Source organism: Dreissena polymorpha, chromosome 7, assembly GCF_020536995.1.
Source record: "Dreissena polymorpha isolate Duluth1 chromosome 7, UMN_Dpol_1.0, whole genome shotgun sequence".
Taxonomy (NCBI): Eukaryota; Metazoa; Mollusca; class Bivalvia; order Myida; family Dreissenidae; genus Dreissena; species Dreissena polymorpha.
In genome coordinates this window covers 106244250-106388428 of record NC_068361.1, presented here as the reverse complement: position 1 = coordinate 106388428, position 144179 = coordinate 106244250, and the positions used below count along the sequence as shown (strand labels likewise).

Sequence of the window (144179 nt, the reverse complement as noted above, 5' to 3'; positions counted from 1 at the left end):
AAAGATTGTAACTGACTTAGCTTATACGTATAAATATGGTCGAAAAAATACGTCATACAATTTCTTATTTTGTTTGTGGTGTAATGAAATGAATGCTTAAAGAATAATTGTTTCAATTCCAGACTGGAAAGATGTTTTAAATATTCATGAAAACTTATCCAATGTTGACAACCAAGAATCAGGAACACTTGACGAATGTCGTTGTTAATCACAAGTAACAATTATACAAATTTTCTAATTAGAAGAACATTAAATATTAGTTAGTTAACCCATTCATGCTTAGCGTCTAGAAAAGAAGGCATTGGCAAACAGCGTAGACCCAGATGAGACGCCGCATGATGCGGCGTCTCATCAGGGTCTGCGGTGTTTGCTTTTAGAATTTTTGTAAAAAATATTCTAAATACAGAAATAAATATACTAGACATCCCTAATTTTGGAAATAAATTAATGCAATTAAGAAGGATGGGAGAGTCAGGCATAAATGGGTTAAATTAGTTAGTTCGATGAAGTACGAGAAAGCATAACAACATCGATGAGTGGAACAAAAATATGAATATAAGGCATGATTCATTGTTAAATCCACCATCGTCTTCGATACCATGTTGTTGTTTGCCTCCTTTTGGGTGCGTACTGATAGTTCATGAAACACAACTAAACGTATTCCACATGTTTAAACATTCATTTTCACTAACACATCTTTTGGTACGTTCTATGGCTATATTGTGGTCTGAAAATTTACTATATCAAACATCTCTGATGAGTGATACCAAGTAAAACGATCTTTATGTCATGCCTTGTATAATACTATTTAGTTAACAAGTAAATAAAAACATGTTCAACCCTATTGCTAAACTGTGCGCTAAAATACCCTATTCCAATACGAAGTCAAATAACAATGTAAATCTTAGCAAATATCAATATTGAACAAAATCGCTGAAACCAGAATTTTAATTAAAAACAATTACCGATGTTTTAGACGGCAAAAGGACTTAAATTAATCTTAGAAGTCCGTGTCTCGTTCCCATGGCAACCGCCGTTACCCCTAGGACAAACAAGCCTGTGATTATGAAAGGAAGCAATTTTCTCTGGAACTAATAATGCATTTGTTTGGATGTTCTCAGACGTAAACAATATGACTAAAAGGCTTGTTTTAACCGTTCGTGCAATTCTAATGGCAGTCTATCGCCTTGAATACTTTTGGGTCATGAATGTGTTTACATATAACAATGGCCAGAAATTCGTTTGACCTAAATCATGATTTTTTAATGACAAATGTCATTTCCGAATATATGAGACGCGTTCTGAGAAAACTGGGCTTAATGCATGTGCGTAAAGTCCGCACAGGCTAATCTTTCCGCTTTTATGTTTTTTTTTGTTTAAAGGAAGTCTCTTCTAAACGAAAATCTAGTTAAGGCGGAGAGTGTCGACCATGATTAGCGTGTGCGGACTGCACAGTCTAATCTGGGACGACCCTTATCGCACATGCATTAAACCCAGTTTTCTTAGAACGCGACTTATATGTTCAAATGATACAAAAATGACACTGACAGCAAACCATGGCTCTACAAAGAGACTTTCTCGAGAGAATACATAAGTTTTACAATGTAATTTTATAAAAGCGGTTTCCGATTTTATTACTTAAAATGCAATAAGTCCAAATGTGCATTTTATAGTTTATTATTAACCAAAGTAATCGAAGATTATAATATAACAAAGAAGAACTTTAAATGAAAAACCAGAACGTTTGCATGTTGGAAAACCTTGCTAGACGCGGCTTAAAGTTAATACAAATACATTTTCCTGATCGTTTGTTATGATTAAAATAATGCCTGTTGTAACATTGCGTAGCCCAACGTTCCGACAGGCCGTAACCAACTTTGTATGATTGTTGCATTTCGAGTTTCGTATACTTAAATAGAATCAGTGCAACCAAATCATAATTATAACAAGCATATAACCTACGAGTCGATGCAAACTTCGTTTAATGACGGTATTCAGGAAAATGGTTTCAACTGAGATACTCGTGGATTTTGACGAAGTTGAAATATCCCTCAGGAAAACGAACGAAACATACATGCTGGATCTTCGGACTCAGGTCTCTATCCATGAAGACTCCTAGCATTAAACGTATTTTCAAAATATAATTTGTGGGTTCTAATATTAGGACAAATGTATACTAAATCATAATTTAAATCTGAAAATTCCGTAAGCAAAATAGGCTTATTAAGATAACACACTGAATGTTCAAAACTACATGAAGACTTACACTTTCGTTGTGCAATAATGATTACCGCTGACTAATCTGTATGTCTAACGGTACAAGATCCCTCTGTCACATACTCAGACATAGTTAAATTTATTCGTGCGCAAAACGATCGACACAATATACAAATATATTAACAATAGAATTTATAAAACGTACCATGGTTATGAATTTGTCCAACAGTACTTGCATGCAGTAGTTGCTTTGCATGGCACGTTAGATAATGGCATATGTAAGCATTATGGCGCTCTGAAACAAACGGAGGCTAAAAGTATGAAAATATGAACATTTATATTAACCACCTAGGTTTTATTCTTCCATTGAACTGTTTGTTTTGTATTCATCAGTGAACTTACTGAAAAGTTAACAAGTTCCAAGCAAATAGTAAACAGTTGGTTCTGATAATATCCATCATTTAACACACATTAGTAACCAAACCTTATCACTATGAAAATGGGACACAATGACACAATTGTGTTCCTCTATTTCGTTCTATATATCGTGCCCAATATGTAGAAATGATGTGTCAAAATAGTTATTAGTTGGGAAACCATTGGTCACTTTTAGTGATTGTAGATCGTCGCAGATATTCCAATTGTATAGCGACAAATACAGATGTTTTACTGTTACTTTGCTTATTTTATTCTTATCTGCCTTATACACCGCACAAACAAAATTATTACTTAAGTTTAATGGACATAAATTACATCATAACATTCACTCCTTAAGTAATAAAACTAAGGACACATGCGTGAATACAATTCAGTCATTAACTCTTCCAGTGCTGGAACCAAATGTTGAAGGCCTTTGCAAACAGTTTGGATCCAGATGAGACGCTACAGAACGTGGCGTCTCATCAGGATCCAAACTGTTTGCTATTCTGATAGTATTCTTTGAAAAAAATCGAAGAAAATGCTAATTTAAGAAATTCACCGGACGACATTTTTGCAGACAACAAATTTCCCAGCATGCAAAGAGTTAAGTGTGCTCATATCATCATAACGTAAAGACCTCATGTGATAGATCATTGCATAGTAAAGACCTCATGTGATAGATCATTGCATAGTAAAGACCTCATGTGATAGATCATTGCATAGTAAAGAACTTATGTGATAGATCATTGCATAGTAAAGACCTCATGTGATAGATCATTGCATAGAAAAGACCTCATGTGATAGATCATTGCATAGTAAAGACCTCATGTGATAGATCATTGCATAGTAAAGACCTCATGTGATAGATCATTGCATAGTAAAGACCTCATGTGATAGATCATTGCATAGTAAAGACCTCATGTGATAGATCATTGCATAGTAAAGACCTCATGTGAGAGACCATTGCATAGTAAAGACCTCATGTGATAGATCATTGCATAGTAAAGACCTCATGTGATAGATCATTGCATAGTAAAGACCTCATGTGATAGATCATTGCATAGTAAAGACCTCATGTGAGAGATCATTGCATAAGAAAGACATCATGTGATAGATCATTGCATACTAAAGACCTCATGTTATAAATCATTGTATAGTAAAGACCTCATGTGATTGATCATTGCATAGTAAAGACCTCATGTGATAGATCATTGCATAGTGAAGACCTCATGTGATAGATCATTGCATAGTAAAGACCTCATGTGAGAGATCATTGCATAGTAAAGACCTTATGTGATAGATCATTGCATAGTAAAGACCTCATGTGATAGTTCATTGCATAGTAAAGACCTCATGTGTTAGATCATTGCATAGTAAAGACCTCATGTGATAGATCATTGCATATTAAAGAGTTAAAGACCATATGTGATAGATCATTGCATAGTTAAGACCTCGTGTGATTGATCATTGCATAGTAAAGACGTCATGGGATAGATCATTGCATAGTAAAGACCTCATGTGATAGATCATTGCATAGTAAAGACCTCATGTGATTGATCATTGCATAGTAAAGACCACGTGTGATAGATCATTGCATAGTAAAGACCTCATGTGATTGATCATTGCATTGAAAGACCTCATGTGATAGATCATTGCATAGTAAATACCTCATGTGATTAATCATTGCATAGTTAAGACCTCATGTGATAGATCATTGCATAGTAAAGACCTCATGTGATAGATCATTGCATAGTAAAGACCTCATGTGAAAGATCATTGCATAGTAAAGACCTCATGTGATAGATCATTGCATAGTAAAAACTTCATGTGATAGATCATTGCATAGTAAAGACCTCATGTGATAGATCATTGCATAGTAAAGACCTCATGTGATAGATCATTGCATAGTAACGACCTCATGCAATGATAGATCATTTCATAGTAAAGACCTCATGTGATAGATCATTGCATAGTAAAGACCTCATGTGGTCTTTGCATAGTTATATTTGCAAAACCTACATAAGCAACACCTGATAGTCAAGATAAGACCATTTATTTCATCATTAAAGGCTAATAAAATGTACAGACATGTCACATTATACATGCATGAGTTGTAAATAGTTTTATGTTTACACTTTTTGCATTACAATATATGAATGTATAAAATGCAATTGTCTACAATGCCAGATAATTAGTAGTTTTCATCAGATTATTAAAATCGATTTCTTCTCTGTTTAACTTTACCAAGAACAAAGGTGAATGTCACGTACTTTGTGAAATTTAGAAAAATGAAAAAAATACATGAACTTCGTTTTCAATGACACAAGTTTTTTCTTGATTTAGACAATGTGTACAATATCTAAGACCCTATTGCAAGATGTCGTCCAGTTTCAATAAGAAACTTGTGGTTGGAATATCTTAATTTGGCAATGGCTTTCCTATAATATAATGGTATTTTAAGCGAAAGATATTTTTTTCTGTTTCAAAAAATGATTTGTTTCACATCTAGACGAGTCGAAGAAACTCCCTGACCATTTTTGCGTGTTACAATACACCAACATTACCAACATAAATAAACCCAAACATAACTAGATCTATAATTGAATAACACATTTTAAACAGAAGTGGCTCAACTTGTCTTTTCGACATCATCCTGGCGTTTCAATATCTGATAAAAAAATGGGATGTCAAATCTATGACAGGTGAATAAGTTTACACCAGTATTTAACACACGTGTAATGATATTCAACACATAATTCTAATCTATCAACCTCCCATAGAGCCATGAAATCGTTGGTTGAACTATTCAAACCAATACATCTTTGCAAAAAATTAGCCTGGACTTGTTCGTTCAAAATTTTCAGAAAATGTGAGACCCCTAATTTCAGCCTACTATGTAAGGATCGGCTGTTCCATTGAATTAAAAAGTAAAAAATATTATTGAATGTCAAATTTATCATAATATCTTTGGTAACTTTCTATATCATTTATAGATTTTTAGCTTGCATTTCCAAGTTAGCTTTAGCCTGGTACCAACTTAATATAGGAATAAATAGTAAACCAATGTACCTGTACACCGAAGGAACACTAACACGATTTCCAGTTATAGAACCAACTTTCAAATTACCGAAATTGAGGACCATTTCTACATACAAGTATTTCGGGTTTTTTTCATTTACAGTCAGGCCATTTATTTGACAAAAATCAAAAATAATATCTAATGGACACCATAGTTCACTAGCGTTTTCAGAGCAACTCGCAACATCATCGGCAAATAATGTACATTGTATATTTGGTATATCAGAAAAAAATGAAAATTCATTGATACCACCGGTTATGACACGCACGCAACTCCGTAAATTTGAGTACATAGTGATTTTATAGGTTTCCTTTTAATCAATTTTTGCATTGTGTCAAATAGTTGATAGTGCAATATCCCATCATAGGCCTTTTGAAAATCGGACAGTAAAAATTCCTCGCGATTTAGTTATACATGCGTATATCATGTTTGTAATACGAATACCTTTTCAATTGTAGAATAACCTTCTCGAAAACCTGATTGCGACTCATCTAATTTGCTAAATTCTTCGGACCAAGTACGCAGTCGTGAATTAACAATATTTCCAAATATTTTATACATTTCATTTCTCAAAAAAATATCTCATTAAATTGTTCGGTTCCAATTTAGAATCGCATTTGTGAAAGGGAACAATAACGCTCTCGCCACACATGTCCGGAAATACTTTTGTATTAAGAATATGATTAAAAAGCGAGCAAATTACTGGAAATTTAAAATTAGCGGTGTATTTATACCACTCTGCACATATACCATAACATCTGCGCCGTTCCCACTTTTAAGTTATTAATACATATAATTATTACTTTGTGCGTAATAGGACTCTTTAGAACTAAATCATCAGGTAATGCACCTTCTTTAGAAGTTATAATCAAGATCAAATTTTCTCGAAAAATAATTAATTAAAATAATTTAACCAATCACTGTGTACTTGACGAGCCGGGTTTATATCTACACAAATTGGCTCGAAAATATCATCCTTGTACGTATTATTCATATTTAGCAAAGCCTCAACAAATCTATTCCTATGCATATAATTTCATTTGAATTTATAACGTTAAATATGATCATCAATGATGTTATTATTAATGCAAATAGAAGAAGGTGCATCAACATTCGTGTTGCTATTTTTTCTATGAAAATTCTTAGTAGCGCAAATAGTGAAAAATCATTTAGTAAACAGATATAATATTAAATTTTGTAACAAATTGAAATAAATAAGTTGAAATAATGTGATTATCAACTTAACTAGCTCCACTTTGTGTTTTGCATGTAAACGCACCATCTGGGTCACCAGTAACACGCCCATTGAGAATATGATAACATTAACTCGAATGATATTTCCAAGAACTTCATATACAATTTCTACTATACAGCCAATCGGTTCGCACATGCCATTGCTAGACGACATCAGGTGCTTATTCAACATTTGATTTGCAGACAAGACTCTTTAACAGTGGTCAACACTTTGGGAATACAAATTAAGTAGGCTATATTTGTACTTGTATGTATATTGGATCTCTTGAAACATACTTCACAGACAGTTGACATTCCTCCAAGATGACTCTATACAATAATCACAGAACAGAACAAATATAATTTCACCATAAATACATTTTTGTATTTGGCAAAATGACTTTGATTTTAATCTATGTAAAGATTGGCGAGAGGTCATTTAGATTTCCGATATCTTGTCTATTTGAAGCATGTAAGTTAAATATCTAATATCGTCTACACTTTTATATATAACTATAACTACGCATTAACTTTTTCAATGTACATTTTTGTCTAACAGTGTTTTGTGTTGATTTTGTGGTTGTTGTTTTTTGTAAAACGCAAACACGATATTGGATTGTTTACAGCAAATCTTGACCAAACTTACAAATACCGAACGCAAACGAATCGTTTTTAAAACTGAAAATACACTTTTTCATGAATGGTCACCACAAATTTTACTACCTTTATATAAATCTATATTAATTCATCTTATCGGCGACTGAATATAAAAGCTGCCACAAAGATAACCCAGCATCTGAAATATGGTAAAACGGTGACTTCCTGGACATATAACTTTCATGTTTGATCGCCATAAAATTGTTATAAACCGCTAACATTGTTTTTTTAATAAATAAGAATAGTGCTGCTTTCCACAGGTGATAACCACCATACAGAACCGATTTCGCGGTCTCTTGACAACATTATTAACACATGGTTATAAAAACATTTTTTATTTTAAGTTGTTTACAATCATTTTAGTATGACCCACCACGGACAATCGACGATGTGCAAGCATTATGGTCCGCAACATATCGCGAAGTGCTCCCTGCTTTAAGACATATTCCGTTTTCGATTATTTCGATTGTTTAAACACCATAATATATTAGTCTATCGCAATCACATGTCTCGATGAATGCAGTTATAACTAATGACTTCAATGGCCAATGAGCAACAGTTCATGTACAAAATCCGAGGTGATGCGCGACAAAGTGCATTCAAACTCGAAAAAAATAACCAACTAACATGCTCCGCTTGGTCCCTTTCGCAATGGGTCCACGACAAAGCCTTTGGCCTTCGAAAAACGAAGAGGAGCTCAAAAGCAAACACGTTTCTATGAAAGGGTTTAGCATACAAACTGTAATGAAAGATGTTACATGGTCCAAATGAGTGGCATCCACAGATATCAATCAAACTGAAATTACGTAACATTATATATCGATTAAGTTATTTTATTTCAGAATACACGTGGTAATATAAAACAACAATCTTTAGTATTGAGTACGCAGATCAAAAGCACTTCACCGGCCCTAAACCTAAACGAACTTGTTCAGACATTGAGCATTTTTTACAGAATGTCAGGAAATGCCTTAAATGAGTGGATTGTAACGACTGAATTGTAGAGCGAAATAATTATAAGAAGAATATAATTTTTAAAAAGAAGAAACAAAAACGAAATCCGTTTGTTCCCGGCGTGGCTCCAACCAGTTTCTGTTGCTTTAAATCACTAATAGCCAATCAGTTCGACCACCCATAATATCAAATACCGTTAGACATTTTATAATTGATTGAATCGACCCACGTGTTGTTACAAAATTTAATAAAAACCACAAATTCATTTGAAACATCATTCAAAATGTTCCACTTTCGCGTGTTTAACGCTTAATAATTGTATCAATTTCAAAAATGCTTATTGATAAACGAAGCATTATGCACAGTATAATTATGTGTCTTAAGTGTTCGTTTGCTTTTTGATTTTGTGACAAAGAGTTGCAAAATTATCTTTTTAACATGTAAAAGTCCGTTTAAGCAGCATTTAGAACGAAGAAAGATTTGGGAATGTTTGAACATTTGTAAACTAAAAACACAATTAAATGCACTTTAAATATAGCTTATGTATTTAGCAACAACTAATTAAAAGAGAATTGCAATGTAGAAATTGAAACTATTTATAATACCAATCGAGGTCAGCGTTTCGGAAATAAATGTTTTCATAAGTAATTTGTGGTGTTTTGCTAAATGTTTTTTCCTAATGTTTGAGATTTTTAACGTATACCCATCATGTTTTTGAAAGGATCGCCGACATAGAACTGTAACATTGGCACACCATGACAGACCGATAACTATTTCTTAAAAAAAATACAAAACAGCCACGCACAGTTTTGTCTCGAAACTAAACGAAAACGGGATCGTCACAGGAAAAAAAACAACACCAATCAGTTTTTGTCAAAGTAATTGGAGCAGTATCCGATTTTGAGCTGTTAAATGTTAGAACATGTTTCTGAGTGAATGCCATTCATGTATGTGTTGATTCCGTTTACAATGTATACAAAAACAAGAAAACGTGTGTGTGGTGCTACTTGCCGGGAAATAAAAACCCTATGCGACAGAAGTAACAATTTGTAAGAATATGAACTTAGGTAAGTTTTTTTACTCAAATGTTAAACTAGTTGGACACAAATATTTATCCTTTTTTGTATTAACATATATCTATATATCTTTTTTCTTCATATGGTCGAATATACCAGTCATAGAATCGATTTGTGTTCCTTTGGGAATAGAAATTATACGCGAAAAACGATTTAAGAAATTCAATGACTACGTCAAAGACTATCTATATATAAATACTAGCTATCGTTCCAACCCTATAAACTTCTGATGCGTGTACATTATGTTGTAAAACACATTATTGAATAAATATGTTTAAACGTCAAAGAGATGCTAAAATATGTAAAAGAGAGCCAATACAATCTTGTGGGTGACACGAAAGACAAGTAACAGTGGTAAAAACGTCTACACGTTAGTGGACATTGAATTTAAACACTTGTGGTTGACAATAAATTAATAGCAATCAAAGCAAATGCATGAAGACAAGACTATCATTCGTAATCATCTGAGCATGATCCATAGTTATATCCTCTATCGAAGCTCCTTCTTTGTTGCAAGTGCGGTGTTTAAGGTGGCGTCCCTTTGCGTATTCAATGTCAATGAATGCCACATGTATCCGCAATTTTATGACATAAACATATGTGAAGATATTATACATGTCAGTAAATGGACATTATGCAACCTTTCAAGCATAATAATTGTTGAGTGTTAATTACACACGTCGAAAACAATTCGTAAATATAGCATTGTTGTATAACAAACAACAGATTATTTTAATATAGGCTTCTGCAAAGTATATATACATTTATTGGTTGTTTTATGAGATTTGTATATATGACATCACGTGAATATGAGAATCTTAAAATGTATTTTGAGTCGATAGCCAAACGATACAAATACACGGTATTGGTAAAGGTATATTTACTTTTGTTTCTTTTAATCCATTAAATTGGCACCCAATATATATTCAAAATACGTCTTGTAATTGTGAAATCATTCGAATTAATTAAAACATTGGTTGAATACAAACTAACATAGTAATAAATTAGTGCTAATAATCTTCTACCAAGGGCGTTATTACGTATGTCAAGAGATCAGTATAAACAAAGTTATAAGAAATAAAACATAAGTTCGTAGTGTTCGTGTTACATTCCTGACAAATGATAATTATGACGCAAATGTAAATTCTAATAACATTACAAATCTCTACGCTGTTAACTTTTGACTTTTAATTATTAGTAAATTCCGATGTTATAGACGGGCAAAATTAATGAAACAAAACCTCTGATAAGTTGGTGTCGCGTTCTCATGGCAACCGTCGTCTCGCCTAGGGCAATCAAGCCCGTCATTATTAACAATACAAAAATTTCTATGGAACTAAGCTTGCTTTTGTTAGCAAGTTATAAGATGCTAAAACGAAGAATTGGAGCTTTGTATTACTGCTCGTGTATTTCTAATGAATGTCACTGGATTGAAGACCTTTTGGTCGGGAATGTGTACATTTCAAAATTGCCAGAAATCCTAAATTTAGCCCTAAATCATGCCCCCTCGTTTAGGCATGTCAATAAAGATGTCGAGTATGTTTAACATGCTACTTGAGTATGACAGCAAAACATAGCTTACAAAGAACCGTATGAACATTTGAACTTCCTTGAGAGGATATTCAAGTTGTATAATGACATTTTTGACAACTGTGTTTTAAGATTTAGTGACAATTCCATAAAGCCAACTGTGCAATTTCTACTGTATTTTAATTAAAGCTATACGTGATTGTAGAATATCAACGTGTGCACAATTGAAAAAAGGCAAATTAAATTTTAGTTATAACTCGTTGCACAATACATTATAAATAGCTGTTGTCGCTTTAGTTTAGTCAATAGTTCGTTGAGGAGTGTTTTCATGTAAGACACATCGTTTAATTAAGTCATGAATGCTAAGGCCGAAAAATCAGATCTGTTCACTTCATTTGCAGAAAAATTGCTAAGAGTTGTATTATTAGTAATCAACCGTCCAAAACCTTCTTCAAACATTAACACATGGTTATGTGTGTGTACTTTTGTCTGATGTCCAACTTATCAAGCACATAAAGAGAATCGGCGACAAAAACCGACCAGAAAAGGCAACTTTTTTCAGTGATGTTTAAAACATAATGAGTTTTAATCAACATTACTATTTATAATATTGCTTAAAATAAAGCTGCAATTTTTGCGTTTAACAATAACATATTTAAGCTGTCTAATCAACAACGGGATTGTGGCTGTGCATAAATCAGTCATAATACGGACTTAGATATTAGCTTAGGAAATACAAATTATATTTATCATAATAGCTGGTCATACGATGAAAATATTTGCTAAGGACGGCATTCTCAAACATAAAAACACATCGTAGATTTGTAATATTTTATTTAGAAAATAAGTGCCAGTTTTTCACCGACCCATACACTATCCATGAAATGGTCACCAAAACAAATACACAAGTAACGGTTGTACACAAGAATAAATCTCTAACGAATCAACAGGCTTGAAGCAACTGCCGCCTATAATAGCAATGGCCAAACACACTAGGCACTAAATGTATGCAAATGTTAGTCAATGACGACAACAAATTATTCAATCGAGTTTCACTCCAAATTAATTAAAAGGCCTGTCAAACATGACATAAATTGTTCAATCCAATTAGACGCTTGTTTGGTGGACCTACTGTCTACAGTGACGTAATTCAGGATTTAAGAGGTTAAGATATGCATAAGTAAAGCGAATGAAGGTGTCTATCTATTGAGTGAATCAAGCCGAAGACCTTTTCGGCCGTTGCTATTATAAGACAACAAAGAAGATTTAGTTCTGATCATCCATAAATGAGAAATATGTCACAATGCAATACAACATAATCAAGCTCTATTGTGTACGTAACCGATACAGTATCAGTGATTGTATTCCGAAATCCTCTTAAGTTAATTTGTTTATATTTTCACTATAATGCAATTTTTTTCAATGTCAGATCATTATTCGTTTTCCATCAGATTATTAAAATCGATTTCTTCTCTGTTTTCACTATACCATAAAAAAGTTAAATGTTACGTTCTTCTCTTCGTGAAATTTTGAAAAAAGAAAATATACATGAAATTCGTTTTCAATGACACAGGTATTTTCTTCATTAAGAAATTGTGTATGATATCTAAGATCATTCTATACCAAGATGTCGTCCAGTTTCAATACGTAACTTTTGGTTGCAACATCTTAGTTTTGCAATTGTTTTCCTATAGTAGAATGATATTTTAAGCGACAGATATTTTTCTGGTTCAAGAAATGATTTATATATTCTATATGTTTTACATGTAGACGAGTCGAATAAACTCCCTGACCATTTGTGCTTGTTAAAATACACCAACATAACCAACATAAATAAACCCAGACATAACCACATATATAATTAAATAACAGATTTTTAACAAAAGTGGCCCAATTTGTCTTTCCGATTTCATCCTTGCGTTTCAACATCTTATAACAGTTTTTGGATGTCAAATTTATGGCATGTGGATCAGTTGACACCAGTATTTAACACAATTGAAATGATATCAAACACATAATTCTAATATATCTACCTCCATAAAAGCCATGCTATCGTTGGCTGACCTATTCAGACCAATAAAGTAGAGCCTGGACTTGTTCTATATTTTCAGAAATGGTATGACCCCAAATTTAAGCCAAGTATGTGAGGATCGGCTTTACCATTGAATTAAAGTTTAAAGTACTATTAAATGTCAATGTCACATAAAAGCTTTAGTAACTTTTTTTAATAGTATTAATTGATTTTTAGCTTGCATTTCCAACTTAGCTTTATCTTTGGACTAACTTAATTTAGGAGTAAATATTATCTTTTTGTATGAACATATATCTATATATCTTTTTTATTTATATGGTCGAATATACTAGTCATATAATCATTTTTGTTCATTGAAAAATAAACATATTACACGAAAAGCGATTCAATCAATGCAATGACTTGACCGAAGAAATTCTTGTAATATGAAAAGACAGCCGATACAATCTTGTCAACCAAACAGCTAGTGTCAATTTCTGTTGATGGGGGACACGAAAGACAAATAACAGTGGTAAAATACGTCTAATTTTGTAGACATTGAATTGAAAACAACTGTGGATGACATTAAATTAACGGCAATTAAAGCAAATGCATGAAGACAAGACTATCATTCGTAATCATCTGAGCATGATCCATAGTTATATCCTCCATCGAAGCTCCTTTTTTGTTGCAAGTGCGGTGTTAAAGGTGGCGTCCCTATGCGTATTCAATGTAAATGAATGCCACATGTATCCACAATTTTATGACATAAAGATATCTTAAGATATTATACATGTCAGTAAATGGACTTTGAGGACATTATGCAACCTTTTAATCATACTATTGAAGTTTGTGAGTGCTAATTATACACGTCGAAATCAATTCGTAAATATAGCATTGTTTTATTACAAACGATAGATTATGTTAATAGAGGCTTCTGCAAAGTATGTATACATGCATTTATTAGTTGTTTTATGAGATGTGTATATATGACATGACGTGAATATAAGAATCTTAAAATGTATTTTGGATCGATGGCAAAACGATACAGAAACACGGTATCGGTACAGGTATGTTTACTTTCGTTTCTAATGATCAATCAAATTGAAATATAATTAATACATTCACAATATGTCTGGAAATTTGGTAACCGTACGAATTCAATTTAAACATGGGTTAATGCACACTAACATAGTAATGAATTAATATAAAAAAATCTTATTATTTCTTATGTCAAGGGATCAGTATAAACAAAGGTATAAGAAATAAATCATAAGTTCGAAGTTTCCGTGTAACATTCCTGGCAAATAGCATATTAAAGTACCATGAAGCAAATATTAATTCTCATAACATTACGAATCTCTATGCTATTAACTTTTGGAAAAGAAGCTTTTCGGCCAGACTTTTAATTATTATTAAATACCGATGTTATAGAAGGGCTAAATAAATGAAACAAAACCGCTGAGAAGTTGGTGTCCCGTTTTCATGGCAACAGTCGTCTCGCCCAGGGCAATCAAACATGTCATTATTAACAAAACAAAAATTTCTATGGAACTAAGCTTGCTTTTGTTGGCAGGTTAACATATGCAAAAACTAGGAATTGGAGCTTTGTATTACTGCTCGAGTATTTCTAATGACCGTCAATGGATTGAAGACTTTGGGGTCAGAAATGTGTACATTTCAAAATTGCCAGAAATCGTTTAGCTCTAAATCATGCCCCGTTATTTAGACATGTCAATAAATGTGTCAAGTTTGTTAACAATGCTTCTGAAGAATGACAGCAAAATATAGCTTACACAGAACTTTGTGATTTTTTTAACTTCTTCATGGGGATATTCAAGTTGTATAATGACATTTTTGACAACTGCGTTTTCAGCTTGTACAAGTGACATTCCATGAAGCCAACTGTGCATTTTCTCCTGTATGTTAATTAAAGCTATACATGATCGTAGAATATCAACGGGTACACCGCATGAAACAAATGCAATAATTTTGGACCACTCAGTAAAGGCACATTAATTTTTAACTATAACTCGTTGCAAAATACATTATAAATAGAGGTATGCCGCTTTAGTCAATACATCGTGGAGGAGTGTTTTGATGTAAGGCATATTGTTAAATTTAGTCCTGAATCATAAGGCCCAAATCAGTTCACTTCACTTCATTTGCTTAGAGTCGTATGATTGGGTTACAATAATTGATTTCATCTGTAAATCATCATCTGTCCAAAACCTTCTTCAACATCAGCATATGGTACTGTGTGTCGTTTTGTTTGATGTCCAACTCATTAGGCGCATAACGACAAAACTGCAACAAAAGCTACCCAAATAGAGTAACTTTGATTTAGTGTCGATTAAAACATAATGAGTTCAAATCAACATTGAACACTATAATATTGGTTAAAAATAAAGCTGCAAGTTTTCGTTTAATAATAACATATTCAAGCTGTCCCATCAACGTCGTGATAGCGGTTGTGCATTAATCAACTAAAATACGGACTTAGATATCAGAGAAGGAAATACAAAGTGTTTACATTATAAGCGCTGGTAAAAGGTTGAACATGTGATAATAACGACATTCTAAAACAAAACAAAATACATCGTAGATTTTTAATATTTTATTTAGAAAATAAGTGCCAGTTTTTCACCGACCCATACATGCATTCACTATCCATGAAATAGTCACCAAAACAAGTACACAAGTAACGGTGGTAGACCAGAATAAACCTCTAACGAATCAACAGTCTTAAATCAACTGCCGCCTATAAAAGCAATGACCAAAGACACTAAGCGCTAAATTCATGCAAATGTTAGTCAATGAAGAAAACAAATTATTCAATCGAATTTCACTCCAAATTAATTTAAATGCTTGTCAAACATGAAATCAAATTGTTCAATCAAATTAAACGCTAGTTTGGTGGACCTACTGTCTACAATGACGTAATTCATGATTTAAGAGGTTAAGATATGCATACGTAAAGCGAATGAAGGTATCTATTTATTGCGTGACTCAAGCAGCAAAACTATTTGGCCGTTGCTATTATAAGACAACACAGAAGATGTAGTTCTGATCATCCATAAATATGAAATATGTCACAATGCATTTAAATATAATGTAGCTTTATTGTTTATGTAACCGATGAAGTATCAGGGGATGTATTCCAAAAACATCTTAAGTTAATTTGTTTATATTTTCACTCAGGTGACTTCACTTATGCTAACAACTCAACTTAGGTTATAAAATAATTTATCACATACTTTACCCTGTTTCCCATGTAATACAATCATTACATTTTTTTGTATTACACATGTGTAATACAACTATTTAAAGCATTTTCATTGGCTTAGTTTTCGTTTATTGACCAATCGCATTTTGTTATTTTGCTGAAATGACGTTGCAACGTCAAATGACGTCACAAAATGTAAACAACATTCGGGATTTATCATTATGTTTGCGTAAATATTTATTTAATTTTCTCATTTAAAAGCATGTGATAAAAAAGATCTGACACTCGTTGTCATATCATACCATATTTTATTAAACTCGTCCAGGAAAGTCGTTAGTAAGCTCGCCAAAGGCTCGCTAACTTACAACATTCCTGAACGAGTTTAATAAAATATGGTATGATATGACAACTCGTGCCAGATCCTATATATATTATCAATTCATTTGTGACACCCTTGGCAGAAACAAAAACAATATTTAATAACAAAAAGGATACTGAAAACACCCGAAACTTTTAAAGTAAGAAGCATAGGGCTATATGCAACCAATAAACAGGTCCATAAATAGTGGAATATAAAAATATAAAATATCACTTAAACTGATTCTGAAATACGACCCCTACTTCTATTGAAACCGTATTGTATTTATCATGAAATTGAGGAACATGTACAACAAATGTATGATAATCTAAATAAATAAAGTTATTTTAAACTGGACAATGTGCATATAAAGATAAAATTGTGAGAATAAATAGAACTACGCTGTTTAATTTAACAACCGATAACATGTTAAATTATAAAACAAAATGCTACACATATTTTGTCTCCACCATTCAATTTGTATTGATAATGTGTGCAGAGAGTACATAAAGACAAAGGAAACGTTAGACATTTATGAAACAAGATGATCAGCGTTTCACACAAACTCGTCAATCTCGTTTAAATTTCGTACAAATCTAAACAAAGACAAACAAAAAATCCCCATGCATTACTACGATGGCGAGCGGACGCTGAATGTCCTTCACGCACGACTGCGAATGCATTGCAGCATCTTAAATGAACATTTGTACTCGAAACACATCTCGGAAAGACTATATTGTCAATGTGGGGAGATCGAAGACACTTATCACTTTTTCTACACTTGCCCAATTTATAATGAAAAAAAGAGCAATCCTATTTGACAATATTTCTAGTTTTCAACCCATAACCTTATATCTACTTCTCTTTGTTGTCAAAGACGGATCATACGAAGACAATTCACGTATCTTCAAACATTTTCAGTCTTTCATCCGAGATAGTCATAGATTTTAACATAGCCCCATTTCAAGAACAGACCTGATCCTGCTAACAATGCCCCGCCCCGCAACTGTTTCTTTTATTATTGTAACTTTCTCAAGTCGCGATAACTCTGTCACTTTTAACTCATTCTTTATTACTCATTAATAATGCTGATGTATACAAACGTAATATCATTCTTTCACTATCTACATCATCTTACGTTTTTGTATTAATTCACCTATCCCCTTTTCAGTTCGATACTGTATATTTATTTATACTTACATTATTCGCTATTCATTGTTTCGACATTCTGTACATTGTAGCTATATGCTTAATTGTTTACGCCTTATCAGCAGCACCACCAAAGGACAGAAGAGAGACTTAGCATAAGCTTCGAGCTTTTTTCTCAATTCTGTCAACTTACACTTCGCAGTACTTTTGTTAAGCATATTTCGTTGAAAGTTGTTAGTATGTTTGTATTGTATTATATTGCTTGCATGCTGTATTAAAAGCCAAATAAATATTGTTTAAACCAATCTCGTTTTAATATTTAATGCGAATTTTATAGTGGAAAATCAAACGCCTTTGATCGCATCACGATAGCAATGGATCCCTAACTCCCGAAAATTGTGACTCATACCTTTATTATTTTTGGCATATATAGTGACTTATAATGAAACCATTTGGCCGCATTGATGCCGTTTTGAAACGAGTAAATATTTTAAGTAGATAAACAAACCGTTATTACCTCTTGGTTAATCTTAAAGAGTCTTGTTAGGTTGGTTGGAATACAAAGTAGTAATCCAGCTGCACTAAAATGAGATGATATTGCCTTCACGTGGGTTCCATTCTTTATGAGAAGAGACCATTCGTAGAACCATTCGACTCAGCAAAATTAAACATTAATAAACGTGTGGTTATTAAAAAGGTCAATTTTAATGTTAACATAGCTCCAAATCTCACCATTCGATAAGTGTTATATCATCGTTTACATGGGTGGGTCACTTTTGCCTAATCATAATATTTTACATGAACATTTAAACGAGGGCTCGAGTTTAACGACATTCCACGGTTATTTGCAAGTTCAGGGAGAGACATTGACAGATATAAAAGTAATCGTCTTGATCACGTGATCTCAAATATGGGTCGCGTTCTGACAAATCTGGGCATAATGCATGTGCGTAAAGTGTCGTCCCAGATAAGCCTGTGCAGTATGCACAGGCTAATCAGGGACGACACTTTCCGCCTAAACTTGATTTTCGGTAAGTAGGGACTTAATTGAAACTAAAAATACCTTAAAAGAGAAAAGTGTCGTCCCGGATTAGCCTGTGCGGACTGCACACGCGAATCTGGGACGACATCTTACGCACATGCATTAAGCCCAGTTTTCTCAGAACGCAGCTCAAATATGAGTAACACTCCTCTTAAATACACACCTTAAACCGAATTTGACAGCAATGTCGTCTTTTAGTGGTCACATTATAACTACGCTAGTTGTATTGTTCTTTATTATCCTTTAAATAAGTAATTATTTGGAGACAATTCGTACAATAAACAGAAAACCGTTTAAAGTTTTTAGATTTAAAGAAAAACATTTGATTCCCTTCTATCATGGCCATATTATTTGGAGACAATTCGTACAATAAACAGAAAACCGTTTAAAGTTTTTAGATTTAAAGAAAAACATTTGATTCCCTTCTATCATGGCCATATGTTATAAGGTTTTTCTAAGTATTCAGTCAGTTGGAACAACGAAAATATGTTGAATGTAATTTGAAACGGCTTCATCAAGATAAAAGGCCCCATGCGAATGGTAGAACTATAGTTAGTTGTGTCAATAATGGTATTATTGGAAGTGTTGCTTGTGGTCATATTAATCGTATTTGTAGTAAATTCACTTATATTTCTAATCATTAGCATAAAAAGCTGCCTAGTTAACTGAAGATTCTATCACACTGGACATGTGTTGCTACTCATATTAATCATATTTCATAATAAAATATTTACAATCATTGAGGGCATTCGCAAATGTGTTTTTGTAATACTGTCATACTTCTGTATCATACATGGCCACAATTACTTGTTTTTCATTTGAGGTCGTAACACAATGTGACAACGAGTTGTGTCATACATTGCTTTGGCGTGAATAAGATTAGACTTGTCAAAATTGTTAACAACTTGAGATGACACAAAACTAAAGCGTTTTCACAAGATCGGCAACGATCTCTGGACAATAATTTGATCTAGTGTTGGAAGAAACAATCTGGTAAAAAGATGACTTAAATTTTCTGTATTTTAAACAAGAAATATTAGAAAACGATGCATGTTGTCCTTCGTCGTTTCATGCAATCTGGATGCTATCATATTTGCCATACATAACTGTACTTATTAGTTTTATGAGATTAAACCCATATTGAAGAACACCAGTCACTGAATATGAAGAACGTTTTCAACTTAATCATATTAAGCTTGACGTGTAAGTTTGATATTTTTTACACATTGTTTAGTGTAAAAAAATCCGTCAAAGTATGATGAGAAATGATTACAAATTCCATTATACCATTTCCCGTTTGGCAAGCCGGTTAATAATGTTGTAATCGCGATAAGATTATAAAAATATCCAGATGGTAACGTTCAAATGAATAAAATAGGAGACGAAGAAAGTAATATGCTAAGCAGATTTTGTCATGACACCATGCATTAACATCAACTGCTACAAAACACGTATCATGACGCCATGTATTAACATCAAATGTTATACAAAACGTACATTTGTTAGGAAGAATATTGCTTTTGATTAATCAGTTTCTATACGTATCCAGTAGCATACACATATGTAATTTGTAATGAACATGGTACCTATGGAGCAGGGGTTGGTAAGTTCAAACAATAAACCTATACTCATACAATTAATTGCCGAATCGTTCACCTAAAACATTATGGAAATTGTCTCACAGATTTTTATACCAACACATACATATATGTGTGTTTATTTAACACGAAGAGAAAACACACATTTAAACTTCATAGACAACAATATCATTATTGGACAATTATTTGGTAACGTGTTATTATTCTATTCGTGGAAAGGTTACCATGTTATGTGACTTCCTGAACCCTTTCAAAAGCCCTGTCAGTCGACTTATACATGCTCAATGTTATCTGAAAACAACCTTACAGCTGTCTGTAATTGCTTCCATGATTCAACACACGCTGATAACTAATCCTGTCCACTGGTCAAATGTGATAAATGCACCAAAGTTAAAAGTGCGCATAAAAGCAATCATTGCAATCATTAATGAACTATCAATCTCTCTTGAAGTATCATCTGTTTACAAAGACGGCAATACATTTAAGTTTTGCTTTCGCGGCACGGAGATTGAAGCCGTTCACAGTTACACGTATGTTTAAATTTAATAATAATAGTACTATAAATCATAATAATTACTTCTGATGTTGACATTTACATATTTTCAGAACATCGGACCTTAATCAAATATCAAAAATAATGGCCATTATCTTTACTTACAATCGCTCTTGGATTCGACGTTTAAACAATTTTTAAATAATTTAAAAGGAAACGTAGACATGATCATATGTGTGATATTCAATAATGAAAAGCGATTAAAAATTGATTATTTGAAAGCATGTCTGTTACGGAGTTTAAACTATTCCTTAAAACACCGGAATTGCATTTGTATACATGACCGAAATTACTCAAACCATTACATGATTTAATTGACTTAATGTATACGCTTCATTATTTGTGTAACTAGTTTGCAAGGGCTGTGCAACGAAAACTCTAATAGGCTGGATTTAAACGACCGTTTGCTTAAATGGCACCTGCGACAATTCAAGCCCAAATGCACTGCCTATAAACTGCTGATGGATTATTTTCACCAGGCTGTGTATTCCGGTCCTCCGTTAAAACCCTACTGATTGACAGGTTTGCAAGTGATGGTGTGGAATTGAGTTATCGACCCCTAACCCCTATTGTCATTCTTTTTTTGTGATTCGAAGCTGTTTTGTTTCTACAAATAACATCGCTTTCCGTTTATTGTTTACCATTCAAAATAAAAACCCAAGACATTTATCGATAAAAGATGAATTTCCATTATTCTTCCACGGACTTAAATCCTATACAAAATATCAATATAAAAGTGATACGAAACTATCGTTGGTAAAAAGCAAGTTTCCCTTTGGAAAGCGAGCTGCTACCTTTGCATATACGATGAATGGCCTAGTGCGCTGTTTTTCATCCCTTGACAGTATTGTATTATTTACATTCAACTTCGAAATCCGACAGCATTTGTTTGCTATCGTAAACGTAATGTTATGACACGCTACATAGGGACATTAATGCTTATAAAAAGATATAAAGTGCACAAACAATCAAGATTTTGAAAAATTATGAATGCTGATACACACACGTTATCAAACGGGTTTAATGGAATTGTCTTGTTACTCGTGTCGCATCGCAACGTTTTATTTCTATTTTTTAATAACACCAAATACATTAAATGTTAACTAAAACACATAAATACAAATTGCAGTCACCTATTTTATTAATAAAAAGCATTAAGACATTATAAATGTCGAGCCTACGTATAAAATCATTTATTACTAGATGACCTCAGATGCTCGTGCCTACATTTGATTTGAGGAATATACATTATATTTTACATGTAACAGCTATGAGCCTTATGGTGTTTCAATATACTTATTGAATTTGTTGCAGCTTATTTTCTTTTGGTGTTTCAATATGTCCATTTTGAATATTACAGCTATTTACCTCATGGCGTTTTAATGTACTTGTTTACATATTCCCGCGTTTGGCCTTCTGGTGTTCCAATGTACATATTTTACCTGTCATATCTATTTCTCTCTGGTGTTTAGGTAGCCCAATGGTATATGTTATACGTTTTAGTCTTCTACAGCGCATGAAATACCTTGCTTTAACTCTTGCTAATGATTTTCAGAATAACAACATTTTTAACATGGCAATATGCAAGAGCACTTTTAAATAATACTCTTATTTTGATAGAGACGTCTTATGACATAATCTATAGTGTTCTACATTCTGGGCATTAAACCAAATTAGCATTCGTTTAACTTCCGTCGTCTTTGAAAACAACTAGAATTAAACTAATTTAAATCAACGCATATGAATACATCGTATACTTGACCCTGCGGTTTTCGTGGCGATATATACAAGCCGAATAGTATGACAAGTATCAACATTAAAAATAATTTCTTCAACAAATAATTGGTATTTCTCTTCTGTAACTTCCGCATTAAATTGTAAAACATCGAAACTTCAATGGAAATAAGAAAAACGAGATAAAAATAAAAATGGTGTTATTCAAAGTATAAATAACGTGTTTTTGGTTTGTTTATGATAGGCATTATTTAAGGTGCCCAGCAAGGCAACTACTGTTTGCAACTGCTATACTTATTTCTTGATAAAATATATATAAAAACATGCTCACATGTCACATGACATATAATAATTATTTCGAGGACAGGTCAGTGACTTGCGTATATCTGGTGTTTAAAACATAACATGCAAGGCGTAATAATTGGAAATGACTTTTTTATTGTGGTATCCTGTCTTTGAAAGTGTAACAGCAATGTAATATAAAACATTATAAACTCATAAAAATATCTTGCAAATGTTGATTTCAGCGTATAAATGATGTGTTTTATATTTAAATCGTTAAATATACATGATGAGCACAAATAGGTAGTGTCATTATGTATTTCAGAAAACTTAAATAAAATAACATCGCATACGCTACATCATTTCAGTTCTTGTCAATATGACAACATTATAATTTACACAGGATTGTACAAGCTTTGTTGATGTTGTGTTATTTTGTTTCACTGTCTGTTTCTGGTAGAAACCACAAATTCGATATTCGGCGTACACAATAATTTATGTAAAACGTGAAAACAACAAACACAATACTACTTTTCTACAAGAGCGATATTAATCAATGTGCTACAGATAGGGTTTCGCATGGAAGGATGTAGATTTGGCTTAGATTTGTCGACTTCATCATTATGCTACGAGGACACAAACTGATAAACCATTTTAACTTACTTAATGTATACGTATAAATATGGTCGAAAAAAACAACGTCATAAAATCGTTTATTTTGTTCGTGGTGGAATGAAATGAAAGCTTAAAGCATAATTGTTTACATTCCAGACTGGAAAGATGCTTTAAATATTCATGAAAACTGATCCAACGTTGACAACCAAGCATCAGGACCACTTGACGAATGTCGTTGTTTATCACAAGTAACAATTATACACATTTTCTAAATAGAAGAACATTAAATATTAGTTAGTTAAATCGATTTAGTACGAGAAAGCATAATAAAATCGATGAGTTGAACACACATATGAATATAAGGCATGATTCATTGTTGAATTTACCATCGTCTTCGATACCGTGTCGTCGTTTGCTTCCTTTTGGGCGCGCACTGATAGTTCATGAAACACAACTTAACGTATTCCACATGTTTTAACATTCATTTTCACTCATACATCTTTTGATACGTTATATGGCTATATTGTGGAAACAATGTAATTTTTATAACTGCGGTTTCCGATTGTATTACTTAAAATGCAAGTCCAAACGTGCATTTTATAGTTTATTATCAACCAAAGTAATCGAAGATTATAGTATAGCAAAGAAGAACTTGAAATGAAATTCCAGAATATTTGCATGCTGGAAAACCTTGTTCACCTCGGCTATTATTTAATACAAATATAATTTCCTGATCGTATGTTTTGATTAAAAGAATGCTTGTTGTAGCATTATGTAGCCTAACGTTCTGATGCAGGCCGTAACCAACCTTGTGTGAATCAGTGCAACCAAATCATAATAATAGCAAGCATATAACCTACGAGTCAATACAAACAACATTAAATGACGGTATTCAGGAAAATGGTTTCCATTGAGATACTCGAGGATTTTGACGAAGTTGAAATTTCCCTCAGGAAAACGAAAGAAACATACTTGCTGAAACTTCGGACTTATATTTTTATCCATGAAGACTCCTAGCATTAAACGTATTTTCAAAATGTAGTGTGTGGGTTATAAAATTAGGACACATGTATACTAAATCATAAATTAAATGTGAAAATATCGTTAGCGAAATAGCCTCATTAATAAATGTTCAAACTACATGAAGACGCACACTTTCGTTGTGCAATACTGATTTCCGTTTACTAATATGTATGTCTAACGGTACAAGATCCCTCTGTCACATACTCAGACAAAGTTAAATACATTCGTGCGTAAAATGATCGAAACACTGCGGTCATGAATTCGTCCTACAGTAGTTGCCTTAGATGGCACCGTAAACAATAGCATATGTAAGCATTATGGCGCTCTTAAACAAACACAGACTAAAAGTATTTAAATAGTAACATGTATATAGACCACCTAGGTTTTTATCTTTCATTGAAATGTTTATTTTGTATTCATCAGCAGTGAGCTAACCGACAAGTTAACAAGTTCCAATCAAGATAGTTAGCACTTGGTTCTTATAATATCCATCATTTAAAACACATTGGTAATCAAACCTTATCACTAAAAAAAATGGGACACAATCTATCTCGTTCTATCTATCGTGCCCAATATGTAAAAATGATGAGTCCCAATAATTATTAGTTTGAAAATCATGTGTAACTTTTAGTGATTTGAGGTCGTCGCAGATATTCCAATTGAATAGCGATAAATGCAGATGTATTACTTGTGTTTGTTCATGTTATAGGTATCTTTCGTTTTAACCGAACAAACTAAATTATTACTTAAGTTTTATGGACATAAATTTAAATTACATCATAACATGCACTCTATAAATTACATCATTGCATTCACTCCTTAAGTAATAAAACTGAAGACACATGCGTGAATACAATGCAGTCATTAAGTGTGCTCATATTAACATAACTAAACGACCTCAGGTGATATATCATTTTATAGTTACATTTGCAAAACCTTCATAAGCAACACCTGAGATTCAAGATAAGACAATTCATTTCATAATTAAAGGCTAATAAAAATGTGAATGATACGTTCTTCGTAAAATTTAGAAAATGAAAAAGTACATGAAATTCGTTTTCAATGACAAACGTATTTTCTTCATTTAGACAATGAGTACAATGTCTAAGATCATGCTCTTTGCCAAGATGTCGTCCAGTTTCATTAAGAAACTCGTTGTTGAAACATCCTTATTTTGCAATGGTTTTCCTATCATAGAATGGTATTTTAAACGAAAGATATGTTTCTGGTTCAAGAAATTATTTTATATATTCGATATAGTTTACATCTAGTTGAGTCGAATAAACTCCCTGACCATTTTTTGCGTGTTACCAACATAAATAAACCCAGACATAACCACATCCATAATTAAACAATATATTTATAAAAGAAGTGGTGCAATTTGTCTTTCTGATTTCTTCCTGGCGTGTCAACATCTTGTAATAGTTTTTAGATGTCAAAAATAAGTTTACACCAGTGTTGAACACATTTGAAATTATATGCTACACATAGTTCTAATATTACCAACCTCCCCTAGAGCCATGCAATCGTTGGTTGGCCTATTCAAACCAATACAATCTTTGCAAAATTGAGCCTGAACTTCAGAAAATGTATGACCCCAAAGTTCAGCCTAGTATATAAGGATCGGCTTTACCATTGAATTAAAAATGTAAAATACTTTTGAACGTCGAATTTCACATAATAGCCTTGGTAACTTTATGGCATTAATATATTTTTAGATTGCATTTCCAACTTAGCTTTAGCCTTGGACCAACTTAACTAAAGAGTAAACAGTTCACCAATGTACTTGTACACCGATGCAAACATTTACACGGTTTCCATAACACGGTTTCAAATTACCGCAAGAGGACACCATTTCTAAATACTATTATTTCGGTTTTCTTTTCATTTACAGTCATGCCACGTGTTTGGAAAAAACTCAAAAATACTATTTAATTGACGATGTAGTTTAACTGCGGTTCCAGAGCAACTCGCAAAATCGTCGGCAAATAATATACATTGTATATTTGGTATATCGTCAGTAATGAAAATCCCTTGATGTTCCCGGTTATGACACGCAAGTAACTCCGTAAATGTAAGTACATTGAGCTCATATAGTTTTCCTTTTAAACCTATTTTTGCATTATGTCAAATAGATTATAGTGCAATATCCCATCATAGGCCTTTTGAAAATCGGACATAAAACCTTCCGCGCGATTTAGTTATATATTTGTGTACCATGCTTTGCAATACGAATATGTTATCAATTGTAGAATAACCTTATGGTTAATTCTTCGGACCAAGTACGCAGTCGTGAATTGATAATATTTCTAAACAGTTTAATATACATTACATTTTTCAAAGAAATACCTCTCTAATTTGTCGGTTCCAGTTAAGAACCGCATTTGGTAATGAAACAATAATTATTTCGCTGCACATGTCAGGAAATACTTCTGTATTAAGAATATGATTAAAAAGCGAGCATATTACTGGACATTTAAAATTAGCGATGTATTTATACAACTCTGAACATATACCATCAAACACCTGCACCCTTCCCATTTTGAAGTGTTAAATACATATTAATTATTACATCGCGTGTAATATGAATCTTAAGAACTAAATCACTTTCAGGTAATGTAGATTTTTCAGAAGTTTTATTCAAAAGCAAATTTTCTCGAAATAATAATTAATTAAATAATTTAACCAATCACTGTGTTAGATTTGTTGCTGATAATTAGAATGTGAAGATTGTTTAAAAGTTACAATTTGTATTGTTTGCCAAAATAAACGTGTATTACTACGCGCTTCGCATAGGATATTTCTAATTGGAAATTATCCTTCTTGCCTTTAAACATCACTTTTTGTCGTTTAAGTAAATTTGCAAATCCTCCCTTGAGCGTGTGAAACGAAATTTGTTCAAAGCGTTATATTTACAATATTTCAAAATATGAAATACATTATCCCACCATGGTTTATATTGGCGTTAATAAACGTTACGTCGTTTGGTTCTATTATAGAATTTCATGTTATTGTGGCAGATTTATCAAGTGCTACCGGGTTTATATCTAAAGAAATTTGATGGAAAATATCATCCTTGTACGTATTATACATATTTACAAAAGCCTTAACAAAAATATTCCTAAGCTCATCATTTCAATGTAATTTTATCAAGTTAAATATAATCATCAGTGATGTTATTGTGAATGCACATAGACGAGGGTAATTCAGCATTCGTGTTGCTATTTTTTCTATAAACAATCTTATTAGCGCAAATAGGGATAATCATATTCATCAATGGATAGAATATGAATCATTAAACAAATTGAAATAAATCAGTTGAATAATATGATAATCAACTAAACTCACCATCTGGGTCACCATATACAGACCCATTGAGTATATGATAACATACACTCGACTGATATTTGCAAGACCTTCATATACAATATATTGTATACGGCCATTCGGTTCGCGCTGATAATTTCTAGACGACATCAGGTGCTAATTCAACATTTGACTGTTTCAACGTTAACAGTGGTCAACACTATGGGAATACAAATTAAGTAAGCTATATTTGTAATTGTATGTATATTGGATCTCTTAAACATACTTCAGAGACAGTTGACATTTCTCCGAGACGAATGTACACAATAATCAAAAACAAAACAAATACCATTTCAACATAAATATATGTTTATGTCCCCACCACTATAGTGGGGGGACGATATTGTTTTTGCCCTGTCTGTTGGTTTGTTTGTGTGTTTGTTTTTTTTCTCCAACTTTAACATTTGCAAAGAAACTTTGCAATATTGAAGGATAGCAACTTGCTATTTGTCATGCATGTGTTATCTCATGGAGCTGCAAAATTTGAGTGGTGAAAGGTCAAGGTCCATCCTTAAAGGTCAAATGGTCAAATATATATCTTTCAATGCGGCGCATAAGGGATACATAGTGTTTCTGAATTACACATATCTTGTTTAATTTTATCAAAATGATTTTGAATTTAATATAATATATATATATATATATATATATATATATATATATTTATATATAGGAGAGAGAGAGGAGAAGAGAAGAGAGAGAGAGAGAGAGAAGACGAGAGAAGATGCGCCCTCTCAGAGCGATCTATAGACTCGCGAGATATGCGCGAGAGAGAGAAGAGAGTCTAGATAGAGACTAGAGGAAGAGATAGCGAGTAGAGAGAGCGAGATGATTGGGATTCATTCAGTTTTGCGATATCTTGTCGATACTAGATACATACTGGCGTCAACTGAAGCGTGTATGTTAATTCTTTAATATCGTCTACACCCTCATACAATTATAACTAATTATAACTACGCATTAGCTTATTCAAAGTACCCTTTTTATCTCAATGTTTTTGTGTAAAATGCAAACACGATATTGGATTGTATACAGCGAATCTTGAACAAACTGACGAATACCGTAAGCGAAAGATTAATTTTAAAAACTGAAAATACACTTCTTCATAAGAGATCATTATAAATTTCACTTCCTTTACATGTATCTATTTTAATTCATCTTATCTAAGACTGAATATTAAAGATGCCAAAAAGATAACCCAGCATCTGAAATATGACAACGCTTTGACCACCTGGACATAAAACTTTCATAAACATGTGTGATCGCCATAAAAATGTTCTAAACCGCTAACACTGTTTTTCAATGAATAAGAAAACTGCTATCCACATGTGATTACTACCACGAAGAACTGATTTCGAGGTCTCTTGACAACATTATTAACTGATGATTATAAAAAAGCATTTGTTATTTTAAGTTGTTTAGAATCATTTCTGTATGACCCACAACGGACAATCGAGGATTTGCAAGCATTATGATCCGCAACATATCGCGCAGTGCTCCCTGCTTAAAGACATATTCATTCTCCGATTATTTCGATTTTTTAAACCCCATCATATTTTAGTCTATCGCAATCACATTTCTCGATGAATTCGGTCATAACAAATGACTTAAATGTCCAATGAGCAAACGTTCATGTGCGAAATCAGAGGTGAAGCGCGACAAAGTTCATTCCAACTCGAAAACAATAACTAACTAGTGCTCTGCTTGGTCCCACCCGCAGTGGGTCCACGACAAAGCCTTTGTCCTTCGAAAAACGAAGAGAAGCTCAAACGCAAACACGTTTATATGAAATGTTTTAGCATACCAAACTGTAGTGTAAGATGTTACATGCTCTAAATGAGTCGCATCCACAGATATCAATCAAACTGAAATTACGCAACATTATATCGATTTAAGTTATTTTATTTCAGAATACACGTGGTAATATAAAACAACAATCTTTTGTATTGAGTACGGAGATCCAAAGGACTTCACCGGCCCTAAACTTAAAGTAACTTGTTCAAAGATTGAGCTTTTTTTCAGAATGCCAGGAACTACCTTAAATTGCTGGATTGTTACGACTAAATTGTAGAGCAAAATTATTATAAGAAGAATATAATTTTAAAAAGGAAGAAACAAAAACGAAATCCGTTTGTTCCCGGCGTGGCTCCAACCAGTTTCTGTTGCTTTAAATCACTAATAGCCAATCAGTTCGACCATCCATACTATCAAATACCGTTAGACATTTTATAATTGATTGAATCGACCCACGTGTTGTTACAAAATTTAACGAAAACCACAAATTCATTTGAAACATCATCCAAAATATTCCACTTTTCGCGTTTTTAACGCTTTATAATTTTATCAATTTCAAATAATGCTTATTAATAAACGAAGCATTATGTTCAATATAATTATGCGTCTTTAGTGTTCGTTTGCTTTTTGATTTTGTGACAAAGAGATGCAAAATTATCTTATTGACATGTAAAAGTCCCTTTAAGCATTATTTAGTACGTAGAAAGTGTTGCGAAATCCTTTGAACAGTTGTCAAACTTAAAACACAATTAAATGCACTTTAAATATAGCTTATTAATTTAGCAACAAACGAATTAAAAGGGCATTACAATGTAAATATTGAAATTCATTATATTGCCCACCGAGGTCAGCGTTTCGGAAAAAAAATGTTTTCATAATTAATTTATGTTTTTGCTTAATGTTTTTTCCTAATGTTTGAGATGTTTACGTATACCCATCCTGTTTTTGAAAGGATCGCCGACATAGAGCTGTAACATTAGCACACCATGACAGGACGATAACTATTTCTTTAAATAACAAGAGATGTGTTTGTCAGAAACACAATGCCCACTATTGCGCCGCTTTGTAATAAAATTTCAATATATCATTTGGCAGGCTTAGAAATTATCTCCCTTTCAAAGCTTATTTCTTCCCTTGGATTGTACTTTTTGACTTTTTACCTTGAAGGATGACCTTGACCTTGACCTTTCACCACTCAAAATGTGCAGCTTCACGACTTACACATGCATGCCAAATATCAAGTTGCTATAATCAATATTAAAAAAAGTATGACCAAAATTTAACGAAAGTTACAGTTTTAGGAAAGAAAAATACAATGATATTTGACCTTAGACCTTGAAGGATGACCTTGACCTTGACTTTTCACTACTTAAGATGTGCAGCTCCATGAGATACACATGCATCCCAAATATGAAGTTGCTATCTTTAATATTGCGATAGTTATCAAACTTTAACCAAGGTTAAAGTTTTGGGACAGAATGACAGACAGACAGGCCAAAAACAATATGCCCCCGATCATTCGATCCGGGGGCATACAAATTATTAGAAAACAGCCACGCACAGTTTTATCACGAAACTAAACAAAAACGGGACCGTCACAGGCGAAATAAAACAATTTGTGACAGTAATTGGAGCCCGAACCCATTTTGAGCTGTATAATGTTAGTCATGTTACTGAGTGAATGCCATTCATTTACGTGTTTATTCGTGAACAAAATGTTTACTTAAACAAGTAAAAGAGTGGGGGTGCTACTTGCCTGGAAATAAGAAATCTATGCGACATTTTTGAAAAGAAGAAATAATATGTTAGAATGTGAACCTAGGTAAGATTTGTTGACTCTAGTCTTGTTTGACACAAAAGTTTATATTTTGTGTATTTACATATATCTATATATAAATTTTTGTAATCATATAGTCGAATATACCAGTCATATAATCGATGTTTGTTCCTTGTAGAATAAAATAACAAGCGAAAACGATTCAATCAATGCAATTACTTGATCGAAGAAATTCTTGTAAATGAAAAGAGAACAAATACAATCATGTCAACCACACAGCGAGTGTCAAATTCTGTTGATGGTTGACACGAAAGACAAATAACAGTGGTAAAAATTTCTACATTTGTAGACATTGAATTGAAACAACTGTGGATGACATTAAACTAACGGCAATTAAAACAAATGTATGAAGATCAAGACTATTATTCTTAATCATCTGAGCATGATCCATTGCTTATATCCTCCATCGAAGCTCCTTCTTGTTGCAAGTGCGGTGTTAAAGGTTGCGTCCCTGTGCGTATTCAATGTCAATGAATGCCACATGTATCCACAATTTTATGACATAAAGATATATTACGATAGTACAAATGTCAGTAAATGGACTTTGTGGACATTATGCAACCTTTTAAGTATAATATTGAATTATACACGTCGTAATCAATTCGTAAACATAGCATTGTTTTATAACAAACAATAGATTATGTTAATACAGCCTTCTGCAAAGTATGTATACATGCATTTATTGGTTGTTTTATGAGATGTGTATATATGACATCACGTGAATATGAGAATCTTTACATGTATTTTGTATCGATGGCAAAACGATACAGATACACGGTATTGGTACAGGTATGTTTACTTTCGTTTCTTATGATCAATTAAATTGAAATATGATTAATATATTCACAATATGTCTGGAAATTTGGTAACCGTACGAATTCAATTGAAACATGGATTGAATGCACACTTACATATTTATAAATTAATAAAAAAATCTTCTTCTTATTACTTATGTCAAGGGATCAGTAATAAACAAAGTTATAAGAAATAACTTATAAGTTCGCAGTGTACGTGTAACATTCCTGGCAAATAGCATATTAAAGTAACCATGAAGCAAATATTTATTCTAATAACATTACGAATCTCTGTGCTTTTAACTTTCGAGAAAGAAGCTTTTCTGCCAGACTTTTAATTATTATAAAATACCGATGCTATAGACGGGCTAAATTAATGAAACAAAACCGCTGAGAAGTTGGTGTCCCGTTCTCATGGCAACCGTCGTCTCGCCTATGGCAATCAAGCACGTCATTACTAGCAAAGCACACATTTCTATGGAACTAAGCTTGATTTTGTTGGCAGGTTATCAGATGCCAAAACAAGAATTTGGAGCTTTGTATGACTGCTCGTGTATTTCTCATAACCGTCACTGGATTGAAGACTTTGGGGTCAGGAATGTGTACATTTCAAAATTGCCAGAAATCGGTTAGCCCTTAATCATGCCCCCTCCTTTAGACATAAAGATGTCGAGTATGTTTAAAATGCTACTTGAGAATGACAGCAAAACATAGCTTATAAAGAATTTGTTTACCTTTGAACTTCCTCGAGAGGATATTCAATTTGTATAATGACATATTTGACAACTGCTTTTTTAGCTTTTACAAGTGACAATACCATAAAGCCAACTGTGAATTGTATTCTGTACTTTTTAATTAAAGCTATACATGATTGTAGAATAGCAACATGTACACGCTTGAAACAAATGCAATCATAGTGGACCACACAGTAAAGGCAAATTAATTTTTAGTTATATATCGTTGCACACTGCATTCAAATATAGAGGATTGTCGCTTTAGTCTATACTTCGTGGTGGAGCGTTTTGAAGTAATGCACTTTGTTAAATTTAGTCCTAAATCATAAGGCCCAAATCAGTTCACTTCACTTCATTTGCTTAGAGTCGTGTGATTGGGTTACAATAATTTATTTAAGCTGTAAATAATCATCTGTCAAAAACCTTATTCAAAGATCAGCACATGGTAATGCGTGTGTGTCCTTTTGATTGATGTCCAACTCATCAGGAGCAAAACGACAAGGCGGCAACAAAAGCTACCCAGAGAGAGTAACTTTGTTTCAGTGTCGATTAAAACACAATGAGATCTTATCAACATTATGATTTATAATATTGTTTATAAAAGCTGCAATATTTTCGTTTAACAATAACAAATTTAAGCTGCCCCATCACCGTCGTGTTGTGGCTGTGCATTAATCAACCCAAATACTTAGACTTAGATATCAGATAAGGAAATACCAATGGTATAAATGATAATCGCTGGTAACAGGTTGAAAACATGTGCTTATAACGGCATTTGAAAACACACAAAAAATGGTAGATTTTTAATATTTTATTTAGAAAATAAGTGCCAGTTTTTCACCGACCCATACATGCATTCACTATCCATGAAATGATCACCAAAAAAAGTACACAAGTAACGGTGGTAGACAAGAATAAACCTCTAACGTATCAACAGGCTTGAAACAACTGCCGCCTATAAAAGCAATGACCAAACACACTAAGCGCTAAATGTATGCAAATGTTATTCGATGAAGGCAACAAATTATTTAATCGAATTTCACTCCAAATTAATTAAAATGCTTGTCAAACATGAAATCAAATTGTTCTATCTAATTAAACGCTTGTTTGGTGGGCGTCGCACGGTCTACAGTGACGTAATTCAGGATTTAAGAGGTTAAGATATGCATAAGTAAAGCGAATGAAGGAATCTATCTATTGAGTGATTCAAGCCGAAGAGCTTTTTGGCCGTTGCTATTATAAGACAACAAAGAAGATGTAGTTCTGATCATCTATAAATAGGAAATATGTCACAATGCAATAAAACATAATCGAGCTTCATTGTTTACGTAACCGTATCAGGGGTGTATTCCAAAAACATCTTAAGTTAATTTGTTTACATTTTCAATCAGGTGACTTAACTTATGTTAACAACTCAACTTTGGTTATAAAATTATATATTATCGATTGATGTGTGACACCTTTGGCAGATACAAAAAAAACAATATTTAATAACACAAATGATACTGGATACATCCGAAACTTTTAAAGTAAGAATTTTAGGGCTATGTGCAACCAATAAACAGGTAAATAAAGAGTGGAATCTCAAGTCATAAAATATCACTTAAAATGATTCTGAAATACGACCCCTAGCATAAACAAGTTCTATTGAAATCGTATTGTATTTATCATGAAATTATGGAACATGTACAACAAATGTATGATAATCTAAATAAAGAAATTTCTATTAAACTGGAAAAATGTGCATATGAAGATAAAATTGTGAGAACGAATAGAACTACGCTGTTTTATTTAACAACTGATAACATTATTAAATTATACAATAAAATGCGTCACATATTTTGTCTCCATCATTCACATGTTGATAATAATTTGATATACGTGCATGCAGTTTATTAAGACAAAACAAAGGAAGTATAGACGTATATAAAACAGTATGCACGTTTTCTACGATATGCATATTTTCTGTTTATGAAGATGTAATCGCTTGGCATTTCTCGTAAAACGTGTTGTAATGCTTTTACAATATCTTAACGTATAGATGTCGTTGTATGATAACATGCATATAATAATGATACAAAAAAGGATATCATGTTAATGGTTGTTGTCTGGAAAACACCTGATATTAGTCACGGACATATCCGCGGAAGCATAAAGTGAAAGTAAAATGAATTATACAAGTAATGCAATGTTGATTTACCTATATATGCCACGTATCATATTACAGATTAAGTTACGTGATTCAAAAACTGTAATTTCCGGTCACATGATCTTAAACAATTAGATGTAGCTTGTTATAACTTTTCCATGACAATCACCGTGTAATATCGTTTCACAATATATGTACAAATCATGCCCCCCTGTGATATTCGCAAGATCACGTGATCACATATTCGCATGACCAGTACAAGCCATTTGACCTCACACGTGATCCGAACATACACTCACGTGACATCACACTGTCTTATTAAATAGGACTTTTATTCCTCAATGAACTCATATTATCCAACTACAACGTAATTTCAAATGACTTTAAATATGACCCTAGCAAACAAAAACACGATTTCAAACAACTTCAAATTTGACCCTAACAAACAGTCACGTGATTTCAAATGCACTCGTATTACCCGCACAACCAGCCATGCTTCGTTAGTTTTGGGAAGTTCACAACCTTGGGAAACACAACATGATGTATAATCCATCGTACAGAATGTCAACTTACAACAATAACGTTACCATGACTACCGAGTATCACAACAGTCACGTTACAATACGCCCTAAATCTAAAGGGACAACCATTATCTAATCTAGGTTAATAATGTATTAAGTAAATATTCATTAAAGCCTACGTAGCTGTAAAGTATGTTTTTACGAGTTATACCATTATTCATTCGGAGATGCAGACGGTTTTAAGGTCAACGCAAAATAAGCCATTGAAAAGAATAGCGCTTACGTATATTTAATATAGTTTTCGGACATGCGTTTTTCGAGAACGGATATGCATATTTTTATAATGGAAAAGCGTTTGTCTGTGTGTGCTTTTTTTGGTTTTAGACAACAATCGACAATTGATTATTAAATATTAAAACTACATTCACAAAGCTCATCAAATAAGATTTGATGCCAGAAAATATCAGTGCAGTTGTAATTGTAAGAATAACAAATGCGTGCAAAGTTTAACACATAATAATATAAATAACATACTATTTACACATTATGTAATACATAAAATCACTATACACGTATGTAAGTTAAATGTACATAACTCACTAAGCCAATCAATGTGACCGATGTGTTTTATTCATGTAATTAGAAATGCTAGTCCCCAACAACTTTAAATAATAGTATGTATACTATAAACCATGATGAAAATAGAGGCAAAGACAATCGCCGGAAAATGTTAACTATTAAACCAGCGATGCGACAAACAAAATCGTCGCTTAAGTCAGCTTTAAAACACAAACCGTTGTTTTTAATATGTATTTCAATAAACGCTAGATTTACATTGTACGCACAATTAACTTTGACGTCACAAGTATAGTATAGCTGGTTTAGTGAAACATATAACTGTAAAACATAATTATATATACTAATTGTCATTATATGTAAAACTACTACTGAATAGTAAGCACACGATTTTGTACATAACACAATGGAATATTGCCACGTATCTGTCCGTGTCAGTTTCTCTTAAGTTTCGCAGATTCACGTCCAATAAGATATGACGTTAATGACGACATCAAAATGCCTCCTCTTTGCCTGTTTCTAGAAGACACGACACCGATGACGTCATTGGAAAATCAAACATAGCGCTGTCAGCATCTTTTGCCAATAGTAACACATTTATCTACATCATTAGTGTTACTGTCCTCAGGTGATTTGTTGATTGCCACCATGCCAGACAAAAGTGACGTCACAAACATCCGAACTTCACTAAGCCAGTTTAAAATAGAGCCGTTCGTCCCGAGATTTATGCTATGCACAAAGCACAAAATCACGTACAACTACTAATTAGACATGCGATACCAATTTATTTAACTAACATGATCTAGATTATCATGTCTGGGATCGTACCCCATATTTTTCCTACACAAAAACATATTGATTTCTCTGAACGACGGTCGCTCGCTCTCCTGTCGGTTCCAGCACTCGCACATAAGGTCGTAAATCTCCTTGGGGCAGTTTGGAGGGTGGGAAGAGGACCACGTGCTCATTGTCGTTACGGTAGTAATGTCCGGCGTTCGAAATCACTTCTTCGTCCGTCATGCCTTCGAACGGCTGCTCACGCGCAAATGTAAGTATTTCCCAAAGCGTCACCGCGAATGACCATACGTCGCTTTTAGTTGTGAACTTGCCCTGAAATAAGATGAGATAAATATATAACACATTTATGACTGTGAGCCTTGTTCTGAGCAAACTGTGCTTAATGCATGTGCGTAAGTGTCATCCCAGATTAGCCTGTGCAGTCCGCATAGGCTAATCAGGGACGAAACTTTCCGCCTAAACTTGATTTTCGGTAAGGAGGGACTTCCTTGAAACTAAAAATGCCATAAAAGCGGAAAGTGTCGTCCCTGATTAGCCAGTGCGGACTGCACAGGCTATTCTGTGATGACACTTTACGCACATGCATAAAGCCCAGTTTTCTCAGAACACGACTCACTGTATTCGTGTTTAATATGGACTTAATTGATTGACAGCACGCGGACGGCACGCGCTAGCATATTTCAATGGACGTTATTTGATTGGTGATTTGAGATGACGATGAATGATGATGAGTCGATATTTTTAGAGTTCACAAGAAAAAGGGTAAACATTGTTCAAAAGATGGATGCAACACATGCTAAAATAAAATTTCGTAACACATTCCGAGTATATAAGAATAGAAAATAGAAAAAGACTCATTTGTCAGACTATATGCACACCCATGCCTTATTTGATTACCAATAAACATTAATAGAACAAAAACTGCATATACATAGATAAACACATACAAATGACGATTTACTTTATATTCAAATTGGTATGCAAATGTTCTGCGAAAAATAGAAAAAACGCAATCGAGAAACGCAACTCAAAAATATCATTTATTCATTAAGTCATTCAATATGCATTACGTTTATTTCGAATATAAACATCAAAGAAACACTACTGAGACCGCTTACACGACATTGGTTTAGTCAAATGCGAATGTCATTCCGACGTTTAAGACATGTTTTATTCGTTTAGGGGATTTAAAAGCGCGTATGCATATAAATGCATATTAAAAATTAATCAACAGTGCAGTTTGTTAGAAATTTACTAAAAGACGAGTCTAAAAGAAATTTGCTGAAGATAAGTGTACGTTATTCCTATCCACTTACAACCGCGTTGCATTTCTTAACTAAGGATATCTTCTGTGCTTTAGTATGCCAATTTATCGTTTTCCCTTTTGTCTGTGTAATTTTTTCATAAAAAATAAAATCAATATAACCAACTTCAAGATCATTTCGCGACGCAAACAAATCCCTATTTTTTTATTTATGCCAACGCAGCCTTCTTCAATCGTCCTTGGATAGCTAGACAGCACATCATCATACACGTAAAGACGCCTGATATGGCCTTATTGCTTTCAGTGGACCAATTAGAACCAGTACTAGGTGTCTTTTGGGTCGATGTTAAGAACGCTTCCAAAATGAGTATCGAACCAGCGACCTCCCAGTCACCAGTCATACGATACGCCACGGCGACCTGCGTTTTGCAATAGCGTACCAGAAGGATCGACTCCCAGCCCACCAATTATATTTATATAATAAGCAAAACGGTGATTCAGACGAAGTTGCTCGAGCGCACGGGATGCGTTTCGATATAGCGTACCAGTAGGATCGACTCCCAACCCATCCAGCGTATCGGCAGGACGGCGCGTCCCTCAATCCGGTAGTAGTCGGCGCTGTAGAGACTCCGGCTCATTCCGAAGTCGGATATCTTAATGGTGCAGAAGGGGCCTACGAGGCAGTTCCGGGTGGCGAGGTCGCGATGCACCATGTTCAGAGACTCCAGGTACTTCATACCGGAGGCTATCTGAGAGGCCATGTACACCAGGCAACCGTAGCTGGAATGAGTGAATCAGAAAATTTATGTTCGCGGTTTGTGCAATCGTTTATAATATTATATAGGACATCATGACTGTTCAGGAAACCAAAATTGACGTGTATCAAAGTATGGGAGCGAATCTGTATAACTTAGTTAAGTATAGATAAATTTAAGAAATGATTTAAAGATTAAATCTCACAAGATGTATGTATGGATGGATCTCTTGATGTTTTAAACACATATTATTATATTAAAATCAAGACGTCGGCGACAGTTTATACACAAAGAAGTTTTCTTATATTTCAAGTTTGTAATAGACAAATGCATACTTTTCTAACACGATACTCGCTCAATTTTCTGTTTAGAACTCATTCACATTTGTAAACGTCCCAAAATACCTTTCAAACAAGAGATGCGTTTGTCAGAAACACAATGCCCCCTATTGCGCCGCTTTGAAGCCATAAATTTGACCTTTGACCTTGAAGGATGACCTTGACCTTGACCTTTCACCGACTCAAAATTTGCAGCTCCATGAGATACACATGCATACTATAGCCAAATATCAAGTTGTTATCTTCAATATTGCAAGAGTTATGAAGAAGGTTAAAGTTTGGGTTAAAGTTTTTGAATTTGTTTTTGTAACCTTTAACCTTGAAGGATGACCTTGACCTTAACCTTTCACCACTCAAAATGCGCAGCTCCATGAGATTTGATTTGATTTGATTTGATTTGATACACATGCATGCCAAATATCAAGTTGCTATCTTCAATATTGCAAAAGTTATAACCAAGGTTAAAGTTTTGGTAAAAGTTTTGGAACACACACACACACACACACATATAATGACAGACAGGCCAAAAACAATATACCCCCGATCTTTCGATCCGGGGGCATAAAAATCCCGATAGCTGCATAATTATACATAGGTCTCATTTCAAGTGCAATAAAAATGAGATCATGTTTAAATACCAAATGTATTCCGAATGTGCATTGGTCAATTAACTGCTAACATGGTTGAATTCCTATAAGTCAGAACCCAAAATCGTTGGATATTTAACAATAAAAATTATAAATATAAAATAATAACTTAAGTAAACACTATATGACAATATTTTTTACTTGTATGATAAATATTTCAACATATTGGCGTTCGCTCGCAGCATACGTTCACATAGTTCTTATTTAAATTGCAATACAATGTTCATGTTTGAATCAAAATGTATGGCTTAATCTTTATGTATCAATACGAACCATATTGCCCAATAAAAATTATCAATGGGAAATAATGAGTACCTCAATATTTTGGCGTTCGGCGTCTGCACGTGCGTCTCGGACACGTGCTCGAGCAGGAACTGGTTGAGGTCGCCGTACTTCATGTACTCGACGATCATGCACAGGGGCTCCTCCGTGGTGCACACGCCTAGCACCCTCACAATGTTCGGATCCTTCAGCATTGACATCACCTTCATCTCTCGGTGGAAGTCGGACCTGAGGCGGAAAATAGCGAACATTCACGAAGCGCCCTCGGGCAAATACGGACAGTACATAACGTAGACGATGATCATTTGGGAAGTCGGACTGATTGCGAAAATTAACGAATGTGTCTGGAGTTTCCGGATGATTTTTTAGGATTTTAATGGGAATAGATAATAAAGCGACCGATTGGTTTTGCTTACGGGCGTTAATAAGTATTTCGATGAAAGTCGTAGATTTAGTTTTGATTTCGTTTTATCTTGTTGATGCAAATTACAAACTGAGAAAAAATTGTTTGGACAAAAGGTTTATACAACATCGTGTTTCCAATGTTGCTGCACATCCCGCGATAAATAGCATATCCGGTTTTATCCCATCATCAGACGTGCATTGTCGAAATAAACCACGGTGGAATAAATTTACCTTTATTTCAGCAGTGCTGAAATATAGCTGTCACGCGCGGCGAAGAATGTTCATATTACTCGGAATTAACTATAAAGTAATCATTTTTAGTAAAATCGAATCAGATTTAACAAAACAAACAATTTGATACCAAGATGTAATATAGTTTTTACACATACTGCAACTCAAAAAGCAAATAAACATTATTTACAAATATTAAGTGCGCGTACTCGTGACGTCATCATTAATACGTCATACGACACAATGCATGTTGTTTCACGCTAAAGATGCAGTTGTTTAGTGTCTTTTTTTCATTATTTCTTAAAAATCGGGGACGTAGAGGTATGATAAACGAAAAACAGGTTGGTTACTGATCTTTTTGTAATGTATTAGGCTCGACACGATTAAAATAATGAAACAATGTTTGCTTAAAATATCTTTGGGATTTTCCGTCTAGTTCGATTTTCCTATTCTATGTTTAAAGAAATAATTTACGACTAAGAAAATTGATGGGATAAATCGAATACTAGGTCGGTGCCGAATAAAGCAAAGTTTATCTTGCTCGGCACGAAAATCTGAACCACTCGCCAAGGCTCGTGGTTCAGATTTTCTAAGCCTCGCAAAATAAACTTTGCTTTATTCGGCACCGACCTAGTATTCTCTATATACTCATTTCCCAGAACGCTGGGGTTATTGCCCATTGTGCGCAAACTTCCATCATTTAGCGAATTATTACACAATTAAACGCGTCGATATTGCATAAAACTGAACATAATATCTTGCTAAAACGCCATTAGAGTGCCTGAATGCATCTGGTACATTGTTGAAATGTTTAATAAAGCTTTGAAATACGAACGAATTCGCAACTTAAGGCGTTTGATTGGTTGCTTGGTAAACTTAATCATGTTCTTACGCGATAAAATAAAGAATACGCGAATCGTGATTGTTCAATAATAAAGTTATGTAATTGTCATAAGGATACAAACAGTTGGTTACATGGTTGACGATAGGTATGTTTTACATATGGCAATTTGTAGGTAATAAGCTCATTTTTGTTTTCAATTAATTTGCATCAAATTGTTTTCACATGTATGTGAATATATACAATTGTAATTGCTAATTGCGCTTAAAATAGCGCTAACAACGTTACTGTTTTAATATATTTCATTTGTTTGAACACGTCCGTGCGTAAAATGAAATTCATGCAAAATGAATGAATAACCAGCAAATGTTAAATGATTAACTTACTTATAATGTGAAATGAATGATTATTTTATGTAACCTGAATGAAGTATTAGCAAATGTAAGATGCATGAATAATCAGTAAATTTTAGACGAATGATTCAAAGATAAATGTTCGATGAACGAATAACTAGTTCATGTAAAATGAATGAATATCTAGTAAAATAAAGATAAATTAATAACTACTTAATGTTACGTATGTACGATAATGTAAAGAACAAGAAATGTAAGATGAATGAAAGAGAGGCTCAGTACTTTGCGGACCTGGCTCGGTCGTCGGCGGTCTTTCTAAGAATCTTCACGGACACGAGCACCGGCCCACTCCGTCGGCGGCCCATCATGTACTCGCTGCCGGGCAGCATGGGGTCCGACAGGCCGAAAGCCTCGCACAAGTGTACCTGTACCAGAATGGACACATATATGATTTAAACTAGATGCATCGGTGACGCATGGTTTATACCATAGGAGCAATGGAACAGAGAGTCTACGTGTTTTAAAGTTCTTCACGAAGAATAAGTCAATCAGTGTTTCATGTTCTTTACAAATAATCAGTAATAATCAAACTCAATATTATAATATTCTACAGAACCAATGTTTTTTCCCAATAATGTACAGTATATCTTAAAATGAATGTCATAGCACAATATAGTATAAATTGCGATTTTACGGAATACGATTTTACTTAGTGTAGAGTATCCGTTTACAATCTACTTAGATAAAGTATCTGTTTAAACAATTATTGTTAACATGATTTCCGATGTACTTGAAACATATTAAAATCAGGATTAATATAGCGAAATCTCATCATTCCTCAACTGCAGATTTCACACGTTGATACTGTCTTTGATTGAACCAACCTCTCCGAATTCGCCTTCGCCAAGAACCTCAACAAATCTCAGATTTCTCCGCGGGAATTCCACGAGAGCGCAATCTACGCTGCTGACTAGAATATCAGAGTTCGGTACAGCGTAAACGTTATTTCCGCTAACGCCCTGCAGGCTAGGAATGTTGGGAACGCAAGAACTGATGACGTCAGATGCTGCGTAAAGCGCGTCGTACGTGGGCGGCTTGTCAAGGGCGTTCAATGCGGAGTTCTGATGCTTTGACTTTGCAGTGGAATGTTGTGACGTCGTCACCGGCGTCATTGGTGACGTCATGGGCGGAAGTGCTACAATTAAATGCGGTTTGAAGTCATCAAGCTCTTCGTAGTAGTAGGTAATTGACGCCTAAAGCTGTGCAGAAACAGAAAAAGAATGCATTGCAAATGAAAACACGAACACAAAGCAGAAAGGCGAGGAAAGAAAAATGTGCAAACATTCAAATACAAGTAACTGGAAGCTAAGCTAATAGCAGACTGTGTAAGTAAGCCTCGTGCACAAATTTGTTGTAAATTGACTATAATGTGCGTAATATGAATAAATGACAACGACAAGTGTAATGGGTATTATCCTGTTTTAAGCTCAGTATATAAAGGAAATTACTCTATGTCGAATGATAAAAAGCTTATCGTTACATTATTTGTATTTGAAGCATAAAACACTCGTTTGCATATTTGTTATCATTAAAGGTCAGAATATGGTCCATACGTTAATAAAACAAATACAGGAATGTGTACGCAATTTAAACATGAATACAATTGCATTAAGCGGAAAGATGCAGGTTGCACAACAAAGGCTGAAGAGAGGTTACACAGACTATACATGATGGATAAACGAATATATACAAATAATTGACGAAAGTATGTAATTCAAACTCATCAAAAGTGCTACAAATGTCAACAAAATGGATCAAATGGACGTGAGAATGATATGATTACAGTAATGCTGTTCAGCTAATGTATCCACAACAAACACTGACTTGACTAAATTGTATTATCTGAGATCATTTTATGAAAGTAGCGACTGTACATTCGATTAAAGGCAAAAGGGAAATCGCATTTGAGGCGGAAAATAGTTTATCGGGAGACGGATTAAATCTGCTGAGAACAACGATGTGTTTTCTTTCACTCGATGAACGTTCTTTTAGATGTGTGTACTATAACATTGAGACGCGTTCTGAGAAAACTGGGCGTAATGCATGTGCTTAGAGTGTCGTCACAGATTAGCCTGTGCAGTCCGCACAGGCTAATCAAGGACGACACTTTCCGCTTTTATAGGTATTTTCGTTTCAAGGAAGTCACTTCTACACGAAAATCCAGTTAAGGCAGAAAGTGTCGTCCCTAATTAGCCTGTGCGGACTACACAGGCTAATCTGGGACGACACTTTACGCACATGCATTATGCCCAGTTTTCTCAGAACACGACTCAATTAATCATCGCCCTTATCAAATTACTGTGAAATGATACAACATTGAAAAAAATGGGTCTACATTTAAATGTGTGCAGTTTAATAATTAGGAATACAAAAAATATTTCCTCACGAATAATTGCATGTATTCATAAGTCTGCACTCTGCAACACATTTCATTAAAAAGTTGATTATGTTAATAGATAAAAAGAATACAGTGCATGTATATGCAATTAGATATTCGAAGCTAATCTTGCATTAATAATTATGCTTAAATGCAGGAAGAAGTATACAACTAATACACAATGTAGACAGCCTAAATCACTTGCGTACCTCTTATGCACTTTGTATACCGATAATGAGATATTCTGGCTTTCAGTGAAATATATATTTATTTTAATTTTGCCCTTTAAATATTTAATTGACATATCATTCGATCAAGAATAGTACTTATCCGAACCAATGCTGAACCATGCAGCCGCGGGACATTTGAAGGATCAACCGAATTGTATCAATAGCTTCCTCTCAGTTTTTTTCGTGGCAAAATCAAACATGGATAATTGTAGTAACTGACAATTCCATTTAAAGCAGTCCAGTCTCGTAAATCTTTCCACTCAGAAGCAAAGTGAAAATGGCCATATACAACCAGCATCAAACCAGAACACCCTACCAGAGTAACTCGCAGTCTGTTCAGGTTTTAAGCTGTTTGCTGCTCATCAGTATCTAATGGTTGAAAATGAAGCCTTTAAAAATAAAATCAAATAAAAAGTTATTAAATATAATTGTTTTTCTAAGGGACAACAAACGTGGCAGAGTGCGGATCAGAGTGGTAAATGGAATATATTCTTCCTTACCTTTTCCGTTAACGTCCTTAACGTGTTCGTCTTCCTCCGTGGCAACGCCGTTATACACGTTGCCATTGGAAACCTTCCCGTTGGTGATGTTATTCTGGAAGTTGTTCAGATTTATGTTAAGCACAGTGTCGGAGACGGGCTTGAGGCTCTGACGGTTTTGGTTTCGTCGGCGACGGTAACGGATGACGACGAAGATGACGACAATGGTGAGTATAACAATGAGCGCCGCAAGGGCGCCGATGATTATACTGACGTAATCCTCGGTCGCCGACGCCTTCTCCCCGGCCGTCTTTGACGTAACACTGCCGTCATCACGCGATGTGTTTGCGTCGCCGTGAAAAAGACCTGAAAACATTGCCAGACTTACACAATTGAGCCTCGTTCTGTTGAAAATTCTGTTTAAAGCATGTGCGTAAAAGGTCGACCCAGATTAGCCTGTGCAGTCCGCAGTAGGCTAATCAGGCCTGACACTTTCCGCCTAAACTTGATTTTCGTTTAGAAGAGAATATCTTCAAACGAAAAAATCCTTGCAAACATTAAGTGTCATCCCTGATTAACAGCTTATATGTGATGAAACTTTACGAACATGCATTAAGCCCAGTTTTCCCAGAACGTGGCTCAAATAATAAAGAATGATATCTGAAAACATTTATCTTAAGAAGTTCAAAACCAGATGTTTAGTTGTGACTGAAACTGGGAAGGTAGTGTTTAAATCGGTAACCTAATTAATTTTTCTGATTAGTTCAGACGTTGTCAAAATTGAATTTGATTTTTGAAACAATTCCATTAACATCATGTCATGAATGCATATATCGAAGGAAACGAAAATATCCACATAATGATGTGGGAAATGTCATCTTTCCGCCATTGAACCGATGTTTCTCGACAGATGCTGCGGTGATACCTATATCGGATGACTCCACGTTAACGTCTACTATACGCAGTTCATCTTTGGCGGTTTTATCGACGTTCGGGGCCGGGGTGGGGTCAGACATGGTAGCCTTTGGCTCCTCTTCTATAGTGAAGTTGCCTTCGGCCGGAACTGGAATAAAGCGTTAGCTGAACATGAGAAATATATACAATAGTCATACTGATAAGGATATTATTTATATTTATGATAGCCTGATCAAAACCAGACAGATACTATGCCATTATGATATGCCGCCTGTCTTAACCCATTTATGCCTAGCGTCTAGAAAAAGGCTTTGGCAAACAGCGTAGACCCAGATGAGACACCGCATTATGCGGCGATTCATCAGGGTCTGCGCTGTTTGCATAAAGGAATTTATGTAAGAAATATTCTAGATAAAGAAATAAATATACTAGACACCCCATATTTTGGAAATAAATTGATCCAATTTAGAAGAATGGGAGAGTCCACTAGGCATAAATGGGTTAAATCATTGATATGCAGAATAAGATCGTTTAAATTCGCCGTTTTTAATTTGCTTCTTTATTAAAGCTAGTTTCGAACTTATCCCTGATATTATTGTATTATTACAACAAATGGTATTTGCAACTAGTAATACGTTGACGATTAGCTATAATTGTGATATATTGCGTGTTCTCAAGGTACATTTTTTTTAAGGTGACGAGTGTTCCTGACATTTTTTTAAGATTATAGTGTCATCACAAGGTAACTGCACTTTCTGCTTAGTTCAGAAATACACGCGAGCTGTGTTTTGGAATAGCTGGCCTTAATGCATTTGTGTAAAGTTATTAGCCTGTGCAACTCGCACAGTCTTATCAAAGACGACACTTTCCGCCTTCATTGATTTTTCCATTTAAAAGAGGTCTCTTCAAAACGAAAATCCAATCAAGGCGGAAAGTGCCGTCCCTGATTACCCTGCGCGGAGGCAACATACTAATCTGGGATGAAACTTAACGCGCATGGATTAATCCCAGTTTTCCCAAAACGAGGCGCAAGCAAAGTTCCATACCTGACTCAAACTCCACCTCGCTGATAAGGATCCACTTGGCGTCGAAGGCGAGCTTCAACTTCACGAACTTGCCCAACTTGTGACCAAGATCGATCTTCACCTCCCTGCTAGCCTCGAGTGCCCTGTCCTGCATGTAGTCGTAGGTAACGGGGTTATTAATGTAGAACATGCCCCCGACGCTGAAAAAGACGAGCGCCTGGCGAAACACGCGAACGTTCTTGCTGAAGTAGTTGTTGCACGTGAGCTTCACGGAGCTGAAGTTGCGAACGGTTTCGAATTGGAACGTGATCTCGACGGGACCTTCGCCGTGCGTCGTGTCGTTCCTCCACCCAACCCACTCGTAACCTTTGATGTTCGTGTCGCCGTTGGCGAGGCGAAAGTTCGCTTCGCCTGAAATGAAAGTGAACAACGAAATATACAATCTTGACTTCATTTAATTGGTAAGGAACTCGAACGTTAACTTAGCCTGAAAAGGCAATTAAAATATTAAAATTAGGAAATTGCGGTTTGTTAACTTCTCCTACAGTGACGGCATTTTACAATACTCAAACAGTATATTCACACAGGCATACATGTGGTGTGATTTAACTGTATAGTTTTGAAAATACTGTAAGAGTTATTGAAGTATTTGGGGAGGCATATTATGCGGTAATGAAAATATTTCAATTACATAACGTTAGTATCAATTAACGTTTTGTTCATGCATGCTTTTCCTAGCCTGCTAGAATTTTTTTCTTTAAAACAATATAGGGGTTAACATTACAAATACAATTCATTTTATACATTTAGAACCATACTGATGACATAATAAACATGACTGGTGCGAAATTAACCAGAGTGTATAGTTTCTCGTCAAATGATGCAATTAACGTCTCTTACAATTATGTAGCTTCAAAATAAGAACCATTAGTCTGAGAGAAACACATATTGACACCATGAAGACAGAAATGTCAATATTACTTCTAAGCTTGATGCATTTACTTTTCTCTCGGGCATAGTCTGGTATATTATTACTTACACTCTATAATAAAGACGTTTCCGGAGAAATTACGACGGCGCGACTTAAGGCCAAAAAAACAAAAGTTAATAAGAGAACTGTGATATACAATATAATTTACTGGCTAAATAATGGATGTTCTATCCTGGGATTAAGACCGTCTACGTATATAGAGATATTTACTGGCTTACATAAGTGCGTGAAAATATTGAGAACATATCGTGGATACCATTCGATATCTCAAGAAGTTTGGAACAAATCACGTTCTCTATCGACATGGCGGAACTAAAATGAACGAATGGATAAAATGTAGAATTGATGATGTCCTTTTTTTATTAAATGAAACATGTATGGTGTAGTTCATATTGTTAATGCAATTGTATGAAAATGTAATGAAAGCAACAAACATGCATCGTGAAACTTGCCTGCTAAGGAATAACTTCCTGTACAAGATTAAACAAGGTGAAATGAGGCCATACGATTACATTTATCCCCTCTGTAAAAATTCCTAAACAATTTACGTACTGGTATATAGTATTGAGGACGCATTCGTCACAAAAATATCACGTCAAATACGTCAGGTTTGAAAAGAGAGTGGTCGTATTGTGTATATACTAGTATATACCTGATCACAAACATCTTTAATTATGTTTCTTTGATTTTCACGCGTGAACAGTTTCTTCCCAATCCCGTTTGTAGCACTGAACATGAGGGGAAAAAAGTTATTTGGTGATACTTACATCGAAATCCCACAAACTCTATTTGTCAACGCTTTTGTCCTAAACTTGTTTTCGCTATAACACCAAACCAGGTTTCCCCACTTACCCTTCTCCCCGTCCGTGAGTTGCCCTAGGCCCCTATACAGGTACCCATCCGGGTCCAGGGTTCCGTCGTATGTGAAGTCGAAAAAGTCGTTCTCTGAACCGCGGGTATCACCTTGACGCATTGAGTAAGAGAGTAGCCCCTCTGTAAATAGTTTGTCAACAATGTTAAACAAATTCATGACAGAGATCGCTTAGGAAATAATTAAATATGACTTGTACAGAGCGCACAATTCAGGTGTTGCACATGCCCCCTAATTCTCCTGTAAATAAATCACTGATGGAGACAACAATTTTATCAAATCAAATGAAAATTCTGTATATACAGCCTTGGCGAGTTGCGGAACGGAGAAATCAGGATGCAGACATGTTAATTAAAATACTTGCTCTTTGTGTAATGTGTTATTTGCTTTAACCTTTAAACATTCAAAAGTCATCACAAAAACAGATTGGTAGGGAAGAGAACAAACAGAAATGACAACTACCTTATTGTTAATGCGAAAACTAGTATTCATTAGACAATACAATAGCAAAGATTCGACACACAAACACACACGTGTCAACAAAATGTTATTATAAATGGAGCTTAAAATGAAGACCCACTCACAAATACAACGTGTCATTAAAATCAAATGTGAAATAAAGCTCAAAATGAAGATCACGAACCTGACCAAGGGCATCCGTACATCTCTACGCGCATGCACACGGTCTTCGAATTCTGCGAGAACGGTATGAAGCGTATACGCTTGCCGATGATTGGCGGGGACACGTCACGCATCACTTCCAGGTACGTGTTCTCGTTGCCTTCAAAGTGCTTATAAAGAGAAACAAATACGTCAAGATGTATTCTCATACTATACTTGACAACCTAGACCTACTTTTGTGCTTTAGAACTGAAACTGTCTATGAGTCGGACAGAGCGAAGAGAAATTTGACATTTTTAATAAGAATGCTTCTTTATTCGCTGGTGCTATTGTAAATAACTTTTACACGTGTGCAACGGAATGGGTGGGTGATACAACAGTGGTATTGAAGTTTGGTTTTAAAAACATTAACATTGATTTCACTGAAATAGATTTCGTAGTCTAAAGCCTCAAATATATTTGTGTGATGCGCATTCTTCGTGAAAACCTAGCCTTATTTTATATGTTAACACGAAATTAAAGTAAATTGCGATGTGCATTCCGAATCACAAGTGAGCATAACTTGTTGCCCCCCCCCCCATAAAGGTTCTGTTTTATTTGTACACTTTTGTAGTGCGAATTATTAAAAAATCATTTGAAAATGTTTACCCAGCAGTACACAAATAAAAAAGCAACATCCGATTCTTATTCCGCTTCGTATGCTTTCAATTTAGTCCAGTGATAAGACAAATTGCGTATTCATCATTTTGTTCGGAAGGAAAACATCTTTGGAACAGAGTGTTTCATTAAAGCACCAGTCAATGCCATTATAGGCACAGCACTGGACATATCCTTAATCCCAAGATGTCCCTTACATAGAAAATGGAGATTGGTCTAGTAGACGATTTGGGAAAAAATCTGGCAGCAGAGTCTTCCGAAGACATATCGTTTAACTCAAACGGAAATAATGGCGATAAATTCTTAGGAATTATTATGACACTATCGACATTTACAAGAAATAAATCATTTGTGCTCATGAGGGAATCATTGCTAGATGGACGTTCGTTTTGCTGCAAATCGCGTCTATCGGCAGATCGGAGCCATATTTCATTGGTTACCGGTTTAGTATATTTGCGGATTCATTTACAGACGTCGATGTAATCACAGAAGGTCGTTAGAAATGATTGTCAGTTGGGAGATATCTCACGAATACACCAGTGTATGGCCTCCGATAATATTTAGTTGTAATTACCGAAACGTGGAATGTTTTTACTGAGATTATCTTTCATACATTTAAAGACCTTCTTTAATAAACATATTTTATATTATTTAACCGCGATTTAATAGGTAGTTTAAACAAATATGGTACAAGCGGTAATATAACAATAGAAAACCACATACAATTTCAATTTTAAAAAAACTTAAAAGACGATGACATACATTATATAAATTGATAAATACATGAATGATGTAAACTTTGAACGTTTATATGCACACATGAAGAAAACGACGACAGCACTTTCAAATTCATCCTTGAAAAACGTCCGCAAAAAGTTAATCACGGATACTTATTTCACAACAAACAGTGTTAACATGCAGTACATGTATATGATATGTTATATACATGTGTGGACACCGCGTCTAATTGGTCTATTTTTAGAGGTACTTTCACGTAAAACTCTTACACGCACATACTTGAAACATTTTAGTCGGATCCTAAAGATTCTTGAGATTATAATCGGAGATATAGTTGCCTAATTAAATACAGCACAAACCCTTAGGATAAGCTCTTACAGGCCCCTGAAAAGGCCCTTAAAACGCCTAAATGTCTACCACATCCTCCTCAGAAATCCCACAAAACCATTGAAACTTCCAATAAGTCCCTTATCACGCCTTTCATCACAGAGTTCTTAAAGTAGATTGACAGTTCCAGATTTTGTCTGACATGTGTGGAAACACATCGTGATAAATCATCTTTTATTTGTTTAAATCGGCAGCACATAAAAGTATCATGCTCAGCGTTTCAAGTCAGATGCAAAGTTAAACGCCTGTCATGTAGGTTTTAAACTGTTTGCCACGTATGATAGCTGCTAGATTGATGTTTTGTCTGCGATTGTGGGTAAAGAGTTCAAAACGGGTATTAAACTTTCAAGTTTTCAAGACAAACATTCCAGATAACGGTTTTGTCAGATTTTATGTTGCAGCTGCGTCGAAGAACAAAGCTCTCTTCACTCCCATGTTCCATGCCTTTCACCCAATATAGATATGATACGTATCATTAGCATGCCACTCGTGAACTCAAATATCAATCAATTACGCGAAAGTTGTGCCATATACAATATGTTCATGTTATATATACTGCTTTCATTGAATGAATTTCATTAATATAATACTATCGTTCTACTTTAATGATGCGTAAATTTTCTATCCATTTAACTCAATACAAATAAATACGTATATTCATCATAAGGGTTGCAAAACGTAGTAGTACAACAAAATGCATAAAATGTTATTATTAGGTCACACTAAAAAATAAGCTCCCTATAGACTCGCTATGCGTGTATCTTTTAATAAAACAGTTTATGGCATTTCTGTTTCCCATTAAAAGCACAGTAAGTGTAATTTCTATCATCAGTACTCATTTCTCCAATACAAACAAAGAAGACCACATATTAAAACAATGTTATGTTACATGAAAAAGTCATAATACCTCTAAACAGCACAGCCTCGTTGTCTCTATACGCCGATACTAGATAGTGCTATTACTTTCATTAATGATCAACCTGATAAAATCAGGAATTTACTGCAGGTACACGCAATGCGTCGAGGAATCAGGAAAATCCCTTTAAACAAACTCCAGGTGCATTTTACGACCGGATTGAAACTCAAGTCGACAATAACGGATAGCATTATGGATTAAGCGATTTTCAAAATATCTTGGAAGAGCACGTGTGCGCACTATATAAATTATCATGAATTCCCAAAAAGGTTTATTGTCTAGCTGGCTTTTCATTATTGCGATGACATAAGCTGGTACAAGCCTTTTAAATAACTGACTGCACGAAAGCGCAGATTGCGTTATTGCGGATTTTCTCTTTATTAACAAAACCCCAAACATCACATAAGTAACACTTGATCTGTTTGTTAATGCCGCGTCCATTAAACGTTCTATTGCGGTAACAAAGATTTTGTAAACGTCCTCTGTACGCTTCGAGAACGTTCACGCGAAGTTAGTCTTTTACAGATTATTAGAAGGCCGACAATGTCGTATGGTGTACGTTATCATGACGTTAACGTTTTAATGGTTTAGGTATTTAAATAATTGACAGGTTACATTACACCATATACCTTTTCGATATCCATTTTAAAATCTAACAACATCTATTGAGTGCAATTAAAATGTGCAATTTTCTTAATTGTAGTAGTATAAACACAGAGATAAAACTGAGTTCTAAGAGGAATGCATTCAAAATTATACGTCAAGCCTGGCAACCAATACAGAAAACGTTTCCAATGATTTCGTATCATCTTTTATAGGAGATGTAAAAGATATATACGCAGATAAACCTCTCAATATCAAAATCTGATAACTAATACCTTACAACGCACTAGTTGTTCTCAAATGTGATAAAACTAATGGAAGTCTATCTTGAGGATACTGAATTGTTAAAGAGAGGGAGTCTCCTTACATCATTTGATAACATAACTTACATGTACTTCAAATGCAATATAAATGCCATTTGACGTTGGAAAACGTATGTGCAGATATAGTCCATTCAATATTTGTTATATGAAAATATGGGTTGTCATCAAACTACATTAAACAAGTAAACATCAAGTAGAATTTAACCTGTCATTAGCATGTGGCTGTATATTGTATTTCGATGTCAATTAATGTGTCTTCTAACTTCGTCATCATCATGATGTGCAAAGTATCGGTAATTTATTTGACAATGTGACAAGCCGTATATGCATTAACGCTTGTGTGAAATATTCGTTCATAAACATTAATAAAATACTTAAATTCTCTAACTTTACAAGGAAATGAATTCGAACACCCCTTTACGAGGAAATATGGACTAGTTTGTACTAGTCACGTGATTGAACGCGCAAACTACGAGACAACAACCTAGGGGCAGGTTCTTATTGACAACATTCCGCTTCACCATTGAAAAATCTAGCATAATGACAAAACTCGAAAGCATTTTGCAGTTAGACGCCGAAGTTGGGTTGACAACAAAATGCGGTATTAAATGCATACAACGGACGAAACTAGACAAAACAATGGTGTGCTTTCAGCTCATACCTCATTCCCTAACTTGTTTCGGAAGCGGATCCACTCGCCACCGTCCTGCCTCTGGTACTCAAGAAGGAACTCGGCCGCAAACTCCATCCCCTGAAATAGCAAATGCATGCTTCAATTGTATGTGATACGTGTTTGTTCGAAGTGTGATGTTTTGGATTGGGCCATTGGTAACTTTATTGAAATAATAAATCTTCCCTTGTTATCAATGTATCATTGTTTTGAAACATTCATCCTTGAAAGCTAACACTGCCATAGCCTAAGTCCTTTACATGTTGTTAGTATGTAATTTATAGGAAAACATGCTGTAAGTGTTTTTAGACCATGGCGTGCGCTCATTTGTTTAATTATCGGTGTTGCGCGTGACGGATTGCATGCACGTAAAGTATGTTCCATGATATTATTTGAGTACGTTAACTTATCTATTTCGTGCACTTTCAGACTTAGATATATCTAGTATCCTTAATTTCAATAAAGTGGTAGTTATCGTAAGCATTCATATTAAGAACTGTAGGACCAGAAAAACATGTTGCCAAAATGAAATCTCTGCCTTAACAATATCAACACGCAAATAGTAGAAAACATTTCCCAATAATTGAGGTGTAGTACAATGTGAAATAAAAAATAGTGTCTTGGGTTTTATCTACATCTGTCAAAATTTGTTAAGGTTTTTCTTCATTTGGGTACGTTGAAAGTTATTCCAAGTCCCTGTCATTAAACGTTCGTTTGATAACGTGTTTGATGGGCTGTTAATGAATACAAAGGATAAAACGTCACTTTATACGTTTTATTTAAAAATTGTTCTTAATTTGCGAGCATAGCAACCATTTAAAAGCGAAATGAATATTTCTAATTTCAGTTAATGTTACTTTTATGAATACAAATAAAATGATGTAATGAAAGGATAATACATCTAACGAACTTCAAAGCACTAATGGATATAAATCTGATATGTGGAAAACACCTGTTTAATGAGTCAAATGCCGCTTTAATATCCATAAAACCTTGCCATGCGTTAGCCAAGCGCATCTGCGCATTTATACGCGCTGTTTACGAGGTGCTAAGTATAAACAACGAAGGCAAGATTGACTTGAGATGCAAGACATAAATTTAATCTTTGCAATTCATTGGCAAAGGCGATAATAAAATATTCAGAGGATAGCTTTTCGTGCTGAAATTTGATACATATTTTATGGGATTTGACATATTCAATTGGAAATCGGCACCCTTAATGACAGGAATTAATGTCAAATGACAGCGGCCAAGTGTACTCAATTTACTGCTGATCCTGCGAATTTACAATCGGCACTTTGCTATTTTCAATTTTTCACATCAATGAAGATTTTATGGTGACGCCAAAAACAATAGAATGGCTTTGATAGACATGTTCTTTTAAATTATGGGATGTTTTAATTCTAAGACAAAGCTGCCGAGTGCAATCCTCTTAAAAAAAGTATGGGATAACAAAGGAAATAAATAATGTTTCCTAGCTTTTAAACTTTAAGACAAAACCCATATTCTAACGATTGAAATGGGAGTCGTAAAGTTCTGCTCGAATTGACATTGTGGGGTCTACTGGTATGCAATTAAAATTGTTGCTTAAAGTGTGCATTTAAACCATGTCCTATTTTTAAAGTAAGGCTCTTAAAAGTCGTATTAATATATTTTATATCTCTTAATGAATATAACAGAACATGTACAGCTCAAGCATGACAATTACATGATTTTATATGATATAGCAAATCGAATAGATATGTAACAAATACTGTTTTTTAAGTCCTACACATTCCAAACGGATACTTATTCCTTAACAAGAACATAGAAAGTACCAGAATTATAGCAATATAACAGATCACGACACCTTATTTAGAATTGGCCAGTATAAGATCTCCGTCTACAAACGATCCGGTAGGTTAATTACAGGTCTTTCGAGGCATCATATATGAAGCCGTTTGGCGTCAGTCGATCAATCGGTCCCCAATAACTCACCGCGGAACCCGCTTCGAATTGAGCATCATAACGCTCTTCAGTTTTCATAGCAGCGGTTTAGTGCCCTCGTATATAGCGGCAAATGTGATTAAGATGATGTAAAGTCGGCAGGTTTAGCGCGATCGGTATACATCATGGGTCTCACGTGGTTGCAGAGGAAGGTTTAGCATCCATCTGCCCCTTCCAATGCGAGAATCATGTTCATGCTAATACCGAATTAACCCATTTATGCCTAGCGTCTAGAAAAAAGGCCTTGGCAAACAGCGTAGACCCAGATGAGACGCCGCATGATGCGGCGTCTCATCAGGGTCTGCGCTGTTTGCTTAATGGATTTTCTGTAAGAAATATTCTAAATATAGAAATAAATATACAAGACAACCCTAATTTTGGACATAAATTGATCCAATTTAGAAGGATGGGAGAGTCCACTAGGCATAAATGGGTTAAGACGAATACAAAGTGAGCATCGTTTCGTCATTCACGGTACTATATTAACTAGCGAAATATGGTGACCTGCTCGCGGGTAACTGTCAATCAATGACGAGAATCATGTTACGGTATATCGTTAATTGTCATGGATATTTAGTTTATATATTATGTTATTATTAGTCAATTGAACGTAAGTGTGAGTGCAAAGTATCTATGTCACATCAATTCTGTCTTTTATTTTTTATGATATATTTCTGCACAATCAGTGCTTTAGTACATCTGCAAGTACTAGATTTACGTATGTGGATTTTATATCTATTTTGGTTTGTTTGGATGAGATGAAGCGACCTTAAAGTGTTTATATTGCGTCTTATATAGATAAATAAAATTTAAATAAATAACGTGTCTCTAGCTCCGAGAACGTTTATACTACGCGCATGATAAAAGTAGATATGTTTAAAATTTTAACGTTTTGTAATAACATGATAATGATAAAAACTGCGTTTATATTGTTGAATAATGGTGTTGAATTCGACATAAACGAATGTCTGCATATTGAAACATATCGCTGTAACTTACATATTCGCACTTAAGATCCGTGTACATTTATAGGTTTTCAGAAAGCAATAACGTTCCTCATAGGTTTCAGAATAACGGCGTTATGACCAGCTAAGATGTCTGCGAAACCTACGCCTTCGGGCGATTCAATCTTGCTATATCTAAGCAACCCTTCAAACATCACATTATCAGGTTCTATATATGCCCATTAGAGAAGAAAACGCCGAGTATGGCAATTTTCAATTAGGAATCCCTTGGCATGACGGTAGCCTTATAAGAATCATTAATATCTCCTGTCTTGCGGGGAACTCTGATTTTAACACTGACACAGCGATGGCTTCGTAATTATTGTCAATTTCCCAACATCAGGTTCGTACGAGACAAAAATGCTTGAAAGAGAAAATGTTTTCTCCGGAAAAATCAATGCGCTTAGGCCTCAGGATTTGTTCGTCGTCTTACAAAGTCCTTGTTAGTTTCCAATCACGTCGTAATTGCGCCTTGAAGCGTGGATTTTCCACAGGCAATGTTGAAACTAAATGAGATTGGCGGTGATGGAAAGATGACATTATTCTCCATTATTTTGTTTTATTCCCTTTCAAGCTCAGAACTAAGACGTAAATGGTTTTTGTCAAGACAACATCATTTGATGCTTAAGCTTGACGAAATTCTACATTGTATTATTATATGATCTATGTTAGTTTGCTACACTTTTGTTGTCAATTATGATTTAGTTTGAAAAATTCAATCTCGACGACAAGTTTAAAATACAATAATGCATATGCACTTTTCTACAAAATGTTATCTGGTAAATGTGCCTTCTTGCAGAAAAACCATTACTATTACAAATGATCAGACGGGACCAGAAGAGATGATTTCTAGCAGATATAGCAGGTATCGCGAGTAATTAGGCAATATCAAGATCAATTAGTATGATTGGTGAATGGCGCGCATTGCAGCCATTATCAGGTGCAGTAGAGGGTCTGCTACAGATACAGATCAGGGCCATTGGAGCCATTATCAGGTGCAGTAGAGGGTCTGCTACAGATACAGATCAGGGCCATTGGAGCCATTATCAGGTGCAGTAGAGGGTCTGCTACAGATACAGATCAGGGCCATTGGAGCCATTATCAGGTGCAGTAGAGGGTCTGCTACAGATACAGATCAGGGCCATTGGAGATTATTAAGAGTCTTTCTCTGGGGAAAACAAGGGATTAATGCAAGTGGGTAAAGTGTTGTTCCAGATTAACCTGTGCAGTACGCAAAGGCTAATCGGGGACGACACTTTGCTTGTTCTAACAGAACGTCTATAAATCCATTTAAGGTGGAAAGGGTCGTCACTGATTCAGATTACCGGTAGACTGTGTGGCCTGACCAGACTAATCGGGGACAACATTTTACGTTCAGGCATTAAGCCCCTATTTCCCAGAGCGAGGCTCATATGTAGGGTATGCCTTGCTATGTCAGTGTTGGTGTTTTTATTTTTATAAACTCGTATTGCATGATTTTGTCACTTTTCTCTGTCAGGAGAATGTGATAGGAAAACGACACCTTATTTCAATAGACCTTTATAAACAAATACACACTCGCCATTTAATGAACCTTGAACTTTAATCAAATCGGCATGGCCGATTGATATGTTATTCAAGATAACAAACCATCTGTTGATTTTCCACACCTGAAAAGTTTTTGAATCGGCTTTGGACCTCAATATAGTGAAACCGTTCTTTAAAGGGTACACAATAATAATCATACTAACTTCTACTTAAATCTCATGTGCATAATAATTAGAAAATGCGAACATACCTGTCCATTTCCAAATCGACCTTGTACTTCGACCTTGGTGATCGCCATCAGTCTGCCAAGGTCGATCTGCAAGTATTCATAGGAGTCTTTGGTCACGAAGCCATTTGGACACCAAGCACCGCCATTTTTCTCTTGGCGTATCCTGGAATGAGCAGATTATAATTATTATGCATCTACAATACTAGTATTTGTTTTAATAATGCTTTTATAATAATTGCCGTGATTAATGTACTTTGTTGTAGTGTACTGACAATTGGGCATTAATCCTAAATGAAAGACATGCGGACACGAATTCCTCTCCTAATAATGCTTGTTGCAGTGTCGTTCTCCCGTAATTTTAAAATATCCGAATGTGTTGAATACATAACAAAGTAGATTAATCTATGGTTGTCTTTATACAAGATCATATTATAGGTGTATAAAATAAAAAGTATCTGCAGACATTCTTTTGGCATGCTCTTAAATTTATCAGCATTAGTGGAGTCAATTTGATTTTTGAGTTTAATTCCCTTTATATCTGTAATAATAGTAATACCAATGGAAACTGTCATCAACAAGCAAAGGTAAAATATAATAGGCAGGTAATCAAGCACCTGTAGAAAATTCTCAATAGTAATGTTACCGCCCCTTATGACAATTTCGTAATGCTATAACAAACGGTCACATGACATTGATAAACTCCCTCGTGCTGCACTCATACTGATGCAAATGGAATTTCATATTCTTTATATATAAATATTCCTCAATAAATTAAATACAATAGGCGCAAAACTTGTTATATTTTAACGTACGATTTATTTAACTTCGCTAGTATTATTCTTTTTTAAACGGTTCTGGAACAGTTTTAAAGCTCATACATTAGGTATGCAAACACGAAACCAGAACAGCAATGACACGTTTCCGGAAAATTCAATGAATAAAAAACGATTTTGTTACTACAAACATTTAAACATGGCTCATGAAAGAATAAACAACTTTCGCAGACAGCAGACAGTTGCAAATGCATCTAGTTTTCAGCATAAATCTACAGAAATACAGTGAGCGCGATAACACCTGCTCTGTAATAACATCTGGGGTTTTACTGCAAGTCCTCGAGGTTTTTCTTGCTTCAGTTTTTCTAGCATGTTCCGGAAGCTATTAACTTGCATGATTTGGATCAATGCAGGTTCAATGAGTGAGCACTAAGATGCTTACACAACGCACGGCAACAAAGTTATTGCGACATCGCTGGGTTGGATAAAACGATCATAAAAAAATATATATAAGTTCATTGAATCTAAGTTTGTTTCAAGACGTATGGTTTCAACGTCATAATTTTTATTAAAAAAAAACACCTTAAAGTCCGTTTATAGACCTATTCGACGACAACATATGCAGTTTATTTGTAACAAATATAGCTAAAGTTACTTAGAACAAATAAAATCTTATCTAATTAATGTACAAAATAATTGAAGCAAAGTACTTAATTTCGTTTTTACAAGAGTACTAGTCAGACACGAAAGCGACAGCAGATCTGAACAATCCATTGTTGGTGCAAGAAAAAACGTGTTTAACTTAGAAAGCTAATGGCTAAACATTCAAAACGAAATGACACTTTGTTGTCCGGAATAGATATAAGCAATTAATACGTCAGCGCAAATATAACTCAGTTTCAACTCTAATAATGTCTGTATGCAAATATTATTTGTTCGAAAATTGAGATTCATCTGAATACATTACGCCCTAAACAACATTTAAACTTGTATCAGCATGAAAGTATGACTGAAACAATGTGAACAAGGCTAACATGTATGAGTTTTGCATACAAAGTAAATCATGTTGCCTGTTAGATGCAATATACCACAGGAAACGGTGTATTTAATGGTTTGGCAGGAGGAATGTGTCAGAAATGCATAAACAAGAAGGTTCCTATTACATCTAATTGTTTTATATACCCTTTGGCGGAATTCTGAATGCATGCAAACCAACAGATCTAAGCACAGAAACAGAAACAAGACTGCTGAATGGAATTTGATTCTTATCGGCTCCTGTGCAAAAACAGATATTGTTTCATTGATTATGGAGCAGTTGGAATGGCACATTCAATTTGAAGCAGTTAAGTGTCAGTTCGGCACAGTGTTTCTTTAACCAGAATGAGCGTAATTCAATTCATTTATGACAAGAGATCTTATTAACGTGTCCACTGAGCGCGTATGTTTTTTGTTTTTTTTATTTTTTCAGTAATGTACTTAAGTTTATATTTCGTTGATAGAATGCAGGAAAAACATGCATTCCATTCCCAGGCGTCAACCTGTTCGTAATATGAAACACGATGTTGACCTTGGTGCGATTTTATTATTAAGGTGAAGACATATCTTTGTCATCTGTTAAAGGAAGCAATACACTACCAGTACGAATTCCAATACATATATTGTGTATGGTTTGCACACGGCATCATACTATTTATACGATGTTTAATTAATCAATTTATGACACGTCACCAACATTCTTTATTATGATTTGGAACGTGTATTTATCCAGAAAGGATTGGTTCTGAAATTGCCAATTACAAATCGATCATTTATATGATCCAAGACATATAAATAACGCGCCAAATTTCCGAGCATATTTGAGCTGTCATGCCGCGCAATAGTTCTCTCATTTCTGATAGATGTTCATTTGATAGCCGTCGAGAAAAAAGCGTATTTCACTATTTTCGTAGCAATCAAACCCAGCTTCGTATGACTGACAGCTTTTCAATCGAACCTTCAATATTCCATCCAATGACAATGGGGTTAATCACGTTTCGGAATTTGTGTCGGGGACGCCAACGTGCCTGGCGCTGGGAATGAAAATTGTCTGCGAGGACAAAAGCTTTCCAGGCCTCGATGCTAGATGTAATAAGTTTTTTTGTGACGCTCAAGTTGTTGGGCAGAATTGGATCGCTTGCATCGTTGAATGCAATTATTTCTCCTAACAAGATATAACAGCACAAAATACAATACAGGGAGAGTTAATAGACGGTCGAACAATATAGACTTCTCAATATAAGATTATACGAAGCCTTTATGAATGAATACCGTTCAGTCCTTGTAAAATGATGACTTCTTTAGTTCAGTGTATTCGTTTTTGTCGTTTATGATGAAAAATGTCATTTAAAATGTAGTCACTATGAATAAGCCCCCGGTTTTTAAATAAGCAACATGAATATACGTTTTCCAGAAATGTCATACGTTAACATTTCAACAGCTGCTTGCTTCACAATTTATTCAATAAAACTACCAAGATAGTTTGACTAATGTATACTACTTCCAACTCTTTACGGCGGTCAAAACAATTTAAAATAGTTCTGTATATGTCTATTTTCATGATATATATTTAAAGCTGTTTAAACAAAGAGAGATTATATAAAAAGCATTTAAGCCGACAATGCGGTCGTTTCCCTATAATCGTACGTTCCATAATCAAACTGGGCAGTCCCATGCTAAGGCGCATAGGGCATTCATCTCCTTTGAAACACGATTAGATTAGGAAGACAAAAACCTCTCGTCGTATATAAATGTCTCGGCTTAAATTAATTATTGACACAAAGAACATTAAGGAATAGTAGGAAGCAGTTTTAATGTCACTGTCAAAGACTTTAAATGACTATCGATTTTCTTAATGACATTATAAGCCTCTGTTTCAAGTGAAACAAAACCGTACAAGAAACACAAAAGGATGGTGTACCGGAAATAAGAATGGATGAGTAAGTACGCGTTTTACGAACGCCGTTAAACATAAAAAGACAATAGAATACTTTGTTGAGGGATTTGAAGCAAAATGCAGCTTTCGTTCCAATTAAACGCTACGTTTGTTTCTGCATTCCCCCGATGAATTGGATGCTTATTGTTTAAATAACCATTGCTGAGGGGGGTAATGCAAAACTCTGCAACCTGTCATTTTGATTAGAAGATTGAGATCTGCAGCATAACGCCAGTGTGGTCTCGGCAGTAACGTACAATGGGCAACTTAAAGAATGCATACATCCAAATAATACATTAGAACTGACTTATGCCAACACTTGTTGAAATGCTAGAAGTGACATTACTCCATACTTCATTTAAAGTCGATGTGAGTTGCATTATAAATACATAATTCTTAATTTGTAATTAAACGCTAATTGTTTAACTAAAAACATGTGTACAGTTTTCCTTTTGTTACCGTTTAAACAGGACGGTAAAACGTACATATTGCCTTCACATTAGATGCAAACATTTTAGCATACGAAAAAGGCGCCGTATTATGTGTCAATTGGAATAAATCTAAATCATTGCTCCATTTTCTGCCAAGTCACAAAACAAAACTATTTTTCCCGTCGTTGACAATTTACGCAGATGGGTCCTTGTCGTGATGAAACGTCTTCATTTCTCACAACGAATACAAGTTTCTAGCTGATTCCGAGTTATCTAGATGTAAAATGTCCGTGTCAACTGAACATATTTTTAAAAAGCATAGACCCCGGACAAGTTGTTCGCATTTTGCTGAATAAAGTTTCTTTCAATAGAGCATATCTGATCGAATCACGAAGAATGGGGCTTAATAAAAATAATACAATATTAAAATGTTTAGACGGCAATATTTAAATTTAGAAACTGTTTAATCAATATAGGTTTGTGTATTTCAATATCCTGGGTTTTCATATCCGAATCATATATTTTATATTGTGTGCAATAAAATACCACAGCATTGTATGAACAGTATGATAATGAGCAAATAGCAGGTGGATTATGAAATTTGCAATACAGTAATAATCTGGTTCGCTGCTAAGTTATATAACTTATGAGCGTAATGCTCTTTTATCAGTATTTTTTAGAATTTTGACTGGTGTATTGCCTATAGCTCTAAACAATCACACAAGTACCGGGTATATTCACCACCAAACAAACGCTATAATAGCTACAGTAAGTTGCCTGAAGTTGGCCCTGCGTTTTTCAATTAATTAGTGAAATTGTTTTTATGCCAGAAATATTTTCCCCATGAGAGTGAACATAATCATGGAAATCTGTTACTCAAACAAATTAAAACAACGTGTTTGTTACAAAACTACAGCTGAGGTAGGCAGTGCAATTGAATAAACTCAATGAATTATCATACGCCTCAATTTGTGACAGCTTTTGACGCAGTCATAAAAAAACGATCAAAGTTATGATAATTTATCTGATCTAATCTCGAGATTGATTTGGTTATTATGAGCAATAAGCGTATAATCTGACGAGGTGAGCGTGCGTGGGGCTGCGTTCCGGATACAAAAACAAAAGGTGGTGTATTTTGAACTATTTTTAGAATATAACACATGAGTATTAATTTTACTTGGTAAATGACACATGGAAGACAAAAACGAGAAGCAAAACTGCCATTTATCAACACAAACAATTCCAATAGTGGATGGATACCATATTCTGTTAAATAAACTGAACAATACAATTAAAATTCGATATTCTGCAATAATTGAGAAAATACATTTTTTTCAAAGGCGTAGTGGTTTCATATTGTTGTGGCTTGAATTGTATCTCCGTGGCATTTTACATACGCCTATTTATTGAATATCTTAACACGATATATTACATTTTTGTCATAAATACATCGTTATTCAATAAATTAAATATTTTTCTTTATCTGTTTCTACCGGAGACCATCTATCATGAACGCCGTATAAAATATCCGCAAAAGCAGTTGCGACGTTTACGAGTTATTATTCTTGCAGCACCGATTGATCACGTGCTACTTTTCATTTTCCTGCCTGACAGCGATCTTCAATCATAGAATCAATTTCGAATGAACGTTGACGCGTGTACCATGATTGTTAATAAAATAACGGGCACAAATTCCAATACACTGGCTTGTCACACAACTTGCCTTGCTGCGCGTTTTCCGTTGGCATTCTTGGAGTCATTTGGTGTGTGCTTTTTTATAACAAAGGCCATGTATCATCCAAAGATATATACCTTCCATATTAACCAAAAGTGTTCAAGATATTCGCAGCATATCACTGATTGTTACAATGCCTATACGACAATGTTGCTGATGTGAATCTGCGATTTTTCTTACAATTGTGCAATACAATGCGTGATAGGCTCTCGTTTCTAATATCTGAAACTCAATAATCTGTGTAGCTGACACTGTGGTATTCATAAGTCATTGTGTACAATGCACGAGCTTTGCGAGAAAATGCATTTTCTACACGCTTAAGATGCCCGTCGGACTGGCCTTCATGCGCTTTGTAGACAATTTTGAGTAAATGAAACTTGCGAAAATATCTTTTAGATTATTTGAGATGATGTCTTGTAACGTTATGACTTACACGTGATACACTTACTTGGAAATTATGAAATTATGAATTCAGTCACCATGAAGTGAACACATTGTCTTTCCAAAAGACCGACCTGAAGAGTGCAACAGACCGTTGGGTTACGCAAAAATAGCTGCAAATGTAATTAAAACATGCATGCATAATTGCAATTAACTTTTACAATAGCCCATTTCCAGATATATTTTAACGTTTTATTGAAGCGCTGATTCATGAATTGCCATGGGAATTGGATTAGTCAGAAGACAACTAAGACAGAAAAAAAGTTAACATTCACAATGGACAATTCATGTAACACCAATGTCTGTTTATTAGCATGCACGTCCACGGAGTTAAACGAGACTGTCATTCAACCAATATTTGCAGGGTCATATACACTGGTATTGTGCTATATATGATATATGGTAAACATATATACATTCGCATTATGTTCGAGTTAGGATGAACAAGTATATGTCAAACCTACATATATACATATGCAATACCAAATGTTACTGACACGAACATACATGTTTGTATTTGCCATGAAAGATCTTTATGAAATGCTTGATTTGCGATGTTCTTAACTCAATGTTTCGTAAGATTCGATTCAATGATATGAACGAAATTAACCAAAGTGCGTGGAAAGAGCTTCTGTAATCGAAAGGACCATTTTCCGATAAGAAATTTCGTTACTGCATAATTCATTAACAAAATGAAACACGCTAAATTCCCCTCTAGATTTGTCGTTGAATTCCAACAGAGTAACTGAAAAGGTAACTTTCAGACTCTGATGCCTTTAGAACGTATCCATCTAAAGGCAGTATCGATCATCGATATTACAACAATCTATTGCGTGGACCAACTACCGTTTCTCTACCAGGTGTTTTGTCAATTTTAATATCGCGTTGCTATGACGACTAATTAAGATTCTTGGTAAAAAGTGCCGCGCGCCAACAATAGCTACATGATTCTCCTCTTTGGCGAATGGGCATATTCGTTTTATCGCCCAATTAGGGTATAGGTAATTACGGAGAAGCAGGAATGACAATTGTGGTGTCCCACAATTGCTGGTATGTCGGGATCTAAAATTCCCCATACATCGTCTATGGATATCATGCAAATTGCTATAATTATGCCAACGTTGATTATGATGGAGAGACAATATTAAGAGGAATTTGAAGTATTGATGTGCTCTTAAACGGAAATGGCCAAATTCACAATTATTTCTATTCATAATGACACATTATCGTAGGAATAATAATGAGTATTTAAATATTACTATTCCTTCAATTAAATGTTTCGAAAGAATTTGTGAACGTCTGTACTTTGTCAGCAAATTACTTTTTAAAGATGCGTGTCTTTAGAAATAGTTTCCCGCATGATACATAATTTCTTGGTACAGAACGGTTTAACCGCTAAACGCAACGATAATTAGGTTATATTTTAATTTTATATCGCTGTATGTAATATATTTGATTGACGTATATGGCGATGTGTAATCAGCACGAAATTGTAGATAGGTGGAAGTGAGGATTCACTATATTCAATGGCCCTTAAACTTCAAATTAGACCAAACGCATCTACTGTTGATTGGTAACATGGAAGTAGCAGCCGCATTTGAAAGTCCACCAAACTCTAGCTTATACCAAGTCATTTATGTTCATACTAAATGTTTTTGCACGGTTAAACAATTTGAAATTTCAGCTGCAACAGCTTGAGAGAAACCTTTTTATGACACGAAGATCTTAATTTTATGGAAAGTGACTGATTACCAAACAGTCTGACAAAAGACCTAGAGACAGCACAAATACAAACAAAGTGAAACATCAAGGAATCAATAGTCAAACAGTGAGACACAAAACAAATCTTCTTAAAATGATTTAAAATGGGTGTGTAAACTGGTCATTATGACACAACAAAAAAACAATGTACCCAGAAACTTTCACACACACAACCCAGTGTGAATTAAATAATAAGCTCATACTATCGTAATACCAATCTGCAAACAAGCGACTACATTTAAATGTATTAACCATTTATCTTCTCAATCGTAGGATGTAATTCAGAGCAACGTATGTGTTGCTTAGCCTTGCCATATGCAATATCCCGTACCAAACGTACAGGCCCCACGTAAACATGTCAACACGTACCTGGCGTTGTGTGGCCCCACGGACTTGTGGTTGTGTGTAGAGCTTGCGGTGAGAGCCTCATCCGGGATCCTGTTGTCCTCCATCCCGAGTTGGGCATGGCATGTGGCTGTAAGCAGATAAATAGGAACACGTTAAAATTGTTGGTATTCTAATCACATTTCAAATCGGATACACACAAATGGCTATGAACTCTTCGATAACAAATGCGCATTATGTTACCAAAGTAGATGGTCGAAAATTATGATGCAATTCAGTGCATTGTGTGCGTAAAGTTCATATCAAAATGCGCATAAAAACAAGTATAATGACAAGTCTAATAAATGAGGAGATCCTGAATATTGAATATAAACTGTAAGGAAAGTGTGAAATATGTTTCAAAAACAACAGCAGAGAGTGGTTTCACACGACAGGCAATCTGTGTATGGGTTATGATTTATTTTAACATACAGAATAAGGAAATGTGCGCCAGAACACGCGTGGGAAAAATCATTCGTGACACTTAATATAAAAATAAATCAGCCACATTCTATTGGTAGACGCTTATGGCAAAAAGTACTTAAATCAAAAGCGTGTCTCTGAAAGCGCAAATGAAGACGCAAAACGCATCATGCAATCTAAAATGGATAACTACAGCCTCTTTTGAAAGTTACAAGTATATGAAGCGCCCAATCGCCGCCTTTAATGCAAACATTAAACCTATCCTAAATGGTTTTCATAAGCGAAATTAATGCTTTATGATGTTGCTTTTAATTTACAAGAGTGTATTTGTGGGTGTTTTTTTTTCAACAAAGCGTTGTTATCGCTCTTTACTATTTATCAAATGAGAGCTTTTCAAATGTCATCAAGTAATTAATTACATTTATAACAATCATAAAGCCTTCTGTATGTTAACTCAGCACATATCGTCCGTTGTATACAATAGTAGGATAGCTTGTAATATATTGGGAGGTATGGGTGTTTACTTCATATATATCTTGTGCATTTAAACAACAGTGAAGATTGTATATGGTGTTTGCATTTAAACCAGGCGGCTCATTAAACAAGCGTGATTTATGGGTTTCTATCATGTTGTGATACGTGAAACAGACACAGTAATATACTCGTATGTGAAGTCCTCATTTATTACGCATACGCCTCATCTCTGAACGTTTCGTCGATTCAACTAAAAGGCACTTACGTCTTTCAACCCTCTAAGCATGTTAAATTTACCGAAAACATAGCTGATAATAAGTACGAGAACAATACATCACCTTGCCTTTAACAACCAAGAGAAAAGAACAATAAATATGCCATACAAATTTAAGAGCAATGCAAAGGCTTAAACGGAGAAACACTTGGAGAATGTGTATTTTTTTACGCTGATACGTCAATTTCATGAGCAATTGGCTGGCCAATGATGCGCTTTACGAAGGTAATTACGATGTCTTTCATCAGAGGCGTTTTGTTTGAGCAGTCTTGGAATTGAGACGTTACTGAGTGTTCTAGAAACGGTAAATTTGTGTTTTCTATTTCTTCGAAAGACCTAAATAAAATAGCGGGCTAGTTTTCGCCCCTTTGAGTATACATATTTATAATCATCGTTTAATAGAGAAAGAGGTGTATGCAAAGATCTTATAAAACTGTCAAGATACGCGTCAGTTAGAGAGCATGACCATGTTATTCACTATATGTATAGTTGATTTAGACAGTGTACATGAACCGTTCGACATTCGCTTGAAAAAACTTACTGTCTTAGACGTGTTAGCGTAAATGGAAGCTGTTTAATAACGAAGTAAAAGAACTTAATAATGTTTTATATGACAACTTTCATGAAAATATGAAATGAAAGATACGCTTCGCAGTATGGCTGTGCTTTTTGTTTTATCTTGCAGACGAAAAACATGAACGCCAAAACGTCATATATCCTGTATCTAAATGATCAACATCAACTCTGTCGAAAGATTCGGCGAGATTTAATCGAATAATTTTGTAAACAAATGGCATATTGACTTGAAACAATGTGTTAACAGACGGACAGTCTGGGAAACCCATTCTGACATCAAATTTTACAAGAATGTTTTTGTGTTTATCGTTAATTTCTATTTTTGAACATTATTGTTTTGTTTCAAATACGTAAGGGACCTTTATCATTCGGTTTGAATAGTACATGAGACATTTTCGTGGCTGTAAATAAGAACACTTATAAAGACGGTAACAGCAGTAATCGGCTATGAAAATAATTGTTCGCAAAATACTTAATCGTATGTGCTGGGGGTGTTAACAGTTTCCAATAACGCTATAGTTTGCGTTTTTTGCAGTGGTTAAGTCAACGGTTGACACATATTTAAGGTCAATACTAGATTAGAGTAAACATATATAAGCATATAACACATTGGACGCGCATGTCAAAGAAATCTCTACATGCATACGCATGCACTATTAAGCGACTGTGAGCACTATGTCCATAAAATATTAAATAATTTTAAATCACACTCGATTTTAAAAATACTTAGATATCTAAAGAAACCACTTCGAAAGCGAAAATGGATTTTTGTCTAACATCGCCGCAAAACGCCACTTCGAGTGAACACTGGCGCCAGATCACGGCATTCAGCAAGATGTTGTTTACGGATTATCATGTCAGATTAGCAAGTAACTGCTTAAAGCACTTGAGCAGAGGAAGTTTACATTTCAACATAACAAGTGCAACTGTGTTTTCTGTGTTTTGTTGCATGATGTGTTGTCAATGGGGACTAAATGCAGAATTAATACTGATTGTCGGTATACTAACTACTATTGAATGAATATTTATGAAATATGTATCATCCTGATAATAACGCGAAAGCAACAAATCGCTTATTTGTCACCTTCAATGGAATGTCATATCCTGCATATATAATTTTCATATGCTTACTTCTTTATAATATAAATGGATCTCATTATAATATTTCATTATAATATTTAAATGCAAAAATACATGCAAATATGTTCTCTACGAACTTCAACGCCAAGCAAACGACATTTAATGTACTGGTATTCAGGCGATCTGGCATTTTGTCGACTTTCGGTAGAAACAAATTAATCGTATTTACTTCTCTTACTAGATTACTATTCATTATTCCAGTAGGTTTATGTATCATATGAGGTTGGCAGATTTTCTCTGAAATCCTAGGGAAATATTTATTAAACGCTACCAAAGCTCGCTATTTTCCATTAGTCTTATGTCAGTTTCGGCCATATAATGTCCATTATAAAGAAGCCATGATACCAAACAGGGCAGTTCTAAATTAGGAAAGCCGCCATCTTGTCAATCAAATCCGGGTCATTAGCAACGCTTGTCAATCAACAGCAAAGCTCCCTAGGTCCAAACAGCAAGCCTCTTGGTGACCGTGATGGTTTTACCAGATGGAAAGAAAAATGGATAACGGAAATTTGGCGGAAAGGACGAAATGTTTCATCGGGTCACGCCGATAATTGCCCCGTACGCAAAATAATTGGACACTTTTAGAGACCTTTCCCATTTCGGTGATTTAGATGAGGAAGACGATGAAGATGTAATTTAGATGAGAACGATGGATTTATCTTAGAAACAGATGCTTTGCTGTTGGTGAAGAGTTTACTTAGTTTCTGATGATTATTTTGACGATGATCATGGTGGAGATGAGTATGATGACGACGATGATGTTTGGAAATCACGATTACGATGAAGAGGACTTAAGTGTCCATTATAAATACAAGAATATATCAGGAAAAGTAATTACGTTTGATGGTTTTTGACAACTCTCTCATAATGTAACACCAACACGCCAGCTATGTCGGGCCATGTCTAAAACAATGACGACTTAGCGCTAAAATTCAGTCTGCATTAGACAGGATATTTCTCCATGAAAACGAAATTGAATTTATAAACTGTCTGCAAAAATGATTGGGGAAGACGTAACAAAACAAATGCTTTCCTAAATGGTAAATTAAAAGGGACAAATTGGATATTTTTGTCGAACTAAGTGTTCCTTTTCTTTCAAACACATGAGCTATTATATTAGAATTAAATGTTGATGTTGTTGTTTGATCCAATAAACTTGGAGCTCATTTTAACGTCGTTACCTGGGAATATCTTATAAGTTTCAATTCTTACAAATCCTAACAAATATTTGAACACATACACAGCAATGTGATATCGCAATTAACTGTCTTAATAGAGTTTACACACATGTTACCCTCCATATACAGACTTATAATGCCAGATAGAGGCTCTATTAGTCATAATAAAAGTAATTATGTTTTCAAATAAAGTCCAATTGGCACAAGACACTAGGTTTCATTGCGTTCTAGCACGCGATCTCGCGAAAGATGAGATGAAGAGATGAAGAAACCCAGTCTGACTCCGCGTATGGTAAGGTGTCAAATACCAATTTATTGCCATAGTTATATTGTTCTTAAAGAAGAGATTAATAACATGCCTAGAACGTTCTCTTGCAGACTGAAGCAGCGTTTTATTCATCCATAAATACTGTTTTGTCGCATTGATACTGGCAATCAAATTGCTCGGCAAACAGCGCCAGCAACGCCCATGTTACACAGTTAAAGATACAATAAATCATAATACATAAAAGGAACATAGTAATAATGATCTTTTTTACACAAGGTCGCCGCAAACCGAAGCGTGTGTAATATCTAATAATATTCTGATGTACGAAAAATATCGGCATTGTTATTTCTAATTATAATGTAACTCAAACTTTTAAATGTTAATATTGTTTCCCGACCATTCTTTAAAATGGTCGTGCACATCATTCAATCTATGTTCCAATTCCATAGCTATCAATGGCTCTGAATAAATGGATAAACTAATGTTCATGCTTGAACTAATTTCCCTTTTAAAACGTCACCATCGAAATATCGACGTTAAACTCACATCTGCATAAATCATTAATTAACAAATGTTTAATGTCTTTAAATCACCGTCTAGAGGACATTTGCCAACGATACACCGGAAGATGTGTCTAATAACATGAAATGGATGCATTATACAATCGTCAAACGAAACGTAAAATCTTCTCCGTAGAAACTTGATCCCGGTCCATAAATGTTCAATTTTTATCTGTTTCACTTGTGTTGACAGAAACAGTTTTCGAGCAAACCGGAAGTGCGTTAATGTATGCGTGTCACCATGGCATCAGCAATTTCATCTGAATTATCATAACGGTGCATTAGCTGCAACATTACGATGGAGTACAATGATTATGCATGAGAGAATAGCTCGCATAAATCTCGTATTACTTATGCATCCTTTTGATCGTAACTCTTACGTCTGAATTTATTGCAAACACTCATAAATCCGTACAAGCTTTTTGCAAATTTGATATTGATAGATCGATGTTTATATTAAAATGTCATCAAACAGCCTTAAACAATTTTACATATTTCGTCAGTAAAAGAGTTTGCAAATATGTTACGTTTTATTTCTTTATGCAATTTAGTATTTAATGTTTACTGATAAAACTCGAACTAAGTTCACAAATGAGCGTAATTTTCCTTGAATACTATAAATTGGATTAAAATTGTATAAATTACTAAGCGATTATCTGTTCTCAAAATGTCACTATGTGACCTTTACGGCAAACGTTGTTGTTTAGACGACCATGTAGATGATTAATGGGCGGCGTTTCCAGTGCGTTAAACAAGAATAAGTCCGGCTATTGATCGCGCGAGATTTATCAATATTGCTTTATGACAGAGCATACAGTCTCATAAGGATCCTCAATGGTAAATTATGATATATGGTGAGGTCCCATGGACGTGAGAAATGTCCCGGCTGAAAGAAAGATGAAGAGCCGGATATGTAACGTGACAGATGCTGCTTTGGGCGTGCTACTCACTCACAACTAAATAATGAAGTATTGAGGACCTTCCCAATGATAATTTAGAAAACATTATTGCAACAACATTATAAAGCAAACACGATTGTTTAAACATGATTTCTAAAAGTTTTATACAGTATTCATTCACTTATAGTCACAATAAACACAATTACATGGAAATGTATTTAAAAAGCAATACATAGTGTCCTAACTTCGTTACACCCTTTCATATAAAAATATATAGAAAATGAGTTTATGTTGAAGAAATTGCATTTCTCAAACACAATACCAATACTGTATAAAGTAATGTACACATAGCATGCTTTGAACAGATTTTATCCTTTATAATTATTTCGTTAAAAATTGCTTTATGCAGATATATTATATAGCCCATTGCTCAACATTTATGAGAAAACAACAGGAGCTAGCTTAACTAGCAACGTGCGTATTTCACGAAATAATTTTATCTTGCTTGCTTTCTTTTCTAAAGTGCTTCACACAAAGACGCCTTTGTACAACCAGAAACCTGCTCACATGGAGATGCGCATTGCTTCTTGATCAGAAGAACGCCTTTGACAGATTGCTCAAAATCAGACCGTAAATAATCCACCAGTGTGAATTCGATCAGGCAGAGTTCTTTAAAAGGCTTCAAACATCTGTGTCCTGTACAGCAATAGATTTATAACATATTTTCGTATGAATTTATTATTAATGCATTCGCAATCGTTTAGACAGGGTTTGATGCAAGGTGTCAACCTTCGATCAAACCTTTTTTTGCAAATGAGGCGTAAGCCTTTTCATACCCTTCGCAAACATGGATTCAAACCCGCGATGGATGGCGAATTAATTGATTTTAAATCCCCTTAATAGGAAAGATTCTCTATTGAAGTAAATTTGCGGTTAGATTCTCACAGTGCCCCGGTGTGAAGTTTGATGAATAGTGAAAATATACGACTTGAATGAACTTTTTTGCAATGGCTGTCCAATGTGAGGCCAAAGACATCAAGACATGAATAGAACAACATCCGGCTATTTGGCAAAAGTCAAATTAAGCTTATAAATATATGAACCTCGGTTTGTTATATATGTATTGTATTTCTCATATAAAATTACAGTGATGCTACGCCTATGTGAAAAATTGTTACAAGATGATTATCGCTTACCAATCTCGTCCAGAGTAATAAATCATTGTGCAATTAATGTTAGTTGAAATAATAATAATTGGTTTCATCAGTTGTTCAAAGCTGCCTTGCTTTGCCTATTTGTTAAAACAACATGCCCTTTTATATTGCATTGTTATTGTCGCTTTTTTTACTGTCACGGCATTGGTGTGGTAGCTGCAAATTGTTTTTTGTAATGAACATTCTGTACATCGTTTATCAATTCATAATATCGCTCCACTGTGCTTTTCTCGCTCCAATTAAGACTCGATCTCGCTGGAACCCTACTGAGACCTCCGACTATTTCAGGCCAGGCATATAACTAACGCAACTCGTTTATGAGTTATTAATGACTTTAGCTTTGACAAAATCTGTCATCAATCCATAGCTAGCAAGACGAAGCAATAAAACCAGGAATTTCAAAACTAGATATGATTTATGCGAGTCTTAAACTTTTTTCGGCTAGCATGTTTTCGCGCACCCGCGGAGGGTTTTATGACTTCTCAAAAATCCTAACAGCCACTCCGTGTTCATTAAAACTTTAGTCTTCGGTTACCGAGTTTAATGTGAGACGTATAAAAATTCTAAAACGCACATGTGGAAGCAGTAATTGACAAACTTCTGAAGGTTTCTGGGCTCTCCAGCAATCCGATACTTTTGTCTGTAGTGATGACAATAAAGGTATACTGCGTTTGTCTCAGAGAGCGAATGAGTCACCTTTGGGTCTGTGTGTTTTTTACGATTTGTTTTCGCTTAAAGAATCGATGGCTGATAAATACTTAATGAAGTGGGGTGATTGTTTCTAGTGAGTCGTGTAGATTATGCAAAGTCAATACGATTTTAATGAAAGTCAGTATATAGTGAATGACGGATAGGTCTGGTTGTTTAGTGTGAAATAATTCATATCAAACTTTCCATTTCCATATTGAACCATTATTGCCCAAGTCTGCTGAATTAAATTGCGATGGTCTCTGATATGCACATAGATTTAAAACAAAGCTGTGTGTTAATAACTTAATATTGCGCTGCATTATTTGTTGGCCAGTGTATTACGGGTTTAATTACCATTTTCAGACAAAAATAATTTTATCAGGCTAAACCAGGTAGATGTCAATTAATAATAAAACAAATATGGCTAAGTAAACGAAGTGTTTGAAACTATTAACTTATAAATAATGGAAAAGCGCTAGTGAACAACGTGGAAAGGAAGGAAACGATTCTCACCACTAGATACCAGCATGCAATTTCCTCCAGCGTGCATTAATAAAACGTAAGGTAAAACCACGCAGAGATGCAATTTCGTTCACGATTCTACACATTGCTATAAAAGCAATATCATTTCCATCGCATTATACATCAGAAATAGTTTATATTCATTCGCTAAAGATACGCCACGGAGCGACGGAATGGCGGACGAGGAAAGAAAAACGCGTGTAAGTCGATCTAGATTTTCCCGTGCAGACTAATGAAGATTGACGGCGATGTTCGCCAATCGTCGGACGCTAAGTTTGCCTGACGTGTACCTGTCAAAGCAAGCATGTTGGAAGCCATGCACGTGACGGCCCGTGCAGCGTTCAGCGTTCATCAGAGCTTTTTGTTCAATGTGGTCTTTGTATTATTTACATGGGCGTCAGCTTTGAGATTTCATTGGACAAAATTCGTACAATCATTGAATTAGTTTCGTGTCTGTTTCAATTTTCTCCAAAATAAAACTAGTTCGTATAAAACTGTGGATTGGAAAAATCAGAAATACAACAATCGTTCTTTCAAATATCGATTTATAAGAAAATATGATTCTTAAAAGATAATGAAATAAATAAATAAGAAAGTTTGGTTTCAATTAGATTAAAATACACATTATTTCATTATCCAATATAGAACAAAGATATACATTAGTACGCATATTTTAGCTTTCTTTGTTTCATGTTAAAAAAAGCTTTTGTTCACGAACGTGAATAAAGCCAATAACAATTGTGTGACGATATAATGAACTCAACGATGCTTGGTTTTGACTTTAATCCGAGCTCACATCCACCCATATCCTGTCAGAATATTTTTTGTTATTACTGACAGTTACACGAAACCAGGAGCCAAGAAGCCTAGCTATGACAACTTCTTGTTTTCTTTCTCTCCTTTCTCACTAGTCATCAGGCGCTATACTGAAAATTATGTGCTCTTGCATTTTTATCGAATGCGGTATCTAAATTGTATAGTTGTGTGTAGCCGTGCGGATGAATATATTAACTTTGGGTTAATTAAAAACATTGAAAAGGGTCAGAGTCAAGTTGTTCAAGTCACAATTAGTATGAGCATATACAAGTTGGCTCCGGGTTAATGGTAATAAACGCACATAGACGTTAGCAGTGTATCTTAAGATGTTCTAGTTAATCAACATTTAAGCGTATCTCTGCTTCTTTGGTTAAGTTCTAACGCTTGATCAAAAGCATTTTAGCTAAACACATAATATTATATTAAAAATCCATCAAGTTAACACTATTTTACTTCGTGTCGTCACCTTTGACCATAGGTTGCCAATCAAACGTCACCAGCTTGGTTTAATCGATGCCACCTACTGTCAAGTTTTGTCAGACCACAATTACGAATATTTTTTTTAAAGACCATTCGACGTCTTCAGAGCTTAAAACTCTTAACGAAAAAGTAGCATAGTCGCTTTGCAAATTGAAATATTTTTTATTGCTGAAAATTAATCCTTGAAGGTGTGGGATACTGCCATTGTCACAATTTGATAGGTGTTGTCGCTAAATTTCTAAGCTGTAATTATCGCGCTTGGATAGAATTCGACACCGGGGCTACACATCTGTTGCCAATGAGGTATCACTTATTTAAATAACGCCAAGCTTTTATGTCAAATTTGCTTTCGAAAACAACCTGTTGACACTGTAATAAGACGGTCCAAGATCAGCAGAGGAAAATATCACCCTTGCCCGTAATTATCCTGTCCGGAACTACAGAATTATAGGACATCTAGCGGGTGTCAAATGTCCGTCCCCCGTGTGTTCGTATCGCTAACGTTTTAATTCCTGTTATATGCACGTTTGTGAAGAAAGAAAGTGAATTCGAAAGGGCAGGGGTGTGATTGAGGCAAAGTCAGAGGGGAGGAAAATTCTGTTGACCGATTTTGACTACGCGAATGGCGCGCATAACGAAATGACAAACATAAAAACAGACATTAAAATAAACAACTTTCTGAACTTCATAACAATATTTCTTTATAAAAACCTGTTAAACTTCACATTTAACATACTGAGGATGCAAAGTAAACTGTTAAGTAAGTATTTATTGTGATCAATAGCAGCAGTTTTTCAATGTATTGAATTACAGTTAATAGACTAAATATAAACAAACACACTTGAGTGTTTTTCTGGTGTTAATGATGTATTAACTGAGTTAAATTAATATATTTAATTTGTTTACCTTTCAATATCTTGCATTTCACATCTTCACTCAGTTCAAAGCTATTTCAGTTAACTGAACAGCGTGACAAACATAATAAAGCAGAATATGCATATGAATCTGATTATACACAGACCCACAGACATATAAAAATCAAATCATGTTTGTCTATTTCCATGTTCGAACGATACTCTTCTAAATTGTTTTACTCCTCGAGTAGACTAAACTCCAATTTGCAAACACTGGTTTCCGTGACACAAATTCAGTGGGCACATTTCTTAACAAAATATGTGTTGCTTGTATCTAAAACGTGGTCTTTTTTTGACAAACACAGTTCATTATTCCTATCAGACTAGGTGATGTCAGTCGTTTATTCGATTGCTATTTGTTATTTCAATAATCTTAATTTTCTCTTCACAACGGCGCCATTTGCAAACAAATCACAGAGCGCATTTTAAGAACACGATTTTAATTGGAAGATTGGGAAACGACAGCCAATTATATGGCTCGTTTTAAAAATGCTTAGGCAGAATCTATTAGTGTAAAATGCGGAGAGATTTCGCGGGCCGCGGATATTTCGGGCCGCTTATGAAATACGTCCGCGGAATCGGTGGTAGCCCCTCTCCCCCACATTTTTTAAAACGAATTTACTCAAATCTCAGAAGTGACATCCGGGACAACCCGATCCGCGGAAATCCGCGGATCCGCGGAAAAATCACACCCCTGAAGGGTCATTGAATCCACCAATCAATTACCAATATGCAGTAAATACAAATATTGTCTAACTGGTGACATCCGCGCGTATCGCCCCATTGGTGCAAAAAGGCGCCATGTGCCTTCTAATTTCAATGTGACATGGTAGCATTGTCACCAAGGGGGCGATATTATGTTACATAATCCGTCGGTTCATCTCATAAGGCAAAAAGTCACTTGTGAACCCGCTCTCGACCAAACAGTCGATGACTGATATTAACAAAAACAAATATTTACTGTATTTTCTTCATGGCTTCTATTGGGTAATTTTATAGAAATTGTTTAATCCGTCAGAACACCTTTCATAAGAAACAGCTTCAATTCGGACGGTGCGAGGACCAAACAAACGTTTACCTTGTAAATCAAAAATCAAATATTGAGTTTAAAGATGACACTTGCCGGTGTTTACCATTAAAGGACAGGGTCACCTCTATCTTCAAAGGTTATTTGCAAAGACACCTTCAGTGTGTAACATTAATCCTTAAGTTAATACGATTGTTCTGAACAATCGTTGGTGTAAATATACCCGGGGTATTAAACAGTTCAATCATATCAATAATAGAGCCACTTTCTCGCTTCCGAAAGTTTATCCGGATAACTCCTTGATTGATGTTATTCCGAAACAGTGCAGCGGTTAATCGGTCATTTGTTTTGCCGACTTGAGGGAATTTAGTCTACAAAGCACTATAATGTCGCATCAACGAGCCATGATTAAGATAAAGCACGGAATCAGACACGCCGTGTGATAAGTTGGTTTACAATGCAACTGCTTTCATAGTCTTATATCTTTCCTTTTAATCCGTGGCAAATTTCCTTTATGTTTAATTTTTTTTTGAAGTGTTAAATAGGCAGGCATTGCCGTCTGCATTGTACAACGTTTGTGTTTTTCTTTTTTTACATGATTAAGCTTTGGAGTAGGACATGGTACATCTAAAATTCAGAAACAAACGATTCATTATTTAATAGTGCACAGCGTGTTCAAGTATTAACGAATTCAGATAATTTGTTAGATCCTATTATAAGATAACTAGTGTTTTCAATTAAAGTAGGATGTCTGGAGTCCAAATAAAGTGTTGCGTAACCGCTACGGCGTGGACCGTTCAATGCACCGGAATAATTAATCTTACAAACTGTCCTATCGTGACGCATTCCGATACTTAGTTTTCATTTCTAGGGAACGGTTTGCTTAATTTACGATTTCACAAATATAAATTATTGCGTCTAGGTTCAAATGGTTTGTTTTCCCAATATACTGCACACGATTAATTACACGGGATTGATTCTTATCCTCTACATTCCACCCTAATCACGGTTTTGAACAAATCTGTTATTCTTTCCGTCGTAATTGTATTTCCAGATGAAGACTTTTGTCGTCAACAGCACTTGGTACGTGCTTCTTTACGATTTGTATGAGTACAACATTTAATCAACTTATTGCGTATAAGTATTTGATAAAGAAATGAAAGGTAATCAATATTTTGGCAATAAATGCAATTAAATATTACTGTAAATTATGATGCTTTATAATATGTTCTAAGTATCTATCTTTGGCATCGAACAGAAGCCATTGGCAGAAACAAACAGCGGGATCACCACAACTACTAACCCCAACATCATCACTAACAATAGAAACAGTATCCTACTTTTGCAATTAATTGCCAGCTTTCTCAATGCTGACTTAAGTCAATAAACAAAAAAGGAAAACATCAGGATCATTTTGCTGCCGAAAACGCTTCATACCGCATGACAAATGTAAGAGATGGGACTTAACGTTTATTATTTGATACTTTCATGGATGTACCTATTAGACGATAAATATTATCAAGCACGGCGTCTCACACGAGTTTACCCGGTATGCAAAGTAGCTCGCAACTAAGAATAATTATACGGCTTTTCATTTAAATGTTCTTCAAACTCAGAGTCATTAAATACGGTTAACTCAAACGATGAGTAAATGCGAGCTAAATTAAGAAATCGCAATCACAAGTTGAATGACTGAGGAAATTTTGATCTACGGCTTGTCAGATGGAAATCGCACTTATCGTTGTAATTGGGGTACTTAACGATTCTTGTCCGGAATAAATACTTCGAAAACAATAACAGTTTCCTCTCAGAAGCCTGAAAATGTAATAAACTTGTGAATATTTTGACAAGATAACACTTCAGAGATGTCTGTTATCTGATAAATATAGTCCGTTGCGTTGGTCTGTGATATTAATACGCGGGTGTGTGTGTGAGGATACGCGGACGCGTTACAGCAGATTAGCCTTCATTCGGTTTACATGTGCATGGCAATTAATATGCTAATTGTATTAACGCATAATTCGTTAAATATACCAATTGATAAAACATCATTTACAGCATCGTTTCAACAAGACAAGATAATAAGATTTTTTATCGATATGTACAGGGATAAGCTAATGTGAAATGTATTGGCTTCGGTAATAAATGATCTATAATTTATATACCAAAAGTGTACATCAACATCTAAGTGCTATAGTTAAAACTGTGTTTAAGATAACTTTCTCGCAAAGTGATTGATGATGCCGCACAGAGAGCGCTTGTAGAACATCGTTATTATCTGGTCTGACTGCCACGAAATGCACGAGGAAATTAGCTAATCACCTGAGCAAACACCGCCGGAGCCCAGGCTATATGTGTTTTGCAAGTTTACGGGATGTTAATTGCACAGCAAATAAAGTGTCGCCCCTGATAAACGAGCTGTGGCCAACTTCAATTAGAAACTGAGCCATGCAACTGTTTCATCTAAAAAACCGTTTCGAAAATTTAAGGCCAACTTCTTTTTAATTCAACTCTTATCCACGGCAAAACAGTGTTGACCCCCAAATGAACATTCACACTCATTGCAAGTGTAACCAGAATGATTTGAGACGTGCGCCGGAATGAACCGAGCGTCACCGATCATCGTCACAGCAATCGTATTAGGGGTTAGAAAGTTTTGATCGTGAATGTTGTGGCATGCACTATATATTTCGCGCCCCCATCGCACAAAAAAAATATGTTCCTTCATTCATAATTCGTCTTGATTTAGTGACTTTTCAATTTTGTAAGATAATCCCAACCAAATGCGCTGGAATAACTTTATTTTGGTGTTGTTGTTTTTTCACATTCAAACAATAACCATTAATTCCATTGGCCGTTAGACGAGTTCCAAATTATGTAATAACAACTCTCGATATTGAGCAGACGCGCGATCTACTACATAGAGCTGGTTTCAGGCAAGATTTAATTAGAAAAAAAAGATCCATCACCTGTTTGCAGCAGTTCGATTGATAAAATAGCTCCACTTGGTTCCTCCTCCACGTTCCCGTATTCCAACCAACTACCGCTGTCAGACTCCATCACTAACGTTAGCAACAACAAGTAATATGGCGATGTTCCAACAGTCGCTTCTACCTTATGACACCTGCACTGCAGTCTTCGTTCAATCCGTCTTGAAAGATCATCGTCATCATCATGATCATCATCATCATGACCATCATCATCATCATAATCATCATCATCATCATCATCATCATCATCATCATCATCATCATCATTATCATCATTATCATCATCATCACCATCACCATCATCATCATCATCATCATCATCATCATGGCCGTCGTAATTTAATTTTATTGATCATCACAATCCTTACCATCTCAACAATTAAAACATTACAATGTCACCAACAACAATATTTATATCGTCGTCGACATTACAATTGTTATATTTATATATGTTCATCATCAACGGTTTGACCAGCATCAACATTATCGTCAGCACCACCTTCGCCGCCAACATTACTGAAAGTTAAAATGTCATGACCTTTATTACCGTGAATAAATTCGTGCTATCATAACGCCCAACATTACGGGAAATGACCTCCACAAACCCCTTCGTTAAGAACGCCTGATAAACCTAATCCCAAGTCGCATTGCTTGTTATACCCAAATATGTGTATAGGATTATCTTTTCCGACGAAGCCATTGTAAACCAGACAGTTTCTTTATTAATCTGTCAAGTTTTCGCCAAAATAAGTCCGTGAAAGGCTTGTCCGTGGCAGCATAACTTCCGTCCCTGCCTCTCGTGTTAATCCTATTCCGAAGCCTTAAGTGTTTATTTTCACGCTTTAAAGTAGCCCTTCTAATTCGGTCTGGTGAAATAATTACCGCTCACGCAATACAAGACTCATATAGGTTGCGTAAGAATAAGGGAACCAAAATATTAACGTTCATTTTATAAAGAATATCTAACGCTATAACTACTTAGTGTTCCAATCAGGGACGGGGGATTTATTGTGATAGTTCAAGGTCGTCAATAATTCCACAATTTTCCCAATTTCCGCTGGGAACGTTCAACCAAGAGATTCGATCCATCTGTTCATTATTTCTTTTAAATACGATAACTAAGTCTAAGTGTGAAAATACGTCATATACAGAGTAAATGCAGTATTCTGGAACCAGTGTTTTTCCAAAGATGCATTTATAACCTCATTAAAGATGCACATACATACATTATTTATGCCCGCATTCTTCCTTAATTTAGCGGCATATTTACTTATTACCCAATAACAGTCCGACATAGTAAACCGTTATAAGTACTAAATTTCAATTTATCAATAACAAAAAGGTAAACATCGAACGATCTAAGACCGCGAGGCAAGCATAAATCTTCAAAAGCTGCTCATAAGTGTTATTAATTTAGATAAGTAGACTGATGCAACAACTCAAACTCTTAAAAAAAATGATCATCGGGACCTACAAAGCGACTTTTGTCTAGTGTGCTTCAACGTAGATTTGTTTAACCGAGCAGACAGAGATAGAATTTGTTTAGGTCATAGGAAACCTTTTTTGTACAACGATACGCTCTACAAGGACGCCAAAAGCCATCGTTCTCAAACATTGATCTTCATTTTGTCAATCTTGTAGGAGGATATTTCAGTATAAACATTTCAAAGAGGCAAGTGAAGTGGCCACTCTGCGCCATAAAGACTTCCACTGTCGAAACGCTATCGTTGTCATTACTTGTTCAATTAAGAATGCGGTCCTAAAGGGAAGAGAGCGTTCAGGGTTTGGGATTGTTAAATTATGACCGCCACTATTGTTGACGGGATACAAGAAAAGAGAAAACTAACGATTGATATTTAAAACGTCCGTGTTAAAAATGTTTCACTTTTTTAATTTGTGTACCAGACAGGTTTATGTAAAATCTTGAACTTTGGACTTTTCACTAATAGAATCACGTTCTTGGCAAGACAAAATTATAGTATAAAGCAACAAATTTGATACGGCAATACAGAATATAAATTGGCAAAAACAAGTATGTAATCAATTATATTTTGTTGTTATATAGATGTCGGGGAATGTCTCTCTCAAAAAATGTTGTACAGTAGAATCGTATCCGATTGTAATGACATCTTAATACTTTGACATTGCTACTAAATCGCAATTTATAAAACTGCAAATAAAAAGTAGTTGTAGGAATTTTTTTGGAATTCTTTGACAGACTGTGCGCTGCATATTTATCTCCGTTTAGTAGCATTCGATTAACATGTTTAAACGACCCGTTTCTTTCAAGTGATTGATTGAGCAAAAGATCACAGTGGGACTAACCCACTGAAACAAATGAGCCGCAAGCTGCGAAAATGAACCAAAAGTCAGTAATCATTACACAAGAATGATAACGAACGCGACGTAATGACAGGTAAGATAATGATTAAGCGTTCGATCACACCTGGGGTAGGTCACATCACACTAAATGATTGACATTTGCACATTAACGTAATTCAGTTTTCTACAATTTGATGGACACCTCGCTTAATCATATGCGACATTTTCGACGTTTTCTTGCATTGCTGTGTCTTGAATATCAAGAAAATGACAATTCGAAACTAGTTTGTCATAACCTAAATAATTTCGTTATCAACTAGGGTGTGAGCAGTGATACAGTGAGAATTTTTAAAATAATTGATCTGTGTCTGGATGTACGATTGAATGTTTTCAATCCTATATTGATTATAGAATACAAATAGTAATTTGTATATATAATTTTGTTTAAAATTCCATTTTCGTTTAAAATTCCAATTTATCAAAATTATTGTTTCACTTTTTGAAAAGAAAATATATTTTTTCACTTTTTGAAAAGAAAATAAAAAGATATAGATCTATTTGTGATGTCTTGAAACAAAAATAAAACACGACATTTTCTTGTAACAAAAGTAATACAAAACTTCATTTAACAAATGAAACATGGGCGAGACAATGTTTTCGTATTGAGATTAGTTCATTAAAATGTCTTTTGGAATTTTGACCACACAACCGTGAGGACCCATAAAAATCAACATATTTAACAGGACTTTAACGACCGGTATTCCAGATCACTGACCATTAATTATACTGTTTCCGCTGTTCAATTTGTTTAATTATTCTTTAATTACTTTATGTCCGGTCTATTGACCCACCATGCAGGACAACTAACCAGCGCAGCGCATTAATCTGCCTACTTAAAATACCGCCCAATCAAGTGCACAAATACACCATCTGTCGCTGACCGGATACAATTACGCCATAAAAGTAGTGCCAATGTTTTGTGAACGATTCTTGTAAGGAATTGCTCCCTTTGCAGGATCGCGCACACTAATTTGGGACAGGGCACTGTTTACATTGCTAATTTGTCTCAAGTGACACCGACTGTTCTTCAAAATTAATTAATTAATTTGTAATTTGCCGCGCGACCCGAAAGACGAGCCGACTTCCGAAGCACCGAGGAACACAGATGAATGATCGAGAGGGGAGTGATGTGGAGACTAAAAATTTAAACACCAATAAATCGTTTACGCTCTCTTCCCGATGCAGAAACAAAGGGCTTGATCACGAATGCATTGTCTGCAAATTTTGTAGTGGCTTTCCCAAGGTCTTAAAACTTTTTTGTTTCCAAGTGTCACCCACTGAGCTACTTGATTGTAGTTCTAAATCTATGAGGTTACACCTCAGTATAAAATGTATCTTGAAGATTATTGGTTGATACCCGAGAGTGCTTCTGCAATTAAGATTAGTTAGTGCCAAATGTTCTAACTTCCATTCATCTTATTACAAGATCTCTGATGTAAATTGCAAAAATGGTTCTCAACCACTCTAAATAAATCATGAAAACGTTGCGTAGCCATGCGACGAGAACACTTATGCTATATATGGGCTCTTATAAACTTAAATACGAATTGTGCAGTAATTAAGGTTTAGGGAAACATTCAATTCATCCAAAAGAGGATATATGTATTTTAGGACAAGAGTGGCATATTGAGTAAAAGAGTGAACTGGTCGATGGTTGGAAATTGAAAATCGTGAAATTTAATTCACATCCTGCCAAAGTTTGATAGAAAGCATTTGTTCAACCAGCATTCAACCTGTCAAAGCTTTGTCAGAGATTTATCTTCAGGGCCTAATTGCCAATAATTGCATGCCTCGGAAAATAGAATGCCGTTCATATAAAGCTATAAACAGAGTTTTCGGGAAGTTTCAGTAAATTCAACTACCAATTTCATCTATTAAATCAATAAAACCTATGAACAAATACTAATCTTGAAATTGCCACACAGCACGTTTTACCCAGTGGCCATTTTGTGTAAGGTATAAAAACGCTTGGTTTTATTACTAGGCGCTTATTAAGAAATTTACATCCGAAATAAAAGTTGGCAGTAAAGTGTCTCAAACACGTTGTTATTTAGATATAACACACGATACATACAGAAACTGCGAACTAGGTAATTCCATACAAAATTGTGTTACCCCATGTTAATATCTTAGAGGTAATCGAATTTCATTCTTTTTAATAAACTAATTACATAATATGTCTACTTCGTAGATGCAGTACATTCTTTTCCGTAAAAGATACATTTCCCACACTAGTTTGCAAACGTTCGTGTGAAAGTCCAAGATTGTAATTTGACAAGAATGAAATGTTCTTATACAAAACACATTAATTATATCTAGTTACTGCAAATAAATGCAAACGCGATGCTCAAACGACGTTCGGTTTCAACCATGATGATAGTGAAAATTAAAAAAAGTTCCAAACTGAAAGTAAGTTTAATAAACAATATAACGAATTCACGGATTCAATATAACATTATGGTCACTTTCTTTACCTCCAGAACGAGTAAAAGATGGACAACAAGCTGTATACCGTAGTCTTAAAGTAACAGTTAGTACTGGTTCTACGCACGAAACGGGCTAAACATCGGAAAACCGAATTTAGTGAATGTATTACTGAACAATTCGAGAACTGGTTCTACTTAGGAAATTGACTCAATTGAGCATCTATAAAAAATGCGCTTTTCTGTTTTTGTGTACCCGTAGGTGCAGTTAATCAAAAGTACACTGCTGGGTAATTTGCTTATATTACCGCGGCCGCTGACGTAAACAAACGACGCTAAATTTTAATGAACTTTAGTTTTGTATCCGATGGGTGCTTTAAAACCATCGAATGTAGTAAAAGAATAACGACACATACTTGATTGGATGCATTAACAACCCGTGCAATTTGTCGAATAAATAAACAAACCGTGATTAATGACTCTGTCGTGTAAAGAGCCTTGAGCGTTTTATAAAATTCAATTTCGAGGAATCTGTAAAAGTTAAAATCCCTCTCACCCTTTTTATTCCCTACGTCTGAGTTTGAAAGCAGATTATCACGAGTTTTGTACTGCACGGGGAATTTGAACAGATGTTGCGTCGTCTGCCGTTGTTTTAAACAAAATGATTTGATGCATAATTACTTGACAGGTTCGAAACCCGAGTTTTATCAGAATTGTATCCATTAACTTGAATATTTTTACATGAACAAACGGTCGCTAAAATGGCCGTTGCTATAACATATTTTAGAAGGCACATTTGATTTAATTATTTGTTCGTGTCAACGGCTATCATCGATATTTTCCGGCAGCACTAACAATTAAAAGAAAAGACGACTTAACGAAGTAATGCGTTTGAAAACGTATACTGAATTTTATATATAAACAAATATAAAATACGCAGACAATTTACTATTCCTTGTTACGGGGCAAATGCATCCGGATGTTTAATAAAAATCCATATGCCTTCCCGAATGAAATTGTTTAACATAATTTTCACGTTTTCATAGCCTCAACTAAAGTGAGACAATGTTCAGCGACTAATTCCGAATACGTCCAAAAGGAACCCTACGGTCACGTATGGGACTTCATAAGAGACGAACTTAGCAATTGATTAGAACCCACGTCGGCGTAACAAAGTAGAAAGAAGTCTATTTATACAAAGTTCCTGAAATTCTTTGAAACATTAATCATCGGAATCTTACGCGTAATTGCTATTCGTCTGCTAAACTAATTCCGGTCAGGAGATTGAGCATGCGCAGTTGGGGTTCCGCCGGAAATCGCATTGAGACGCGGAGCGGCACAGCGGGGTCTGGCACACATCAAATGCACACGATGCCCCTGTTCCAAACAATCGCGAAAAATATCTTCATTTTTCTGCCAGCCGATTAAAAGACTTCCGCCTCTTTGCTCTTTTAACTCTGTTTAACAAAAAATCGAAAGCAGTGAATTATGGGTAAAACAGACATGCTACCCATGCACAGCTGCACCGCCTGCAGAAATTGGACACGTGATCAAAAAATGTCGTCTGCTTTGAATAGCGCTACCGTGAGGACAAGGCATCATAGCTTACATCTGAAGTTCTGTACTAACAGGGTGTGAAAAAGTAATTAAAATAGCAGGAACTGTGTAATGACGCATTATAGGAAAATGAATTTCATTTTGCACGCTTCGCATTTTAGAATGCGCTGCAACTTCGCTTCAAATGAGTTTCTTTAAATTCCTTTTTCAAACCCTAAGCGATAGGTTACACAACACTAAACAACGACGACTATCAACAATATTGTCATGTGAGTAATGTGGAACAATGGCTTTAATAATCGCACTTTCATCGAAACTATTCAGTGCACGATACACTCATGATATTCCCATAATAAAGGCACATTAGGAATGGAAAATGTTGTTTCGAATATAAATGTCAATAATGTCACATGGTTCTCTGCTCCCAGAGAAGTGCATGCGCTATAATATATTTACTAATTTGACACGAAACTTCGCTAATGGTCGTTTATGGTCGACATTTGTCGTGTTTAACGGTAAACAAGTGAAGAAATACATAAACTGTGTGGTTTATAATCGCGGATTCATATGGGATTTCGGAATAATGTCGGAAGGAAAACATCGTTGTTTCGACAATATATGTATGTTTGCAAATATAGTTTAACCATGTGTAAGTCCACTTTGCTCACGGAATTTAACACAACATGTATATTTAAAAATTTAGTCTTCACAAATTTGTCAAAATTTGCTGACTCTATGGGATTGATTTAAGACTTGTGTAAATTTAATGTAAACCTTGATTTTTTGTGTTACAAATTCCCGTTAAAACAATAAACAGCAAGTATCATACAGTAAACATAATTGCTCTGAATTACTTTTGGATTCCGAGTAGTGACATGGTAGACAGGGTAGACACAAATTAACGTTATTGTTTTGGAAATCGCGTAACATTCCTGGCAATGAGTTTCCGTAAGCGATCCAGACGTTGGAATTCGTGGAAGGAGAAACCCAAGAAGGTGTATAGAGCAAAGATAAACACGTGTCATATCGCGTGGGGCATCGAGTGATACGATATTATATAAAATATTCGAGCCTATTGGTTCCTATGAAACTTAGCGTTAACGCAGTCTCGGATTCGCTGACGAACAAACGGGCGAACGGACGCAGTTGACGCATGATGGAAAACACCTCTGGGAAAACGTTTTTTAAGTCTTGACCGACTAAATTGCATCCAACATCCACACATACGACAGCGGAGTAATCTCCTAAAAAAAATTCGGAGAGACATCGCCTTGGCTCAAAACCGCAAACGATCTACATGATATCGAACATGCATCTTTATAGCATTTGTCAGTGGAATTACGCTGGTCTTTTTGTGCAAGGTGCTCAGAGTATGGGCGGTTTGCACGCTATATTCTCATTAACTGAATCTGCAAATGAAATAACTGCACATTAAACAGCGTTGTGTCATGATTATTCACAAAATAATAGGCTTGAAATATCGACTCGCTTGACATTATGTTGCTGATAGCGTTAAATAATAAATAAATCTTTTTCTTTTCTTTTTTATGTCTTTGTGTTGCTATTTGAAATGGTCGAATAATGTGAAAGCATATACATGTTGGCAATAAAGATGAACACATTGAAAAGAATGATGTGCTTGAATACACGTACTTGCATTTACAAATGAGTCGCGTTCTGAGAAAACTGGGCATAATGCATGTGCGTAAAGTGTCGTCCCAGATGAGCCTGTGCAATCCGCATAGGCTATTCAGGGACGAAGCTTTCCGCCTAAATTGGATATGTGCTTAGGAGAGACTTCATTTTAACGAAAATACCATAAAAGCGGAAAGTGTCGTCCCTAATTAGCCCGTGCGGAAGGCACAGGCTAATCTGGGACGACATTTTACGCACATTCATAATGCCCAGTTTTCTCAGAACATCACTCAAATGAGCCGCTCTCTTGGAAAACGGGTCTTAATGCATTTGCGTACAATGTCAATCTACACAGGCTTATCAGGGACGACACCTTCCGCCTTGACTGGATTTTCGTTTTAAGGAGACGTCCTTCATACGAAAATTTGCATGCGGAAAGTACCGTCCTTGCTTAGCCTATGCGGACTGCAGTTAGTCCGGTTTTACCAATATGTGACTCACATTTACTATAGTATTCATATATCATAACAATTCCAAACCTTCAATTCATTCGAAATAAAGTTAATAAATATACCATGTATATTTAAACATTTATTAAGACATTGTATGTATCATGGGTATATATGAGTCTGCGGGCGACAGGAAGAATTGGTCGGGCAACAGGCTGCGGTGACACCGTCAGTTACTGACAGTCCATTGCAAACGCGGCATCGACGTATATCACTGACAGCTTGTTGTATTGTTAAGTAGGTTATTAAATACTGCAAAGGTGGTTATTCAATCTTTTGCCCAAAACCAAGACTCCAAATTGCGAAGCACACATGTTTGAGTTATTAACGTAAATACTTGAGCATTTCGTTGGATTAATTAAGTACACACGCTCGTTCACATGCATTTGTAAACGGAAATAGTTCGCGAATCTTAATCAACGAAGAAAGAAAATTTAATTTTAATTGAGCGGGTAATTAATATTTTTATCTGACACGAAGATCAAGCGAGCCTGGTTCGTTGGTTTGCTTTTAAATTCCATATGACACCACGTGTTAATTAAGATATATTTTGCGTAGACTGGTTACAGGGATGTTGTATACTTCAAAATTATTCGAGAGTTCCGTTCTTCCGCCCATAATTTGAAAACATAGAACAAGCATAACTAATGTAGGCTGTAACGCAAACATACAATATTGTGTTTAATCTATCTAGAATACACTGTGACAGTTCTATGTTGTCTGTATGGCTGAAACGTCATTTCGGCTTTCACAGGAAAAATGTCATACGAATAATTAATTAGATTTCATACCAAATGGAATTTGAGCTGGATAGACAAACACCAACAAGTATAGGACGCACGAAAGTGCGAAAAAAATGCGATGCAAAGAAACACTAAACTCCCATCAGTCGCCAGTCTATAGTCAATACACTTGAAATGTATGTATTGTATGGAGACGGTTATTAATTCCTAACATGCCCTTGATGCCTCTGCTGTGCCGCATGCAATATGACCATTAATCACTTGGTCTCTTGTGTTTTGATTTCCTCACTCTCTCCGTTCGCTTTGAGTATCAATCATAGCGTTCGTATCGTACATTGTGAATATTGTCTGGTTTCTGTGTGTATATGTGGCTGTACCTCATATCTTTGAAATGATTATAACGATTACACGTATTTGATGTAATAATAATAATAAAAATGAACACATGTATTTGAGATAATAATAACGAATATACGCATTTGAGATAGTAATTAAAGACGCACGCATTTGAGATACCGGTAATAATAGAGAACTAAATATCAGAATGTAACGTTTGTATTCTTACATTTACGAAATAATTTACTTAGATCTAGTGAAATAACCCATATGTCTTTAAGTGAATAAACGTTTCTGCACAGTTTCATAAGCTCGATAACCCATTTATGCCTAGTGGACTCTCCCATCCTTCTAAATTGGATCAATTTATTTCCAAAATAAGGGAAGTCTAGTATATTTATTTCTATTTTTAGAATATTTCTTACAGAAATTCCTTTAAGCTAACAGCGTAGACCCTGATGAGACGCCTTATCATGCGGCGTCTCATCTGGGTCTACGCTGTTTGCCAAGACCTTTTTTCTAGACGCTAGGCATAAATGGGATAAGCTCGTTAATCTGAAAAATAACCATTGTTCTCCTGTCTGAAATATGTCTAACTATCAGTTTCCATTTACTACAACAAATTGCGACGTAGAAATATAGATTAGTAGAAAACTAGATTCTGCTAACATATTGACGTTTTGTGGAATAACAGGGGTGGATACAAATTTGCATTAAAATGGATGGCTCCAATAATTAAACCTTCAGTTGATGAAAGTGTTTATTTACCTTATGACTTCATTGAGATTTATTTTTTTACGTAACATCTATGTGTCTGCTTTAGTAAGATGTATTAAAACATTTACTTTCTACTATTTTAAGATTATTTTCACCGGAAAAAATAGTACATACACAATAAATCATAATTTACCACAAAGCGAATTCGCTCTAGGCATTATTTATTATAATACGCGCATCACGGAAGTAACGTTTAAACGCATATTGTTTTTGAAAAACATGTGGAAATGCACACAAAATCAGTAATCAGCAGATAACTAGCATGTGCTATCCTATTTTTTAACAGATGTGGTAGCATCGATAGATTGGATTCCACGGTTGTTGTTATCATCGACAAGAAAAGCTCGCATGTAAGGGCCGGACGTTCGCCTTTTAAGCAGCTAAGCAAAGATGTGTCCCACATTAATTTTGCTCTCTGTCCAGTTATGCTATGAACACCGGACATCCGGTAGAGGAAATTTAACGATACTGTATTTACTATTTACTTCGTGTGTAGTAAGGTATGATATTCCGTATTTGCATTTAATGCTTCTCTTGTCATTTAATAAGAGGATAAAGCTGTCAAAGCGCGACATGTTTGACCATCATCGATGATAATCACATCCGCAAATGCATAGTGCCCGGTCACTTAAGGGTAAACCATATATGCAAACAATGACGTGTAGCCTTTTCTTTTTTGCAATTTAAGAATCTTTTATGTATAAAAGCGCATGACCATCTTCAAAACCTGCGGTATAAATGTATTGTTCATCCTTATACTAACAATAATAGCGTATTTGAGTGAACGTAGGTTCCGACGATATAAAAAATAATACTGTCTTATTTTCGAGCGATCTATATCCCATTTCTTGCCGAGTAACCCGAAGGCCAACGTTCATTTGACAACCGTTGATTCCAGGGTACCTCTTCATCGGTAATGCATTCACAAGTAGCGCCGATTAGCGGACCACTCGAAGAGTGCGAAGTGTCTAAAACACGGCTACATATCAGCGCGCATTAATACATTTATCTTCCGGTATAATGTAGTTCCGATAGTAAATGGCTCGGGAAACATGGTTTGGAGGGCATTTCGTATTAGTTTTATCAGTTTACAGGCAATACATGGAATTAAGAGGATGATAGGTTGATCTTTCGGTAAATAGAGCCGGATTACTGCTTATGCACATGTCAAACAAACGGAGCGAGGCCGTAAATTATAAATTCCTCTCTTCTTCGTTGTGTTTCCTACCCGTTACCTGCATTCGTACAATGGGTGACACTTTTAGAAAAATATATATCAATAGCTGAATTTTAATATATCACGAGAACAATAAAGCAAAAATATTTCTTTGCTAAGTGATTGAATCACTGCTTTAAGTCTGCATAATGGGTACTTTTGCTTTCAAAAGTTCATCTGAATTTATAATAATTATTAAAGTTTTCTTTCTTCAACGCTAAGAATTAAAGCAATACATTAAAATTAAGAAATCACCCCGTAAGCTATTCCTGTTTTGAGACTTGCATATACATGAATAGAAATCGGGAAAGAACAATAATATCAGAAAACAGCGGAGCACACAGACAAAAAACGCTGACAAAGAAACACGCCAATTATTTCCAACTCGGGGGCAATAAAATATATTCCAGGCTATCAACAAACAGAGGCGACCTTTGTTCACCGCAGACCATTTCTCTGAAGAAAACAAACTTAGCCAGAAGCCCTGTCGCATTCCTGTCATGTCCGAGGGTCTCCCCAGCCAATTAAGACCTACTCGGAAGCGAAGGCGTCGAATGCGTGTCGCTGATCAATACTGCGGAGGATTATGCCGTCGGAACGACCATCTACCTCTAGTATTTTGCCGTTTTAAGAGAATCAGAGAAAAGGTCGACACCGAAACGATTGCTTTGGTAATATCATATCTCTCTATAGAATAGAGATATTGAGTCTCACTTTCTTTTCCTGAATGCTGGTGAAAATATTATGTGTATGGTTGTGATTTTAGGTTGACAACTTCACGTTCCGTTGAGAGCTAGGACTGACCAGTAAGGAAAAATGATTAAGTCTTGAATGCATGATAAAATTTTATAATAATAAAACAAGAGGGCCTTAAAGGCCCAAAGTCGCTTACCTGAGATAACAAGATATTATTGGGACAAATCTTCTGACCAAGTTTCACGAAGATCGGAAAATAAATGTGGCCTCTAGAGTGTTAACAAGGTTTTACTAAAGCCATATAAGGAAAAATGCCCCGCCCCCTGGCAGCCATGTTTTTCAACCAACCGGCATCATTTTTGAACTCGTTCAAGATATTATCGGGATGAATCTTCTGACCAAGTTTCATGAAGATTGAACAGTAAATGTGGCCTCTAGAGTGTTAACAAGATTTTACTATAGCCATATAACGAAAAATGCCCCGCCCCTTGGAAGCCATCTTTTTCAAGCAAACATAATTATTTTCGAACTCATCCAAGATATCATTGAGACCAATCTTCTGACCAAAGTTCATTAAGATTGGACAATAAATGTGGCCTCTAGGGTGTTAACAAGGTTTTACTATAGCCATATATAGCCATATCAGGAAAAATGCCCCGCCCGTGGTGGCCATGTTTTTAATGCAACCAAACCATTTTTGAACTTATCCAAGATATCATTGGGACAAATCTTTTGACCAAGTTTCATGATGATCGGAAAATAAAAGTGACCTCTAGAGTGTTAACAAGATTTTAATATAGCTTTATAAGGAAAATAGCCCCGCCCCGTGGTGGCCATGTTTTTCAACCAACCGGCATCATTTTTGAACTCGTCCAAGATATTATTGGGATGAATCTTCTGACCGAGTTTCATGAAGATCGGACTATAAATGTGGCCTCTAGAGTGTTAACAAGATTTTACTTAAGCCTTATATAGCCATATAAGGAAAAATGCCCCGCCCCTTGGCGGCCATGTTTTTCAAGCAAACGTAACCATTTTCGAACTCATCCAAGATGTCATTAAGACAAATCTTCTGACCATATTTCATCAAGATTGGACAATAAATGTGGCCTCTATAGTGTTAACAAGGTTTTACTATATATAGCCATATAAGGAAAAATGCCCCGCCCCTGGCGGCCATGTTTTTAAACCAACCGGCATCATTTTCGAACTCGTCCAAGATATTATTGGGATGAATCTTCTGACCAAGTTTCATGAAGATTGGACAATAAATGTGGCCTCTAGAGTGTGAACAAGTAGTATAGCCATATAAGGAAAAATGCCCCGCCCCTTGGCAGCCATGTTTTTCAAGCAAAGGTTACCATTTTTGAACTCATCCAAGATATCAGTGGGACAAATCTTCTGAGCAGGTTTCATGACGATTGGAAAATAAATGTGGCCTCTAGAGTGTTAACAAGGTTTTACTATAGCCATATAAGGAAAAATGCCCCGCCCCTTGGCAGCCATGTTTTTCAAGCAAACGTAACCATTTTCGAACTCATCCAAGATATCATTGAAACCAATCTTCTGACCAAATTTCATGAAGATTGGACAATAAATGTGGCCTCTAGAGAGTTAACAAGGCAAATGTTGACGCCGCACAACGCACAACGCACAACGGACGACGGACAAAAAGCGATCACAACGCTCACCATGAGCACTTTATGCTCAGGTGAGCTAAAAACGGGATAAAGGCTCTAGATCTCGCACCAGAGGACAGACTGACTAAACTGTTATACGCAGTTGTTGGTGATTGTGTTTTATAAATGCGGATTCTTACTTTGATTTTTACCCGGAACCATGTTTGAAGAAACTTTCATATACACGTGTACATAAGAAAACACATACGACACATGCGACCCCAACTGTTCAATACTTTCTCGCCAGAAAGTCGTAACATAACCTTGCGTCTTTTCTCGCTTACTTAGAGATGCTTTTAATTAAAATAGATTAACCAATCGAGGAGAACGAATTTCGTAAAGCCCGATTTCACAGAGAGAAAATTGGATCTAATAGTTGTAAAAAGATGAAATCTCAAATCAATCCCCCAACTTCCCGTATGGCTTTTCCCGGAAATTAATGTCAACAATCTCGCAAGGTTCAAACGTATCCGATTAATAACAGCGGTTTAATTCGATTTGCAAAGATAATTTACGAAACGTAAATCTTAAATAAGTCTGAAATGCAATTTAAGGCGGCAAAATTTCTCAGCTTGAGTGACAAATTAGCTTAGGCCGACACCTCCATTGATTCTAGGTGGCACGTTGGATTGAGACTACATGAAATGCATTTTCGTAAATTGATTAACGCGCAGTTGTGAATGCAAATGGTCCTACGAGAGCTTTAGTAAGGTGCTTTTTATGTGAAGTAATAATTCACTAGGAATGCGAATGTGTTTATTATTTGTTCCCCTTTTCTTCAACTACCAGCGGTGTTATTCTTATTTTGTAAAAGAAAGTTCAGCTTAAATTAACATTGCGCATGCAAAGGACAACAATGATTGATGAACTGGATGTATTAGCAAGGCGATGATAATGAATTCAAATTTAGAATAATCTCTTTATATTGACTTATGAACATGAGGGCTTTTGGAAAGATGAGTCAGTATAATATGGTTAGTATAAATAACCATACCGCAGTATCAACACCTGTCATGCTAGTTCATTATTCTTTTATCATCCATAAATGCAACAAAAAGAAATAAACACTATTGGAAGGGTCGCGTAATGTCGATTTAGCGTGTCAAATGAAGCCCCTAAGTTGATGATGCTGTCATAAAAAGTATCTGAACAAGAAGAACTGTTGATGTCGTAAAATCTGAACACAATTCATTTTACGACACCAAAGATGTTAACGTCAAGCGTTCTCATCATCACCCTCGTTTAGACGCTTCTAACCGACCTGACATCTCGCGCTCAAGTGCTACATTCAACAGGTTTGACTGTAAAAAGGTAATTAATAATCGTGTTGGACTAATTTATCGCCTGCCCCCAGGACGTGTCCCGCCTCACACCGAATCGCGCCAAAAGGCGAATTTGTCGTCTGCTGAAGCGTTTATTTACGGCGACACCTTGTTGATGGACTTCACGTGTTCATTATTTATCGATCTGAGATGGAACGAATCAATGTATCATAGAATATGCAACAGCAATTACTAGTAGTCCGTGTTTCAAAATCAACATTCTCAATGCATCTCTCCCTTCAGAATTTGACAGTGTATTAACTCATCAACTGTTTTTAAATATCTTATTAAGAATGGTTAGAAACATAATAATTGTAATGTATTACCTTTAAAAACCCAAACAAATGCTAATATCTACTAGTATGTAACTGTTACTAACAGTGTTAGGCATGTGTTAGCGTTTACAATTCGTGTATGTTACCGTATGTTAAATAATAACTGTTTTTTTATATTAACTTTGCAATGAAATTACTTATACGTGAAACACACAAAAAGTGATAGTAATGAGAAAGATTATACGTTCTGACAGGCGTGAGTAATGCTATAAATCTTCACAATCAGTTTCGTAACTTAGGTGGTCGGAGTGGACGCACCTTTGAAACAACATGGTCGCAAATTCCCTCTCCGTCACCATGTTGTAACGCGCCAAGCATTTTCAATCAATAAAATATTTGTCACCAACTTGTGACTTTCTGTTCGACCACCTGGAAAGGCAAAACTTTGATGAAAACTGGTGTAGAGTAGCCTATACAAGTAACCGAGCTGTGCAATTCGTCTGAGGACACTTGTTTAATAGATGACTTCGCAATAAATCAACCTGTTCTCACATCAAAGCGGTATAATTCACTGCCAAAAGTGTTGACACCCATAGTGGCCAGTCACTTCAAAAATGAATTGCAATATGCGTTGGTCTGTTAACTAGCGACTGCTTGACCGACCATAATTAACCACATGTTGTTGCGTTTGAATAGTAAATTATTATTATGAATGGTCAATAACATTATTTCCTTAAAGCATAGTATGAATATCCTAAATCCTTACTACACCCAGGAGAAATCCTCAATCAACAAATTCAACTATTTAAAATAATTATAACTAACTTAAACGTTGACCCTCGGGATATTTTGTTTTATTTAGTAAATTACAATCAAAACTAATAATCAATATTCTTGGACACATTACCAACACGTTACCTTTTTTTTCGCGGTTTAATGTGCGTACGTTTGTAAAGTGGTATTAGGGATTTTTAACAAAAAACAACAACATGTATATAACGTACATATTCAGAACCAACCAAAAATGGCATGACATACTTTTTTCAACAACATAACCACGCAGTCTGATTCTAGAACCATCCTACAGAGGATTGAAACGCGCACAGAACGTACTTTTCGAGAAATTAATCCCCGCGTTAATTAAGTCAGAAATCGTGTCGTCTGATACAGTGAAAAGACATCAAAGTAAGTACATATTGATTTTCTTTAAACACATCCCAACGTTCCATTACAGCACTGAGAAGCAATTAAAAAACACACTATCAGAACAAGTACGAACACGTAATAGCTGTACAACATAAATAATTAAACGCCATTTGTGGATGGACATTACATCTGAACGTTTAGCAATTCTTTTTATGCTTCCCCCCCATGTTTTTTTTTGGGGGGGGGGGCATATAGTCGCCGCTTCGTCTGTCCGTGTGTCCTTCCGTCAGTGCACAATTTTTGTCCGGGCTATTTCTCAGCAATTAATGACCGGAATTCAATAAACTTTATGGGAAGCTTCACTACCAAGAGGAGATGTGCATATTATCGGCCGGTTCTGGTCGGATGATTTTTCACAGAGTTATGACCCTTTGAAATTTTCCATTAACTGTACATATACTATAGTGCAATTCTTGTCCCCCCAACTACTGACTGGAATTCAATGAAGCTTTATGGTAAGCTTAACTACCTTGAGGAGATGCTATTTGTGGGTTCTGGTTAGATGATTAATTTATGGGTTATGGCCCTTTGAATTTTTTAAGTTGCTAAACCATCCATCGTATTATTTTGTCCAAAGTTATGCCCCTCAAGACGTTTCCTTTTATCTGAATATATAGTGCAATATTGTGACAAAAAGAAACATTTGGGAAGCATCACCCGCCTCCGACGGTTTCTTGTTTTTTTTCCCAGATAATTATCAATATTTTGTATTTAATCATCGACCTTAAATTTAAAAATGGATCCAAAGGGTGATGATGATGTTGGGGTTTATTGCTTTATCCCTATTTTTTCACAGTATCAGTTTCTTATAGTTGCAAGAAAATGTTTGAGCTTTACAAACGATATTTCACTTCGGGCAGACGGTATTTAATTCCGTGCCTAATGCCTCGTGGAGACGTTAGCTTGAATTTAAGTTGGGCCTCGTTACCAATGTATAGACTCAATAATGGCTTCCGAACCACTTCCGGTTTCCGTGTTATTGTCGCCGTGTCTAGGATGTAGCTCCATCCTTGATCGTTACAATGTTTTTGTGGTGGTAGCCGTGGTATCATCAAACGAATTTTACGCACGTTTTATTGAATATGCAGAGGTGTAAACGTGCACGGACGACAGTCCAGACAGTGCTTGGTTTGTGGTTATTTGCAATGTCTGTATTTTCCGTAATAGATAAGAGCAAACACGTTTTTCAGGTGAGCATATATAGAATAAGTACTAATTAAATTTTAGGGAAAAATGGCGATGTAATCCAGTTTGCGCAAAATTTAAACTGTTTGTGACGGTGCTTCAGTGATTCGTTTTCCAGAATTTATTAATTTCACTGCATGGACACGATTCACGATCCGTGTTTGACGTCCATAACCGTATACGACGAATAACTGATTATTACAAAGTTAAAAAGTCTGAAAACGAAAATATCGTGGACGGTTAAGATTGATATGCTATTTAAACACTGCACAATAGACCGAACGACATTTCGTCATGCTAATTAGACCCTATGGCTGACGTTTCAATTTCAATACCGATAAATCCAACAAGGGGGTATATTACCCAACTCTAATATACGTTTTGGCATGTCATTTAAATACCAAAAATCTCAGATGAGATAGCGGATTTTCGATTCTTCAATTTACCGTCGTTTAAAGGAATATGTAAAACGTTCATACATAAAACGTTGCATATTTAATATGGCAAAAAACTGATATGTTATCTTTAACAAAAATCTAGCCAACCATACCGATGATTGACAATCTATCAACTCTTGTCATCGCGAGGTGCTCGGGAGTATATATCCGTGAAGATTGAAATTCGCGATTATCCGCTGGTTCGTCTGACATATGGCTGTAGTACTGCACACGTGTACAAGATACTGCTAGATTTCAACGCTGCAGATTTTCAGTAGATAAATCATGGGTAAGGAATTCTCAATTTGATTGATGACGGAAGGTATGAAGGACGACGTTGATGGACAGACGAAAACACGGAGGAGGGATTGGGCGTATGTATGATTGCGATGATTATGACGGGGTGTTGTTTATGATATTATTTTGTTGAGGCAGATGGTAATACAGTTTGATAAATAATGATGGCCATGAGAAGATGTTGGAAATATCTTAGCAAATGCGATGTTGCAAAAGTTGACTCAGCTTCACTTCAAATGCAGTTGACGTTACTGATGATGATAATCATTAGATGATGATAATGATACCAATTTATGAGGAAATCGACGACGGCGATGATGATGTCGATGATGATGATATGCTGCTGCTGTTGCTGCTGATACTGCCGCTGATACTGCTGCTGCTGCTGATGATGATAACGATGACGAGGATGGGGGGGGGGGAAGGGAAAAACGAGTAGTAGGAATTGGTTTCTCGTCTACTGCTAATGAAGACGATGATGATGACGATGATGTATAATGATGATACAAATGATTATGAAGAATTAAAAGAGGAAGAGGACGATGATGATAATCCCATTTATGCCTAGCGTTTATAATTAAGGCCTTGGCAAACAGCGTAGACCCAGATGAGACGCCGCATGATGCGGCGTCTCATCAGGGTCTGCGATGTTTGCTTAAAGAAATTTCTGTAAGAAATATTCTAAATATAGAAATAAATATACTAGACATCCCTAATTTTGGAAATAGATTGATTCAATTTAGAAGGATGGGAGAGTCCACTAGGCATACATGGGTTAAAGTCATGAGTCAGTTTGTGTACATATGGTGATATGTAAAGTCACTAGAAAAAATAAATCTTCCCAAACGTTTAATTATTGTCTGCAACTAGAGCAAGTTTCATTATTGTGTGTTATCAAATTCCGCCTTAAATCATGATAATCGCTAACACAACGCTTGTGTTCGGCAGAGAAGGGAGTAATTTCATCTTCCACTCGTTAATAATTCAAGAACAATGATTTAAAACTGAAGAACACAGAAAAATTCACGGCAGCTGTCAGCTCAAATCGTAACATTGCGAGGAACTATTGATCAACTTTTCATGCGAAAAAAAAATAATTTCGGTGTAAAATACACGCAGACTCCTTCACAGGGAAGGCACAAAAGCCTAGTTTAACGCTTGACAACTTGAGTACTTGAGTTAAACGAGTGATTGTTCCTCAAGATGATAATCATATAAAATGCTTGGATGTCGCATAAATATATTTAGCATTCTCTTGTCGGTCTTAAAATTTCAAGCGTTATCAAAGTGGATTCAAATCTTATTTTGTACGACAAACTTTTTCAGAATGGACTACGGTGAGAGATGTTAAGATTGGCTCCATATTAAAAACATGACAGATGGAATGTGATCCTTGAATGCGGTTACAAGCTTTGCTGGTTTACCAGCAATACTATAATTTAATAGTATAACATAAATATAGTATATATAGCACATATCTATGCAATTAACTGAAACTACCTTCCTTTACGCAGAGGTAAGAAAAGAATGATCGAATAAAGGACTTCAGGACCATTTCCATACAATATGAGTCGCGTTCTGAGAAAACTGGGCTTAATGCATGTGCGTTAAGTGTCGTCCCAGATTAGCATGTGCAGTCCCGACAGGCTAATCAGGGACGACACTTTCCGCCTAAATTGGATTTTTGCTAAGAAGAGACTTCACTTAAACGAAAAATGTCATTAAAGCGGAAAGTGTCGTCCCTGATTAGCCCGTGCGGACTGCATAGGCTAATCTGGGACGAAACTTTACGCACATGCATTATGCCCAGTTTTCTCAGAACGCGACTCATATAAGTGGCCGGGTCGGCGATCAAACCCGCAATCCTCGGCTTTATAGTCCAGAGATCTACCAACATGCAAGCTGGCCCAATTTTACTCTAACTCTCAGGCACAACGTAGTTAAATCATTTAAGATTCTTATGTTTTGAATGGACGTAAGATTAGCAATGGACATAGCTGTAATTAATTTAAAATTATGCAAAAATCTGTGAATTAAAGTTTAACCCATTTATGCTTAGCGTCTAGAAAAAAAGGCATTTGCAAACAGCGTAGACCCAGATGAGACGCCGCATGATGCGGCGTCTCATCAGGGTCTGCGCTGTTTGCTTAAAGGAATTTCTGTAAGAAATATTCTAAAATTTAGAAATAAATATACTTGACATCCATAATTTTGGAAATAAAATGATCCAATTCAGAGGGATGGGAGAGTCCACTGGGCATAAATGGTTAAACATAACATATCTGTCACCTATCGGAGATGTATAACCTGAACCTATCCGAGAGAATTGAAATTGAACTTTAATGCTTTTTTGTCAGACAAGCATGAACAATTTATCAACACCTTGCTTTTTTCCAAAGTCATAAAACGTAAGACGATAGCGTAATAAAGAAGGTTTTATGAATATTGTCAATGATTTTATCTACAAGCGCACAGCCAAATAAAAACCTAGTTTTAGAATAAAAACGACCAATTATCGCGAGAAATAGCGCAATAAAGGCACGGACGAAGACTGCAATGAAAGAACCAGCTCTAAACCTCGAGTTATCGGGTAAAATCGGCCTTCTCTTCCTTCACAAACCAAGAAAATATCAACATAATAACTCTTGTACATGTACTTGTATAATTTTTTTTTAATATTAAAAGGCGCATATTTTTGTTTCAAAGGTGACATGTTAAATAGCTACGACGTTGAGACATTTACTGACAAGCGATCATAAAATAACGGGTCAGATTTGAAGTCAGATAGCATGTATGGCTTATAAAGTAATAATGACACAGCTTGAAATCACCTAAGTTTTTTATGCACATGATACCCGAGTATCGTGGCTGCGATTCTGAGTTGCGTTCGAACTATTTATCCGTATTTTTTTAATTACCCATCTAATGTAACACTGCGTTTTAAAAATCCCCCCCCCCCCCCCGCGTTACTTTCGCATGTTCCATCCAATACAACAATGCGTTCGATTTGTCTCAGCAATAACATACGAACGTATGTATAAGAACGCATGTCACGCACATATACACGTATTACAAATGCTTTACAGTTATATAAGCTGCGTACATTAATGATCACAGTTTTAATTTAAAACAACATGATCAAAGGGTACATAATACTTAATAGCATTGCATCTCGATCACGAAGGTGTCCCTTCTTGCAAAATCTGTGCATTTTCGAGTTTATAACTACAGCAATGTGTCCGTCGAAGATAATTAAAACTCACTGTACTGGAAATGATTGATTGGTTATCGATTCCGCTAAATTAGTGGAACCCGAAATAACGACCATGACGTCCACAGACTGCTGGCTTTTGAACGATGGTGCGCGTGTGTGTGCATGAAGCGCCTAGCACAGAGAGTCTGAGAAACAGTTGTGTTTGCTATTCTATTATACTAGAATCGACTTGTTTATTAAAAAAAATATTCGCGACGAGGACGATGTATATTAGAATACTAGTGAGAAGTATCCCCAACTGCAATCTCGTAAGTCCGGCTGTCTGCGCACCCTTTCGCCTGCCCATCTGTTCCCCTACCATGACGGTCAAAGAGTGGAAAAATACGCCAATCGTAAAAATATATGTTATATATATCCACAATTGAAATGATAGCACGATCTTACACTGAAATCAACAAATTCTTAGTGTATTTCATACTCTTTGGAATTTATAAAATGCGAGAAATGTGTTATAGCGTCAATGCATTTTGCGTACTTTGACGTGATAATTATGACGTCGCATGATCACACAAAAAATATGTTCAATGCAGTCGTTGGAAAACACTTATAAGTTTTAACAGTACCATATTTTCTGCGTTGTTGTCGTCCCAATACATTATTTGAGTAAATTTTCTTTTTGTTATAATTTTTAATAATGTCGAATTTACACTTACTATGAAGAAATTGAGAATATATTAAAAAAAATAACAAATAGTTCCAATTAAGTTTAAAATAAAAATAATCAGAGTATCTGAGTAAAATTAACAGACTATAAGTCACCAGTATTCTGCCTCCATTCAAAGAAAGAAATAAAACAATATCATCATATGCTTAAAAATGTGTATCGTCAAAGACTAATAAGTTGACCAGTTCTGGGCAGTTTTTTTCTTTGAATCGTGTTTCTATGTGCTGAATTGCGTCGTACGTTGGCATGGATACGAGCAACAACTCAATCGCTGTCTGTGATGCTATTTATTTTATACAAGAGATTAAATTACACTCATTTCCTTTGCGGAATTGAATGATCAAAGAATTATTGCACAAATCTAGTGCTGTTGTAAAGCCTTTGAATAGGATTGCAATTACGGAACATAATTATGTTTTAGTAGAATAAGTAGTATTAGCAGAAGTATCAGTAGTATTAGTAGAAGTCGCAGTAGCAGTAAAAGTAGCAGTCGTAGAAGTAGTACCAGCAATAGCAGTATCAGCATCAGTAGCAGTAGTAATCGAAGTAGTAGAAGTAGTAGTAGTAGTAGTAGTAGTAGTAGTAGTAGTAGTAGTAGTAGTAGTAGTAGTAGTAGTAGTAGTAGTAGTAGTAGTAGTAGTAGTAGTAGTAGTAGTAGTAGTAGTAGTAGTAGTAGAAGTAGTAGTAGTAGTAGTAGTAGTAGTAGTAGTAGTAATAATAGTAGTAGTAGTAGTAGTAACAGCAGTAGCAGAAGCAGTATCAGTAGTAGTAGTAATCGAAGTAGTAGTAGTAATTGTAGTAGTAGCAGAACTAGCAGCAGCAGTAGCTGCAGTACATTAGAAGAAGGTGGAGAATAGTAGTAGCAGCAGGTACAATTGGTAATATTTCAAAAGTTGCCTTGTTTTAAGTGTTCATGATCATCGCACCGAAGCTTAAAAGTATGCATATTTTTACCGTAACTATGACAATCAGCGTTATTTGTTAAAGTTTACCTCACGATCCTTGGAGTTCGAGAACATGGCAAAAATCAATAAACCCCACATAAACGTTAATGCGATAATGACTGAAAGATCTAAAGACTCGAGTCCACGGTGTGCCATCCTTTTTATCAATTACGACTTGCTACGGCGCAGTGAAGGAAACTTCTTTATTACATAGGCACAGTTAATAAAATACTTATTATCATGGTAACCATGGTTTCCAGTACGGCTATATGGAGAAAATCACCACGTCTAACGTCGTAATATTTAACGTAATAGCGGGCTTTGAAGCCTGGTTGATCTGACGCTTATCCCCGACGTTAGGTAAGACCGGAAACTGGATTGGGGGCAATCGGTGCTTGTTCTTTCTGATGTCCTTGTAACTGTTCGCGTTATTGATCGAACGAGATTTTTGTGTCTTTAAACGAATGACCTATGAACACGCGAATACTGTTTAAGTGCGAGTTTATTGACTTTCTTAAACAGGTAAATTACGATTCTATGTTGTCGAGGTAATTAAAAATCCTCTTAGCTGATCTTTAAGCCGATAAATAAAGTTACAATGAAAATAATTATTAAAATATCCTGGATCTATATCCAGTGTGTCTTCAGGTTGCCGAACTCATATAAAGTATGATACAATGTATCTTTTTTTTAATCCGGTGGCAGTTTTTACAGGTATAATAAGTGTAGATAATGCATTTGGCTGCCTTGAACGTTTTGATCAGTTACAAAATAATCTAATTGTGCGTGCGTTTATGTTCTTAAATCTTTAACATTCATTTGCATTGTATGATAGGTATATCCTCGTAAATTCTTAGTTTTATCACACTGAGGGGAGCAAAGAAGCCACGACATCCCAGATAAAATTCGTATGCGTAAGTAAGTAAATGGCTGTTATCTTCTTTATCTTGAACAGTGGCTTAACCCCTTTGACTATTATGGTCGTTATCAGAAGTAGCGACTTTCTGTTACATCACGGGAAGATTTTCCTATTAACAAAGCCTGTGACAAGCGTGTTCATACGACGCTGGGAAAAAAAGGAAATAATTAAATATTGGGGACTTGGTCCACGCAATTCATTACGGGGATTTAGACAAGGTTGTACCGCGTTAACCTTATCGAATTGAAGTTTATAAGTGCTATATCAAAGTGTCAAATTCAAACAGTTTAAAGATAAGGCACGCACGCGCAACAATAAATACTCAAATTTTGAATATTATGTGGCCAAGAAGAAGGACCGCGGAGAAAGTAGTCCGTCAATTTAACGCGGCAATCGACAAAACGATTTGACGTGTCGATTGGAAATTTAAATAAACGAGCGAGTTTATTAGATTTTATAGCCGATGTTACTTTCATTTGGTGTAATTACATTATACGAAATCCTAATAAGACGGGGTTTATGACACCCGATTGAATTACATAAGGCGGTTAAAAAGTCCAATAGGTGAAAGATCTTAAATAAAAAATGCGATAACAGGCTTTCAAACGATGTATGAATAATTTCCGATTAAGTCGACGTACAACAGATTCAAGATTGTGTTTTTGTCGATAGAGGATGAGTTAAAAGGAAGTTGCGAGTTTGTTTAAGTAATTATCAATAAAGTAAAGGAAAAGCGATAATAAAAAAATATTTTGCTGATGAGATTTTAATTGCATATGTTTTCTTGAATATAACTTAATTAACACAAGCAATACGACAAGAACAGTCTTACACAACTTTTTATTGAGAAATACTGTAAAATGTTCATGAATTTTCTTCAGAATAAAATACAATAAAATTAACTCGATAAACAAGTGCAAGCGCTGAAAAGTTAGAAGCTATCGAATGTACTGATACTTGAAAATACGCCATGTTTCGAATATTTTATGATTTGCTGTTTCAAAATTTTTCGACGGTGATTCAGCAATTCAGAGAGATATGCCGTTTTTACGAGCTTACAAAATATTCTAAAAGTAAATAAAATCGCTACCCCATTGAGCAAAGCCCCAAACCGCGGAAACCCTCACACCATAAAGGCTTTAAATCAACCACATCGTGGGATACCACTTCAAAACGCACTTGGACCCACGGGTACCTTCCCCAACTGACTTCTGTTGGTTACAAACCACACTAGGCATCTACGCGGTCAATTTTGGGTGGGCTATTTAGCAAATAGAAGCGTTCCAAAAATATGTAACAAAAGTGACAAACTTCGCGCACTGGGCAATAAACGTCGCTCTTTAAGTACTTAAAGTAGTAGTCTGTTTACAAAAGTTGTCAGCTAGCCATAACTTGGCGATTAAAGCATTGACTGACAAGTGGTGGTTGCGTGTCATTAAATGCGGATGATTCATCCGTGTACATACTTACAAACACACCGCCCATGGACCCCGGCAAATGTCCAAACAATAGTGAGTGGAGGATCTTTAATAAATCTGATAATTATTTGAACCAATCTAAAAAATATTTCACCGGTAATTTGCTGTCATATATATAAATATATATACTTGTATATATACATAAGTATATGTGTGCTAATTTTTACGCCGCACGTTTGCCTCGGGTTGGCAAAGTAAGATCACAACGAGCATTTTAAACTTTAAAAAAAATCGCCCCATTGGCGCAAAACGGTACCGTTATATTTAATTTCAATGCCACATGGTACATTTTTGCGCAAAACGGGGTGTGGGGAGGGGTGTCGTTGTGTTACCCGCCGTTTCATATCCGATGTACTAATCTGTAAATTATAACGTCGCACAATTGCATCGGAAACTTTCACGACTCTGGGGCAGCATGGCTATTAAAAATATGTTACCTGTAGTCGGGCATTCAAAATGCATGGCTGTTTTATAACGATAACCGTCAGTCGAGAAAACGTTCGCACCATATGGCGACAAAGATAATTTCTAAATAATTTCTTCATGCCTCTGTATCAATATAAGGGCAAATAATCGTATCGCTCCGACATGTATTTAAGAATATGACACATTGCTAATGAGTTCCAAATCGGTTAAGCATAATTTAATTGCATCAAACGCACAATAAAAGTGCGCTATCATTGCGCTTAACCCCGTTAAGATAATGAACGGTATTGTGGGAAATAATGAGGTATAAAATGCATGCCTGTTTGCCAGTTACACATTAATACTTTAACTTCTCGTTCTACAATGAAGCCTTCTTTCTAACAAGCTACAAGAAAGCGAGCCCCATCTACATGTACGCTGTACCGCCCCTAGAAAGTGCCAGATAGGAACCTGTTTGTTTATTCTCACGATCCGATAACCTTCCTGCTATTGGATAACATCTTACATGTAAAATTGGTTGTTGGTGAAAATAGCCGATAACGATAATTAATTCGATCAGTATGCTGTCCAGGTGTTACGTCAGCGATTACGCCGGACCGGTAAACAAGGATGTCAGATCTGGTTATCGACACCGACCGATAAACATTGTGTCATCACCCATGCGTAATGTTGATCATCATCATCAGCAGCAGCAGCAGCGGCGGCATCAGCAGCAAAAACAGCCAAAACATGAACAACGTAGTTATTACCATCATATATACATGTTATCATGAAGATTTGTTAGCATGTATCACAGCAAAGTAATCAGTTACACACCAGGTATTGCTCTTATGACATTACAAATTAAGTCCCTCGTTGCTTGTTCCCCACAAAATCTCCATTATTTATTTTACTCGAGATTTTGATCCGATACAAGTTCCAGTCTTTAAAAACAAAAATACACATAATCAGAAAAACAAACAAGCACAATCAAATAAAGAAACAAAATAGTGTGTGTTTGCCCATTTAAATTCGTTATCCCAAATATGCATAAATGTTTAATCGATTGAAAATAGAAAACATAAACAAAAGTCGGCAAATAGAATAATCGCAGACGATCTAAGTTTCACACGTCTAGTTTCAAAAGATTTAATCTCTATAAAACAACACTCGTCTGAAGAAAATCGAAGTAATCATCTTTCCGGTTATTAGTTACAACAGAATTATATATCGCGAAAATTGATAACATTCCTGAGCGATAGGTGATTAAAGAAATATGCACAGGTTATTTATTTTAGAATTTTATTTGAGCATATATGTGCATATATGATTAAGATGTTGTTATTTTCTTTGTTGTATAGTTCAATTATATGAGTCGCGTTCTGAGAGAACTGGACATAAAGCATATGCGTTAAGAGTCGTCCCAGATTAGCCTGTGCAGTCCGCACAGGCTAATCAGGGACGACGCTTTCCGCCTTAATTGGATTTTTGCTGAGAAGAGACTTCATTTAAACGAAAAATGTCATAAAAGCGGAAAGTGTCGTCCCTGATTAGCCTGTGCGGACTGCACAGGCTAATCTGGGACGACACTTTACGCACTTGCATTATGCCCAGTTTTCTCAGAACACGACTCATTTTTCTTGTAACGATTTGGCAAAAATGGCAACAAATCAATCGTCTTTGTGAACGGGTAATAATGATAACACTGTTAACCCATTTACACCTAGTGGACTCTCCCATCCTTCTAAATCGGATCTTTTTTTTTCAAAATTAGGGATGTTTAGTATATTCATTTCTATTTTTGGTATAATTCTTACAGAAAATCCTTTAAGCAAACAGCGCAGACCCTGATGAAACGCTGCATCATGCGGCGTCTCATCTGGGTCTACGCTGTTTGCCAAGGCCTTTTTTCTAGACGCTAGGCATCAATGGGTTAAACATCCCCATACAATTTCGATTGATAGTGGTTCCACTTTAAATAATGCTGACGAATCAGTCACGTAATTAAAGTATCAGTCAAATATCTGAAACATAACAGTCTGAAACTTCCTATAAAATATGGTTGTGCAAACTCAAGTCATCGCAAACGACTTTTCAGCGAACATCGATTTTCAAGCAACTGCCTAGAATTACAAAATACTATACAAGAATAACTGAAAGAAGGTTTGACAATAATGCTGAAATATGCATTTCTTTGCGAAAAGCCAAATTTTAAATACCCCGCTAGACACAAAGCCTTTGTGAAAATTGAAGGGATCTGCGTCTCTAATTCAAGTCCCTGAATAGGGGAGGAAAACCCTTTTTTTTTGCTTTTCATAAAATTAGGAAAACCGGGGCTTGCTTTGTTTGCGCCTCTGGTTCCTCAGTAAAAATGTCATGGTCTGCGAATCGGGCGGACTAAAGACGACAGGGGCTGCACGCCAAAATGTTTCCATCCTGCAGACATCACTCCAGTATAATTGACTTTCGTGTCACGTGGTGTCTTGGAAGCAAGGCACGGACCACTTTGTATGCTTGCACCCTTAAGTTTGTATTGCTCGTAGAAAAGTTATAAAAACTTTCGGCATATATAATTACATAATGGTATATAGTATGTGTATAAGGATAGATACTATAAAGGACTAGGTTACATAAACTTATACTGTTTTGGCCTCATTTTGCACAACAAACTGGCTTTTGAAAGGAATTCCGCGGAAATATGAATTTCGATAATTCTCCAACAATTTTATGATGTTTAGAGAGCTTCATATACAGTTGTGAAATTAAAAAAAAACTACTGATAAATAACGATGGATGTGTGGTCTAGAGTATAATGTAACTAATATGCACGCGGCAATTATCATTTTAGTGTTTTGTTTTAAATAAAACACCTGCTTGAAAGTTGTTCCATAGACAACGAACAAATGGTGTCATAAACCTATGTGATATATCACTCAGGCTTCAATAACTTTAATATATTAAAGTTGGCTTTAAATGACAGAACTTTTTATAAAACATAATGACACAAAAATATGTACAGGATGCGCCGCAAGTAAAACTTGACTTCTGCGCTTTTAATAGTCTTAGCGAATAAACAGTTCCATACTAGTATATGTTTACATTGTATGTTTAAAATGACTGAACGTGAAATTATGCGCGGACATTTTAAATGATCACTACACCAGGAACAATGTCAACTTCTAGCAGAACCTGATGGAACCATGTGCAGATATAATATGGATCCATACATAAACAAATCAAAATGTTATTTGCTTGGATATACATACATTTTATTGTATGAGATACGTTAAGCAATCGGTACTAACATTACAGAATGATTGTTCATTCGCGAGTCGTAAAAAACGTAACCATAAAATGATTCATTCCTTCCCGTATGAAGTCTTCTGCCAATAAACAGAGGATTAAATACGAAAAGGAATGAACCTCATATAGTTTCTTTCATCGTTTATGTAATACAAAAATTAATATTATATATATAATAATATAAATATTTACTAACAAATACCTTTCCGTTATTGAATTTCCAGAGATAACAATTCTTATATCATAACAAATTTAATGTAAGAGGATGCTATTTCCAGCGGGAAATTTGATGCAGCGGTAAATGCAGGCATTGTTCATATACAATGTTTTTCGCGTAAATTTGGCATTCCGATGAAAAAATAAATCGTTTCTCTAAATTGCCACATAGTGAATAAGTTACGCTTCTTCAAGAAGAGCAAGTAGAAATACCCATACCAAATATGCATACACCGATATATTCACTTAAATTGTGTTCGGACTAGGGAATAGAGCGCAAATTTCACACCTCATTAAGTCCATTACGGAGCCCGCTTCAAACACAATAAAATATACACAATTCAGCGTCCCCAGTTCTGACGTTGACAAGAGTTTGTCCTCGGAGACCTTTATATGATATACGGCCATAGACTAGTCCAGTATTTCTCCATCAAAATCACGCGTACGCAGATTTCCTGTGGGAAAACCGCTCGGACCGGCTGGTGATAATAATTTGATTTTCCTGAATACCTACTACAGGATTGTTTGTCCGTTTTTTTCCAGGGGTGAAAACATTGTGTGCTGAAGATAAGAGCGGCCTCTGGATAGTGTGTCTTGCTAAATGTATTATCACCGATTGTCAAAAACGTCGGTAACAACGTAGATTTACGAGGGCTGAGCACGCTAGTTTGTCTGAAGACGTATCAGTTTGCATTTCTCTCTGCTAGAAATCAGTGTTCTTACATTAGTGTATAATTGTATGTTAGTGTTTGCGTTTTATTAAAAGTAAAGATTTTCTCAACTGCACTTTAGATAAAAACAAAAAAAGTATTTGAGTGTTGTTCTGTTGGTTGTGATGCTACCGCTAGTGTTATTATTTTACGGCACTTTATTGTTCAGCATCAATATCCCAGGATTTTCTGCGTAAAACTTGTACTTGTTTGAAAAAGGCCAAAACGAAACTGGTGATTATCTATAGTTATTTTAAAACGTAGACGTTGTTACATTTTTGTGTGTGCTAAATTTTTAAATACATATTTTTCTGCTATACGTCATTGTAATGTCAAATTAAATTACGATATGTTAATGCTTACGGTTGCCCTACACATGCAGATAATACAACAAATGGTACCGTATACATAAGTTATCTTAAAATTATGGGCTATTTAAAAACGAAATAACATGAAACTTACAAAAGATATATATGTCTATTTCGCTTTTTTATTTTTTGAAAAACTTCAAAACAACAACAAACGCAGGCTTTAATTTCGTTTTTCAAAGTAAAAATCAGTAATTGAAAGTGGTTTGGATATGTTTTCCTGTGGTGAAAATAAAAATCCTGACACAATTTACGAAACCCTTAAAACCACAAGCGGCATAAGAAACCAATATTTAGGGCTATAAATTATATAATGTCATATAAACAGCGCGATGTCTAAAATTTATTTAACTATTTAACAATTTATCTAAATATTTCCGTCAAAAACCGGTATGCACTCTTATTCTCTGTCACCCATTTGGGAAAGATTTACAGCGACCTGGGGCCAAAATGTAGGATAACGTCATGGGCAGATTTATTGTCCCTTTTATTAATTCATCCAACCGACGATTTAATTCACTTTTAAGACGATTTTATCAGCAATGATTTTGCTATAACTTGACGGTCGTGCTACTGACTATTAAAGTTTTATTGCCTCTATATATTATTCATTTAATAATGACAAGCGATGGCTACTTTTATCAGAAAATTAGATCATCTCGTATCTAAGTAATCTCGAAGTAAAACATTTATTTCAATTAACCTGTTTTTGCCAGTTCACATGTTATTTCAAAATTAAAATTTAAACATTTATTTGTTCTCGATTTTCTGCTTTTTTCAACGTGCGTGCCTTTCAAACATAGACATGGTAATTACTAATCCATCTCGAAAAGCATATTAAAAAGATAAACGACGAGTAACACTTTTTGATTGAACTTGTATTGTGTAGGTGAATTTAGACTGGAATGTGTGTTAAAAATGATCTTTTTGAAGTCAATACGCCTGTCGGGCGTTTGCATTTTAAGTGACGAATTTCTGTTTGTGAAAATAAAATAAACTTCTACGATAGTTTGTGTATTCATATCATTATCTGACCGTAAAATGAAATATCTTTAACTTCTATTAAATGAGTTCAACCTATTAAATATCATCAGCATGTCCTTTATTATACCATTGTGTTAACAACACGTTCGGTTTAATAACGTAAGTGACTATTTCATTTATTAAACAGGCAAATATTCATAGTTATTTACTTCAAACGCGGCAGTCTTAAATTATAGGACGGTAGAAGTAATTCATAAACACGAATCTAAATTCTGTGCGAAACTTTCCGTTTCATTAATATTTATAATTAACTTACGATATACCGTGCGCTGTGCAATTTTCAAATATGATTAATTATCAGACGGTAGTTGTATGCATCTGAGTTTGTGAAAAGAAATGTCAATATTTGCATATCAAAGGTGACGAATGCGAAGAAAAGTACAACCCTGTCATCGAAAAGTTAAACGCCTGCACAAGCATCTGTTGAAAGCGATCTCACAACTTCAAACGAAACTTCCAAGGTATTAAATATCTCAGTGAATATTATAAACATCGTTTTAAAGAAGAAAGAAAACAGAGGTCTTAGGAATTCATCGAGGGCTGGGTTTGGGTCTGTTCTTGTACTTTTTAGGCGCACCGAACTTTTTCGGGAATTATTTGAGTCGTTTTCTGAGAAAACAGGGCATAATGCATGTGCGTAAAGTGTCTTCCCAGATTAGCCTGTGCAGTCCGCCCCGGCTAATCAGGGACGACACTTTCCGCCTAAATGGATTTTTGCTAAAAAGAGACTTCATTTAAACGAAAATTGTCATAAAAGCGGAAAGTGTCGTCCCTGATAAGCCTGTGCGGACTGCACAGGCTAATCTGGGACAACACTTTAAGCACATGCTTTAAACCCCATTTTCACAGAACAAGACTCATTATTATAAGAGTCATGTAATGGGAATTGGAATGGAGGCAAACTACACATAGTGCAAATTCTGCTCGATGAAATAATTAAGATCCGTTGTACATATAAAATGACATCGTGATTCAAACGAACGCGAAGACGAAGATGATAGGGAAGAATGACTGAATGCAAGGATGACTTACCGAGGTCGAATGCTGATGAAAGTGTCCGTAAATCCAAAATCAGCAGAATGCATAAGCACAAGAGATTGCTCTTCATATGTCCGCTATTTCGATCCATTGTGTACATTCTATCCTTATTATAAATTTATATCACAGCTATCTTTTTAAAAACAAAGTTTTGTCACACATTCATGCAAAAATCGTCGGCTTTAACTTACACATTTTGAAAATGTGCCCATGTTCAAAGCAAACAACACATTATTTGATCTATATATCTAATAGTCAATTGGAATTCAAAAATATTATCGTGTTTCTGTTTTAGGATGTTTTATACCGTTAATAGTTTTGCCTTTTCACTTGAAACAAAAAAAACTAATGAAATATTCTCAGTTATATTAACATTTGCGTATCTTAATCTCGTAATTGGCGATCTGGAGTAAAAAAAACGTTCAATTTTTAATGATCCAATTACTGCTTTGACTATTGATTGAATATCTTTGTCGTCGATTACAATATCCCCATTTCCACTCAGAGAACAATAGATTTATACGCAATAAAATCCGCACAGTAATAAATCAAATGAATTTTCAACATCCCAAGGGATGCTTTAACTGTGTTTATGTATTTCTAGCCATCACATTTATTCTGTATGAACACTATTCCCAATATAATAAGGGTTTTCTCCACGCTTACCATAGAAAAAACACACACTAAAATAGATCGTATATATTCCTGAATTAAAGTCCATTAATTGTTATTAAATTTGTATGTATTTATAGTAAACTATTTTTTTATTCACAAGATTTCGATGTTCATTTTTATACCCGTTTTAAAAAGTTCGATGTAATGAAGTAGATCTATACGAGTTATCGATAAGTCTTCGAAAGTCCAATTTCTAACAAGCTTCACAAATTAAATCCATTAATCTTCTTCACTCCACGAGATAGGTTTGAAAACTTCTTATAAACTCATCACGTCATTACGCTGAACCTTTTTAATCGACTACCCAATAAGCAATGGACTAAAAATAGAGCAGCGCATCTTTACGCGTTCAACGACCAATCGAGAGTGCTTGATTCGCCTGCCTCTATCTGTCATGCTGCGACTCGGGCGAAACTATTCCGATAAGCGGGTAGGTCAGCACGCTGATTAAGATGGTTTTCGCATTTGAGCTTTGAATTTTAACAAATATTTAGGATAATAAACGACATATTCAATTATGTGGTGAGAGTTTTCAGTTAGATGTTTCTTAGAGAAACGATAGTGGCGTGTTTTCCAACAAACAATTTCGGGAGTTACCTTTTAATCCTCGTATTAAATAATACGGTCGAAGTATGCAAATTTAATAACATCCAAAATCTGGCGTGTTGTAAAAAATGTGTTTGAGGACTTCGTTTAAATAAGTTTAAAATACAATATACGTTATCGTGCTTTTTGTAAAAAAATATTACATAGTTACGTTGTTTAAATAAAGGCCTGATGACATGACAATGGCACCACGGCAATGATTTATCGTTTATTTTTGGATATGATAATAATGAAAGAATTGATACGCGTTAAAAAATATTTTAACCAAAACATCAAAAACAACACTTAAAGCAACGACAAAATGCAAAAACAGCAACACAATCAGCATCACCGTTTGATCTCAGATTTTTTTCATTTGTGAGTGTCATAACCTGACATGAAAACAGCAACAGCAACAACAACTCTAGCAGCAAAACAACAGCAATGTTTCCTTTCTGAAAGTTTTGATCTCATGACGTCATGAGCCGTCATAAACAAGCAGCAACAGAACCAGCAAAAACAACAACAACAACGTTAGCAGCATCAACAACAGCGTTATAATGAATTGCCCATACGCGAGCGTCATACATCGTCATAAAAGCAGCAACAACATCAACAACACTAGAAACAATTCAACAACAGTTTTCTTAGTATAAAGAAGTGAATACGTTTTTACAGGTAAAGATCAGTATCCGAAAGTTTGCTTGCCTCAGATAGTGTTTAAGATACTGTTATTGCAATAAATAAGTTGACATACAGAACAACCATTATTGACAGAGTGTCAACAAAACCTGTCTTTTGTTATCGCAGAGCTGTTAAACAAAATAAACACATACCTGCAAGTTTCAAACGCGTTTGTGTAATTCGTACTTACAGGGTGTCAAAATTCGGGGTCGAATTTGCATATCTGAATAATCATTGATAGCACTTGACTGATTTGTACATGATTTGCATAATTAACAAAAGGGGTGCAAGGCGGTGGAATTAATTATCTTCGAGTGGGTCGTAACAGATTTCGCGACAATTACATCACAATGAAATTTTGCACCGATTGTGCAGACATGCATATTATCTGCAATTTACACGAGAAACTCGTGTGTATTGTGACTCGATTCTTTGTTTGCAATATCGCTGGGATTTGCAGTAGAAGTTTGTGATATTTGTTTGAAATATGCTGCACTTGCAATATTGTATTGGTTAAATAATTATCCAGCATTAAATGACATATGGTCATTTTGGAAAGAGGCTCTGTGGTTTTTATACACCCTTTTTTAATCGTCTTTAATTCGGAATCGAAAGCTTAAGTAGAAATATAACAACGGCTAGAAGTGCATTTTGTCAGGAGAAAATGATCGAAAAAGGACGCTGAGAAAATTACAAAATACATGTCTACTATATACATTTTAAATAAGCACCTTATTGTTGATTTACATAAAATATTTATACAACATTTATATACACACACCTCGTAATAGCTTGGCAATATAACAGCGTTAAACGTTCAACGAAAAACATAATTATAGAGATAATATTTCGTCTCAGCTCCGATAAATTTAACTTTTTCGCACTTTTCCTGGTGCGGTCGTTGTCCGCGCCCGTCATTCTTTAAATCCGTGAAGTTGATAGAGACAACCATATGTGGCAGACGGTTAAATATTTCCGGATGATCCGAGCAATCCCTACATTAAAGCTGTAAATGTCAGAGCGATATCGTGAGGTGCGGTGTTTCTGTACTTCCGTAATTATTGTGACCTTTATAAGAATGAAAAGCGATTTGCCCAAACTAGACGCCTGAAAGTCTTAGCGAGAATCGTGTGTAGAATTAGTAAAATGGTACGATGTATTCGGCTGATTTTTTTCATAGCGTATGCTATTATATATTTTTTTATAGACACATAACCATTTGTGTATACACGTACATTTATATACAACAGGGAACTCGCTTAACGTCTATTATTAATTATTTTCAATCCGAATTCAATATTTGACCTACAAATTCAATTTCCACCAGCGTAGCACAATGGATGACACGCGATGTCCCAAACCCCTACTATTTTCAAATACGGACCGTATTAGCTCACCATAAGATGCGGTTGACAGATATTGGCACTTCGCACGCTAACAAGGTGGCCCGATTATTATCTGCAATGGTCCCGGGCGCAGCCTACGGAAGTAATAATCGTCAACATCGAGGTACTAATTAACGGATGAGATCACGATTATTACCTAGTTTGGAAGCATCCGGTTTGATTGAATATTTGAAATTGTTTAAATGAAAACAATATTAAGAGATATCGCGTAAAAAACTATGTAATCATAGAACGGTTATAATGATGTCGCAAAAGAATACAGTGGGCGTATGAATAATAGGACACATTATTTTTTACATAATACACTATTTTCGAGGTATTGAACACGTTATAATATTGGCAGACTGGTGCTGCTTTATACATTTAGTATTCTGCTACATACGCCGTGCATTATTATGCGCAATTGACTAATACAAATGTACCACATTATTCAACTTATTAGCAGTACGAATATCTTTGCAGTAAAGAAATTCTATTTGTCCACATAACATAGCAAGTACTACAAACAGCGTGTTCTCTATAGAATGTCATTGTGATGGTCAGCAGCTTCAATTACCCCACTCTTCTCCTTCGCTAAAGAATGTCTACTTCATTGAATGTAATTTCACCCTTCATCTAATTGCAAATTAACTCCAATCAACGGACTAAATAGCTTTCGCGACGTTAACCTGTGTCTAAAAGTATATCAAGATTTCACGAAACGATCCGTCGTCATCATCAACAATGTCGTTATGCGATGCCTCCGATACACCGGTCAGATAGCGGCGACCGATGTTAGAATGCAAATAGGGATGGAGATAAAATCTCGCCCTGTCGGACGCCCGGTAAGAATGAAAATACTTACTTTCGTAAGTGCTCGGGTGCGCCTTGTTTCGCGAAATTGAGCAGGTGCTGTCTAACATGGCAGCCAATGAGATGGGTTGGGGTTCGATCAAAAGATCTTGAGATACAAATAACGTACAATAACAGACATCGACATATTTTCCCGGTTGGAATAACATGCAAATGTCTCGTCGATTTTCATAAACACTGTATTAAAATATTGTCTCTATTGTCTGCAATTGCATTGACAGGTTCAATACATGTAATATTTCATATAAAAGTAGAAATAATGATAACGCAACGGGTGAGGAAAGCAACAACAACAATCCTCCCCGAAAAATCAAAATATTTTACTATTAAAACACTCTGCGTTCCCTTAATGCATAACGAATGCGCTACGAGGGACATAACGTGATTTTGCTCAATGTTTCGAACGCGGGGCTCTAATCTTTAGCCGCGTCAACACCTTCGTTAATTCCAACCTCAAATAAACGGACGCAATGAATTACATACAGTGTTTATATTGATAACTGTCAAAAATGTTCAGGGGCATGTTTGATCGAAGCGTTTATTTATATCTACTAACCCTGTTTATTTGCTCTAGCCAGGAAGTGCGTTCTCAAAAGGGAATCTTATTTAATCCTAACCTCAATTATCTTGAGGCGCTATGCGTTGGCACCGGCCTCATGGGGCTCGACACCCTAAACCACGTGGTCGGTCAGTGGGAACCACGCTAAACACCATCTCCCAATGTACCGAGCGCACTTAGTACAAGTTTGTCAGTCATCACGTATGCTATCTTGATAGAAAAGTAACAGTTATTTTTGCCTATGGGCATATTTTTGTTATCAAGCGCGACTGCTTTAGTCATTAACATGTGGGAAATTTAAAGGTGAACTGTCGATTTTATAACGAAAAATGCATTTTTATAGATATGTATATTCTAAAACGAGTGGAATCATCAAGAGCTATGGCAAACAATATTGCGATACTAAAAAACGATGTTTTTGTTTTCCGTAAACCGCCCGGGTATTTCCGCCACCTACTTTGGTTGTGACGTCACAGGCACTCAACGCGCATGACTCGGATACACGTCCATTGTTATTACGAATCGAAGCGTGAACAAATCGCGCTTAATGTCAAATTTGACACTCAATAGATCTATCATGTTAGCATAATACAATTCTTTAACACAAGTTTTATTGAAATCGTGTGCTTTCTCTGTATTTTTTGCATGACAATCGTTATTCGATATGGTTCAGTGTGTTGCTTTCGGGTGCAAAGAACGTGAGGAAAAGGGAAAGAAGGTTTTTTTTCCGCTTTGCGAAGGATGATGTTACTTGTAAGAAATGGATAAAGGCAGTAAATTCCAGGAGCCTATTCTAAAAGGAACCGGTAATTATGTTTCTAATGACTAATCTATGCTTGTTTATTTTGATATTCACAGTGCTAAATAATGTTAGTCCGATTAGTCAGCATATTATTACAAATGATTTCAAGACATTTGTATTAAAAAATGCGTTGACATCTGTTTAGAAAATAATGCACAATAGTCTCTGATGTTTATTTCAAATACTGGTCAGGCTAATACAAAGGAGAGGAAGCTGTACTGTAGAAATATTGTTTGACCTCTAGACTATAGTATTCTCACACATTGTTTTGTCAAACATTTGAATCCGCAAACAACTTATAAGTATTTCTTCACAATATTAACCATGCATTATATTTAAATAAATTATATTAAATCAATAACATAAAGGTGGTCTTATAAGCGCAGTGGTTGATATGTGTCCTTCTCAGCTAGGTGACCTGAGCTCAAGGCCATTTCCTGTATATTGTTGAGTAATGTCAGAGCTGTTGATGGTCAACATACAGGATGGATTAGGTTTTTCTGGATAATGAGCCTTCCACTCAGAACACATCCGCAAAAAATGGAAATCTTTCTGTACCAAGTAGCTGGAAAATGCTGCTTATATGATAATTCCAATTTCATCCACACTTTAACCCTTTGCATGCTGGGAATTTTGTCGTCTGCTAAAATGTTGTCTGCTAAATTTCTAAAATTAGCATTTTCTTCGATTTTTTTCAAAGAATACTATCAAAACAGCAAACAGTTTGGATCCTGATGAGACGCCACGTTCTGTGGCGTCTCATCTGGATCCAAACTGTTTGCGCAGGCCTTCAAAATTCGGTTCCCGCACTGAAAGAGTTAAAAGTCTAGTCAGTTTATAAGCTATGCTGGGGCACACATGGGTTCGATCATGTACAGCCTTATGCCCAGTATGGATATGCCTAATTATTTTACCTTTTAATATATATTTTTCAAAATTTTCTTATATTTGTATGCATGTATGAATTAATGGCTTAGTGACAAACAATTAATTAAAACACTTCTCTTATTAATAAGGAAAAATAGGTTAATCAGTGGAACAGCTTTAAAACTGACAAAAACATTCCATTTGATAAATAAATAAGACTAGCTAACTCACCAACAATATTCAAAGTATAAAAATAATATTGGGCTTATTTCAATTACATTTCCATAAGATAAAAAAATTATGAGAGAATCCAAGTGCTGGTAAAACAATAATTATGTAAACTTTCTTATACTGATTTATTGAACAAAATAAAAAAAGTACTGTCTATTACACAGATGATTAAAAGACATTGTAAAAGTAAATTTGAATAGTATTAATAAAAATATTAATAGTATTTACTAACACCATTTAGCATGCTGTATTGAATTATTCAGATAAAAATGTAAATTGAGAAGGGTTTTGTGCATGGACTGTAATTATTTGTACAATTTATTATTTCTTAAACAATGAACAGCTTGGCATTTCTCTGAAATAATATTCTCTAGATTCAATTAAATATAACAAAGCACATGATTGCTTTCTTAGTTTCTTAAGTTTCACGAATGTCCATGGTTACCAGTCAAATTGACACCAGTTACCAGTGTTGTATATTAATCCATACAGAACTGTGTCATGGAGTTTATGGCTATTTGGTTGTTGAATAGCGCCTTATCTTTGGATATATCACAAGATTATGGTAGAACACAGTATGGTTTCAAGATAAAAGATTATTCCTAGCCCAATTAAATCAACAAACAATCATAAAATGTATTACTATCAGACCAGTGCCCTAGCTTAGCTAACCAAGGGGTGCAGTTCCAAGTCCACCCAAGGTCTCACTATGCCCTACACCATGCTCTTGTTTGGATTTTATCATATGATTATAAAGGAAGTTGTTTTTATCAATAAATTAATATAAATGTTCAAACTGAAACTAGTTTTATTTATAATAGAAATTGTGTTTTCAATTAACAATCATGTTATTAGAAATATTTACTTAGTAATTATAATGAAACACATGCTTTTATATTAAAAATATGCAAATGAGATAATATGGCTTTGTGCACTGAAGAGCTCTTTTAAGAATTAGCACCCTTCAATTTCAAAATCCAAAAAGGAAACTGATCAGACTATCCCCACTACCACTCAAAGGCTAATGATTGCAATATATCTGTCGCGTTCTGAGAAAACTAGGCATAATGCCTGTGCGTAAAGTGTGACTGTCGTCCCATATTAGCAGTCCGCACAGGCTAATTAGGGACAACACTTTCCGACTTAACAAGATTTTCAGAAAGAAGGGACTTCCTTTAAACAAAAAATACCATTCCAGCGGAAAGTGTCATCCCTGATTAGTCTGTGCGGACTGCACAGGCTAATCTGGGACAACACTTTACGCACCTGCATTATGCCCAGTTTCTCAGAGTGCGACTCATATTATTTCAAAGTTCAAAAGCATAGTTTGGCTTATATTAAGTGATATAAACATTTGTGTCATTCTGTCATTATTCTGTTTGAATTTATAAAAAGTAACATGAAAATTATTTGTAGGACCCATATTCATCATGTGTGGAAGAGTCTGTGAAGAAATGTCTTGTGAACAGTCGCCTGTTCGGATCAGTTATCCTGAATCACATTTTGATAATGTGTATTCGCAGTCATCACAGACATCTGAGGTTCGTAATAATGTCAATTAATAATTAGTTTGTTTAACAATCTCCAAACAATGTCAATTATTAATAAGTGTGTTTAATTATTTCCAAACAGCCTGTTTTTTATGTGATAGGAGTTACATATTTACATTGGCTTGAAAAAAAAATCCTCTATTCTTGTGATATAGTTTTTATTCTTTATTTTCTGTTTCTATACATGGCTAAACTTTCTATTTTTTTATGCTCCCAAAGGGTTGCATATAGTTTTTGAACTGTCCATCAGTTCGTCAGTCTGTCAGTCTGTTAGTCCGTCCGAAAACTTTAAAATTGGTCATAACTTTAGCAATATTGAAGATAGCAACTTGATAATTGGCATGCATGTGTATCTTACGGAGCTGCACAATTTGAGTGGTGAAAGGTCAAGGTCAAGGCTATCCTTCAAGGTCAAATGTCAAATATATGCTTCAAAGTGGCGCAGCAGGGAGCATTGTGTTTTTATGAAAAATGCAAAATGTTAATCATTTCAGATGGTTGTATTTCGGCCAACAGAACATAAGGGATTCACTGTCAAACCACAGGGAAAGGACTCTCCTATCCTAAGTACAAGGCTGGACACCATGTGGTTAAAGCAGTTAAAGAGAATTGCACTTATGGTAATGTATTCATAATGAATTTTATTGTATAAATAATAACCACAGATAGCAATATTGAATTTTCTTGTTGAAGAATTTTGTTTTTGCACATAAAAAAAATACATTACAGCTTAAAGAAATCACCTGAACTTGTCCAATATGTTGAAACAAAATTTAGAAATTATAATTCTAAAATCTGGTGATTATTCTCAATGTAAAACAACATTAAATGTATTTGCATGTTGAACTTGTTGAGTTTTTAGAATAATCTTGATACAAGTCTCTTTTTCTGAACAGATAGTGAAATTATCTAAAATATCAAAATAAATACATGAGTTTACATGCAATCTTTTATCAAAATGTTTGGTTTCTTAAAGCAATAGATTTCTGTAATACATGGTTGAAGACAACAATACAAAAAACATTCATTGTTTATTATTCTCTTATAAGAAGGAACAATTTATCAATAATTATAATTTATTTTAATATAACTTTCAGACTATGTTGATGAACTAATGGCAGAGCTGCTTAGGATGAAAGAGGAGTACAAGAGCGATGCCAATGCAAGTGCTGCCTCTGGCAACATTCTGTTTTCACCGCCACCCCTGTCTTCATCTGCAAACAGAATCCTGAAGTCAGAGGCTGTGCAGAACCATCGTTCGCGATTTAATTAGCGAACAGGGATGGAAATTAGTGGTTGCCCGTTTTGTTGTATAGTTATCTATTACTTTTAAAGAAAGTATTGGTTACACATGACACTACATGTACATAGTACTGGGCGCGTTGAGGCTTACGATGGGAAACCAAAAAACTATAGATGGTTGTCCATGTGGGCAACTAACTGTAAAACGTTAGTTTCCATCCCTGGCGAAGCAAAATCCAATGTATGAGTCGGACGGAAATCTCTGGCTGCCACAGTGCATGACGGAAGAGGTCGTCGGTCCTTCTTGCTCAGACGGTGCCAAATCCAACGAGCCAGTCTTCTATATGCAATGAATCTGTATACTCTGAAGTTATAAATGTATAAGGATACCATTATGATAAATATTAGTATGTTTAGTAAAACAAAGGTACTTTTCAACTTGACAATTACACAAGCCATGCTGTGGCAGATTCTTACTTAAGTTTACAGTTTAACAAACTTATTCAGCTTGAATATAATATTATATAATAATATTTTACTGAAAATATGTCAGAAATCAGATTTTGTAAGCAACTTCACATCATGTTGTAGCAGGTTGTTATTATAGTGTACTTTTTAAAAAATTAAACAGCTTGTATTTATATTTTTATTTCAAATGTTGAAAAATAATAATGAACTGGCATTTGTAAGTAACCAAAAATCATTGTATAGCAAATTGATACTTCATTTTACAATTAGATAACCCAGTCATCTTGTATACTCGCGTATTTTAATGTTGATTAAAATTGTTGTCTTTTTTATGTTATTTATCCACCGCCAGAGGCGGAGGGATATTGTTTTGGCGTTGTCCGTCCGGCCGGCACTTTTGTGTCCGGAGCCATATCTTGGAAGTGCTTTGGCGGATTTCATTGAAACTTGGTATGAGTATATATATGCATAAGAGGATGATGCACGCCAAATGGCATTGTACACCATCTGTTAAAAACAGAGTTATGGCCCTTTGTATCTTGAAAAAATGCTTTTTACTTTAGGCACTTTTGTTTCCGGAGCCATATCTTGGAAGTGCTTTGGTGGATTTCATTGAAACTTGGTTGAGTATATATATGCATTAGAGGATGATGCACGCCAAATGGCATTGTATACCATCTGTTAAAAACAGAGTTATGGCTCTTTGTATCTTGAAAAAATGCTTTTTACTGTATGCACTTTTGTGTCCGGAGCCATATCTTGGAAGTGCTTTGGCAGATTTCCTTGAAACTTGGTACGAGTATATATCCCCCGCCAGAGGCGGAGGGATATTGTTTGGCGTTGTCCGGCTGTCCGTCCGGCTGCCCGTCTGTCCGGCACTTTTGTGTCCGGAGCCATATCTTGGAAGTGCTTTTGCGGATTTCATTGAAACTTGGTATGAGTACATATATTGATAATAGGTTAATGCACGCCAAATGGCATTGTACACCATCTGATAATAACAGAGTTATGGCCCTTTGTATCTTCAAAAAAATGCTTTTTTAGTGTCAAATAAAGCACTTTTGTGTCCAGAAGTATATAGGCGGGGGATATCAATTCAACGAATTTGCTTGTTTTATTATTTGTATCAAAACATATTTACAGTATGAAATACAAATGACAAGTTCACACAAAACATTGTGTTATTTAATGTCTACAGTGTATTTTCTTTACAAACAATCTGTCCTGGTTTCATAAACATTTTTAATAATTAATGACAACTTACTCATGTATTGGTTCTTCATCACCGATGGGACCATTTACATCAAGGAACTCATAAAACGAAACATCAATGACATCTTGATGTAGACAGTTAGCTTTGAAGCCAGTGTGCTCAGTTATGCACTTTACCCCTGCCTCGTCCATCCTTTCCATCAGCTCTGGGTATTCTGTGCAGCATTTGCACTCAATCTGCACACGATATGGTGTGCAACATGAACATGCACACCTGAAAATAAAAGAAATACGTCGAATTGCAATACAGACATTCCTTCCTAATCAGAACAGGTTCAAGTATCCGTTCTAATTATAATAATTAGACCATACAACCTAGTCATATTCAACAAGCTTGTACTGTAGAATAACAATCAAAGAATTTTTTTATTTTTGCCGACACCTGCATGTAACAAAATTATATATTTACCAATCCGTATTCCCAACACGATGGTCGTCTTGGGCATCGGCAAAATTTTCCTCGCTGTCCGAGTCAGAATCAGAAAAATCTGATTGACTGTCACTAAATTCTGGCTCAAACATATACGGTTGAACGGAAAACTCATCGTAATCGCTATCATCTTCCATTTTTCAACATTTTTTATCTAAAGTTGCAAGATATAATACATCCGAAGCCATTTATTATGCCGGCTCGTAATTGAGTCGTTATTGAGTGCCTGTTACGTCACTTCCGGTTTGAATGAAAATGGCGAGAACATCGGAATGTGTGAAAAATCGCGACTTTGTTCTATTCGTTTTCGCTTATAACACCGTATTTGAAATGAAGTGAGGAGCGAAATAGTTTAGATATGCACTAAATTCGATAAATAAAGGTGTTTTACGGGTTTTTAAAACCGCGGCAGGTGAACTTTAATTCATGTTCGATTCGTTTATAACACTATTTTTTACATATAACTATTTTGTGATAACGGAAATTTGTGTACGATTAAATTATATAAACTACTTTATTTGTTACTGTTTGTTAAAGTTGTGGTTTTACTACCTTACATATTTGCATGTTCTAAACAGTAAGTCCATTTTTGTTGTAGCTTTGTCGGCTGTAGATAGCCATGGTGCCATTTTAACCACTTTTATTGCGTTGATACTAATATCAATGATTTATAATCATATAACGTTACATTTTCTGAGTGATCTTTTTCTTCATTCCCTGACGCTGTAATAAACACCGGCCTTCTTCAAACTAAAAATGCGTGCGCCATTTACCACTTTGAATCAGGTCAGCGCACATTACTATTTCTATTAGCTTCATTTACTCGCAAATAAGCTATCTAAGAATGCTCCACGCCAGTCGTTAGAGATGCTTCATTTCTTGTTGTCAGTGTAAATCAACCTCAAGACAAAGCAAGACGACAGCATAGACTCTTTCTTTCATCTCACGTGAAGCTTTTTACTGGAAACAACCTGGCTGATTTATTGAGACTCAAAATGCACTTAATAAATCAACTCGTTCGAGAGATGTATATTTGCCTCTATCAATACCTATGACATGCATCTATTAGCGCGATATCTCCGTACATTTGGTGCAAGTCCGACATGTTGAACGTGTCACATGTGACATAGGTGCGCACGTCGCACGCTGCAAATGGGTTGATGTTCGCTCATGGGCAAAACTTCTCAAGAACTCGGAAAACATTTAATTTTATACGCCGTTATCGTTACTAATGTCCATAAATCATAATTAATGGACTCGCTATTATCTCCATAAAGTTTTAAGTGACGTAAAACGCGGATGTCCAGTGAGTCTGAACCGAAAATTGAGGAAGACATTAGAGTATTAAATATAATTCATCTGAATTTTACGTATCGTTTGTCCTATAACCACGGATGATGAAAAACATTTTTGAACTTGCACGAACACGGGCATATTCCAGAATTTGTGATATAATTTTTATAAAACGGTGTTTATTATATAAATTATTTCAAAATGTATGTTTGTTTAATGTAATGAAATTTTAGAGATCATTACAAAGTTGTGGCATTATCCTGACGCACTGTTTTAAGCTTGAGCGGTTTTATTTTAACTGGTTGATATTAACAGATTGTATATAATTAAGTGTTTTAGTTTGCATAAATATTATTGCCGATATCAAAGGAAATTTTCAAAATATAATAACGGTTACATTGGGGTTTAGATTGAATTTTAAGAAACAAACAAACCTAATCGACATCATCAACTATACCATCACCCGCACCACCACCAAACACAAAGACAACAACAGCAACAACAACATCGACGTCGACGACGGCGACGAAATCCGCTTTAAACAAACATTCATATCCACAGAGCATCAAATAAGATATGGTTGATGACATAAAACCTGCGACAGTGGCATTCGCTGTTAAATGGTTAGGTTAAAAGATATGCTATTCGTCTTTGAAGATTTGTTTATAGACTCACACAACCGTATTTATTATCAGCTTTATGGTGGGCTAACTGTTTTAATATTCCGGATTTCATAGATATAAGACCAGCACTAATATTCGGCGTTATAGTTATTAATTTTATTGCATATTTTGTCGGTGTCAGCATTTGATTCAAATACTTTATGTATTTATACTTCAACTGGTATCACTCGAGAACTGTGTGAATGCGAAAATTTTTGCAAAGAAAAAATAATTCGAAGCTTTCCTCAGAGGTAGCGTTATATAATTATTTTTATAGATCAAGTGTCGGTATGTGAAATATGGCTAGTGGCCTTGCAAACTATGAATTAATGTCTCTGTCACATACTGTTCTTAATAAGATACATGAATTGATTTTGCAAGCACAATTTGTTTTCATTCACTAAATCATTTGGGCCGAGCTCTATGAAAAGGGGGTTTAATGCATGTACGTAAAGTGTCCGCATAGGCTAAAAAGGGACGACACTTTCCGCATAAACTTGATTTTTGCTAAGAAGAGACTTACCTGAAACACAAACTAATATAAAAGCGGGAGTCCCTGATTAGCCTTTGCGGACTGCCTTTCCTTGTAGTTGATGTATTTTACATCTCGTGAATGGTCCATCAGTGGGGATCGAACAAGGAACCCGACACTTGGATGGCTGACTAGATATTCACCAATATGTTGCATATACGTGTGCAATGACGTTATACATAATGCAAATTCCCAAATGAGAATGTTTGAAAATATAGCTTAAAAATATTTTTTTTTTGATATATAAATTTATTTTTACAAACATAGTATAAAATAACTTTGTTCAATTATATGCGCAAAATAAACGAATTAGCTTAAAAAAAATCGCCATTCGGTATCAATCAAACGTAATAGATATTTTAATTATCACACCCTCCCCACCAACACCACCTCACGCAAAAATAACTATTCCTTTGTTTGCTTTGATACATGTACTATACTTTGCGGAAATCGCAATATTAATGGAGTAATTCGATAGCTAAAGGGAGAGAAGAACGTTATATTTAATTGTGATTACTTTACTTCCCTTTATCTTACGACGATACGCGATTCACTACAATAAAGAATTATATCTTCTTGAATTTATTTGTAATAATATTGAATACCTACATTCATGCTTTTCATCGTCGCATGAATAAAATATCGTTGTATTTGCTATTCTCATGTATACCTATACAGTAATTTATATTTTAAAACCATATACAATTTTGCCTCTTTATACAAGCGATAAAGCTTTTAATTTTGCATTTACAACTTTATATTAGAAGTTATTTTGGTACTGTTGTTCTATGTTACGTTTTAACGGCCAATCTCGTCAAGTACATTAGTCGAAATCAGTATAAAACTATCTTTTAGCATTACAGGTTCTATAAAAAATAAAGTGATTAGGCATCGATTGATTGATTTTCAATGGAATTTTATATAAAGTATAATATGTACATGTACCCCATTATTTTCTCTACATTTTATCTTTTCACGTGCTTATAATAATAATAATAATAATAATAATAATAATAATAATAATAATAATAATAATAATAATAATAATAATAATAATAATAATAATAATAATAATAATAACATCTTTATTTAAAGAAGATAGACTTGTAAAGAAATACATCAGATGAAATTACATAAAATGCAATTTATATAATACATTTCTTATTTTCAACAAGGTCTTCTAACAATATACAATTTACAACAAATACATCATATTTCATCTTGAGCAATAAGAACAAAACATAAATAATCATATATGCATGCACATTTATAATGATATATATTATAATTAAAAACAAATGACAGACATAAAACTACAATAACCATTTATGCAAGAACAGTATTCAAACATTAAACTAATGTTATTTACTAAAACAACATGAAGCATGTTCAGTTTATTTCACAAAGTGTGGAAGAGAGATAAGCTTTTAAGTTTTTCTTAAATGAAATTAAATTGTTAGTTTGACGAATAGATTGGGGTAACGAATTCCAAATTTTTATACTAGAAAATTCAAACGATTGTTTAAAATAGTTTGTTTTAGGTATTCGCACTAGCTTTAAATCCCCCTTTTCGCAAGATCGCAAGTTATAGTGATTATTTTGTGAAGGTGTCAAAAGGTCACGTATGTATGTTGGGGTTTGATTGTGAAATGCTTTAAATACAATAACTGACGTGAAATACTGATTACGCTGTTCGAAAGTCAACCATTTTAGCTCTCTAAATAGTGCTTTTGAATTAGTGTTGTACTTTTTATTTAAAATATGAGCACCACAACGCTTTTGTATTTTGACTATTCTATTAATTTCCGTTTTGGCCGCTGAACTCCAGGTAACGCATGCGTAGTCGGATATAGGTGAGATATAACCATTATAGAAGAGCTTACACATTTCAAGGGTTAAATATGGTTTTATTTTTTGCAAAAGAAACATTCGTGATGACATTTTTTAACAAACGCTGTTAATGTGTAGTTTCCAAGATAGAATATTGTCAATATAAAGGCCAAGAAGTTTTTGACAATTTACTGTTTAGATCACCGTATCTGAAACTTTAAGTTTTAGATTTGTTAAGTTTTGAGCTTTCCGTTTCGACCCTAATACCATACAAGTAGTTTTTAGTGGATTAATAATCATGTTATTAGTTTGGCACCAATCGTTTACAATCGAAAGATTTGTTTGTAGCTTATTTTGAACTGAATATTTGTTCCCACAGTGTGCAAAGTTGTATCATCAGCATACATTGCAGAAATACATATAAGATCTAGCGAAAGATCATTAACGTAAATAAGAAATAGAAGAGGTCCTAAAATAAATCCTTGGGAAACACCAGCAATGATGCATTTACAAGTAGAGGTAGTGTTTTCTGCTTTGATATACTGAAATCGATTGCGGAGATATGAAGAAAATAGGTGCTTACCGTTTAAAGTAAATTGTAATGCGCACTGAGACCCTTACGTGAATAACCCCTGATACTAGTATATAACTACCATGCAGTAATAAATTGTATTTCTGTAAAGTTTGACATGTAGACATAAAAAAATTCTATCTGCCTAATTATTTCAACTATATTATTCGGTCTGTTTTCGATTAATTGCTTATCAGACATATGATATATTAATAACGATCACATCACGTTCACCAGTTGCTTTCAAAGTATAAGAGCTTGCAAGTGCATACAAGTGCACAGTGCTTACAACGCAGTCGGAATAACATTGATTGCTATTTTTATTACAAACTCACTCCAGACTTCGAAGAATAACATGGCAATAAAACAATTTTCTTGCGTGCATTTCGTTTTTCACAAGGGAATGCATGACGGTTGCATTTCATACGATATGAGTTATGTTCAGGAAAAGTATAGCAATTGAAACACAAAGGAAACCTTTAAATACCACAAACGATGCATAAATTACTAAATGTTGTATTTTTTACTTAACGATTCATTTGTAAAAAAGTTATATGCTATGGTTTGTGGCAATTTGAATAGTATATTCCATTGTAGAAAAGTGCAAATGTAGATGGTATGGAATTGTTCGTTTAAATAATAGTTCGGTATATTCTAAACAACAAAACATACGTCATTGAAACGCACGTGTGATCTATTTCGTCGAAATATTCCCAATTTATGTTAAATAAGTTCTCATAAATGACTGTAAAAAAACAAGCGCGTAATATAGAAGGCTTTAGAAGGCCATATTTTCGGCCGTAAATACAATTGTTTGGATTAACTGCCTTTGGAAACATTGAATGCGTGTCGTTACCAAACAGATGCTGCACAGATTCAGAAGTTCGCATCCTACATCAAATGCGTTTTGGACTGTTGTTCATGATATTTGTTGCATCATGTCGTCAAAAGTATATACATAATTCAAGGCGGGGGGGGGGGGGGGGGGGGGGGTCGGTAATTTCCTAGAAAACCATTAAGACTTCCTAAATTTACATTATTGATTTGATTGATACATTATCCCGATGTAACACACACATTTTACTGCATTTAATGAAGATTTCATGGCTGTAATGATTTTTTTGTTTGTATGTTTTTTTTCATTTATACATGCGAACATATATCATCAAACGTTGTCTTGCGTTCAGCCGAGGATATAATAAAATGTGCCGTATACAGCAACATTTCGCATAGACGTCAATTGTACTCACATCTTAGCATCATCCTGCAACGATTTGCTATCAATGTTCGCAAGATGGTACCATCTCGCACGGACGACACTCATATGTTTATACTATACATCGTACTGCAATTATATGTTACAACCGTGACCAAGAAGGTAGCATCTTTTATGCACGCTACTCGTAGTTGCATGGTACGTTTCGTTAAGCGACAATTTGCTAAAAAATCAAGACGTTGCTAGACAATTCTGATGATAGCGTCTCGCAAGGATAAATTATACTAATACCGGTACGTCTATTTAGTTAGCCCATATACCACATTGTTTTTGTAAATATTTAATAAAAAAGAACCTAAACTGACTGGTAATTAGATAGTTTAATTGATGTTTTTAATCCGCGACTTATTCCACATAACTAAGTTATCACATATTGTATCGATCAATTTAAAAAACAACAACACAATTAACAATTTTAATAATATCACATCAACGAAAATTAACATGTCTAAAATGAATCGCAAGAGAAAATACTAATTTATCATTTAATGTCGTCTGATTTTAAATGTAAATTGCACATGAGCTCTCATAACCTAAAACAAAACCACTTATGCACATCACTCATTCATGTACATTATTATTTACATGCAGCATACAATATTTATTGTCTTTTGGAAATGTGAGAAGTTTACGAAGAGATCCTCCGCCAGTTAGGTTCGTTGTGGGCTGCTATGAGCATCTCATCTTTGATATTTTTTTACAGCTTTTTCAGTGACGTACTCGACGGCGACCTACCTCTAGCATGCCCGGGAACACAGTCTTGTACAGTGTTCAAAGGCGTGCATCCTGCATTCCATGTCCGTGTGAAGCGTCTAGATCTCGCAACCGTAATGTAGAATGGAGGCTACGAGGGACTTGTTGTGCCTGTAATTGATCTGGAAGTTGATGAAGTTGATTTCCTGAACTGCGCTTACAATAAAGTCGGAATCATAGTAATAGCCTTTTTATCATAAAGTCACTTAATACTTCATGTAATTACATGAAAATAAAAACAATCATCTTTCGTTTCGTTTAATACAATAAAAATGCATGACAGTTTGCATTAATTACGAACCGGCTTAGGTTTAGGAATAATAGCCATTGGCAAAACGCAGAAACATTAATGCACACAAACAAAAAAAGAGGAGCGAAAATGTGTGTTCATTATAAAGCGATTTGTTTGTTTTTAGATGTTACCTGATATTGTATATTGCATTTTGATTTGTTTATGTTTTTCATAACAGTATTTACCCAGAAGTTATGCGCGGAGCTTACTGTTAGCAAAACCATCGGTTTATTCTTATACAATTTCCGAAACAGTCTTTCAACGAGCGTTTGGATCTATTTTGGCAATTAATGCTAATATTGTTCTCATTCATGACATTCATTTTTATTTAGAAATAATTACTGTGAAATTGCTGGTAATGGAGTGATTACAAACTATTTGTTGTTCCAATACTTGCAATCAAACAGTGTTCAATTAATCAAATCACGAAGGGACAGCCAACTGGGTTTAATGATACACATCAGAATTCCTAATCGTATTAATTCTCGAAAACTTTTCCGAACACTTGTCAATCCAATTCACATATTATATTCAATTCAGCACATGCATTTGTGGCTAAGTACGTGAAACAAGAATTAAGAATACATTGTATACGTCAACTCAACGTCAGCTACCATTTGCATTTATAACAGTAGATAATGCATTTTATATGTTTAAGTTTGAGACTCGAATGCTGATGTAATTAAAAGAGTGCATCGGCCGGGAATCGAACCCGGGCCGCCCGCGTGGCAGGCGAGCATTCTACCACTGAACCACCGATGCCTTACGTTAACTAAACACATTGACTATTTGTGTTTTCATTTAAGCTAATAAACATTCGATGATTGACGTAACGTTAAATACAAACACGCCGACGGCTATGTGTATGTTTAGAGACACCTTAACATTGCCTCTGCATTAACGAATATTGATCGATACATGATTTTATTGTTACACTAAGCAATACCACTATGAGCATATAACTACTATGCACGACCATCCGTCCATGATACAATAATCTGATTTCTTGTAAATGGCAACACATATGAATATAAGAAATGCAAAACAACAGCGCCAACAGCAAGATTAAGGTGTTGATGTGATGGTGAATTTCAGTAAGACGTTTTTTTATTTAATTCCTTATGAAGAGAAGTTCGTCAGGTGATTTTTTTTGGAAACTGTCGCAAATGCTATGCTGTTATGAACATTCATATCAAGAAAATGTTGTTTTAATTCCGCCTGTTTGCGTTTAAATAATTACCCAGATGCCATCTTGCCTTCTTATGAAGGGATGATAAAGCTCTTATTGAATGGTTCCTTCATGACATGCGTTTGATACGTCAATGCAAGAACCTCTTTCACAACATGGATTGAAGTCCTTATTGATAATCGATGTGTTTTGGGAAGTCGATCAGAAAGATGATAGTTGCCCTATATATCTTCTACGCCTCTATATTTACATGGAACTGTAGAACAAACTCAATGCTTGATTGAAGTTCTTAAAACAAACGTGTTACAGAGAAGACTTGTATTACGTGTTTGAACATCGAAAAATATGCCCTATGTTGGCGGTACATATAGTTAATGTGATCAACTCAACTCAGGCTCCAATGGTGGTAACATTGACCCCCTCTCGTGAGTAAACGGATGCTGCGCAAAAGTCTTGCATAAGCTGACTACATGAAAAGCAGACATGCGTTTTAAAATGTTCTTCGTGACAAGTGTTACCTAACAATGTCTCCAAAATTTAAAACATATTGGGGAGTTTTGTCTTTTATTCGAAGACTCTGCCGATAGCCTGTTTTGATAAATAAATCAATAAATAAAAATAAATTTATATTTGGCAGATGAAAGAGTTTGGAATGAAAGCACATATGTTTCACGTTGCTCACGCGCCTTCACAAGATGTTTCTATAGAGATACAAAATGTGCCACCTTAATATGTACACGACTATGGCTTCAAGATTTAAATGATGCTAAGATTTAACATCTCGCACGAACGTCCATCATCCTCCCATTCTTGAGGTACAGTACTTACATACAAAACAAAAGTCAAAAAGGTAGCGCTGGAATGTATGCTTCGAATGTAAAATTGTAGAATATTTTTAAATATTTCAAATATAAAATACAAACTTTTGCCACGTTTGTATCATCTCCCATGGACGACACTGGTATTTTATGCTATTTATCGAACATCAACGTTAAGCTACACAGTTTGCCAAGATAACCATCTTCCATAGACGATACCCGAACGTGTACGCTGCGCGTCGCTCAGAAACCATACGCTACACACGTTATGAAGATTATAACAATTCACACTCAGTATTCGTTGTCGCATTCTAGACGTGGTAATCTTTCTTAGACATTCAAATTATTCTTTTCGCGACATCAAATATACATCGCTGTCGCTAATTGTACCACATTATTATTAAAATCCCTTTTTAAATCTTTATATTCATATTAAAAATGGTTTCCATAGCTTATCAGTGGTTGTTATTATGTATATTGTACCGCCACAAACAGGCTGTTCGTTATTTTTTTTAAAAATGTTTGACGTAGTGTGAATAACCAGTTAAGATAAGCAAGAAAATCAGCCTGTTGATATGTTTTATCGTTTGTTATTTATCGAAGAAGGCACTGAAGTTGTTCGCTATTGCATAATTTAAGACGCAACTTATTTTTCAAAATTAATCGCAAGTTTGAAATGAACACACGTCATTCAAATTTATAAAGAGTGTGTCATAACGCACGGGTCGAGATGTGTGTGCACTTTTTATCATCCTATTTATTTTATAGAGATAACTTAGACAAAATAACAACACCATGGCCCTTTTTGAATAATGTTGGAATATCGAATACCTATCTCACTAAAAATATGATTTCACGATGAAAATTCCCTGTACAAAACTTTGATTTTTGACACCATATACGAATTCAAAATATACAATAAGATTATTGATGAAAATGAATAAAAAAAATAAATCTGCGAGCAATACATTTTACTCACGAATTAGGTAGTCATAAAGAAAGGCCTGTTGACCCGTACTTTGTTGTTAATGCATTACGTGTTACCCAAGCAGTTCACACGGTGTCAACAACTCTGACCTAAACGTAGGTATAGAACACTAATGCGCTTTTTCGGCGTAACTGTTTTACCCAGCTTTTCACCTTAAATGTCTTTTACATAACGCCAGCAGACACGCGTGAATATTTTCGAATATTTCATAGGCTGATTCGAGATAAACCCTCTGAACTTTGGCTACATCACCGTGTTTGTGCTAAGCGCAAAGGATGCAGCACTGTTCAGTGTAAGATTCCGGACTACTATCTGTATGTTCAAACGACACAAATTGTGGCCCAGTTACAGTTACGCGTTAAAACCCATCTCGCAGAATTTCAGGGTAAGTACTCGTTCACTAAATCGTCGAGGGAATATATAATTGACTATCGATAAACACAGTTTTGCTTTCAAGATGAGAAAACAAACATTACCGAAATACATGTAGTATAGTGTCACGATAAGAGGAAAATCGTTTAATTATTTAGCCACAATGTTTTCCGTACTCGATCAGAATGTCTGGAAATCATTCCTAAACGCCTTGATAGGCTGCCCTTATTTACAAGTTTGCTATTTTGAATTCAATTTTGTATCGAAACGCATTGTTCTTAAATGTGCTATTTACAATTCGCAATGAGATTTTCAATGACCCTCGTCATGCGAAAATTGGTTGTATTCCATACACGCCCATCATACATATATAGCCCATTCTGCCTGCGCATCTCTCAGTCTGGTCAGGAGATACATAATGAGACCATAACACATTCGCCTCTGCCCAGACTGCGCAAATGCACATGCTGGGTTTAAGACACACTGGCCGAAACGCATAAGACCCATTTTCACATGACGCGGCTATGAAAGTGTGATTTAAATGTGTCGAAAGAAAACTGCTTTTAAATCAAATATTAACATACGATATATTTCAATAGTGAAGAAATATACTCACAATAAGGCATGTGAGGACACATCATTTTATGATGTGCACTTCCGTAGTATAATTTTTATCTACTAACACTAAGTTGTGGTTTGACAATGATAATACACATTTCATGCGGTGAATATGCGACTTATAAGTGAAAACAACACAATAGTTAAACTTTTGTTTTCAGTTTATTTATTTAGAAACATTAATTGCAAACTTTATTTCAAAGTCAGCATTTACGCCGACTACCTTTTTAAAATATATTTCTTGTTATATTTAGTTGTTTTTTAATATTCGTTTTAGCGATTATAAAGCATTTTTGAGGTTGTCTATAGTATACCTGTAGAAATTGGTAAACTCATGAGAACTGTGTGAATGCGAACATTTTTGCCAAAAAAAATATTTCGAAGTTTTCCTCAGAGCGTTAAATTATTATATTTATAGATCCAGTGTCAGTAGTGAAATATGGCTGCCGGCTTGGCAAACTATTAATTAATGTCTCTTTCATATACTGCTTTTAATAAGAAACATGAATTAATTTAGCAAGCACAACCTATTTTAATTCACTAAATCAATTGGGCCGCGCACTGTGAAAAGGGGGTTTAATACATGCCGTCCGCACAGGCTAATCAGGGAAAACACTTTCCGCATAAACTTGAATTTTGCGAAGCAATAACTTTCCTAAAACACAAAAAAAATCATAAAAGAGGAAAGTGTCGTCCCTGATTAGCCTGCGCTGACTACACAGGCTAATCTGGGACGAATCTTTACGCACATGCATTTAACCCCTTTTTCACAGAGATTGGCCAATTTTGTTTCCATTCAACCGCTTAATGCAACACGATTAGATTGAAATTCGCAGGCTTGTAACCGCCATCTTGACTCGGTTTCTTTGGAAGAACCAGCAGTTGATGTATTTTACATTACCTCGTGAATGGTGTATCAGTGGGCATCGAACAAGGAACCGGCACTCGGATGGCAGATTATATATTCACCAATAAGTTGCATACTCGTGTGCAATAAAGTTAAACATCGTGAAAATTCCCAAAGGAGGATGTTTGAAAATAAAGTTATTTTTTTTTATTTGAGTTGAAATAGCTATGCATTTTTAGAAAATTAGTTTTAAAATAACTTTGTTCAATTATATGCACACAATAAACGAATTAGCTAAAACAAATCGCCATTCTATATCAATCAAATGTAATAGTTATTTTATCACCGCCCTCCCCACCAACACCACCTCACACAAAAATAACTATTCCTTCTGATGTGTTATTTGATACTATATTTTTCGGAAATCGCAGTATTATTGAGTAATTCGATAGCCCAAGATAGAGAAAAACGTTATATTAAATTGTGATTAGTTTACCTCACTTTAACTTACGACGATGTTAGTTTAACTGCAATGAAGAATTACATCGTCTTAAATATATTTATAATTATATTGAATACCTACATTCATGCCTTTCATCGTCGCATTAATAAAATATCGTCGTATTTACTATTCTCATGCATTAATTTTAAAACCATATACAATTTTGCCTCTTATACTAGCGATAAAGCTTTTAATTTTGCACTGACAACATTGTATTTGAAGTTCTTTTGTTACTGTTGTTCTATGTTACATTTTAACAGTCAATCTCGTCAAGTACATTTGTCGAAATCAGTATTGAACTTACTATACTTTAGAATGACAGTTTCTATAAAAAATAACGTGATTAAGTATCGATTGATTGACTTTCAATTGAACTTTATATAAAGTATAATATGTACATGTACAACATTATTTTCTCTACATTGTATCTTTTCACGTGCTTACCGTTTAAAGTAAATTGTAATGCGCACTGAGACCCTTACATGCATAACCCCTGATACTAGTATATAACTACCATGCAGTAATGAATTGTATTTCTGTTATGTTTGATATGTATAAACATTTTAATTCTACCCGCCTTATTATGTCAACTTTGGTATTTATTCAGTTTTCAATTAATTGTTGTATCAGAAATATGATATACTAATAACGATCACGTTCCCAGTTGCTTTCAAAGAGCTTACAAGTGCATACAAGTGCATGGTGCTTACAACGCAGTCGGAATAACATTGATTGCTATTTTTTATTACAAACTCACTCCAGACTTCGAAGAATTACATGGCAATAAAACAATTTTCTTGCGTGCATTTCGTTTTTCACAAAGGGAATGCATGACGGTTGCATTTCATACGATATGAGTTATGTTCAGGAAAAGTATAGCAATTGAAACACAAAGGAAACATTTAAATACCACACACGATGCATAAAATACTAAACGTTGTGTTTTTTACTTAACGATTCATTTGTAAAAAAGTTATATGCTATGGTTTGTGGCAATTTGAATAGTATATTCCATTGTAGAAAAGTACAAATAAGGTATTCACTTGTTCGTTTAAATAATAGTTCTGTATATTCTAAACAACAAAACATACGTCATTGAAACGCACGTGTGATCTATTTCGTCGAAATATTCCCAATTTATGTTATATAAGTTCTCATAAATGACCTGTAAAACACAAGCGCGTAATAAAGGAGGCTTTAGAAGGGCATATTTTCGGCCGTAAATACAATTGTTTGGATTTACTGCCTTTGGAAACATTGATTGCGTGTCGTTACCAAGCAGACATGCGTTTTGGATTGTTGTTTATGATATTTGTTGCATCATGTCGTCAAAAGTATATATATATAATTCAAGGCGGGGGGGGGGGGGGGGGGGGGTCGGTAATTTCCTAGAAAACAGTTAAGACTTCCCTTATTTACATTACTGATTTGATTGATACATTATCCCGATGTAACACACCTTCTATACTGCATTTAATGAAGATTTCATGGCTGTAATGATTTTTTGTTTGTATTTGTTAGCTAGCCTTTTTTATATGTCATTTTCATTTATACATGCGGACATATGCCATCAAACGTTGTCTTGCGTTCAGCCGATGATATGATAAAATGTGCCGTATACAGTAACATTTCCCATAGACGTCAATTGTACTCACATCTTAGCATCATCCTGCAACGATTTGCTATCAATGTTCGCAAGATGGTACCATATCGCACGGATGACACTCATATGTTATATTATGCATCGTACTACAATTATAAGGATTTATTTCAAAATACATCGGGGCAGAAATGCCCATGAGTACACAAAAGTATACAAAAGATGTTCTACACATATCAAAGTCAAGGTCATAATAAAACATGCATATTGTTACACAATGTAATGAAGTACAATATATTCTCTTTAAAAATATAGAGACATCTGAACAAGTGAAATGGTTTACAATCCGATAATAAAGCATTTGTTATACATTACGCAGTACAGAATAATAAATGTACTGTACTATATTTTTTTAGTTAGCATGGTATGTGTTAGGTAAGCGTGCGAGAGGTATGTATTTTAATACTGTTTAATATGTATGGTATGTATTTCTCAATTCGAAAGCTTTTTTAACAAAAATTGCAAGGTTTCTATTTATTTTACTATTATTGCACTGAAGAAGTTCGATAAATTTCGGCACGTTTGGTCTGACATAGTAATATTTGCTAATGTATGTTTTTCTTTATTCAGTGTAAAGTTGGCATTCCAATAAAAAATGAAATTCGTCCTCTAAGTTATGACATATACAACATGTTTTATTTTCGCGTGGAGTAGGTATTGGTTTTTTCCATCTACCATCTTCTATTTCTAAATTATGTGCAGACGTTCTTCATCTTGATAATGCAATCCTACAACTGTCTATATTAACCTGGTATAAATATGGCTGTAATTTAAAAATAGAATACATAGTATATGAACTAGATCGTGTTGACTCGTTTAATTCATTTATCCAATTTTGTAAAAATACATCTCTGATTCTTTCTTTAAACGCAAGAAGAAACATATCTATGTCCCCAACACCTTGATATATCCACGCATGGGAAAAACCAATAGATTGTAATAAAATCTTAACATTATATGCCCATGACTTGGTATCATTATTGTTTTCTACATCTTCTACCATGGTATTATATACTATTTTTGCATATTTAATTGGTTCCATTTGTAATATTTTACACCAGTATTTTATAACATTTATATACAATTTATTTTTCAATGGGGTTCTGCCCAGTTCCCCGTATACGAAATTATTTTGTGTTTGAAGATGTTGTCCCCCTTTTTATAAATCGGCACTATATGCCCTTCCGCCCATTTATCTGGAAAATGACTAGCGTTAAACAATTTATTAAACAGCGTGTGCAGAACATTAATAAATGATACATTTTGCACTCCGCATTAAAAAAAATCATTTAAAAGTTTATCTGGTCCAGCGGACTTGCCATTATTTAAAGTTGCACATGCCTTTTTAATTTCCTCTACACTTATGGGGCTATTCAGTTCATCGAACATCACCTGTAGTTCTCCGTTTAAATATCTTTCATTAAAGTATAAAATATCTTCGTCTGGTTGAAAAAAACACAGATTTGGGATCATTTACAGATTTAAAATATTCAAAAAAATGTTGAGTACTTATGGGTCACTTATCTTGCACAACAGTTCCTTTCAATAGTTTCCAGTACGATTTAGCATTTTCAAGTTTTGACTTTTCTAATTTTTGAGTTTCATTTTCATCAAAGACAATTTTTTTCTTTCTAACTATGTTCTTATAAGTATTCCTTGCCTGTACCATTCCCTGCCTTGCTTCTTTATTCGGGTGATTCCTATATATATTAAGACATTCATAATATTTTGATTAAGCATCGTTATAATCTTTATCAAAGTATAATTTGTTTTCGATATTTTTTAATTGTTTAGTTTTATTTATGTTTAATTGTTTTATAAAAAAGGACTACAAACACTTTCTACAATATCACAAAATAATTGGAGATTACAATTCAAATCACAACTACTATCAGATAAGTCAATCGTTTCTGTAAGTCCATCAAATTTCCTAGAAATGTTTTCATCTGAGAGAGCATAAAAATATGCATCTTCCTTATTGGAATCCCATTTTTATTTGTAAGGTACAAGTTTTTCATTATTATCAACAACAATGGCATTTTCATCATCGACAACAGCATTTATGCTAAAAGTTATTACACAATGATAAAAAAATGTTAGGATGTTGTACATAATCACATGTTTAAAAAAAGTCGGTTTACATGATACACAATCAACAACACTACACCCTTGAGTACTTACAAATGTGAATTTTCCAATATTGCTATCAACACCACGTCTCCCATTTAATATTCTTAATCCTGTTGATTTACAAAAATCTAATAAATTCTTGCCATGTTCATTATCACATTTATCCTGGCTTATTCTTGGTAATTCGACATCAAAAGCATATCCATCAGGTAAGATATTTGATACAAAAGAATTTTCATTTTCAACAAAATCGGCTTTCCCCCCTACTCTTGCATTTAGATCTCCAGTAAAAATAAAATGTAAGTCATTTCCATACATTGATTCAAATTTAATCATATCATCAGTAGTTATTTCAAAGATATTATCTTTCGCTTAGTAAAAATCTGCTACTCCCATGTCGGACATTATATGTAAGACATAGTAAAATATCTCTTTCTAGATTGAACAAATTCCATTTTATTTTTATCCATATAATACAATCATCAGAATTTTTTACAAAGTTTATATGTTACAACCGTGACCATGAAGGTAGCATCTTTTATGTACGCTACTCGTACTTGCATGGTACGTTTCGTTAAGCGACAATTTGCTAAAAAATCAAGACGTTGCTAGACAATTCTGATGATAGCGTCTCGCAAGGATAAATTATACTAATACGTCTATTTAGTTAGCCCATATACCACATTGTCTTTGTAATTATTTAAAAAAGAATGAACTTAAACTGACTGATAATTACATAGTTTAATTGATATTTTTAAACCGCGACTTATTCAACATAATTAAGTTATCACATATTGTATTGATCAATTAAAAAAACACAATTAACAATTTTATTAATATAACATCAACGAACATTCACATGTTAAAAATGAATTGCAAGAGGAAATACTAATTTATCATTTAATGTCGTCTGATTTTAAATGTAAATTTTGCATGAGCTCTCATAATTTAAAACAAAAAAACACTTATGCACAACACTCATTCATATACATTATGATTGACATGCAGTAACATAAATACTTCCTGTCTTCCACTCTATTTTTCCTATTAATGTTGGGAAATATGATATATTTCTTAATCACACCATTCCCTTGACCGATATGGCCGATTCGGGGAAATGTGAGACGTTGGTAAAGAGATCCTTCGCTAGTCAGGTTTGTTGTTGACTGCTATGAGTATCTCATCTTTGACAT

At 35.0% G+C, this 144179-nt stretch overlaps 3 protein-coding genes and 1 non-coding gene across 4 annotated transcripts; 1 reads left to right on the top strand and 3 right to left on the bottom strand.

Moving 5' to 3' along the window:
- Nucleotides 1–34078: 34078 nt before the first annotated feature.
- LOC127838456 (discoidin domain-containing receptor 2-like) lies at nucleotides 34079–116054 on the bottom strand. Its single transcript, XM_052366244.1, is given in 15 exon segments — nucleotides 34079–37478; nucleotides 37480–37638; nucleotides 39136–39370; nucleotides 40646–40840; nucleotides 42734–42867; nucleotides 43327–43637; nucleotides 45610–45954; nucleotides 46514–46651; nucleotides 47550–47939; nucleotides 49372–49512; nucleotides 50034–50181; nucleotides 54297–54386; nucleotides 59073–59214; nucleotides 67533–67638; nucleotides 115025–116054. Coding segments are annotated over 15 exon segments (2802 nt in total). The 5' UTR covers nucleotides 115131–116054; the 3' UTR covers nucleotides 34079–37316.
- A 4472-nt stretch (nucleotides 116055–120526) lies between these two features.
- Nucleotides 120527–126125, top strand: LOC127839116 (uncharacterized). Its single transcript, XM_052367317.1, has 4 exons — nucleotides 120527–120597; nucleotides 123108–123232; nucleotides 123736–123861; nucleotides 124339–126125. The coding sequence occupies exons 1-4, from the start codon at nucleotides 120552–120554 to the stop codon at nucleotides 124354–124356; spliced, it is 315 nt and encodes a 104-aa protein (XP_052223277.1). The 5' UTR covers nucleotides 120527–120551; the 3' UTR covers nucleotides 124357–126125.
- Nucleotides 126126–126211: 86 nt separating this feature from the next.
- Nucleotides 126212–126880, bottom strand: LOC127840015 (uncharacterized). The gene is made up of 2 exons (XM_052368404.1): nucleotides 126633–126880; nucleotides 126212–126437 (listed from the first exon to the last, which is right to left on the bottom strand). Exons 1-2 carry the CDS (start codon nucleotides 126788–126790, stop codon nucleotides 126212–126214), a joined length of 384 nt encoding a protein of 127 aa, XP_052224364.1. The 5' UTR covers nucleotides 126791–126880.
- A 7673-nt stretch (nucleotides 126881–134553) lies between these two features.
- Nucleotides 134554–134624, bottom strand: Trnag-gcc (transfer RNA glycine (anticodon GCC)). The gene has a single exon. It is a non-coding gene; the product is annotated as a tRNA-Gly (tRNA).
- Nucleotides 134625–144179: the final 9555 nt, after the last annotated feature.

Coding starts and splice junctions, on each gene's coding strand:
- LOC127839116 (XM_052367317.1), top strand. CDS start 120,552: ATGGATAAAGGCAGTAAATTCCAGGAGCCTATTCTAAAAGGAACCG. Junction 120,598..123,107: donor GCCTATTCTAAAAGGAACCG/GTAATTATGTTT, acceptor AATTATTTGTAG/GACCCATATTCATCATGTGT. Junction 123,233..123,735: donor AGTCATCACAGACATCTGAG/GTTCGTAATAAT, acceptor TAATCATTTCAG/ATGGTTGTATTTCGGCCAAC.
- LOC127840015 (XM_052368404.1), bottom strand. CDS start 126,790: ATGGAAGATGATAGCGATTACGATGAGTTTTCCGTTCAACCGTATATG. Junction 126,438..126,632: donor CGTGTTGGGAATACGGATTG/GTAAATATATAA, acceptor TTTTATTTTCAG/GTGTGCATGTTCATGTTGCA.